The sequence below is a fragment of the Lactuca virosa genome, chromosome 4, assembly GCF_052849685.1.
Source record: "Lactuca virosa cultivar CGN04683 chromosome 4, Lactuca_virosa_CGN04683_v6, whole genome shotgun sequence".
Taxonomy (NCBI): Eukaryota; Viridiplantae; Streptophyta; class Magnoliopsida; order Asterales; family Asteraceae; genus Lactuca; species Lactuca virosa.
The window spans coordinates 448,591,074-448,735,252 of NC_136429.1; the positions used below are offsets into that span (position 1 = coordinate 448,591,074).

General features: G+C 37.6%; 1 pseudogene; it reads right to left on the reverse strand.

The window, feature by feature from the left end:
- Positions 1 to 35,204: 35,204 nt before the first annotated feature.
- Positions 35,205 to 35,401, reverse strand: LOC145110565 (small nucleolar RNA U3; annotated as a pseudogene).
- Positions 35,402 to 144,179: the final 108,778 nt, after the last annotated feature.

The window sequence follows — 144,179 nt, forward strand, 5'->3', positions numbered from 1 at the left end:
ACATTTTATGATGACATTAATATTAGAGACTCTTCCATTTTCATAACCTATAACTTTTAATGACACTTTAAAAGAAAAAACTCTTCATTTTCCATAACTTGAGGACAAGTTATGGAGTTCATAAAAACCATTAATATCAAATTACCAATTAACACAATAATCAAGTAATTTCTCTATGAACAAGATCAAACTCATAAGTGAAGATAATTCATATCAACAATTTTCAAGAACTTAGCTAATCACATAAACTAAAACAAGTCTTGAAACTTTGATAATTATCCTTTATTTGGATGAGAATAAACATTACCCTAACATAAAAATCAAATTTTATGAACAAAAACACTTTGTGGCAATGATTCTAATCCAAAACAGGCGAAAAAACTAAATTTTTTTTTCACTGAACAGTCACCATCTCTTGGTAAATTTTACCACCTCGTGGTGAACTGGCAGATTCCAAAAAAAAAACGATTTTTCTTGCAAATAGCATCAAGTATAATTGAAAACAACCCATGACTCTAATACCACTGTTGTGTTTTGTATACTACAACATCCTATGGTGCACATACAACCCTAAAAGTTTTGGATCTATGTTTTCTCTAAAATTATACATGCAATATTGTTTCCAAAGCTTTAAGCGTACAACTAGCATACAAATGATATATACTACATAAAATACTAGTTAGAAGTTTTACCTCTTTGTATAGTTTGTAGAACTTCATGAATTTGGCCTTTAAAAGCTTAGCCCCAATAGTGTGGAAGCCTAAAATGAAGTCACAACACATCATGGACAAAGGTGGAACTTGAGAGAGAATTCCATACACCCAAAAACCACCCATGAACTCCAAGAACAAGCATGTAGGTGTTTTTTAGGTTAAGATCATGTATTTATATGTTGGATTTCAAGGGTCATGGGTATAACCCAAATCCATACCCATGGGTTTATGATCCATGGTTCATGTGGCCCAACTCTTTATGTACCCATACATAAACTTGGTCCAACACATATAAATATAACTAGTTATCATAATTAGTCCCCATAGATTTAATTAGTCTCTTTTGATCACTAAATTGATTCCAAATTAATTCTTGATCAATACTAATTAAAACATATGATTTCATATTAATATATTATAACTTATAATATATTAATAAATCATATATAACCTTTCTCTCAAGAGTCCATCCTAACAAATTGTTCGGATAATATGCAACCCAAATGGACCATGCTACTCTCGGGTCAAGTACATACCAATAATAGCTATGGGCTTAGACATCTAATTCAACATAAATATCATAATCGACATGTAATAAGAGTTAGGGAGAAGAAAACATACCCGTCACCAAATCAGGTGTGGCACGTGCCTCCTTGGCGGTCAGCTGGAAGGCTCGGCTACTCACCATTGGAGGATCTGTCTTGCCCTGTCGGCCATCTGCGATCCGCATGGTCACTGGAGCTGGCGCCGCCATTGGCATTGCTGCTATCAATCTAGGGCAATTGGCCTTTTTATGGCCCTTCTGATTGCAATGAAAGCAAATCAGGTTTGATGTTTGGAAGGTGGGGGTAGGGGCAGTACAATCCCTGCCCAAGTGCCCAGTCTTGCTGCACTTGTAGCAGCCCGATGACCCTAGTCTACAAACCCCCTCATGTGGCCTGCCACATTTCATACAGCGGCTCCAGTCCGGCTGGCCCTTCGACCTCGAGTCGACTCCCTTGGGTTTCTTCCCTGAAACCCCAGTACCCTGCTTAGTCTCCGCCTTCCTCTTCCTGATGTGTTATATGTCAATCTCCCTTTCTCTCGCCCTCGCAATCATGGCATCTAGTGTCGGACATGCCGGGTAGCTTACATGTTTCCGAATGTTAGCTCTCAATATGTCATGGTAGCGGGTCTTCCGCATCTCCTCATCCCCTGCATAATGAGGCCCCAATAAGGCGCTCTCCCTGAACTTGGCGGTAATCTCCACCACCAACTCAGTCGTCTGCCTCAGATCCATAAACTCCCTGGCCAGCTGCTGAAGCTCCATAGCCGGCGCAAACTCAGCCCAAAACCTGGTCACAAAGACAAACCAGGTTATAGCCTTAATATATGGGGCTCCCGAAGAGTCACTGACCGCCTCCCACCAATCTCGAGCTCAGTCTCTCAAACAACCTGCAACATACCGGACCTTCGACCCCTTAGGGTAGAAGCTCGTCAACTGAATAGACTCCATGTCTGCAATCCACCTCCTGGCAACAATTGGGTCCTTCACCCTTTGGAAGTTTGGCACTCCACATCCCCTGATGTCCTTGAATGAGAGTGTGCGTGTCCCTGACTGAGTGGCCGCCATGTCACTCCGAAATTCCCTGAGGCGATCCTCTATCAGCTCGATAATCCCTTCCTTGATCGACCCGAAAGTCATCGGGGTCGACTCAAGGATGCCTCTTGTGATCTCAGAAGCAATGAACTCAGGTAGTCCCTCATCAACTGGCTCGGTACCCGATCCCAAACCTGATCCTGAACCTGATCCTGACCCTGAACCTCCTGCTCCATGTGGTTTCACCACCATTCTTAAACAAAACATATAATTGTCAGGGTCATACATAACCCCGAGAGGTCTCACATACTACAAGTTTCCTTGTTCTATCTCAGCCCTCCTTGACTTAAGTACGGATCCTCTGCTTTCAGTAGTACGGGCCCATACTACCTTCTACATCTATCCGTACTTTCCTCAATGCTTGCCTTGACTTCAGCAATTCCCTTCTACTACTACTGCTCACTGCACTAATCTCATCCTAGGCTTACCCTAAGGTAACCCTCCGACCTACTCTCCGCCATCAGCTGCATAAGGAATCCCTGCTACCTTTACCTAACTAGCTTGCAAATACCATTACATATCACTAAGACCAGATAATTCTGCGAATGAGAGGTCCTACCCTACAACGGTTGGACTCAAACAAGAGCTGCGAAATAGGGCTAGACCTAACCTTCTGAAATTATTTAGGCCTCGCAATATGTAACTTAACGTACTCGTTTACTAGTTAGCTAAAGATAACTAGAACTCCTAAAAGCACAAAGCAAGCATCATTCAAGCATTGAGTAACCATACCAAGCATATCCTATTTAGGCCATCATATTGCTGACTAATAAGTTCTAGCATGTAACTCAATAAGCACATATAGCAGGCACATAAGTCATCTTCCTAGATCCTTAGCCCTAATCTGGCATACAGTTCTCATACACATACAATAGGCATATAAGGCATCATTCCTAGATCCTTAGCCCTAATCTAGCATGCAGTTCTCATAATCATATTATATCATAACATAACATGTAGGGGTATTTTGGGGAAAACTTACTTGAGCTCGGCCGGTTGCACGCATCACACACCTTGTTCTTTCTCAAAACTCCTTATTTTAAATTTTTGAAAAACTATTTTCTTGTAAAAATCTTTCAAACCCTCGATTTCAGTCCAGACACCCCCGAAGGTGTGTCCGAATCCCCCAAACCAAGGCTCTGATACCAACTTGTAACATCCCAAAATCATGATAAAAATTTTCATTTCAATATAACGATTCATAAAACATTTTAGAGAAAACATCATCAAGTTATTTCATTTCATCGAATCCATAGATCATAATTCTCAAAAGCATGTCATAATCAAATAACAATGTCAGAGTACAATCCCAAGAACATCATAGTTCAGAAGATAATGGTGTGATGCGCTGCTACCGTGCCGGCTCCTTTCCTTTCGAATAAGAAGGACCTGAAACAAAAACTATAAACCATAAGCACAAAGCTTAGTGAGTTTCCCCCATCATACCTCATACCATATAAGAAACATACTGCCGGGCAATTCTGGGGTGCCCGACCTACCCTGCCAGGCCATTCTGGGGTGCCCGACCTACCCTGCCAGGCAATTCTGGGGTGCCCGACCTACCCTCCGGTTTATCTCAACCGGCTATGAGGACTATTTCACCCCTACTACTACCATATAATAACATAGCATAAACATACTGCCAGACAATCATCTAACAAACAACTCCTACTAGTTGGCCGACATCGTGGCGGTAGACCCACTTCTACAGGAAGGTTACTCACCTCAATATCATGTAGTAACTGAACTGTCCTCGGTGTTGGGGTCAACTCTCCTCAAACTCCTACACATATCAGTCTCCTTTAGTTACTCCTTCATATTCATATCCCCTTTAAGGGTCAAGCTTGGATAATGGTCAAAGTAAAATTCAAAGTCAACGCTCTCGTCAAAGTCAACATCTTGGTTGACTCAACTCGCCGAGTCGGTCCATCAACTCGCGGGTTCGATAATTCAGAGAATCTCGAATTCGCGATCTGACTCGTCAAGTTACCCTCTAACTCGCCGATTTTCTCCATATGACAGAATCGGGACATTCCATTTGAACTCGTCGAGTCCTTCCTTGGACTCGTCGAGTTTTCCTTCATACAGTCGGGAAATTTGCTCACTGACTTGGCGAGTTCATCCTTGGACTCGTTGAGTTCTTGACCTTTAAGTCCAAAACACGTCTAACTATCTGAATCATCTTCTAGTCTCGACAATTTGCTAAGTAACAGAGAAGGTTGGGGGAACCACGACCCGACTCGCCGAGTGCTAAGAAAGACTCGTAGAGTCCCCCATGATCCAAAGCTAGACAGTCGATTTCAGTCGGGCTTAACGCATCCAAAACATAGATCTGGCCTCCTAAGGTCGATATAACACGTAAAGTTTCTAAATTTACGTGCATGCATGGGTTATTTAGCTCAAAAAGCCCTAAAAAGTGGTTCATAGGATGCATGGGACTCCCATGGCCATAAAGTTGGCACCTTTATGCCATGGAGTCCCTCAAGGACCCTGGATCTGAAGTCCATACCCCAAAACATGCTTGCATCCATGAATGGTTCCAAAAATGGCTCCTTAAAGCCCTAAACTACCCCAAAAAGAGATCTAATTGATGAATGGACAAGGTATAAAATTATACCTTAAATGAGTTGGAAATGGAACACAACCTTTGGATCTACTTGCTTCCTCTTGGATTCCCAAGCTTCTTCTTCTTTCTCAAGCTTCAAAACCACCAAAAACACACAAAAATGGCTCAAGAACACTCAAAATGGGTTAGGGTTTCGAAATAGGGTTTTCTTGACTAAGGGAGGCGATGAGGGAGGCCAAAATGGGGGTGTTAAGGTGTTTAAATAGGTTGCAAACCCTAAAAATTAGGGTTTTACTCTGGCAGACCTACTTGTCGAGTTGAGGCTCCTCGACTCGTCGAGTAGACTTCAAGTCGCGCATCCAACATATCCAATTCCTACTCGACGAGTTTGGGGCCTCCAACTCATCGAGTCCCTTAGCAAATATGAATAGCTCTTTTTTAAAAACGTACCAGGAACCGGGCGTTACACTTACGTACGCCGAACGTACCATCGGTACGCCCAATGTACCAGCCAGGTTGACCTTGTGTCAAGTTTCATAAGTTACGCCATGCGTAGTAGATTACGCCCAACGTACTTAACCTTAATGCACCACAAATTAATATTTAAAAATTCTAGAACTTTTCCTGGGAACCCGGGTGTTACACTAATAACCTAAGAATTCCACTTAAATACCTAATTAAGCTCACTTTTGATCTCTCGCTCACACACACACACACACACACACACACACACACACACACACACACATATATATATATATATATATATATATATATATATATATATATATATAGGCGTGGGTTCAACATAAAACATAATTTATCCATAGAACTATATAACAACCTTCTTGACTATTAAATCAATTTAGGATCAAAAGTGTATGTTGGTAAAATAAAAATTTTATTTTAAAAATGAAATAATAGTTTATTAATGATATTTCCTAAACTATATAATTTATTTAATTCGATCACATCAAAATATAAATAAAAACTTCTAACATCAATCATGAAAAAAATTATTAATGATATTTCCTAAACTGTATAATTTATTTAAATCGATCACATCAAAATATAAATAAAAACTTCTAACATCAATCATGAAAAAAATTCTAGTTGAAGTAAGCAACAAAAAAAGAATCGAACATTAAAAAAATTATGTTTACGATTAATGCTCATATATGAAACTTGACGATTTATGTTCATTGATGAACATTTAGAAATATGTGAATATATATTAATGTTCATAAGTGAATACGTATGAATCTTATGATTAGAAATGGATAAATTTTTATAACTAAACATGTATGAAACTATGATCACATATGAATAAATGTTTATAATTGGAAACGTTCATAAATGAAGATTTCAAAAAAAGTCAAACTGGTCATGTTCATAATTGAATATATATATATATATATATATATATATATATATATATATATATATATATATATATATATATATATATATATATATATATATATATATATATATATATATATATATATATATAGAGAGAGAGAGAGAGAGAGTTATGTTCCAATGAGAACATTTTTTAGCCTATGAGTTCAAAAAACAAACGTGTTTATTATTCAAATACAAATTACCCACCTAACTTCCCCCACCATATTATGTCATTCAAATACAAATAAGCGATGCCAGAGATGAAATCCACACAACCGTAGATCTGTTCGTCACTCACGTCCTCACCTTCATCGCCGCCAACGATGGAGTCGTATTGGAAAATATCGTCGGGTGGTTCATGAAAGAGGTCCAAGTTGCAGAGTCGCTTGAGGTCCTGTTTTAATCGTATACCGTGGTGGTCACCATTGACCTCAGGGGGCTGAGGTAGGAGACTTAAAAGCTTCATATTAACAGTATTTCTTCTTCTTTCTCTCTATGCCCTATATCGATTTGTCGTTTCCATCTCCACATGACGATGGTCAACTATTGGATTCTAGGGTTTAATTCATTTAAGTTCTAATAATTAGACAGGCCTATGTGATGGTAATTATCAACTATTTGGATTGATTACGAGTTCGCTCTCACAGCTTCAGTAATTTATAGTGTCATACCACAAAATATATTATCTACACATAATACATCAGAATGGATTTGTGAACTTTTGGGCAAGTAAAGTTAATATTTGTAGAGTTTATCAATGTTGCAGGTGGTCACTATTATCTCTATAATTACACACACACAATCACAATAGCTAGTAAAGTTGATATTTGTATAGATTTTTTATGAACACCAAGTGTTCGATGAAATGCCTCAATGAAAAAGTAGCATTTTATGTGAAAATCCTTAACTTTGAACCCTCATTAAGCCAAGCATTAAGGCCCTTAGGTTAAATTGAATTTCATATCTTAATAGCCTAATAAGTAACCAACAATCATATAAAAAGTGATAAACTTATGGCTTAACCATTAAGTCCTTAATAGAACACCAAAAGTGATTTAAAAGCTATTATGATCAATTTTCCCAAATCTGTCCTCCAACTTCTAAAATTCGTGCAGGTCAATAATAACATCTAAAAATCATGAGGCTTAGTTTTCTGGAAATCTTAGTTTGTCTAGTTTCTTCAAACTTTGAATCACATTTCGAAATTCCAACTCATTGAGGGGTAAAATTGGCAATCTTCTCAGGCTGGTCCATGGTGTCACAGATTTCATGCATTGTCTTGAAAAAATCATAATAAATTCATTAGAACTCCAAATGCTAAAATTCCAAATCCTATAATTAGATATGGATGTATAGTTTCGCACATATAAAGGTACTGATGTAATTCTTAGCAGATTGGTACAGTTTATTCCAAGAGTGTTGAGTGGTCCAGAAAGTGACAACCTAAAGTTACTGACTTGTAAATTTAATATAAAATCAACCAAAAATATTAGAATAAGATATTTTTATTTCTAAAAAGATAAAAGGGGGAACTTTACTAATATTATTTTATCGAAATTTAAGAATGCGTTGAAAGGTAAGAAAACATATCCCCAAAAGCGCACTACAATCAAAGAGAAAATAAGAAAATATATACATAAGTTTTATAAAAGTAGTAAAGCAAAGCACAAGATAAATAATGTTATAATTGTTGTGTAGGTTCTCGAAAAGAAAATGATCCATCTTGTTCATGCTAGCTGATTTTCAAGTTCAAGGAGGTGAGTTACATTAACTCTCCTATTAAGGAGGTGAGTTACATTAAATATGTGTAATCACATGTGATTAAGTACACGATAACAACTGTTGAATCGAGATCATGAAAATGATTATTGTCCACATAAATCATATGTGATTAGATACATAAAATAACATGTGGTTATATGTATCTAATGACATATGATTTATGTGGCTAACATTCATTTTCGCGTTCTCGATTCAATAATTATTTTTTTCCACTTTAATCATACGTGATTAAATACATTTAATCAGATTTGATTATATAATTCTAATCACATATGATTTTATTTGGAAAAAATGAATATTGTCTATATAAATCATATGTGATTAGATACATACAATCACATGTGATTATATACATGATAACAAATATTAAACCAAGAACACAAAAACAAATCATTATCCAAACTAATCATATGCGATTAAATACATCTAATCACATGTGATTAAATACGTGAAAAAATTTATTAAATCTAAAACTCGAAAGTGAATTTTGTCCATATAAATCCTATGTGATTAGATAAATTTAATCATACGTGATTATATACATGAGAACAATTATTGAATCAAGAACGCGAAAATATATTTTTTTCTATATAAATCATATGTGATTAAATACATATAATCACATGTGATTAAATACATGAGACTAAATATTGAGTCGAAAAAGTGGAAATGAATATATTGTCCATATAAATAATATGTGATTAAATACATATAATCACATTTGATTAAATACACGAGACCAACTATTGAATGGAAAAAGAGTAATAAATATTGTCCACATAAATCATATGTGATTAAATACATATAATCACATGTAATTATACATATCTAATCACAAAGGTTTATGTGGACAAAATTCATTCTCGCTTTCTCGATTCAATAGTTTTTTTTTGTATAATCACATGTGCTTATATGTATTTAATCACATATGATTTATATGAACAAAAACGAATCTTGTCCACATTAATCATGTATGATCAAATACATTAGAAAATTATTGAATCAACGCAAAAATAAATATTACCCACATAAATCACATGTGATTAAAAACATAAAAAAATTTGTTGAAGAGAAAATGTGAAAATGAATCTTCTCAATATAAATCATTTGTGATTAGATACATGATACATATAATCACATGTGATTAATTATAAGAGAACAACTAACGAATCACCAACGCGAAAATGCATGTTGTTCACATAAATCATATGTGATTTAAACATATAATCAGATGTGATTATATATGTCTAATCACATGTTATTTATGTGAATAATATACATTTTTTTGTTATTCTAGTGTATTTAATCACATGTATCTAATCACATATGATTTATGTGGAAAAGATTCATTTTCACGTTCTCAATTCAATAATTATTTTTTGTCCATTTTTTTCGTATTTGATTAAATACATTTAATCACTTGTGATTAAATACACAAGAACAACTATTGAATCAAGAACGCGAAAACGAATCCAGTCCACATAAATCACATGTGATTAAATACATATAATCACATGTGACTAAATACACATGTGATTATATGTATCTAATCACGTATGATTTATGTAGACATGATTTATTTTTGTATTCTTGATTAAATAGTTGTTATTTTACAATGTTAACCATATGTGAATATTGTACATATGAATCGTATGTGATTAAATACATTTAATCACATGTGATTATATGTATCTAATCACATATGATTTATGAGGACATTGTTCGTTTTTGCTTTCTCGATTCAATAGTTGTTCTCATTATGTAATCACAAGTGATTAGATTATATGTATTTAATCACATATAATCATATGTGATAAAATATATATAATCACATGTGATTGTACATATAATCACATGTGATTATATGTATTCAATCACATACGATTTTTGTGGAGAAGATTCATTGTCACGTTCTCGATTCAATAATTGTTCTTTGTCAAATTTAATCATATGTGATTAAATACATGTAATCACATGTGATTATATGTATCTAATCACATATGATTTATTTGGACAATAATCATTTTTGCTTTTTTGATTCAATAATTTTTCTCTTGTATTTATTCATATGCGAATGTATTTAATCATAAACAATTTTCGTCTATATATTATATGTGATTACATACATATATAATCACATATGATTATATATACGAGAACAATTATTGAATCAAGAACATGGAAAAAATATTTTCCATACAAATGATATGAGATTAAATACATATAATCACATATGATTAGATACACGATACCAAATATTGAATCGAAAATGAGTAATAAATATTATCCACATAAATCATATGTGATTAAGTAGATATAATCACATGTGATTATACATATAATCACATGTGATTATATATATTTAATCACATATGATTTATATAAACAAGATTCTTTAAAAACAAATATTTTCCAAATAAATCACATATGATTGGATACATATAATCACATGCGGTTAAATTATATGTGATTAGATACAAATTATCATATATGATTAGATACATATAATCACATGTGATTATATGTATTTAATCACATATAAAAAAGTACATATAATCACACATGATTTATGCCATTATATGTATTCAATCACATATAATGTTAGTGGCTATAGGTAATGGGTGGTGGTGATAGGTGATGGTGGTGGGTTGTGGTAGCGAGTGGTAGTGGTGGTGGTTTTGGTGGGTGATGGGCGGTGGTTGGTGGTAGTGTTGTGTGTTGGTAATGGTGGTGGGTACATATAATCACATAAATCTTGTCCACATAAATCATATGTGATTAAATACATATAATCACATGTGATTAAATATACTAGAATAATTATTGAATCGACGGAAGAATAAATATTTTCCATACGAATCATATGTGATTAGATATATATAATCACATGTGATTAAATACACAAGAACAACTATTAAATCAAGACGTGAAAAAAAATATTGTCCATATAAATCATATGTGATTAAATACATATAATCACATGTGACTTAATACACGATGCCAATTTTTAAATCAAAAACACAAAAATAAATACGGCCCATGTAAATAATATTTTATTAACTACATATAATCACATGTAGTTATATGTATCTAATCACATATGATTTACGTGGACAATATTCATTTTTGCATTCTCGATTCACTAGTTTTTCACGTGTATTTAATCACATGTGATTATATGTATTTAATAACATATAAATCATATATGATTCGATACATATAATCACATGTGACTCGATACATATAATCACATGTGATTATATACAAGAGAAAACCTAATGAATCAAAAACACAATAACAAATCTTTGTAGATGGGGGTGGTGGTGGTTGGTGGTGGTGATGGTTATGTTGGCTGGGTGCTGGGTGCTGAGTGGTAGTGGGTGGTGGATATTGATGGGTGGTGGGTGGTGGTTGGTGGTGGTGGGTAGTGATGGGTGGTTATGGCGGGTGGTGATGGTGGTGGTGGGTGGTGGTTATGGTGGGGATGGGGGTGGTGGTGAGTGGTGATGGGTGGTGGGTAGTGATGGGTGGTGGTAACGGGTGGTGGTGGTTGGGTGGTGATGGTGGTGGGTGGTAATGGTGGTGGCGGGTGGTGGTTGGTGGTGGTGGTGGGTAGTAATGGCTGGTGGGTGGTGGTTGGTGATGGTGGTTAGTGATGGGTGGTGGTGGTGGGTAGTGGTGGTGATGGGTGGTAGGTAATGGTTGTGGGTGGTGGTGGCATGCGGTGGTGATGGTTGGTGGAGGTGGGTGGTGGTGGCAGGTGGTGGTGGTTGGGTGGTGATGGTGGTGGCGGGTGGTGGTTGGTGGTGGTGGTGGTGGTGGGTGGGTAGTGATGGGTTATGGGTGGTGGTTGGTGGTGATATGGTGGCGGGTGGTTGGTGATGGTGGCGGGTGGTGGTGGGTGGTGGGTGGTGATGGGTGGTGGGTGGTGGTTGGTGGTGGTGCTTTGTGATGGGTGGTGGTGGGGGGATGGTGCTTGATGGTGGTGGTGGTGGTGGGTGGTGGGTGAGTGGTGGTGGGTGGTGGGTAGTGATGGGTGGTGGGTAGTGGTTGGTGGTGGTGGGTGGTGGCGGGTGGTGGTGGTGTCGGGTGGTAGTGATGGGTGGTAGGTAGTGGTTGTTGGTGGTGGTGGAGGGCGGTGGTGATGGGTGGTGGAGGTAGGTGGTGGTGGCGGGTGGTGGTGGTTAGGTCATGATTGTGGTGGGTGGTGATGGTGGTGCGCGGAGGTGGTTGGTGGTGGTTGGTGGGTAGTGATGGGTGGTGAGTGGTGGTTGGTGGTGGTGGTTAGTGATGGGTGGTGGTGGCGTGTAATGGTGGTGGGTGGTGGTTGTGGAGGGTGGTGGTGGCGGGTGGTGGTGATGGGTGGTAGGTAGTGGTTGTTGGTGGTGATGGCGGGCGGTGGTGATGGGTGGTGGAGGTGGGTGGTGGTCGCAGGTGGTGGTGGTTGGGTGGTGATGGTGGTGGGTGGTGATAGTGGTGGCGGGTGGTGGTTGGTGGTGGTGGGTGGTGGTGGGTGGTGGGTAGTGATGGGTCGTGGGTGGTAGTTGGTGGTGGTGGTTAGTGATGGGTGGTGGTGGCATGTGGTGGGTAGTGATGGGTGGAGGGTGGTAGTTAGTGGTGGTGGTTATTGATGGGTGGTGGTGGCATTGGTGGTGGTGGGTGGTGTTAGTTGGGTGGTGAGTGGTGTTAGTTAGTGAGTTTTTTAATTGTTTGTAATTATTTTTGATTTATATGAATATTTTTTTATAATTTTAATTAAAAAAATTGTGTTTTTTAAATTTGTTCTCAAATGTTCTCGCGATAAGAAATGTTCTTGATTGAACGCTCCCATATATATATATATATATATATATATATATATATATATATATATATATATATATATATATATATAACCATCATACACGTTCATACGTTTATCTTCCAAAATGAACATTTATTCCACATATTATGTAAAAATTATCATTTTCATACATGTTCAATAATGAGTATGAACTACAAGAAAATTAACTTATAGCCACACGTTTTTTAGCATTAAAAATATGATCATATCCCTATAGTCATACTATTTGTTTCTTTGAAAGTGCCACCGTATGTCGCGACACCCTATGCAACTTACGGTCACATGAAAATTCATCTTATAAACATGTGACTGTAGCATAAACAAGTGTGGCTATTTTGTATGGATTTAATCAAGCATTTTATCGAATATGTTGTCGTAAATACTTTTTAGACATAAATTTCTGTTAATTAAGTGGTGTTAGGTGACCGTATGGCGACATGAATGTGTTATTAGTGTGATGTTTGCAAATTATTTTGTGACGCATACAATTTTTAAGTTTGACTATAACCTACCTTTTAGTCACATATAAAAGTAATTTCAAGTAATACGAATTTATTTTAACAGATGGTTAGTTTATATTTGCTGTGACTATTGCTTACCATTTAGTTACATATATTTACGGTAAAGCATGACAAAAGATATCATTTAGTCACATAAAGATAACTCATAAAGAAAAGAATGTGACAATTATCGTTAAAACCCTCTCTGAATAGTACTTATAGCATCACATTTATCTTATTGATATGAAAATTTGTTATCCTTTAGTTACATTCATTTACGGTAAAACATGACATATGACATCATTTAGTCACCTAAGGAAAAATCATATAGAAAAGAATGTGACTATTGTTTGCTTTTTGTAATACATAATTGTTAAAATCATCGTTCAATAGTACTTATATTATCGTATTTATCTAACTGATGTGGTTATCTGTTACCTTTTAGTAACATTCATTAACTGTAAAGCATGACATATTACATCATTTGGTCACATAAAGAAAACACAAATAGAGAAGAATGTGACTATTTTTTGCATTTGACGATACACAGTTGTTAAAACCATCGATATATAGCATTTATAACATCACATTTATCTAATTGTTGTGGCTATTTGTTACCCCTTAATAAAATTCATTTACGGTAAAGAATGACATATGACATCATTTCGTTACATAAAGAAAACTCATACAGAAAAGAATGTGACTATTATTAGGTTTTGGTGATACAAAATTGTTAAAACCATCACATTTTTTCTAATTGATGTGACTATTTGTTACCCTTTAGCCACATTTAATTTTGAAATCATGGTCCTAATTAACATTCGTTCACATTTATGACTGGATGGAAACAATACTAAAATGTTGCAAATAGATATTATAGTAGTAAACAAAAATAAAATAAAATGATATTATTCACTAAGCCAAGTTAAATATTATACAAAAATATTGTAATAAAAATATATATGTCATGTATACAAACGAAATGTGAAATATAAGTCATAAAATGAAATGTACATTACTTCTTTGACTTATTAACCTTGCTACTCATCTTCATCGATTCAGTTGCTATTGTAGAGTCGAAAGTTGTAGTGTGAGTCGAAAGCTATATCTTTAGTTTCATTTTTGTAAGTAAAGAAAGTTGTGTACTTTCGTTACCTAAGCTATTTACAAGGCATCTTAGAGTTTCGATATATTATGCCGAGTCCTTGTATTTTTTGTATATCTGACGTACCCTATAAATAGGGTAAATACTTAGTTCTAGAGTATCGATCTTACGCTGATCATATTCATTTGTACTCAGAAACCTTTCTATTCTTCCAGATTTCAATTTGAGCCAAACATATTATATTTACATCTTTTTGTTCTTATCATATACACATGATTGATTGATTCAAACAATGTTTTTAACACTCTTCAATTAGTATCAGAGCGGGATTCATATCATTGATTGAAGTTTTCTAATCTCATATTTTTCATCTTTTTGAATCGTTCTTTCCGATTCAAATATTCCACAGATTCAAACTGGAAACTAGTATCAATCAATTGAGTTGTATCGATTCTGCATTCTGAGTGTTTAATCAACTGATCTTTGATTGATTTCTCTTTGATTTTTCATTAAATAAAATATTTCTTTCTTCAAAAATCGTTTATCAATGGTGAATTTCAACTTGAACACGATGACGAATTTTTCGCATTTGCTTGGATCTGCAAAAAATTTCCGATCTTGATTCCAGAATACTACGACAGTGGACTGATAGAATGGAGGATTACTTGAATGGGATCGATGAAGATCTAATGATTTCAATCAATAAAGGCCCATTTCTTCCCGAGATGTTACTTGCTGTTGGAACTGCTACTACTTTTAACGATATGAGAGCGCAAGGAAAGAAGATGAAAGAAAATGACAAAGATGTTTACGTGAATTACATGGAGCTCTTCGACGGGTGATTTACAACTGTGTTCGTGGTTGTACAACTTCAAAAAGAAGTTTGGGATAATCTGAAGGAGAAGTGTCAAGGTAACGAGAAGACTAAGAAAAATTTTGTCACTCAATGTTTGTTGGAGTTAGGTAAGTTCAAACAGAAAGGAAAGTGATTCCATCAAATCATATTATGATCGATTGAAAGAATTGATCTTTAAATCTACCCTTTATGGAGTTACTCGTTCGACACTGGAGTTTCATTTGACTTTTCTCATGGGTTTGAGAAAGAAATGGCGAAATATAAGCTTGATGATTAAAATACAAGAGAATTTCGATGGTTATTCTTTATCGAATATCTACAACATCTTGAAAGCTCATGAAAATGAAGTTAAATATATTGTTGAAGAGAAAAAATTAAATTTGGATGGGCAATTATCCTTAGTGTCGAAAGTCTCTAGCAAGGAAGTTGAATCAGATGAACATGAAAAAAGATGTTGAAGAAGGATTCTTGTTTAACTTAGATGACGAAGCGGTTGCATATTACTCTGATAACAAAGTCAAGAAGTTTTTCAAGAAGCCATTCAATGGAAAATTCAAAATTAGTTCTGAAAGTAAGGCAATGTCGATGTCTAATAAAGGTATGATGGAAGTTGTGAAAGTTGAAAAGAAAGAGGTTGAGAATTCAAGTGACAATAAGAAAGAGATGAAATTGAAAGGTGATTCTGGTTACAACTGTAACTATTGCAATAGACAAAATCATTTGGCAAAAGACTATATGTTAAAGAAGAAAGAAGAAAAGAGGGATAGAGTGAAGGATAAAGCTTATTACATATAGAAGTTGGAAGAAATTCGTTCTCAAACTAAGAACATTTAATTGTTGGAAAAGGGTAATGACGAAGATGAAGGAATTTATCAAATCTGGTCTTTAGGATCAGTTGATGAAGAAATGTGCCATCCTACTCATGGTGTTTTGTTTGAAAAGCTTGAGGAGGATGATGTAAAGGAGATAGGTTCGAATGTTGATGATGAAGAAGAGAGGGTGTCAGAAAGGTGTTTCGTTTCGACTAATGCAACAAAATCACCACTGACAACAAAGGTACGTGATCTTCTTATTTCATTGAATATTACTTCTACTTCTTATCATGATGTTTTGTCTCATTTTGATAATATATGTTCTTGTCTTAATGACACGTTAATTTCCATGAGTGGTGAGGTAGAAAATTCTAAGGTGTCTTTATATGATGCTCGAAATAAGCTTGAAGAGAAGAAATCTAGAATCAAAAGTTTAGAGCTTTATATTACAAACAATATGTGTGATAGAGACTCACTTAGGATGGATAATATGATGCCAGTCAAACAACGTAACATCTATTGTAATTCAGCTAAAAGGATTTCTAGGAAGTTGACAAAATTGTTTCATTCAATAGACATTTGTGATGAACAACATAGGAAATTGCTTCCTTTTCTTGCTTTCAAAAGAGAACAAACAGATGAAACTACTTATGATTGTGAAAGTAAAATAGTTGATTATGATAAAATACCAAATTATTGTTATGCATATGGTATTGTTGATATAAATAAATGTTTGAGTGTTGATGATCTCGTGAATAATGTGAATGAGATAATAGCCTAAAATGAACAAATTAAGATTTTGAATATGACTGAGAAATCAACATTAAGTACTCAACAAAACTTTGCTGATTGAAGATAATTTTGATAATATTAGTGAAATTGAAGAAGAGGAATGTGGTTATTGGTCAAGATTGTCTTTCATTAATGTCACTTCGTTGGCTAAAAGAAAAGATAATGATAATTCAATGACAAAATTAATCAATGATCAATCTTCGACAACTAAAAGTTGTGATTTTCAAGACTTTGTTGTTGTTGAAGATTATGTAAGTGATGATGATGAACTTTCGAATGACAAACATATTCCACATGTTGTTAAAGATCAAGTTTTTGAAGACTCAAAGGAATACACAAAAGTGTTGAAAGACAAAGGAACACATTATCTCGAACCAAATGCAGTGGTTTATCCAAGGTTCAAAGATACTGATAATGTTGTTTACCCAAATGAACTATTCGTTACCAAAGGAAATGGTGATAATGTTGTATCTGAATTGAACAAGTTGGTAAAAGAAGATAACTCGAAAGTGACTGTTAAAGGATTTTATTCAAATCAAAACATTGTCGAAAATGGTTTAAACAAGAATTCAAGAAGTTTTCAAAGACAAAGTGTTACAAAACGAGTTTGGGCAGTGAAAACAACAAAATATTATGATGAAGCTAAAATTAAAGAAAAACGTAAGGAATCATTGCCTAATAATATCAAAAATCAAAAGGCAAAATCACAACCTTTCAAACAAGCTGTTCAAAAATTGGCTTCAGAAACAGAAATTTCGAAAGAAAAATCACAAAATAAAGTGTATTGGAAAAATACAAAAGATTTTCACAAAAAAAAGGTTTTTAACCTAAAATCTCAAGAATCAGTAAAGAAGTTTTCACAAACTTCAAAAATTTACAACATAAATTTTCTCAAAAGAAAAATGATTTTCGATAAGGTCCAAACAAATATCAAAATAATTTTCGACAAGGTCAAAACAATTTTCAAAAACAAAATGCTTATAAAGGAAGTTTTCAAAATCATGGACAAAGGAATCAAAAAGGTTTCTAAAAAGATACTTGTTTTAGTTATCAAAATCGATATAAGAATCGTTTTCATCAACATTTACAAAAATCGTCATCCACAAGACATTTTGAGAAAATGGAAATTGTTGGAAAGAAATATGTTCCTATCAAAATCAAAAATCCAAACTTTTGTAATCCAGATTCAAAGAAAAAGTTGAAAGGTTCATTTATCAAAGGAAAAAATGATATCAAGAATATCAATCATTGGCTTGAAGGAAAGGGAAAACAATTTCAATCACGAAAGTTCTCACAACAGCAAATTCAAAATGCTTATGAGAAGTATTTGAATGAGTCAATGAGTGGTAGCACTTCGTCTCAAGTGTCCATACCAAATGTGGGTAAATGAAAAGAAGTTCAAAAGAAGAAAATTGATGTTTCTCAGAAAATGTTTGAAAAAGAGAAAATCAAAGTTGGAACTTCGTCATTGCATAATTATATCTCAATGCCTAAAGCTGATGAAGTTGACTTAATTGTCAATTTAAAATCAAGAGTTCGTAATTAGGTTTTTAATTATTCATTCCACAATATGTTTCAAACTAATGTCCAAGGACCCAAAAGGTCTTGGGGACCTAAATTTTTCTAATTGATTGCATGTACTATGTGACGAGCAAATTGATGAAAATTGGTATATTGATAGTGGATGCTCGCGTCACATGACTGGGAGGAAAGAGAATTTGAGAGACTTTCGTAAATTAGAAAATGCTAGAGTTGTCAAGTTTGGAAACAATCACAAGTGTAAAGTTAAAGGATATGGGAAAGTTAAAAATGGAAAGTTCACGATGAATCGAGTGGCTTATGTTAAAGGGTTGAATCATAACTTGATAAGTGCTTCTTAAATTGTAATTGGAACAGGAAATCAAGTACTATTTGATGAGGAAGGAAGTACAATTTCAAACATAGAAACGAAAGAAGTTTTATTGAATTCAAAACGAAAGGGTGACATGTTTACTCTTGATATAAAACCAATAGTGGGCATACCTTCTGTGTGCTTACTATCGAAAGCATCTTCAGATCTTAGTTGGTTATGGCATCGACGTCTTTCTCATTTTAACTTCAAGAATTTGAATAAAATTGTTCTTAATGATCTTGTTCGTGGCCTATCTATTTTAAAATTTGATAATGATTCATTGTGTGCAGCTTGTTAACAAGGAAAACAACATTGTCAGGGTCATCCTAAAACAATTGATTCAAAGATCATTGAACAGTTGGAACTTCTTCATATTGAATTTTGTGGTCCTTCGACTGTTGAATCACTCAACAAAAAGAAGTACATACTAGTTATTGTTGATGACTTTTCAAGGTTTACTTGGGTTTTCTTTCTTCGACAGAAGTCTGAAACTGCTCAACTGATGATTTGACTTTATCAAGAACATTCAACTAAGCTTGAAAAGATAGGTCGAAAGATAAAAAGTGATAATAGAATGAAATTCAAAAATAGAATATTAGATTCGTTTTTGAATAAACTTGGAATTTCAAACAATTTTCATATCCATACCGCCGCAACAAAATGGTGTCGTCGAGAGAAGAAAGTGTTCCTTGTGTGAAGCTGCTAGAACGATGCTTACATATGCGAACTTGCCACAATATTTTTAGGTAGAAGCTGTTTCAAATGTTTTTTTACGCAAAATCGTTCTTTTATTCATCTCTGCTTCAATATTACACCTTATGAGATAATAAAGAAAATGTAACATCCCAAGTTTTCGGGTATTTTCGAATCCTTCCATTGGTATTTTAATATGTCATTTTCGTCCTTGATGTTGGTTGGAATTAGCCCTAAGAAGCCCTAGTGGCAAATTGGTAATTCTTGGGAGCTTGAGTTGTATGATGGGCGTACATGTGGGTACGCTAAGTGTACTAGGGCACACCCTAGTACGCTGGGCGTACGCGTGTTTGGGTGAAACCCTAATTTTTAGGGTTTGAGGTGTATTTAAGCACCATTATAGGTCATTTTGACTCACTCTTTGAGCCTCCAAGTCCCTTAGCCATTTTAAGAGAACGTTAGCCCCCATAGTGAGCATCTTGAGGTTATAGTGTGATTTTTGTGTGCCAAAATGAGAACTTAGTGCATCAAAGGAGTCAAGGAAGGAAGCAAGCTCGTAGATCTAGGATTATCATCTTCTTGGGAAGCTTCAGAAGGTATAAAGCTTCTACCTTTATACTTGGATTTTTAGATCTTGTTTCGGTTGCTTTTTGGTATTATTCTTGTACCAAGAAACCCAATATTGTGAATGCTTTGTTTTGGTCGTGTTGGGTTGTCCTTTTAGACCCTAGGTTGGGTCCTAAGGCATAAAAATGAGGTCCCTTGAGGTAGTTTGGTCCCTTGTTCTTTGTAGGAGGTCTTAATGGATTAAGACCATGCATTAAGCCCTTTTTGGACTACCAAATTCTTAAAGTTTGAGACTTAATGGTTTTAGAGTTCTTTTGAGTAATGGATCTGAAGTTTGAGCTTAGGTGCTTAATCCATTAAGCACTTATAAGGATTTTAAGGCCTGCCAGGGTATGCCCCGCGTAAGTTGATGTACGCCCCACGTACTGAGTCAACCACCCCGATGGTGGGCAATGCGAGGCGAAGTATGCCCAACATACCGAAAGGGTACTCCCCGCGTACGCCTTCTATATGGATTCGGATGTTAGGCATCGGGTATTGGGCCATCTGTTGGGCTTTGATACTTGCGTCCGAATGGAGCATCTGGATAAGTTTGTTTTGGGCTAATTAGAGGATCGGACCTTTGGATGAGGCCCAATAAGGGGTTTGGGTCCAATTTGGAAAATTAGGCCAATCATGGGCCTTCAAGTAAGTTGGGCCTTTTGGATCAAAGATTTGGACTTGGGCCTTGGCCCAATTAGGGAAAGGGTTAAATGGACAATTACCCTATGTTTGGGCCCTTAGTGAAGAATGGTATCCTAATTGTTAATTGGGTGTTTGTTTATTGTGATAGTTCGGGATTTTCTGTGAGTCAGCAGTCGGAGGTTTCAGTACAGTTCAACATTGTGAGGTGAGTCTTCCTCACTATACTTTCGGGTCGAAGGCACCAAGGCTGGCCCATTGGTTTGATAACCATACATTGTTGATATACTGAGTATGATATAAATATGCATTCTAGACTTGATATGCTAGTCTGGTAGATCTGTAGGACTAACTGTGAAGTTGCCTGTTTATCTATATATGATATTATCTGTTATATGTCGACATATTGTGTGGATGGGTTGAGGTAGTACTGCTTTATGATGTAGCCAACAAACCCTGGAGTATGCCAGATATGAGCTGAGGGCCAAGGAGGGCATGCCGGACTTATACTGAGGACTCATGAGCACTCCATATACGAGTTGAGGACCGGACAGGGCATGCCAGACTCATATTGAGGGCTTAGAGGTATTCAGTCTGTTGACTGATCAGTCTGGGGAGCAAGGTAGACATAAGTTGTGGGCCCGTGGGGCAAGCCATACTTATGTTGTAGGCTCAGGGGTGATCCAGTCTGTAAAGCTGTGGACCCATTACATGATGTTATTATATTTGTGCTATTTGTTATGTATTGGTATTTTGGGGGTACTCACTAAGCTTTGGGCTTACAGTTTGGGATTGTGTTTCAGGTACCTTAGTGGATCGTGGGAAGGCGAAGGCATGATCGTGAACCTCCTCATATTTTTGCTTTACGATTTTGGGATTTCTCTGATGTGAAACTTATTTTGAAAACAATTTGTAAACAATGTTGGTTTTGGTTTGTTTAAAAAGTTTTAAAATTTTTAAGAATTTTATGAATGTTATAAGTTGGTATCAGATCTTTGGTTTGAGTGAATTGGAGGAACACTCGTGTGAATCCAGTCTCAAACTAAGGAAAAGATTTTCAAAATGATTTTCAAATGGTTTTCAAAATACTCAAGGAGGAGGCGATGTGTACGATCAGTCGGAGCCAGTAAGTAGACCCTAAAATACCATACTATCATTTGATATTGTGATATGTTAGATTAGCATGCTAGTGATAGACTAGGGATCTTCAAGAATTGCATGGTAGAATTGCCTGATTATATGATGCATGATAACCTAGGGCCTTCTTTTATGGAATTGACATCATTACTGTAGTGGCTTAGTGTATGCATCATGGTTATATATAACTAAGATCTTATCGCCTGAGAATGTTTGGTTTGGCCTTATTTCTTGTTCTTGTTTGATGAAGGGCTTAGGGTAGGATCATATATTTGAATGTCTATAGGGTGTAGTGTTATTTATGGCTAGCATACACGAGTGCTGCAGGGTTGGTGGAAGTTTCATGGTTGCGTCATCTGGGGTCAGTCGGCCAGTGGTGAGATGTTTAGCCTTTCCTCTAGAGAGTGAGGATTGAGTCTTCCACTATGCTTATGAGTTTTGTTAGGGCGTTGTGATGTTCCATGAGACAAATACGGGTAGGTGTGGAAGGTAGTATGGGCCCGTACTACTGAAAGCACAGGACCCATACGTATAGCAAGGAAGTCACAACCCAAAGGGCTTCACTGGGAGTTGTTTCCCCGTTATGATATGTGGATTATCTGATATATTCTTGGTGTATTTTGAGTATGGTGACTACGAGACGAGTTGAGATCGGATCCTGGTCAGGATTAGGGGCTGGGAGTCAGAGTGGACCAGTACTGTCAGAGGCCCGCGTCAGGGAGGTCATTCACAAGGAGGTGGTTGCTACTGTCCGGGGTCAGATTCCGGAGATGTTCGGGTCTATCAAGATTGTGATGATGGAGTTCTTTGATGAGCGCTATGTAGCCATTGTAGAGACGGCTGCTGCTGCAGCCTCTGCAGCCGTGACGGCTGCAGGTTTTGGGGCAGGGCGGGTCTTTCAATATCGGGACTTCAATAATACAAAGCCGGAGTGATCTGAGACTTGTTTATGCTCTGCCCCAATAATACAAAGCCGGACTTCAATAATACAAAGCCGGGACTTGTTTATACTCTGCTGACCAGAAGGTCAGGTGCGATCTGAGACTTTTGAGGTCCGGAGTGAAGGATTGGTGGAGGCTCGCTACTAGCTCTTATTCTGTTGAGCAAAGAGTTGTTGTGTCTTGGGAGCAGTTTTCTCAGATGTTTTGCTCCCGATATGTTCTGTTGGTGGAGCGTGAGAGATTAGCGCATGAGTATCTGGATTTGAGAGAGGAGTCTTAGACAGTGACGAAGATCACCAAGATGTTCACGGAGAGTGCTATGTTCTGCCCAGAGTTTGTTGCATCTGAGAAAGCTCAGATGACCCATTACTTGAGCAATCTAAAGATGGAGATCAGGCAGTTTGTTTCCACACAACGCTATGGTTCATTGTTGGAGATGCAGGAGGCCGCCATGCGACATGAGATTGACATTGATCATCAGACAAGAGAGAAGAGGCCGACACCGGTGCAGTCGCAGCCTGCGTCAAAGCGGTTTAAGACCGCTGATGTCAGATCTGGGGGCCAGAAGGGCCGCACTTGTGGCAAGTGCGTCAAGACGCATGAGGGTGCTTATTGCTCATCGTTTGGCGAGGGATTGACGCCATCAGGATCCAACACTCAATTCCAAGATTTGTTATCATTGCGACCAGGTTGGCCATGTGAAGGCCAACTGTCCATCGCTCGCTGCGAGGACGACACAGACTCCAGTGCCGGCTACTTTGAGGATCTCTGACGAGTGTCAGGGCAGGGCGGAGCCCCCGAGGGCTCGAGGTCGCACTTTCCAGCTCACTGTCGAGGAGGCCAGGGCAGTACCAGATGTTGTGTCTGGTATGTTTCTGTAACATACATGTTCAGTTATCGTGTTTTGTTAGTTTAAAAATGGATATTATTAAATAATGGAAGTCTTATGAGATTCCAATCAAGTCAAATATTGAAATTAACGAAAATGTGAAATTTAAGTTGAAAATAAGTAAAAATAATGTTATTAAAAGTTGTATATTATCTCGTTAGAAACATTTAGGCGAAAACCTCATCGAAATCCGAGTTATAACGAAGAAGTTATGACTTATTGAAGTTTTGCGACAGAACCGACACGACGCCATATGACGTAAAAAGTGAGTTTTGGATAAACTACTTTTTAGCCTTTGTGATCTAAATGAAAGTTGTAGTATTCATTAAACCGAGAACTTTCATAAAAAGAACGTCCAAATCTGACTTCGTATGAGGAAGTTATGATTTTTATAAGAATCGGCATAGCAGTACACAATCCGAAACTCGAAATAAAGATCGAGTGATTTTTAGCCGACACAACCTAAAAGAGAATCGACGATCTCGTCAATAGTAGTACACCGGTAAAAAGACAGACTAAAACGGACGTCAGGTGAAGAAGTTATGAATTTTTAACGGCCTTTTCCTGCCGACGGAGTCTAAACGAAAGTTGTAGAGCATAATTTCACCTACACGTGCATATAAAGAACGTAAAAAACGGAGCTTGTATGCGGAAGATACAAATTTTTTAAGTTTTGGGCACAAACTTCGAGGCTGGTCCGAAGGAGTACACCCAGCGAACTAGTGTAAGAGATTCGGAACCCGTCACCCTCCCTACTCCTTCGCATGAGTGCCACGTGTCGTAGCCTTGATGCGTCTGATCTCATCCACTTCGTACGCCCAACGTACGAAGTTACGCCCAGCGTAGAGAACTGCCATGCAGTATGCCCCGTGTACCAGAGAGTTACGCCTAGCGTACAGAGAGTATTCGGACTACTATAAATAGAAACCGAGACCTCCCGAATTTTGTTTACAATTTTAACACTTTCACACCCTCTTTCATCTCTCAATTTACCCTAACACCCCCCGAAGCCTAGGAAACATCCTCGACACCCGAAGCAAGTCCCAACACTCCGAAAGCCCGAGAAAATAATCTTTTCGAGTTGAAACTCTGCCCGCGCAAGGCCTGGTTTTCAACAAAAATCTCCGGTTTCGTCAAATAAAGTCATTTCTTAGAGGCGAAGTGCTGCCCAAATTATCATTTTATCAATCGGTTATTTCACGGTGAGTTCAATATATAGGAACAATTGTATGCTATGTGTTATATGTTCAATGTGCTTTCCTGTGTTATTCTGGTTTTAAACCTTTGGCTATGTAAAGCATGACTTGTATACTAACGGAATACTAACAGAGCTATACCTTTGACTTGAAGTGAATGGTTAAGCATCACTTGGGTATTGGTATGTAGCCTTTGACCATGAAGTGAATGATTAAGCATTCCTTTGGCATTGGCAGAAGGCTAGGCAGGGATGAAAAGCTTTAAATTGCTAGCCAAATTGTTAATTCAGAAATCGTTTATTTTTTATGCCACATTGGCAAAAGTCTTATTGATGTATATCAAGTTGAAATTGTTATGTCTCATTGATTGTAAATCTTTGAATCAGATTATTTGTTGATATGGAAAGCATGTCATATGACACTCATTTGCCTTTGTTGTTCTTTGTCCCCCTTTGTTTCTGTCATGTTGATATATATATATATATATATATATATATATATATATATATATATATATATATATATATATATAAGGCATAACGTTATATTGTATCTATTATTGAACTCACTAAGCGTCACCACTTATCCCTCTCAGTGTTTAATTATTGCAGGTGATAAACGTCCAGTATAGTTATGTACTGTTAGAAGTTATAACTTTTGTATTTAGTGTATAAATTCCTGGGAAATTATGTAATATATAAAACTTTGTAAAAACCTCGTTAGTCGTTTTGTATCCAGTCTTTTGTAATAAGACCATATATGTAAAATATATTTATGAATATGCATGTAGCATGTTTGGAATAATATTGTAAAGTTTAGAAAGGTGTTCTTTCAGTTTCTAACACATATCTTATTGATTATATTTGTTTTATGCTCATATATTTGTACCTTTGGTAGGTACATTCCTAGTGAACTCCTTGCCTGCTTTAGTGTTGTCTGACTCGGGTACGAGTCGGTCCTTTGTTTCTGAGACTTTTAGTAGGGAGTTTGCTTTTCCCATAGGGGAGTTGGAGTGTCCGTTGCGAGTTTTTATCGCCAACGAACACGGGATTTCTGTTTCTTCGGTTAATCAAAGTTGTGTTCTAGACATCTTCGGGTATCCTTTCCTATCAATTTGATTCCTATTCCCATGGGGAATGTCTGCGTGATTGTGGCTATGGATTGGCTGAGCCTCTTCGGTGCCATGATTGACTGCGAGGGTCAGTGTGTGGTAGTTCGAACCCTAAGTGGGGAAGAAGTGGTTTTATATGGAGAGGGCACCAAGATGGGTTCAGGGGTTTGTTTGGCAGCCAGGGCTCGACAGTATATTCGGCACGGGTGTGTAGGTTATTTGGTTTCTATAGTGGATACGCGGGTTGAGGATCAGGTGTCGGTTACTGATGTTCCAGTTGTTAGGGAGTTTGCTGATGTATTCCCGGAGGAGTTACCCGGTGTGCCTCGTGAGAGGTAGGTCGAGTTCAGGATCGACCTTGTGCCAGGTGCGGCCCCTATTGCCATGACACCGTGCGGATTGGCACCACCTGAGATGCAGGAGCTGCTAGGCAAGCGGTTCATCCGTCCGAGCAGTTCTCCATGGGAAGCGCCGATTCTATTTGTCAAGAAGAAGGATGGTTCACACCAGATGTGCATCGATTATATGGAGTTGAAAAAGTTAACGGTTAAGAACCGTTATCCCCTTCCGCGGATTGATGATCTCTTTGATCAGTTTCAGGGAGCATCTTGGTTCTTCAAGATTGACCTAAGGTCTGGGTACCATCAAGTCAGGGTGAGGGAGGAGGACGTGGAGAAGGCCGCGTTCCGAACTCGTTATGGGCATTACGAGTTCATGGTGATGCCATTTGGGCTCACCAATGCGCCTACAGTATTCATGGATTTGATGAATCGGGTATGTAGGCTGCTGCTCGATCGCTCGGTCATTGTGTTTATTGATGATATCTTGGTGTATTCCAAGACCATACGGCAGCATTAGGAGCATCATCATGAGATTCTGGAGGTTTTGAGGCGAGAATGACTTTATGCTCAGTTCTCGAAATGCAAGTTTTAGTTGCGATAGGTTCAGTTCGTTGGATACCTCGTTAACAAGGATGAGATTTTGGTCGATCCAGCCAAAATTGAGGCGGTGATGCAGTGTGAGGTTCCGAAATCTCCCTCGGATATCAGAAGTTTCTTAGGTTTGGCAGGGTACTACCAGAGATTTATTCCGGATTTCTCCAAGATTGTGGTACCCATCACTCGTATGACGAGGAAGGGGGTGGATTTCCGGTGGGGCCCTGAGCAGTAGTCAGCATTTGAGACCCTTCGGTAAAGACTTTGCGAGACCCCAATTTTGACCCTCCCTGAGGGAGTCGAGGATTTTGTGGTTTTATGTGATGCGTCCATCACCAGGTTGGAGGCAGTTCTCATGCAGAGAGGACGAGTGATAGCTTATGCTTTGCGGCAGCTGAAGTCGCATGAGTCGAGATATACCACGCATGATCTTGAGTTGGGGTGGTGGTTTTCACCCTCAAGATTTGGAGGCATTACATTTATGAGATCCGTTGTACTATCTACATGGATCACAAGAGTTTGAGGAATATTATAGATCAGCCGAACCTGAACATGAGGCAGCGCATGTGGGTGGACGTAGTCAAGGATTATGACTGCGATATCCTTTACTATCCAGGTAAAGCGAATGTGGTGGCGGATGCCCTGAGTCGCAAGTCGGTTGGATCTTCTGTTGAGGCGTCATGTATGAGGATATCGGTAGATTCTCTGCTTGTAGGGTTAATTAGGGAGGCTCAGGCCAAGGGGGTGCAGGAAGAGAATTGGAAGATTGAGAGGATCAGGGGCGAGATCACCAGATTTTTTCCGGACAGTCGTGGTTTGTTGATCCTTTGCGGTCGGGTATGGGTTCCTATGTCTGGTGGGCTCAGACAGATTGTGTTGGAGGAGGCTCATAAGTCTCGCTTTTCAATCCATCCGGGGGCCACCAATATGTATTGGGATCTGCGAATGAGCTATTGGTGGCCTTGCATGAAGAGATAGATCGCCTGGTAAGTTGAGAGGTGCTTGACCTGTAGGTTGGTCAAAGTCGAGCATCAGAGGCTGCATGGAAAGCTGCAGCCTCTAGAGATTCCCATGTGGAAATAGGAGTAGATATCGATGGATTTCATCACCAAGTTTCCGAAGACGGCAAAAGGGTTTTGATGCTATTTGGGTCATCGTGGATCGATTGACAAAGAGTGCCCATTTTCTCGCGATTCGGGAGAGCTCGTCGGCAGAGAATGTAACAACCCATTATTTCACGTCAAACATGACTTTTTGATAAAGGATTACTTAGAATAAATAATATTATCTAAGTTATAGTATATGTCACAAGGTTTCTAAAAATATAAAGAACGCCGAAATCCGAGTTATAACGAAGAAGTTATGACCAATCAAAGATCCGCGACAAAACTGGCACAACGATGTGCGACGTAAAAAGTGAGTTTACAATCAAATTATTTTTAAAGTTAACAATCAAAATGGAATTCGTAGAATACGTTAAACCGAGAGTTTACATAAAAAGAACGTTCAAATCTGACTTCGTATGAGGAAGTTATGATTTTTCTAAGAATCGACATAGCAGTACATAGCCCGAAACTCGAAATTTAGATCGAGAAACTTTTGGCCAAAACCACCTAAACGAGAAATGGAGATCTTAACAAAAGAAATCCAACGGTAAAAAGGCAGACGAAATCGGACGTCGGATGAAGAAGTTATGAATTTTTAACGGACTTTTCTTGTCCCGGCCTGTTAAAAATATAACTTTAAAAATAAATCAAAATTAGCCGACGGAGTCTAAACCAAAGTGGTAGGGCATGGTCTCACCTATGCATGGATATAAAGAACGTCAAAAACAGAGTTCGTCTGCTAAAGATATGAATCTTTGATGTTTGGAAAAAGGAAGTACGCCCCGCGTACAACAGTACGCCCATCGTACTCGGAGACTAGGCCTCGGATCGTCCACGTCACCCCTTCCTTCGCATGCAACACGTATTATGCGTAGATTGACACGTCTGAAGATACGCATTACCGAACGCACAGCGTAAGTGGGTACGCCCAGCGTACTGGGTACGCCCAGCGTACCGAAGTTACGCCCAACGTACTCCGAGGTTTCAGCCTCCTATAAATAGGATGCGAGGCTTCCGAGTTTTGTTTACAAAATTCAAAACCTCTCTCCTCTTAAACACTCATTTAAGCCACTTTTAACCCCACGAAGCCTCGGGAACACCCCTAACACCCGAAGAAAGCCCGGAGTCCCGAAGTCCTCGAGAAAATAATCTTTTCCAGTCGAAACTCTGCCCACGTAAAGCCTGGTTTTCATCAAAAACTCGCGGTTTCATCAAGAAAAATCAATTATAGAAACGAAATGTTGCCCGAATCACCACCTATCAAGTGAGTTCATACCCCTACAATTTCATGATTTTTATCTGTTTTAGGGGGGAATACCAATTGAACACAATGAAAATTGTGTTAATATCTAAAATGCTTTGAAATATTTTTAAAGTTCTTAAATTGTTATAATTATCAAAAATTACATATTTATAAATTGTGTAAATTATATAATTTGGATTCAAAAGATTTAGAATATATAATTTGACCTTATTTCCTGTTCCTTGTTTGGTTGTGGCCTTGGGGTAAAGTTATATAATCAAAGGTCTAATTAATCACAATTATATAAATATTACGTTTACATAAATATAAAATGGTTTACTAACAGTTTGGTACTATTTGGTACAAATAGTGAACTTCGTGGAATAACAATATTACCGATTCTTACCACAGTTAAACTATAATAAGTATAGTTTAGAGAACTCATTCATTGGTACTTAACAGAAATCAAATAGAGTACTTAATGGAAAACGAGTAGAAAACATTCTTCAGAAAACAACCATATAAACTATATCTTATATAGTTTATGAAATTGACCTACTGAGTATTTATTTCCTAGTAACTTATCAATATTATATACATAATCATCAATATAGCACTTGTGAGACTACCTTCATGTACTTATTTAAGTATAAAACAAAAGTCCTAAAAATTATAACCAGAGTCTCCTTGAGTGAGACCGTGACAATTGTGTATAGATCTATACGGGACTGACAATCCCGCACCATAGTTGCTTGCAACAGCTAGGTCGGCAGACCTGTGGTGACAACTGTCGTACCATATTATGATGCCTGGAGAACGTCGTGTTCAGGCGATCCTTGGTCATCAAGTATGGTTATGATAACTCACACATTGATATTGAATAAAATGATTAGTGTATGACTAGGTAAAACTTCACATAGTTTGATCTTTATAAAACTATAATATAGTATTTTACCAGTTTAAATACGGAAATATTATTTTCGTATTGGAAAACGCCTTTTCTTTATGGTTTTATGTAAACTATAATACAATATACCACTTAGGAACCAGAAACTTTCACCCTTTTGCTTACCGTATAATACATCAGAAAATATAGGATTTTCTGGGTAAAACGTGTTTACCTTTGCAATTAACGAGAAAACGGATTTGAGATATAATACATCAGAAAATATAAGATTTTCTGGGAAAAACGTGTTTACTTTATCAAATAACGAGAAAACAGATTTGAGTTATAAATATGCTTATGAACTCACCAGCTTAAATGTTGATCCTCTCTTTCAAAATAACTTGTATTCTTAGGAATCCAGTAGACAGGTACACTTCCAGAGCTTTTAAGAAGACAGCCTAGTACCGTGCTGTGTCTTTTGTCTTTTACTATATCTACTTTTGATGTTGAACATCTAGTGTTTGAACACTTATGTAAAAACTTATAAATTATTAATACAATTGTTGTTGTACTTTGATTACTATAATGCATGTGTTGTGATACTTGACATGACGTCCTCCGCCCCCGATCGTTTCCGCCGTTCCGGTTTGGGGGTGTGACAGAGAAGTTGGCCGATGTGTATATTCGCGAGATCGTTGCTCGCGCGATGGAGTTCCGATCTCCATTGATTCAGATCGTGATGTTCGGTTCACCTCCCGTTTTTGGTAGAAGTTCCATGAGGAACTGGGCACGAGGCTACATTTCATCACAACTTATCATCCGTAGACCGACGGCCAGAGTGAGCGGACCATTCAGAATCTCAAGGATATGTTGCATGCATGCATTAATGATTTTGGTGGGAGTTGGGACACCTACCTACCTCTTGCAGAGTTCTCCTACAACAAATGTTTCCACTCCAGCATTGGTGCTCCGCCTTTTGAGCTTTTGTATGGGCGGAGATGTCGTACCCCAGTCTGTTGGGATGAGGTTGGTCACAGAGTCATGGACCGGACCGAGGTGGTCCTTCAGACTACAGAGATGATTTAGCAGATTAGGTAGAGGTTTCAGACTACTTAGAGTCGGCAGAAAATTTATGCCGACCGAAGCCGATCTGAGTTGGAGTTTTAGGTCGGTGACATGGTGTTGCTGAAAGTCTCACCTTGGAAAGGTGTGATTCGCTTCCGAAAGAGGGGGAAATTGGGTCCCCGTTATATTGGACCATTCCGGATTATTGCCAAGGTTGGCAAGGTTTCCTATAACTTAGACCTTCCCGATGAGCTCAGTCAGATCCATACCACTTTCCTTATTTTGCAGTTGCGGAAGTGTGTGTTGGACGAGGATGCGGTTGTGTCACTAGATGACATTTAGGTTGATGAGTTTTGGACATAAGGGCTTAATGGAATAAGCTCTTAATGTAGTTTTGGGACTGGGATGCGTACGTTGGGGGTACCTGGTGGTACGCTACGCGTACGCGGTCAGCACTCCGATTTTCTTGAACATCAGAGTACGATTGGCGTACTCTCTTGGTACGCAGGGCGTACTCTGATGAAAAGAAATATTGATTTTTTGGACCTTCATCATTGACTTTAACTTTTACTAGGGCCGACCAAGTTTGACATACGGCCATTTTAGGTAATTTGATTTATGGTTTGAGATTTGGATTTATGTTAATTGCATAGGTGACTGGTAGAGATAGCTTTTAGAGAAGTGATCAGTGCAGCTATTTTTTCAGACTATGAGGTGAGTATTCTCATTATACCCATGGGTCGAAGGCACCAATGCCGTCCCGTTACTTGTTACATGGAATGCTAGTTGTCTTTGTGATGCTTGCATGAAAGACAAGGATCTGGCCCCTGGCATTTGTATGAAAGACCAAGATCTGGCCCTTGGAAATTATGTGAAAGATGATAATTTGGCCCCTGGAAGTTGTATGAAAGACCAGGATTTGGCCCCTGGCACCTGTATGTAAGATCATGATTTGGCCCTCAGCACTGCAAGGAAAGACCATGGGGGTAGCCCATGACACTTGTATGTTTTGTTATGTGGTATTTTGGGGACCTCACTAAGCTTTGTGCTTACGGTTTGATATTTACGGTTTCAAGTACTTGTGGTTCAAAAGGGAAGGGCCCGGTGTGACTGCACGTCACCCCCCAAAGTTTTTCGCATTAGAATATAATGATATTTATTATATTCACTTTTATTCGTTTTGGAACATCTCGTTGTATGATTATTATTTTAAAAACAAAAATTTTACCTTGTATTTTTGGGATGTTACAAGTTGGTATCAGAGCCTTGATTTTAGGGATTTGGGCACACTCTCGGGTATGTCTGAACTCAAACTGAGGAATTGGTAATATTTTGAATGAAAATAAGTTTACAAAATAATTTTTCTAAAGAAAATAAGTTTTTGAAAAGATTTTTATAAAGAAAAGGGGTGTGATGCGTGCAAACAGACGAGCTTAAGTAAGTGGTTCCCATAATACCCATACATGTTGATATGACATATTATATGAATGTTTGTATGCTAGGATAAGGCTAGGGATGCTTTCAGGAACTGCATGATAGATTGGCCTGATATGTGATGCCTTTTAGCCTAGGAGAATTGGATGATATTCTAGATTTGGAATTTGTATTGGTAGAATTGATTGCTAAGCGTATGCTTTAAAAATTGTATACGATTAACATCGTAGAGCCCTAGAATGACTGATTCGACCTTATTTCCTGTTCCTTGTTTGGTTGTGTCCTTAGGATAGAGTCTTTTATTCGATAGTCTATTTGATCCTGTATTGTACATAATTTGCATGCATAAGGCAACCGATAGTGAGATTGGAAGTTCCTAGCATAGTTAGTAGTAAGTGAGTTTGGGGATGTCCTTTAATGCTGCTTGCTTTGTATTTTGTAGAACTCTTAGTGATGTGAGTTAACTATTAAGTGAATATGTCAAGTCACGTGTTGCAAAGGTTAAATAATCCCAGAGTGATGGATTTAACTCTGCTGCACAACTCTCGTTTGAGTCTAACCATTGTAGGGTCGAGTCTATTACTCGAAAGATTATCTAGGGTTTGTGGCATGTGATTGTATTCATGAAGTAGTTAAGTGAAATTATTGAGAGTTCTTCAGAAGCTGATGGAAGGGTGCGGGCGGGAACCTAGGAGAGCCTAACATGTGCTGTAGTGGGTTGGCTTGCGCTGTTTAGCGATGGGTATTCGTTTAAGAATGGGTGTATAAGAATGGATAAGACGGATGCGGACATGAGAAGTTACTTAGATGACCTGAGATGATTCTTGAGGAAAGTATGGATAGGTGTGGAAGGTAGTATTGGGCCTGTACTACTGGAAGCACAGGATCCATACTCGACTCTAGGAAAATATATGGGATTCTAAGGAAATGGTTAAGGAATATAGCATGGTTTGGCACCATGATTCATTGTAGTGTATTTCCACCATTATCAGTTTATCGGGTATGGTCGTTCAGGCTGAGGATGGGTCTGGTGATTGTTTGGACCTTAGTGGTCATGTCTGTTGGGTTTCAATGGTGCAGACCCATGAGAGGTAGTTGATTTCAAGGTCTGGAGGGCCTTCCTTACGTAGTGACAGTTGAGTCGCTGGACTCAAGAAGGAAGCGATTGTGATGAATGGCTCGAGGATTATAGCTAGAGGTTAAGTTATTGGCATATAGATTGGGATGTCCCTATCATCGACAGGGGTTATGTACTTCCGACTTTCCGCGTTCGGAGGAAAGAGAGAGTAGACATGTGATTTTCAGAGTTGGGATGTAGTCCGGAAATGAGTCTAAAAGATTGTGGATTTTCTTTGTCGACTGGTATGGCACCACAGGAATGCATAAAACGATTTTTATGGTATGGTTGCCTTGAGATGAGATTAGGGGTCTGATTTCTTGAATTCAGTTAGGTCAGGTGCTAGTTGATTGTTTCAGGAACCAAGGGAAGTGAATCAGTAAGAGCAAATTTTTTTTGTCATTGATGTATCTTGACTAAGAGAATGATGTTTCTTATATTTATGAGTAAGGCTCGCAATGAATTATTTGCTAGGGAATTAAGCGAGGTATGTGGTAGTTCATTTGTTTCTAGATGGAGAATCGGTGTCATGAATGGACAAAATTATTGTTTGTGCCTCTGCATGGGTGTCACACCCCCAAACCAAGAATGGCGGAAACGTCCGGGGGGTGGAGGACTCCATGTATAGTATCACAACAACGAGTATAATAGTGCTCAAAGTAAATACAACCAATCATAAATACAATTGAAAAGTTACACCAAAGCATATGTTTACATGATTCAAATCAATTACATTATGATGACAAAAAGAACTGTTTGACGATTTATCGTCCCATCCTCAAAACGCTATTGATTTCCTGTTTCACTGAATTCCTGAGAATACAAGTAGTTTTGAAAAAGTGTCAACACAAAGGTTGGTGAGTTCATAAGCTTTTGAAAGTAAGAGTTTAAAAGCCGTTCTTTGTAATGAGTTGTATGTTACCAAGAAAAGCCAACATGTTCCTTATAAAAACGATATGTAGTCTTAAAACCCAAGACTGGATGTGCGTGTGAGTTTTGTGTTATGTGATCTCAAGTACCGAGACCGAAAGTGTACAAGTAAAATCTATATTTATTGTTATTAAAGGTGGTTTTAAATCAACATAAAAACCCCTTTATAAAATCCCTTATACTTTAAGTTTTGTTAACTCCCTATGTGAGTCACTATAACTATACTAAGAGTAAGCGGTACTTTGTAATGTACCCCTTTTTGTATAAACCCGGTACTTTGTATTCGTACCCCATTTATATGAAGACCCGGTACTTTGTAATGTACCCCTTTTTGTATAAACCCGATACTTTGTATTCAAAAAGTTGAGATTGTCTGTCAGACAACCATGTAGCCATGCCAGGACCATTAGATGGATTGGCAACGATCATCTACTGTGCCATGGCCGAGGCCATGAAGTTCTGTTAATCACGCTATGGTTACATGGTCGTGGTTCATCAACCAGACATGGGTTTCTGTCTTCTTAGGAGTCAAGAATACAGAGGTACGAGCCTATACCAAGTGTTCATGAGTTGAGCACTTCTTTTCTTCATCATCCATCTACTGAAATCACTCAAGGTGAGTTCATACCCCTACATTTTCATTTTTTCTTATGTTTAAGGGGGGGGGGGAATACAAGTTAAAACACCAAGAACACAACTAAATTCTTCTAACAGCTTTCATCAGAAAAGTTGGACTCCATTCACGGACTGTTTTGGTCAACTTAAACATTTTTGTTTTCAAAACTGTACAAGGTGCAAGTAGTTCAAGTTCTTAGCTTTAAAATGGATACTTGCACATCTCCATAAGATTTTGCTACAATTTATGGTGATTTTTACAAAACTGCCTATCATTTCAAGAACCAATCCGGACCAGTCTGTGATTATGGACGTTTTCACCTAAGTTGGAGGTCACTAAAAATCGTGAGAAAATTTATGAACAAACTAGACTCATTTTCCAAACTCTCAGAATTTACGGATTCAGATTTGGACCATTGATGATTTTTCTACAAATTTTCTAAGAACAGTACTAAAATTGTTAACAACAGAAAAATGCTATCAACTTCATTACACCTTTTAACAAGTTGAGCAAGGTGTATATCTTTATGTGATTATACATTATTGCATTATATGACATTTTGTCTTAATATAAGGACATACAACAGTTAACAAATGGATTTTGCTAGATAAAGCATAAAAATAACAAATTGTTATAATCAAAGTACATCGATTACATAAAAACATTTGGATAAACTATGTTAAGTATAGTTTACATACATTACTACTACTACCCTTGTTTTGATGAACTATAATAGTTATAGTTAGGTTGCATATACATTAAAAACATTATGATAAACTATAATAGGTATAGTTTATGTTTCATTTACATTACGAACTTACTACAAAAGGTTATCATACAAATGGGGTATAAATACAAAGTACCGGTTTTAATACGAAAAGGGGTACAAATACAAAGTACCGGTTTCGTACAAAAAGGGGTACATTACAAAGTACCGGGTCTTCATATAAATGGGGTACGAATACAAAGTATTGGGTTTATACAAAAAGGGGTACATTACAAAGTACCGGGTCTTCATATAAATGGGGTACGAATACAAAGTACCGGGTTTATATAAAAAGGGGTACATTACAAAGTACCGGGTCTTCATATAAATGGGGTACGAATACAAAGTACCGGGTTTATACAAAAAGGGGTACATTACAAAGTACTGTGTCTTCATATAAATGGGGTACGAATACAAAGTACCGGGTTTATACAAAAAGGGGTACATTACAAAGTACCGGTTAATCTTAGTATAGTTATAGTGACTAACATAGGGAGTTAACAAAACTTAAAGTATAAGGGATTTTATAAAGGGGTTTTTATGTTGATTTAAAACCACCTTTAATAACAATAAATATAGATTTTACTTGTACACTTTCGGTCTCGGTACTTGAGATCACATAACACAAAACTCACACGCACATCCAGTCTTGGGTTTTAAGACTACATATTGTTCTTATAAGGAAAATGTTGGATTTTCTTGGTAACATACAACTCATTACAAAGAACGGCTTTTAAACTCTTACTTTCAAAAGCTTATGAACTCACCAACCTTTGTGTTGACACTTTTTCAAAACTACTTGTATTCTCAGGAATTCAGTGAAACAGGAAATCAACAACGTTTTGAGGATGAGACGATAAATCGTCAAACAGTTCTTTTTGTCATCATAATGTAATTGATTTGATTCATGTAAACATATGCTTTGGTGTAACTTTTCAATTATATTTATGATTGGTTGTATTTACTTTGAGCACTATTATACTCGTTGTTGTGATACTATACATGGAGTCCTCCACCCCCGGACGTTTCCACCATCCTTGGTTTGGGGGTGTGACAGATTCGAAGATCTAACACAAATATGACGATATTTGTGTAAGCAATCTATGATTGGAGTAGAAGGAAGTGTAATAATCATAAGGATGATGAAGATACTTACCAAAAGTAGAAGAAAAGCCATGGAAAATACCTTGGAAATCTCGAAATTGAGAGAGAAGAAATGAGAGAAAAGTGTTTGATCTTTTGGTGGAAATGAGAGAAAATGAGTGAAGTGAAGAGAGAGGGTGGATGTTCCAGCTCTAAGAACGTGGGAAATGGCTGAAAATGATGATAAAGTACATTGACATGACATAGGTATGGTGGAATGAGTGTGGCTGGTCATGGAGTGGGTGTGGGTGGTTGCTTGTGTCATAAACTAAAGAAAAGTCAACGCTCCACATCTTGTACTTCACCCACTAAATCTTGGATAAGATTTATCCCCAAAAACGTGATTAATTAATAAATATGGGGCCTTATATGTTAAAATAAAGTTTTGGGTGAAAACCCCGCGTTAAAATAATTAAAATCGGGCTTAGAACGCAAAATCAGTCGAAAACCGGGAAGAAAAGGCTTTTCTGCGAGGCCTCTCGCATGAGGGACCGAAGGTGCGAGGTTTCGCTCCTTTAGAGGGTGGGACCGAAGGCGAAGGTGGACTAGGAAGCGAAATGGACCGAAGGGTTTGGGTTCGGTTCGCGCGAGGTTCGGGTCCGAGAGGACCTTCGGGTTCGGTCCTTGCGAGGCTCGGTCCGAAAGGCAGGTTCGGTTCTTGGGGCGTCCGCTCAGCAGTTCGGTCCCTATAGGGGACTTTCGGCTCTAAGAGGCTTCGGCCCAAAAGGATGGGTTTCGGGTCCTTAAGCCTATTTTACTCGTTTTTACCCCGTTTTAAGCGGTTTTTGACCCGGTTAAGGGTCGGGATGGCCTGAAAGACTATAAAAAGTTAAAGGAACTTTTGAGAGAGATTTGGGAGAGATTTCACATACTTGGAGAGATTTCTCATACTTAGAGAGATTTGGGAGAGATTTGAGAGAGATTCTAAATAGAGAGAGATAGAGTGAAAACGATTGAGAGAGGTTTCGTGTGTGATATTTGTGAGTGTCCGGCTTCGCAACGCAAGGTCCGTAAAACCCGTTAAGCCATGTTTTAGTGTCGTATACACTCCCGATGAGTGTGCAATGGTGTGTTATCGCTTTGGTTCAATGTTTAGCATTATTAAGGCTACGAAAATTCAAACACACGAATTTTCCAAATGATGTTTTCTCATTAAAATAGCGCATTGAATAGTAATTACATAACGTGAACCCTAATATACAAGGGTTAATTTAGTTGATCGGTTTGACTTGTTGACTTTGTTTGACTTTGACTTGACCGAAATTTGACGGTTGTCACAATGGGATTCTGATGATAAAGGTGGTTATGATTTCGGGGTTTTCGAGGTCTCCATCTGAGATCCGAAATAACTTTGAGTTCGCTTGGTACCTATCTAGAAGACCAACATATGTTGTGTTATATATTCTAAAGATTAGGGGATGCTACACATCCAGTTGAACAGGTTTGAGATGTGGTTTGTCTGCAACATCATTTGGTGGTAGTTCGAACATTAACTGGGGGAGAAATGGCTATTTTGCTTGAAGGAACATGGCTATGTTTGAGTTTATGATTTCAGAAGAATAGGTCTTAGGGATTTGTGGTTCGAGTATGCGAAACTTTATTTCAGGATTTGGTCAGGACGGAGGTGCATAGTAAGTTATCGTTAGATGTATGTGTTCAGGAATGCAAGAGTCGTCTTCGCGACAAGAAAATGTTGGATAAGGATCTTTTTGTAAACAATGTTTGCTCTCGGAATGTCACTAAATAGATAAAGAGGCATTTGAGACGCTCAGGTAGAGCATCGAGTGCTGAGGGATTACTCAACTCGTTGAATAGATTTTTATCCTTGTGCTAGGGTGGGCAGTTATTGATCGTTAAATCAGCTTCAGAGTTTGGTATGTTTAGTTTCACATGGGTTTTTTCATTAGTGTATTAGGTTATTGGGTTAGTTGTCAATGGATTCTCGACCGTTGGTCATTTCGTTCATCATCAAAAGTGGAGGTTCTTCGAAAGTTTCGAGTTGTGTCAATTGAAGTTCAATGTATGTTGTGTCAAGTTCCATATGTTTTATATTTTATTTGGTTTCTGATTATGATTACCCTCAATTGTGGTGTGGAATTTTGGTTTATATTAGCCTCAAGTTTGGCAGTTGTCCTCGGTTATTGGAAGTTCGGATGTTTGGGTAGTGTTGTTCAGCTTTCCAGGTGTGACCTTGATCTACGTAGAATCTAATTTTTTTTTGGCATGTTGTTGTTGGATTAATGTCTAAGTCCATAACTATATTTGGTATTTACTTGACCCGACCGGACATGGTCCATTTGGGTTGCACTTCACCGACACAATTTATATGGATAGTCTTTTGAGAATAGTATATTTATGATTTATATTAATATATTATAAGTTCTAATATATTAATATGGAATGATATTATTTAATTAGTATTGATCAAGAATTAATTTAGAATTAATTAAGTGATCAAAAGGAACTAATTAAATATGGACTCTTATATATATGGAATGGGCCAAGTTCATTTAGGTTGGGCTAAGCTTTCATGGATGGTCCATGAAGCTTTTAACCCATGGATCCTATGTAAATGAAAGGTCATGGGTATTAGGGTTTACATGGATGTAACCCTAATCTTCCATAATATATAAAGGGGTCCTTGGCTCACAAAATTGGCACAAGTGTGTGAAAATAAGAGTGGGCCGATTTTAGTGTACATACATATTCTCTCAAGTTCTTCCAAGGTGTTTTGGTGATTTGTGATTCCATTTGAGGCTTCCACACTATTGGGGCTAAGCTCTTAAAGCTTGAAGACATCAAGCTACATCAAAAGGTATGTCATCTAACTAGAACTTTGTAGTATAGGTGCTTCATAATATGCTAGTTAGGATGAAACCTTGGAATAGTTAATATTTGCATGTATAATAGAGAAAACATAGATCCAAGGTTTATAGGGTTGCATGTACACCATATGAGTGTTAGAATGCTCAAAACCCAACAGTGGTATCAGAGCCATGGGTTGTTTTCTGTTATATTGATGCAAATGTTTTATTTTCAAGTTGAAAAAAAAGGAAAAAAAAAACATGACGTTTGTCAAATTTTAAGATAATTACTTGTTTTGTGAAAAACGAATTATTTGTAAAATTTGAATCATTTGTTATATGAGTTGAATTAGGTCAAATTTAGTAAAAGATAAAATGATATGATTATTTTATTAGTTTTAAAAGTTTGATCTAAATGTTTTAAGGAGTTACATATTTTATCATAAAATTTTGGAGCTCAAAAGTTTTTTTTTTTAAAGTTGTGATCTTAAGGGTTTTTGAAACTTCCATAAGTTATGGATATGAAAGTTTTTTTTTAAAAAAAAAAAAATTCATGGAGTTACAAAATTTGGTGTTAATTTTTTAAAGAATTCCATAACTTGTTCTTAAGTTATGGAACATGGAAAGTTTCATCATAAAACACCATTAATTCCATAAGTTATGGAATCCAAAGGTTTTCAAGAATTACAAAACTTGCCCTCAAGTTTTGGAATTTGAGAAAAGTTTTTTATGAAAAAAAGAATTGAATTCTAAAACTCTTGGGTTCATAACTTAAACAATTAATTAAATGGTTTTAATTTTGAGTTTAATAATAGGAATTATGATGTTTTGTTGAATAGTTCAAATTAACTCTTATGGACTTTATTAATAGTTAATAGATTAAACCACCAAGTATTTTAAATGTCTAAAATACACCCTTATAATATTATAATATTAAAAGTTTAATATATTATATGTATAAGAGCAAGTCGTCTTACCATTAGTAGGCCTCATTCACGAAGCCGGTCTATAAGGGGGGTATAAGGTTACTGCCTATAAAATGGCAGTTTAATGGGTGTCCACTCTCACTCACCGCTTCCTTGACCGGTGGAGGGTCGTTAGCCGAACAGGTAGGACAAGGACTATAATTCTCTCTTCATTATAAGTATAATGATAAATACTAAGTAACTAAACACTTATAAATTCCCAATCTTAGTTACTTAGGAAAATGTGAATAAGGTGCTAATCCATGAAATTACACTTTGCACTTTGTTTGAGCTGTTAGTGGAGCGTGTGTGGTTAACCGGCACACTAACCTGGACTTAACAAGGTAGGCAAAGGGTAACTTAATGTTTATCATAGTATCGTTGGAGCGTGTGTGGTTAACCGGCACATCGATTGAGGGGTAAATATTAAGGGTACCAAGTATATTTGCATGGTTACTTCACACCTTGTTTTGTGATCCTCGCATCCCAGTCACAAAACCTGAAGGGCACACTCGAGATTGAAACATGTCATTGAAAAGTTCAATGAATCTCAAAAGAATCTAGGAGTTTCAAAAACCAATTAAAACCTAATAATACATTTCGTTTATCTTGGTGGAAATTGGTGAATCGTCATTCACCTACCTTCAAATATTTTATTGCTTGGATTACGACATCCCTCTTCCAAGTTATAAAATAGTTTGTTGGGTCCTAGCCTTAATATATCATATTGGGTGTTATATTAAGGACTTAAATCAACTTTACGTGAATTTCTCCCATTGTTGATGTCTGGTTTAGACAACAATGATCTTCCCAAACCAAGCTTTCCTAATGAATATGACTTCCCGAGTTTGGCTCATGGAAGTCACACTTCTCTTCCTCCACCTCCTCCAATTATTCTCCCTAACCCACAAGTTCAAGGCCACTCAAGCCCTAATGGCAAGCAAGGTCTATGTGTGATCACATCTTAGAGATGAAATCACATATTGACAAGCCGGGAGAGTTGGGTGTCAAAGTCTTGAGAAAGTTGGATGTTCAATCACTTTCTAAGTCACATAGTGAGTTCCTTTGGGACTACTATGAAACAGACTATGACATGAACCTTAATGATCATATCTATTTTCTTGGTGCTGCTGAATCAGCAATGATTTGGAACGATAGTAAAGCTAATTTGATTAGAAGAGCAACTTCCCAAAAACTTTATGGACAGTGACAATGGTGACACTAGAAATCCAGAAAAGGCATTCTCTTCCCAATGGAAAGGGATTGGCCATAGTCAACCCGGTTGACCAAATGGTAAAGAGAAAGGCTAAGTCTGAGATAGTCCCATTACCAAAGGGTCCATATGTTTATTTTGCCGAAGGAAGGGGCGTTGATTGCAAAGCTGCCAAATTTACCTAAGGATGTTAAAGTCAATAAGTTTGACTCTACATCAGGTAGAGCCCATTATCTAACTCTGTTAAGTTTTATTCTGAGATCCTCATTACATGATGTGACTGGGTCACATGTTGATGTTTTAAGAATCAAAGAATAGAGAGAAATCTTAAAGGAAGTATATGTTGATTCTGATCGCGAAGGTGGATTTCGTTCGCATCAGAATTTTGAGCAGTTGCTTAAGAAGTTATGATATATTGCTAAGGAATAGATAACAACAATTTTCCATGTGGATTGTAAGGATAAGTTTTTCCGCAAAGTTTTAAAATAAAAGAAAATTGTTTAATTTTATTTATTTGAAGTATCCTTACAATGGCATTTGTGGAAAATTGTTGCTTATATGATTCCACTGACAGCAATATTGGAAAATGGATTTGATTCTTTCATTTGTGGTAGTGTCTACATTTACCAAATCAGGAAAGTTCCTCATCACCCAAGTTTCAATTGGACCGAAACTTGGAATCATGCAAGTTGAATAGTATGATGAATGAGAACTTTCAAGCATTGGAAAATCAAGACTAATTACTTGTTCACATGGATGTGTGAGTCAAGTGAAGGACTAAAGGGATCGAGTACACATTCTTGTGCACTGGTCATGTCCACCACAAAGCTCGTTAAGACTATTTGATTTACTAAAGTTTAGTAAATATGGTTATACTTATAAGTTTAAGTATAATTCTGAAACATTGGAAAAGTCTCAATGTATGGCAGAACGAATGGGAAGAATCAAATTAGGCAGAAAGATAAAAGTTTCTCAAATCTGAAAAGATGGGAGAGTACTTTAGTATCATGTTTGTGATCATCTTAAAGATTTAGAAATCATATCACAATTATTCCTCTAATGGTCATCTTAGTGCATTCTTATGACTAAGAAGAGGAGTCATGAATTGTTGAAATGGTTAGATCAGGAAGATGAGTCATACTTCGTTCCAAAACAATTCTTAGAGTCATACTCCAACATTGTAACTTGAGTGACATATCTTAAAGAAAGGTTTAAAACACTTGTCAAATGTGAGAGTAAAAGTGTCCTACTCTTGTACATTTGAAATTGGTAAGTTGTGATGTTTTGGATAAAACAAAGACCAACTAAGGCCAATTGTGTGAAATGTTTGTCTTGATAAAGAATCCGCACTATCTCTTGAATATTTGGCAAGATAGTCTTATATGTGAAGAGGATAGTGGGAGTCTTAAAGATCCTAAAAAGAATTTCAAGAACTAATCAAGAATAAAACCTGAGGTTCTTCACTAGCACACGACTTGAGGTTAATAACCTATCGTGTTGACATATTCTGTGCCCATTCCAGTTAAAGTTGGCTTTGCATAGGAGTTCTGAAAGTTCTCAATTGGTTGCATAACAACTTGGAAGCAATGGCAGGCCCTGTACTGCCAGGTGGCAAGAAGTTAAGATTGCATAAGTTCAGTCCATATGAGTTTGGATTTGTCATTATCCTTGTCTTGTGACTATGGTTTTGACGATTCACATGGATAAGAACACATACACCATAAAATATAAGGGTGATAAGGTTTCTCTCCGATTCATGAAAATGATGGTGAGGAAACACTTCCACCAAGTAGATTTGAAGCAGATGGCAAAAGGTCTAAACAATTGAGACTATGATTACGACATCCCTTTTCATAGTTCTGAAATTGTTTAGACACACATGCATGCTATCTAAGGAAAGGTGTATGATTTTGATAAAGTTTTATCAAAGCATCTCGTATCAGAAATCTGAACTTTGGTAAGAAAGTCAATAAAGTATTGATTTCTAGAAGTCCAGCTGATTTCTAAGTACATGTCAAAGCTAGTGGGAGCATAAGTGTTATGCTAATAATCATCATGTTAGTGGGAGCATGATAATTATTGTTAGTGTTGCAAGTTAGCAATGTTAATTATGGAAAACAAAAGTTTCAATCGTGAGGCTGCAGGGATTGAAAAAGTTGTTTTGCTATAATTAAGGGAGAGGATATACTTCATTTCAGTTCTAAAGGCTTAGATTGAGACCTTAATCATCTTTAGTCAAGAATATATATATGAATTTCAAGTTGGATTGGTTCAACTTAAGGAAATTCTATATATTGCGTTCTCAAAATTCAATTATGATTACGGCATCCCTCTTCATAGTCAAATTTTGAAAACATGGCAAATAAAAATATTGTAGCAAAAAACTGGTCTAGAATCATGTCTTTATGTGAGACATCATGAATCGTGTACCATTTGCTTTGGGTACAGGATCGATTGCATGTGCTATAATATTTGTCATTTCTAAATTTTTCCAAATGCCCAGAGGCATTAAGAAGGGAAAAGGTCTAGAATTGGATATGACTAAAATGATTAAGCAATTGTCGAGGACAATCTGAGGTTTACCAAAGATTGGTTGCTCATGGACAGTTGGAAGTATAGTGCTAATTTTGGAAGGACCATATTGACATATTCTGAAAAGAGGCATCTCTTATTCAGAAGTGATAGTCAAAATGAGAATATGGAGTTGTCTCCATAGGTGGAAGTTATATGTGTAAGATTAGAAAACTTAATGCAAGAAGCATGTCCAAAGCAATGTACTTTGAATATGAGACTTAGTTTCATTACAGGAATACCTTATAATGACTGTTGAAAAGTCTTTGTGACTTTGTACATATTCATTACAGGAGGGTCAGTGCATATAATTTTAAAATCTAAACAGATTTCGATAAATGATAGGAATTTGAAATTCTCACATTTTCCGATAAGGATTTGGGAGTGTGAAATTAGAATCATTGAAATTATGTTCAATTGGTTTATTTCACAAAGTAAGGATCATAGACAAACATAGATTGCATACTTGGTGTATGGCAAAGCTATTGTTTAAGAAAAACATAGTGTACATGCTTGGAGCATGGGACAACTAGTGTTTTTAATTCAAGTATAAAGTTGATAAAACCGAAACAATGAATAATGAGTAATCAGTATGGTGATAAATAAAAGTGTTTATTTATATTCATAGGGTTTGATACCATATTTGATTCATTTATTCTTGTGTTTCACTTTGCATGTTTTGACTTCCAGAATAACTAAGTCGCTCTTCCTGAATGATTAAGTTATTCAAACCATCCACAGTCGGTCATATGTTGGAAGTAGATATGAATCAAGACTGTCATGGGTTGGTTTGTAGAGGTCCAAGTTGGTGGAAAAAGTGGTGCTACAACACTCATGAGTGCTCATAAGTTCTGAGTATTGGATTCAACCCGCGCTCATTTGAATCAACTCATGGATTTTATCACGAGTGATCATGAGACGATAATATCATATATTCTTCAAACCTAGAGATATGAGTTGTTACTATGAGTTGGTTATACATTGATTGCACGAAAACGCATTTGGTAACTCGATGTTATAAAACGTGCCTTTGTGTATGATTCAACAAGTAGTAGAACAAGCCATATGAGTCGAAGTTTATCCATTCCTTTTACCTTCGGGATAAAAGCGATATCTGTGGGCCCCTCGATGATTTAGCAATGACACATGTGAGTGGTTGGCCAAGCCATGACTGATTTGATTAGTTCAATCAGTCAGTCATCATAAATCGAAAATCAGGAAACAACAAATGGACAGAGAGAATGATTATAATCCATGCCTTAGTCCATATGATATCTAGAATGAAGGAATATATGATCCCTTATCTAATGGACAAGTCATTGACAAGGTCAGAGTTCGACAGCGGCTTTAAGTGCTACGATTGCTAGTTAGGTTTTGAAGTCATACTCAATAATAGTTTTAGACTTATCCAAGTGGGAGACTGTTGGATTAATGTCTAAGTCCATAACTATATTTGGTATGTACTTGACCCGACCCGGCATGGTCCATTTGGGTTGCACTTCACCGACACAATTTATATGGATAGTCTTTTCAAAATAGTATATTTATGATTTATATTAATATATTATAAGTTCTAATATATTAATATGGACTCATATTATTTAATTAGTATTGATCAAGAATTAATTTAGAATTAATTAAGTGATCAAAAAGAACTAATTAAATATGGACTCTTATATATATGGAATGGGCCAAGTTCATTTAGGTTGGGCTAAGCTTTCATGGATGGTCCATGGAGCTTTTAACCCATGGATCCTATGTAAATGAAAGGTCATGGGTATTAGGGTTTACATGGATGTAACCCTAATCTTCCATAACATATAAAGGGGTCCTTGGCTCACAAAATTGGCACAAGTGTGTGAAAATAAGAGTAGGCCGATTTTAGTGTGCATACATATTTTCTCAAGTTCTTCCAAGGTGTTTTGGTGATTTGTGATTCCATTTGAGGCTTCCACACTATTGGGGCTAAGCTCTTAATGCTTTAAGACATCAAGCTACATCAAAAGGTACATCTAACTAGAACTTTGTAGTATAGGTGCTTCATAATATGCTAGTTAGGATGAAACCTTGGAATAGTTAATATCTGCATGTATAATAGAGAAAACATAGATCCAAGGTTTATAGGGTTGCATGTACACCATAGGAGTGTTAGAATGCTCAAAACCCAACAGTTGTGTCGGTAGGATTTGTAATAGGATTGATACGACTAAAGTTTTGGCAGCATTTCTAGATCATCTTGGGAGTTTTCTCCAGCTATTGCGTATAGGTAGGATCTGTTCAAATCCAATCGAGGCAGGGGATCTTGTATTGGTCGTTCATGAGGATGTTTCAGTTAATGGTTGAGGTTTATCATTTCGTTAAATTTGTGGCTACTTCACCCTTTGGGTAAGTTTGTAAGGATGAAAAGAGGGTAGTAGATCCAGGGTTGGTTATGTCTCTCCCCTTGGGGGTATACATTGTGATAGTGCCTCGATTATGCTCATGAGGGGTGCAAGTGGTCTGAGTAAGATAGCATGAGACCGTGTGGTTAGTATTATTAGCATGATTATCCTTTGGGTTATAGCCTTTGACTTGGAACAAGCGTGTAACCGTCCATCTCATTCTCGGGTTGTGTGCGACCATATTTTCGTCTAGTTTTACGTTGATATCAGTATGTGCTGTGAAGGGAATTATGCGTGATAGAAGGGTATGGACCATGTTGTTGTGTTCGGTTAGCATTGAGAGGGATGTTGATTGGGTTCCTGCAAGTTGGAGGATTGATGGTTGGGTATCGTTAGGCCCCTGTGGTGTTGGTCGAGAGTCTTCAGGCTATGGATATGATGACGAGAAGATCAATTTAGTGTCGTGAGATTATCGTTTAGTGCATATCTGGTGTCACGAGGTATCGTTAACCAATGGTTGTATGATTTATATGGGTAAGACCTGATAGTCTTTTGATTGAGACTCTTAGGTCTCAGATTGTTAGCTTTCTTGGCCTATTTGGGTGCTAGTGCATTGTGGGAGTCGGGAGATTTAGTGACCAACTAGTTTGGATCATGTTGGAAGTTAATGATTATTAGGAATAATAGTTGTGCTTCAGTAACCACTTGCAGAATGTTTGCATTACGAACTCTGTTTGATTGCAGGTTGTCTATCAGGAGTTCGGTTACCAATATTGGGCACCGGTTACAGAATCTCGAATCATGAAGCTCATTGTGAAATGTCTCGAGTGATTTGTCAGGTAGGGGTGCACCTGAGCCGACATGGGATTTGGATGCAACGTGAGAACTTTTGGATTGACCATCCTTATGCTCGTGGGATCAGAAGGTTGGTGATGACTTTTCAGGAAGTCAAGTGCGTATTTAAGGCTGTTAGGCGCAACCTCTGAATTAGGGATTTGGTGAAATTCACTATTGGTATATTCTGAGCATTCCTTCTATATATTAGAATAGTATTCCTAGTCTGAGACTAGGGAACGGTGCGATGAATGAATGGCCAGCAGTCCTTGGGAATAATTTTTAGGGTTTAAATATAACGGTTCACGTTTTTGGGAAGTTCCTGCTTTGGATGGCTATCACTGTGATATGAGGTCTTCCAGTTGGAAAGAGTAAGGTAGTTGTTTCAATTCTCAAACAGAGCAGTTGGGCTTCCTTCTTTGTTAGCGATTTCTGCCAAGTCGGGGCTTGGATGATACGTTTGGGATGATTCTTCAGTCTTAATAAGAATTTAGGAAGTTTGGATGTATAAGCGATTTTTGCCAAGTAGTAATGAATGATTTCGATGACAAAATCTAATTTAAGTGAGGGAGAGTTGTGAATCGTTTCATAATTCGGGGTCGTGACCCGAAGATCAGTTATCATAAAGCTTCATGCCTTGGGGAGAGAGAGATTTAGGCCCCTTTGGATGTGGGTAATGTAGATTAGGTGATCCGAGAGTTCTGTTGGTGCTTTGGATCCAAAGGGTATATATGTAAAGTGATAGATCGAGCCTTTAATGAATTTTGGATTTAAGTTCGGTAAGTTTTAAGACAATCGTGAGTTGATAGGGTTGTAGAGCTTCTCAACCCCTTTCAGTGGATATAAAGATCGTCCAAATCGGAGTAGAAACAAAGAAGTTATGACCGTTGAAGTTAGGGCAGTTTTGGGTTAAGCCGCATACACTGGGAATACTAGGGCATCCCTAGTACGTTGGGCGAAAATTGACTATGATGGACGTACGCGATCAGTGCCCAAACCATATTTTCATGGTTTGAGCCATATTTAAGCTCCTTAACTCCCCCAAACCCATTCCATTCTCGGCCTCCACCTCTCCAACACCCTCTCTTGTAACCCTAACCCTTGATTGAGCCTTGTAAGCAAAAATAAAGTGTTTTTAAGTGCTTTAGAGTGTTCTTGGAGCACCTTGGAGAATAAGAAACTCATTGAAGAAGTATTGGTTGCATTGGAGCTTGTAGATCCAGACTTTGTTCACCTTGATCTTTCTTCTAGAGGTATAATGTTTGAATCTAGATGATGAAATTGTTAGATGTAGCTAGTTTTGGGTGTTATGAGCTTGTGGTCACTTTAAGTGCATAAAGTTTAGATCTTGAAAGTTTGTGACCTTGTTATAGAAAAAGTTGGAAACTTTATCTATCTAAACATCATTTTGATTCAGATCTGAAGGTTGGAGACTTGTACTTAATGGATTAAGTTGACAAAGATGCACTTTTGGGTCCCTTTGAGAATTAAAGACTAGATCTTGTTTGTTGGGGCCATTCTAACGGATAAAGTTGGAAACTTTAACAATTATGGAGCTATTATGATCCATAACAATGTGATCTTGGCCCTTATACCCTTCTATACACGAGGTGTGTTGTTTTATTGGGTTAAGAACATGGGTTTTTGGACATTAAGCACCTTATAGCCATGCAAAGTCATAAAGTTGGAAACTTTATGACTTAGGACATCGTTTTGGGCTTGTATCTGAGTTTTGGATGTAAGGGATTAATGAAATAAGCTCTTAATGGAGTTTTGGGACTGGGCTGCGTACGTTGGGCGTACCTGGTGCTACACTGCGCGTATGCGGTCAACATTCCGCTTTTGGTCAATATCAGAGTACGTTGGGCGTACTCTCTTTGTACGCAGGGCGTACTCTACTGGGAAGAAATATTGACTTTTGGACCTTGACCATCGATTTTGATTTTGACCAGGGTCGAGCAAGTTTGACCTAAGGGCATTTTAGGTAATTTCATTTATAGTTTGAGATTTGGGTTCCTATTAGTTGTATAGCTGACCGGTAGAGATAGCTTTAGAGTAGTGATCGGTGAAACTATTCTTTCAAACAGTGAGGTAAGTTTTCTCATTATATCCATGGATCGAAGGCACCAATGCCATCCCGTTACTTGTTACGTGGAATGGTAGTTGTTTCTGTGATGCTTGCATGAAAGACCAGGATCTGGCCCCTGACAATTGTACGAAAGTCCGTGATTTGGCCCTTAGAAATTATACGAAAGACTAGGATCTGGCCCCTGGCAGTTGTATGAAAGACCAGGATCTGGCCCTTGACAGCTGTATTTAAGACCTAGATTTAGCCCTCGACACTGCAAGGAAAGACCAAGGAGGTAGCCCATGACACATGTATGTTTTGGTATGTGGTATTTTTGGGAACTGACTAAGCTTTGTTCTTACGGTTTCATATTTACGGTTTCAGGTACTTTTGGTTCTAAATGGAAGGGCCCGGCGTGATTGCACAACATCCCCCAAATTTTACCGCATTGACAATTAATGATATTACTCTGATGTTTAAATATTATATTCACTTTGATTGGTTTTGGAACAACTCATTGGATTTTCGAGACGTGACAGGTTAAAAGAAAAAGAAACAAGAAGAATAGCCAAAATAAGTACACGAAGAAGCGGTTAAAGAGATTGTACCCACAGAGACTGGTAAAGGGGTACTCAAAAGAACTAAGAAATCTACTAAGACGCCTTATAATTCAGAAACCACGAAACCCACAGAAGAGCCAATATTTTGAAACAGTTGAGCCAATAGCTGAGAAAATTCCAATGGAGAATCATGGTCATAGTATAGCTACAATTACATAAGAAGGTGAATCGGCTGCGAAAGAGAAGTGATTTGGATGTGGTTCACAAATTCTAGAAGCGAAAGCAAACACCTGTTGAGTATAAGAAAGTGGATGTAGTTGTCAAATCAGATCATGTCAATGATCATACCGATAATGGAATGGGAGGTTCATTTCATGTGTCACCACGAATGGATACCTCTGTCAAGTCGATTTTTGAGGAGATAAGTAATCCTAATGTCAACGCAAATATATATCTGATACATATGTAAACATCAACTCTAGTGCACAACAAACTACAAAAATCCTTGAGCAGATGAAAGTCATATCACTTAGGGGTTCGAAAACTGAGTCCAATTTGGAGGAGGTCGAAACTCCAGACATCACTGTGAACTTATCTAATAAGGACACAAATGTCAATATGGGTGAAGGTATAACGATTATTGAAACCACTACTACCACTACAGTCAAAACAACTGTTGTTCCTCCACCACAACCATATTTTCTCCACCACCTACACCAGTTACTCCACCTTTGTCTACTACTGTAATTTCTCCAACTTTTGTTGGTGTAATGCAAGAACCTATTGCAACACTTTTCTCTTCTCAATCAACAGACCATGAGAAAATCATTACATAATCTGAAGTAGATAAAGATGATGTCATGGTTTCCTTTGCTGAGTCATAATTCAATCCTGATGAAGAAGATATACTTGATGATTTGATCATGTCAGGTAGACAATTCGTGATTCTAAACTCTAAGATATAGTCGATACTTCAATTTTCGGCTGATACTGGAAGCAAGAATTCAGTTAGTGGTGTTTAATTAGAATATATTTTGAAGTCTCAAGAGTCTCGATGGAAACCGTTTATTGAAAATGTTGATAAAAGATATGAAGACAAGATGGACACTTAATCAAGAAATTTTGGTCATGAACTTTCGAAACTTCGTGATGGGGCCAAAGAACGTCATGATTTTTTTGAGAAAAAAGTGTCTGATACAAAGGCTTCTCTTGAGCATCATATTAATGAGCTTAAAACCTTGATGGCTAAAGAGGTTAAAAAGTTAGATGATAGGTACATTTTTTTGCATAAAAAGGTTGATGTTGTAGCTAAAGCAACAATTCGTCTGATCGAAGATATCACTACTTTTAACAAAGATTATTTGCAGGATCAAAAAGTTAAGTCTGAGAAGGATGACAAGGTGTTTGAGAAAGTTGAAGTATTCTTATCTGACTTTAAAGAGACATTATAAAGTCGATCTTTCATTAAAAATCTTCTATTTCTCAAGAGTCCATTTCTGCTATGGTTTTGAATATTGAGTCAAGTATCAAGGCTAAGTTGGCTCTGGTCCTGAATTTGGTACTTCAACTACCCATCAATGTTGAACGTTCTATGTACCTTTCACAAGGAGGGGGATAGCGGTGTTGGTAGTGGTTCGTCGAAGGGATCTGGTGAAGAGTCAGGAGTAGTTGTGGGGAAAGTCATTTCTATGAAAATTCCAACGACAATACCATTGAAGCCAGTTATCACATCATCATCAACAACCACTATAACAAGGAATGATGAATAATCGAAAGTACAAAGAATAAAAGGAATTTCGATTAATGAAGGAGCTGGAGGTTCAAGTTCAACTCTTGTCAAATCTACCTCAAATGTTGATCCCAAAGACAAAGGGAAAAACATTCAATTTGAACAAACTGGAGAGGAGAAGAAAAGATTACAAGCAATAAATTTGGAGAAGCAAAGGCAAATTAACAGCATTTTGAGAAAATGGGTGAATGATCCACTAGGCATAAACAAAGGTGATCCTAACAAGTAATGGTGTTACGACATGATTGAAATTGCTATTCTTGGTAAAAATGATGAATTTCTAAAAAATCCAAAGAATATATATGAAATCGAGAACTTAGAATCTAATTTACTTGATTTCCCAATAAATCATATGTTGTTCACATATTCTCAGTTCAAGATTGCTGACAAATTAAATGATAAAGACGAATATAAAAGATTGAAGATTTGCTTTCATGCAGTCTTGGGAAAAAGTGAAGATGAAGTATGGTCATTGGTGAAGATAGTGAAAGTAATGATGGTAGTGCCTAATATATTGTTCGAATGATTGTTGCGAAACTTTATTTATGTTGTGGTAAGGGAAAATAACGTGGTGGTCGAATTCAAAATTGCATACTTTCCTTTGATGCATTTAATTTATCTCTTCACTATATCAAATATTTTGAGCAACGTTGATATATCGAAAGTGGCAGAGGCAAATAGAAATGCATTCGTTGTTGGATTTGGTCACATAAAGGAATTTCTTGATAGCTATTATGAGTATTTGGCTATTACTGATATAGAATTTGCCTTGGCTATAAAAAAGATTTCAAAAAAGTACCCCAATCATTGTTGAAGGAAAGGATGACTACTGATAAGTTTGAAGATGGTGAAATTATTCAAAATCCTTTTGGCATAGTTTTTCATGGAAAGAACAAGAAGGGCAAGCTTACCAAATTTGTGTTGCAAGTGAGTGATATTGAGAGATACACGAACTCTCATTTTACTAATTTGTTAATCTGTTTCAATAATTGCAAAAAGAATGATAATGAACATAAAGAAGAGATCAGAAAAATCATTCTTTGGTTTATGGAGATTCGAAGGGAGCTGTTACAGACAATGAAGATGATAGCTTTAAGATTCGACTATTCTCATTAAGGGGGAGATTGTAGAATCGGAAGTTTTAATGAGAGTCGAAATCTATATATTTAGTTTTGTGTTTGTATGTAACGAAAGCTGTGTACTTTTGTTACCTAAGCTATTTACAAGGCAACTTAGTGTATTGATATGTGATGTCGAGTCCTTTTATTTTTTTGTATATCTAACATATCCTATAAATAAGGTAAGTACTTAGGTCTAGAGTATAGTATCTTACAGTTCTCATATTCAGTTGTACTCAAAAACCTTTATATTCTTCCATATATCAATTTGAGCCAAATATATTATATTTACATATTTGTGTTTTAACACTCTTCAGTTATGTAAGATATTTTATGCTTTTTAGTATTGTCCTTAGTTGAAGTTGTAGTCAGTACCTGTAGTAACACAATTTCTATGTATCATCAAACATTAAAACAGAACTGATGAACAAATACTTTATAATATATAACATAATAAAAAAAATGTCCATGTAATTTTACAAGTTTTTTTGTTCAAGCAACAAAACCCTTAAGTGCTTCTCCAACTAGTTCATGTTCGGGAGTTTGATTTGGTCAATATGCATTCTCCTTTAACATTTCTTGGCGTTCGTTCTACTATGTGCCGATCAAACTTTATCTCTTATAATGAATTTTGTAAATAAGCATATATATATATATATATATATATATATATATATATATATATATATATATATGACGCAATACATACTTGTATGACTTTTTGTCCCTGCGTTTTTGTTGTTTTTGGTTACAATTTTTTTTCTGGTTTTTTCAAATTCTTGAAAACCATAAATGTAGTCATATATGTGAAATCTGAAATTAATGGAAAGAATAAATTAAATTTTCTGAACTTGTCAACTTTTTACTTGTGTTACGCCTTCCTTTGTCTTGTTTGTATTTTTTTTTTCTGGATACGTGTGGAGTCAGATCCAAGATTCTTGCCCATTGAAATTAATTGCATAAATAAAGAAGAATAGTATAAGTAGAGTTTATGTAAGTTAAAAAAAATCAACTTCTACAGTAAAGGAATGTTAACTTATTACTTACTAATGTTATGAAATGATTTTCTGTGGTTTTTTTATGGATTAGAGCGGTCTCTCAAATTCAACATTCTTACCCGCAGATGAAATTACTTGCATAAATAAAGAAGAAAACCATAAATAGAGTTTATGTAAATCAAATAAATCAATATTATGCTTTATAACAATTTTAACTAATTACTTAATGATGTTGCTAATTCCTTTGACTTTGTTTTATTTTTTGGTTGGGACTGGAGTGGGCTCTAATTCACCATTCTTTCCTATTGATAAAATGATACCTACATAAATAAAGAAAAAAAAAACTATAACTGGATTTTATCTAAAAAAAAATAAATACATCATCTACAATATAAGGATGTTAACTTATTACTTACTTGTGTTGATGATTCGTTTGTCTTCGTTTAGTATTAGTTAGGGATTTTAGTGCGCTCTAGTTAAACACTCTTCTCCACTGATGAAAGTACCTGCATAAAAGAAAACTATAACTAGAGCTTACGTAAATTAAAAAAAAATCAAACTTTTTCTATATGGACATTATGTAACATATTGAAATTTCTAATAGATTTAAGTGGTAAAAAGGACACTTCACTTACTTGTGATAGAGACAAATCTTTTGGAATCGAAAGAAATGGTACCTGAATCCCCTCCGTTTGGACTAAAGACAAAGTTTTTATTTAACATTTTGTTTTGTTTCATTACTTCTGTTAGTTTCTCATCTTTTTCCACAATCTCTTTTGTGTTTTGCTAAAGTTTATTTCTAAGTACACTCATTTGGTTGCTGGAACATTTTGTTTTGTTTCATTACTTCTGTGGTCGGATGAAGCTCGGAATCTCCCTCTCTGTTTTTTTTCATTATGAAGCTGAATAGAAAACATGTCAATTAAATGGTCAAATATCAAGTACTTACAAAACAATATAAAATTTCATAAAACTTACAAGATCATCTAATATGAAATTAGCTTTCACATCTACGACGTGGCCCTCTTTGTTTTGATATGCTTTACACTACATTAATGACCAGGGTGAATGATCATCTTTGTTAACTACTTGACTTTTAACCTTGTATTCATTTACAAAAAAAAAACAGTTATTAAAACAAACACACACATACTAACGATTGAATAATATAGTGAACATACCAATTTATCATGTATAAGACAATATCCGCCTCGTCCCATCCTATGTTGACAATGCAAATTGGCATGCACTTTGAAGTTCCTTTTATACACCTCCTTTAATAGTAATAAATATTAAGGATATAATAATTTGTTTTCAAATAAAGAAAAATTGAAAATTTGAAAAATAAAAGATAAACTTTGCGATTTAAACCTTGAATCACTATGATTGTGTATGTTTTATGTAATCATCCCAATGCTTTTTTTTTCAAGGATGAAAGAACAATATCAATCAAGATTTTTTTTAAAGTTTGGCCAGGTTATTGTTTACTAAGTGGAAATTTATCTCCCTTTCATAAACTTTACATCTAAAGTTCCTTAGAACGGTTGCAAGCCGACTCATTACATTGTTTCTTCAAATTACATCAATTTTAAAGTAACGCTATAACAATAAGAAGTATTATGTTAGTTATCTACTGAAATTGCAAAAGACAATTAAAAAAACTAATGATTAACTACTAATACTTTTGACAATTATCTCTTCCCATAGTTTGTCCCTTACTTCTATAGACACCTTCCTCCAAATAGTGACACTAAGTCCTACTTTCTCACGTACTAGGTCTCCTAAAAACATGGAAATTGTGACATATACTTCCCTTTCAGTCTTCCCAATCTATCAATCCTTACATGTTTTCTGTTGCAACCATAATTTATAAACTCAGACCTTATCTTCTCTATTTTTTTCAATCCCCTCCTCCTTATTGGCTGCGTACCAATTTGTAACATCCCAAATTTCGAGTCCAAAAATTTCATTTTAATTAACGGATTAGAAAAACATTCATAAGAAAATCTCGTAACAATATATCATTTTGTGAATCCATGCATCATGTTTGAAAACCCATAACATATAATAGTAACATATCAGAGTACAATCCCAGAATATCTCAAGTGCGAAAGATCAATGCTTGTGTGTATGATGTGCCGCTACCGTGCCAGCTCTTTCCCCTTCGCTGAGGAGGTACCTGAAACTAAAACTGTAACTGTAAGCACGAAGCTTAGTGAGTTCCCCCATAATACCACATACCATGCACCTATAATGAACAACTAGGAGATAAGGGCCTTGCCCACACTCATGGAGATACAGGCCTCGCCCACATTCCGCTAGCTGGGAGATACAGGCCTCGCCCACACTCCACTGTCTCTGAGATACGGGCCTCGCCCACACTCAGCTACTAAACCATAGCATACAAGTATCACACAGACCACGAGTATAAACAATTCTATCATACAAGCATATATCATAATCAAACTCAACTATGAGATACGGGCTCTGCCCACACTCCAATACTAACGTATCATCTATACGGGCTGGCCTTGGTGCCTTAGACCCGTTCCTACTGGAAGGAAACTCACCTCGTAAGACTGACTGCTGGAAAGCTGCTCGGGAAGTCTTTGACTGTTGCTGCTCCGGAAATCCTCCGGCTATAATCCCCACAAAACACTCAGTCAGAATCTGATATCTACTCTTAGGGTAAAATGACTATTTTACCCCTACCCAAGACCAAGTCAAATTCAAAGTCAACTTCCAGTTGACCCGAATCGCCGAGTTGGGCCGTGAACTCGTCGAGTCCCTATCTCTTCAACCATCCTCATCTACGTCCCTACTCGTCGAGTTTAGCATCGACTCGACGAGTTCTCCTTCTAACACAACCTCGGGTGAACCATCATCCGACTCGCAGAGCGGTATGAACACTCTTCGAGTCCATCGCCATCCTATGAATACGTCCTGACCTCAACTCGCCGAGTTGTATGAACAACTCGTCGAGTTCATCTTCAAGGGTTGGGAGATTTCCTGGGAGATTCCTATGAACTCCAGGTCTAAGACTAAGTCCAATGCGTTGGGTCACTCTTCCTGTCCTGCTACAAGCCTTCTAACACCCAACTGAGTTCTTTTGACCCTCAACATATATGGGACTCAAAGCCTTGGACTCGTCGAGTCCCAAGAACGGACTCACCGAGTTGGTTACATCCACACCCTAAATCCTCGATTTCTGATGTACAACTCATGACCAAAAGATAGATCTAGGCTCCTACAATCGTTCTAGCACGTAAAGTTACAAACTTTACGTGCATGCATGGGACTTTGAGTCCAAAAGGTCCTAAAACAAGCTCTTGCGTTGCATGGAGTCTTTCTTGGGTGTAAAAGCACCCACTTTCTGCCTTGTGACCCCTCTGAGGACCTAGATTCGAAGCCTTGTCTCCAACCATGCTTGCATGCATGGTTGGCTACCCAAAATGGCTTATAAAAGCCCTAAATCTCCATAAAATGGGATCTACCAAATGAACAAGCAAGTTAGCAACTTTATACCTTCTGAGGACTGAAAATGAAGCACAAAATCGAACCCCTCTGGTCTCCTCTTGTTTCCTCAAGCTCTTCTCCTTCCTTCTTAAGACTACCAACACCAAAATCCACCAAAATGACTTAGATTGCTTCAACGATGGCTAGGGTTTTCTATAGAGGGTTTCTGGGAGCATAAAGGGACGATGGAGGCTGTATAAGGTTGTTTAAATAGGGTGCAAACCCTCAGATTAGGGTTTTGTCCAGACAGAGCCTACTCGTCGAGTCCGGGACCCGACTCGACGAGTCCATCACTTAAATCCCGCGTCTCATCCCGCTTCTACTCAGCGAGTTGGGCCTTCAACTCGCCGAGTCCCAGGCCAAAAACGCAAAAATTACTTAAATAAAATACATGCCAGGAAACAGGCGCTACATAATTGTGTAATGTCCACGGCCGGCGGCGGAAACGTCAGGCTGTGAATTGTTAGGATGTTAGATCATAGATACAAAATTATATTGCACAATACAAATATTATGCAAAAGTTACTTTTTATTCATTAAGTTATATACGTTACACAAATGTTCAAGGTAGTGGTACGTTACGAAAACAAAGTACAATAATAAACCGCATAAGCTTCTAGTTACATCATCGGGATCTCACCCATCATCCTCCGGACTCATTCTCCTAAGAATACATGTGGTTTGAAAGGTCAACATAATGTTGGTGAGTTCATAGGTTTTGTATACTTTAGAACGTTGTGTACGGTTTGTTAGGTCATCTTTGTTGTTATCCTAAACTTGCATTCTTGAGTTTGTGTTATATCGCTACATTCTTAGGTTTATTTCCTAGTAGTAGTTTTTAGATAGATTAGTTTAACAATGTTACGATGATTTCCTATAATCGAGCTATGATTGTGTTGTCGTCCGACCACATTGCCGACACTTCATCAGCCATCGTCCGTGTTTAAAAAGTCATGCCTGTACCGATTTTCTTCGGGTTGTAGCTAGCAACCGCAAGTGTAGGTGTCAACTATGTATAAATCTATACATATATTTCTCGCTCACTTAAGATTTAACAATTATAGGTCTTGGGATTGTAGCTAAAGGTCATTCAGCTAGAGGATGAATGTTGTCTTATCTAACAGTTGTTAGTGTACAACTTCCATTGGTTCAAGTTGTTCTTTACGTTGTATCTAAATGAGATAGTTATTATATATATATATATATGTATATATATATATATATATATATATATATATATATATATATATTATCTTATAGATACATATAACTAACTTAAAGTATTTCGCATAGCCGTGTATTTAGGCTTAGTAACCACTAGTTACTAAGCTTATCCAAAGGTTGGCTATAGTAATGACTAGGGAAAAGCGTTTCCTGGAAAACTGGTCAGCATAACAACTAGGTATGATGTTTTCGATTAGTGTGAGTCAGCTTAACAACTAGGCATAATTTTATCCCTAAAAGTTAGGCGGGGTATCTATCGGGTATAATATCACCCCTAATGTTCTAGGCATAAACATAATAATAAGGTTATAATGTTAGTAATATTTATGAAAGAGATAGTTTATAACATGTATACCCCACGTAATAGGTTTGAAAACAGTAAAGTGGGGCCATGAACTAACCCTTGATACGTGAAACTGTTGATGTGGGGTAGAATCGGGAGTTTGGAACTCCGGTGGCGCTCGGGAAGTAGTGGCACACAAATAGAGAGAGAGAGAGAGACACACAGAGAGAGAGAGAGAGCGTGTGTGTATGTGTGTGTGTTTGGAGGTGCACAGAGTGAACTATCGGGACTTGTTATTTATAGCATTTTTTGGATTGCACGCCGCGCAAGTGTGCATGAGCCACAGAAAGCTACAACGCGTCCCTCTCTCCTCGTGCCACACCATTCGTATCCTGACGAATTTAGTAGTCAGGTGTGCGCCACACGTGGGTGCATGAGTGGGTACAAATCAAACATTCTAAATTTGTATCTCCTGCATACGAGCTTCGTTTTCAACGACTCTTATACATCCATGTAAGACTCGATGTACACTACAACTTTCTCTTTTCGTTTTGGCTAATTGTAACTTTTCTTTTTAGCCTATATTTTATAACATGATTTTATAAAAATCATAACTCTCTCATACAGTTTCCATTGTAGGCGTTTTTTCTCGAAATTCCTCCTATGAGTAATACTACATTTCTCCTTTTGGCGACTTCTACCAAAAGTCAACCGTTCTCCTCGTAGTTTTTGAAGTTGTGAGTCTTAGTATGCGGTAGTTTTTTAATTTACCATAAAAATCATATTTATTCCATACTAAGTCAGATTTTTATGAAATTTATATTTTTGCGATCACAGCAACGTGTATATTTTAAAAGCGTTAACATGCTCTCAAGTTGACATGATTTTTCGCGCACTTATTTTTTGAGCCTAATTGTTGTTGTAATTAAGAATAAAAATTGAATATATTTACTTGTATGTCGAGTGATTACTTGGTTGTCCTATTAATGTCGTTGAAAGCGTTAGATTCTAACGACGGTTGGTGAAGTATTTTTCCGGGTTGTCAGATCCTCCCCCCATTAAAGGAAATTTCGTCCTGAAATTTAGCTCACGGTCGGGATGGTATCGAACAAGTGAGGGTACTTGATCTTAACATTGCCATGTGTACTCCAACCCTTGCTTAGAGTTTCGTCGTACTTTGACTATGGGAACGCGGCTCTGGTTAAGTCTATTGACTACGTGATTGTCCCCAGAGAGACATTTCTTCAGGTTTGACATACAGAAGACACCGTGCTTACTGCTTAGTTGCTGGGACAATGCAAGTCGGTAAGCTACCGGACCTACTCTAGTAAGGATCTCGAATGTTCCAATATATCTTGGGTTGATTTTTCCCCATTTACCATATCTTATTACTCCTTTCCAAGAAGAGACTCTCAACATGACCTTATTCCCAACTTAAATTCAAAGGGTTTTTGTCGGAAGTCAGCGTATTTCTTTTGATGGTCGCGAGCGGTCCTCAGTCACTCTATGATCTGAATGATCTTCTTAGTGGTCTCATGTATAATATCTGGTACTTTTAGCAAAGTTTTTCCTGTATGCTTCTTTCCTAACTAGGTGTCACCGAATTCTACCCAACATATCGATGACCGACACTTTCTACCATAAAGTGTTTCGAATTGCACAACCTTTATACTGGTGTGATAGTTGTTATTTTAGGAGAACTCAACCAAAGTTAGGTGACTATGCAAAGCATCTCCAAAGTCTATTACACATGCTCTGAGCATATCGTCCACCGTTTGTATAGTCCTTTCACTTTGACCATCGGTCTGCAGATGGTAGGCTTTGTTCATATCCAGTCATGTTCGTAATGGTCATTGTATTGTTTGCCAGTACATAGATGTAAATCAAATATATTTATCTGAGATAATAGATTTTGGTATGTCATATAGCCGAACGATCTCCTTAATGTATGTTTTGGCTAGCTTCTCCATTTTATCCGTCTCTTTGATTGGCAGAAAATATGCAGACTTAGTCATCAGGTCGATCACTACCCAAATTGTGTTGTACCCACTATGTATGTTAGGTAGTTTGGTGATGAAGTCCATGGAAATTTGTTCCCGTTTCCACTCAGGTATTTCTAGTTTTTGTAGTCGGCTTGAGGATTTTTAGTATTCTGCCTTGACCTAAGCACAAGTCAAGCATTTGCTGACGTAGGTTGCGATTTCTGCTTTCAAGTTCGGCAACCAATAACACTTCTTTAGGTCATGGTACATCTTGTCAGATCCTGGATAAACTAAGTACCTTTTTTTGTGAGCTTCATCCAAAACCAAACTTGTTATACCGTCGAACTTTGGCACCCATAATAGGTCCATGGAACGTTGGGTTCCATCATCCTTGGACTTGAATTGCTTCTTCATTTCTCGCATGCGTTCTTCTGCCTTATTCTCTTCGTTAAGGGCCTCTAGTTGTGCTTCTCAGATTTGGGCAGGAAGGTTTGACTGAATTTTCAAGGTGCATGCTTTCATTTTGCAAGGCGTAGCTCGTTCTTTTCTACTTAGGGCATCAGCTACCACATTTTCCTTTCCTGAATGGTATCGGATTTTGCACTTGTAGTCATTCAACAGTTCTAGGCATCTTCGTTGCCTCATATTAGGTTCTTTTTGATTGAATATGTACTCCAGACTCTTGTGGTCAGTGTATATGGTACACTTTGTGCCATATAAGTAATGTCGCCAGATCTTTAAGGCAAAAATTACAACTCCCAGTTCTAAATCATGGCTGGTGTAATTATTCTCATGCACCTTAAGTTAACGTGAAGCATATGCGATAACCTTATCTTTTTGCATAAGTACACATTCCATGCCCTAGTGTGAGGCATGGAAATATATAACAAAGTATTTGGTTCCTTACGAGAGTGAAATAATTGGCGCATTGCACAACATGTGTTTCAATTTTTGAAAAACAAAATCTTTCTCTTTTTCCCATTTGAACTTTGTGTCCTTATGTGTTAGTGTTGTGAGTGGTTTAGCTATTTTGGAAAAGTTCTCGACAAATCTATAATAGTAGGCTACCAATCCTAGGAACTGGTAGACCTAAGTCGCGGCGTAGGTGCTTCCTAATTCTTGATTGCCATGATTTTGGAAGGGTCTACATGAATACCATTGTTGCTGACTATGTGTCCGAGAAAATGTACTTCTCTGATCTAAAACTCACAGTTTGAGAATTTCGCATACAATTTCTCTTTTCTTGGGGTATGTATTTGATTTCTTACCTCTTTCTCCTCTTGTCAATGAAATGAGGTAAGGAAGTATAGTACTTCTTGTGAAGCTACATCATCGGTTTTATGCAGGAAATGATCGAAAGGCTTTTACTGGGCTTGTCCCTGTAGATAACTGGATATTCTCCATTAAGTAAGGATAGACGTACTGCTTTCTCGTAACATAGAATTTCGGCTCAGTGTAGCGCTAACTAATCCATTCCAATGATGACATCAAAACTCTTGACGGTCATAGGCATGAGGTTGACATGAAATGTGTGGTAAATTAGAGTTATAAGGCGGTTTTCTAAAACTTATTGTGTATTGCCGGATTCTCCGTTAGCCATTTCTACTAGGTAAGGTTCATATAATTTTCTAGACATACGGGTTAATTGTTTTCTAAACATAAGTGTGATAAAGCTTTTCTCAGCACCAGAATCCAAAAGTACAGTTGCGTACAAACTGTTAACAGGAAACTTACCCGTCACAATGTTTGGGATTGATTGGCGTCCCTGGCTCCGATCACGAATTCCCTACCTCTGGCATTCCCTCCACCATTCCGCAACTTTGGGCAATCTCTTTTAATGTGCCCAGTTATCCTGCATTAATAGCAAGGTTGATTAACTAGTGTCGTTACAATCCCTTGGTTTGTCGCTGATGCAGGCACAGTTGCTGGTTGTCTGCAAAACTTGATGGTATCCCCTTCGTATTGCACCTATTGAAAATCCTACAGTTGCCAAGGTAATGCAAATGGAATAGGTTCCATTTCAGGGGTTTACATGCATGCTTTCCTTGAGATGTGGGGACTGCTACCGGGGCTAGAGCTGGAGTGGCGACATAAGCCTTGATGGTCTCTTGCCTCTTGTAAGGGGTTTGCTTGGAGTTTGCATTAAATCTGTTGGATTAGATGTCTAAGCCCATAACTATTATTGGTACGTACTTGACCCGAGAGTAGCATGGTCCATTTGGGTTGCATATCATCAGGACAATTTGTTAGGATAGACTCTTGAGAGAAGGTTATATATGATTTATTAATATATTATAAGTTATAATATATTAATATGAAATCATATGTTTTAATTAGTATTGATAAAAAATTAATTTGGAATTAATTTTGTGATCAAAATAGACTAATTAAATCTATGGGGACTAATTATGATAATTAGTTATATTTATATGTCTTGGACTTATGATCCATGTTGGACCAAGTTTATGTATGGATAGATAAAGAGTTGGGCCACATGAACCATGGATCATAAAACCCATGGGTATGGATTTGGGTTATACCCATGACCCTTGGAATCCACCACATATAAATATGTGTTCCTTTGTCCAAAATCGCCACTTGTGTATACTTCTAGTTCTTAGAGAAACATGGTGATTTTTGGGTGCATGGAATTCTCTCTCAAGTTCCACCTTTGTTGATGATGTGTTATGACTTCATTTGAGGCTTCCACACTATTGATGCTAATCTCTTAAGGCCAAATACATCAAGACTTCAAGCTACACAAAAGGTATGTTACCCTAACTAGTATCTTGTATGGTATATGTCAATTGTATGCTAGTTGTAGGTTTAATACCTTGGAAAAATCATTGCAAGTATAATTAGTGAAAACATAGATCCAAGCTATTTAGGGTTGTATGTGCACCATAGGATGTTGTAGTATACAAAACCCAACAGTGGTATCAGAGCCATGGGTTGTTTTCAAATTATAATTGATGCTGCTTGCTGAAAAAATCTGAAAAAATTGAATTTTTTGTTGTCTGGACAGGGGACTCGACGAGTCCATTGAGGGACTCGACGAATCCATGTGTAAATTCATCCAACTCGTCGATTTGGTTCTTGCACTCGCCGAGTTGGAGCCCCTTACAGCATATATTCGAGTTTTTTGGCCTATTTTGGATTAGATTCATTACCACAAAGTGTTTTTGTTCATAAAATTTGATTTTGTTGTTATGGTAATGATGATTCTCATCCAATTAAAAGATAATTGTCATAATTTCAAGATTTGTATTAGTTTATATGTTTATGCTAATTTCATGAAGATTGATGATATGAATTATCTTGTTCTTATGAGTTAGTTTAGATTAATAGAAAAATTATGCGATAATTGGTTTTCGATTCAAATTGATCTAAAAGTTGTTCATAATATTAGTTTTTGTCACTTGTCCTCAAGTTATATGAAAAGTCTCATTTATGAATTTTAAAACTCATAAAATTTCCATAAGTTATGAAAATGAAGAGTCTCATTTTTAAATGTTTTTAAAATCTTCCATAACTTGTCCTCAAGTTATGGAACTTGAAGAATTTTTCCATTATACTACTTTAAACTCTTAAGTTATGGAAACCAAAAGTTTTTTGAATTGTTCAAAACTTGCCCTCAAGTTTTAGAATTTGTATAGTTCCCCCCATGAATACTTTAATTCAAAATTAAACCCTTAGAATTTTAAAAGTTTAAAATTCAATCCTTATACTATTATAATATTATAGGTTTAATATTTATATATATATATATATAAGAGTAAGTCAGTCTCACCGTTAGTAGGCCTCATTCACGAAGCCGGTCTATAAGGGGGGTATAAGGTTACTGCCTATAAAATGATAGTTTAATGCGTGTCCACTCTCACCCACCGCTTCCTTGACTGGTGGAGGGTCGTTAGCCGAATGGGTAGGACAGGACATTAATTCTCCCTTCATTAAAAGTATAATCATAAATACTAAGTAACTAAACACTTATAAATTCCCAATCTTAGTTACTTATGAAAATGTGAATTTGGTGCTAACCCATGAAATTGCACTTTGCACCTTGTTAAGTCGTTAGTTGAGCGTGTGTCGTTAACCGGCACACTAATCTAGGACTGACAACGTGTGGCAAAGGATAGCTTGATGTTAATCATAGATCAATGGAGCGTGTGCGGTTAACCAACACATTCATTAGGTGGTTGTAACATTAAGTGTACCAAGTTAATTTGCATGGTTATTCACTCCTTGTTTGTGATCCTCGGCATCCCAGTCACAAACTTGAAAGGCACAATCGAGATTTAAACATGCCATTGAATAGTTCAATGCATCTCAAAAGATCTAGGAGTTTCAATCCATTTAAGACCTAAAATTCATTTTCGTCTTTCGTGGTGGAAATTGGTAAATCGTCATTTACCTACCTTCAAATATTTTGTAGCTTAGATTACGGCATCCCTCTTCCAAGTTATAAAATATTGTGTTGGGTCCTAGCCTTAATATTTCATATTGGGTGATATATTAAGGACTTAAATCAACTAAACTTGAATTTCTCCCTGATAGATGTCTATTTATGACAACTATGGTCTTTCTTATCCTTTTGGATAAAGCTTTCCTAATGAAGATGATATTCCAAATGGAAATCAAGGTGAAAGATTAATCCCTTTGTTGTGCATTAATGGGACTGGAAATCATACTTCACTTCCTCCACTTCCTCCAATTGTTCTCCTTAACCCACAAGTTCTTGAATAGTTCAAGTTCACTCAATCCCTATTGGCAAGCAGTGTCTATATGTACTCACATCTTGGAGATGAAGTCTCATATTGACAAGCTGGGAGAGTTGGGTGTCGAAGTCTCAAGGAAGTTGATCGTTGAGTGGGTTCTTTAATCACTCTTAGAGTCATATAGTGAGTTCTTTAAAGGACTACTATGTGACAGACCACGACATGACCCTTATCGATCTTACCTATTTGCTTGTTGTTGCTGAATCAACAATGATTTGGGGCACTGGTAAAGCAAATTTTATTGGAAGATCTACTTCCCAAACTTCCATGGACATTGACAATAGAAACATTGGGAGTCCATAAAAGTCTTCTCTTCCCAATGGAAAAGGATTGGCCATAGTCAACCCGATTGACCGACTGGTAAAGAGAAAGGCTAAGTCTGAGATAGTCCCATGTACCATTACTAAAGAGTCTGTATGTTTCTATTGCCAAAGGAAGGGGCATTGATTGCGAAGCTGCCTTATTTACCTGAAAGTTCACTAGGATGGTAAAGTCAGAGTGTATGACTCCACTTTAGGTAAAGACCACTGTCCAACTCTATTAAGCTCCTAATTGGAGATTCTTAATACATGATGTGACTAGGTCACGTTTTGATGTTTTGTAGAATCAAAGAAATGAAAGGGAACTTAAAGGAAGAGAAACCTGATTCTGATCGCGAAGATGGATTTCGATCGTATGATTCGAAAATCAGAATTTTGAGCTGCTGCTTAAGAGTTATGACAGATTGCTTAGGAATAGATAACAACATACTTTTCATATGTATTTGCATTGTAAGGATATGTTTTTCTGCAATTTTAAAATAAAAGAAAATTTTTGAAATTTATTTATTTTTAATTTTCCTTACAATGGCATTTGTGAAAATTGTTGCTTATATGTTTCCATTGATAGCAATATTGGAAAATGGATTTGATTCTTTCGTTTGTGGTAATGTCATAATTTACCAAATAAGGAAAGACTCTCATCACCTATGTTTCAGTTGGATAGAAACTTGGAATCATGCAACTTTTATGTATGATGAATGATAATTTTCATCTTTGGGAAATTAAGACTAATTCCTTGTTCACATGTATATGTGAGTCAAGTGAAGGACTAGGAGATCGGGTACACTTGGTTGTGCACTGATCAGGTCCACCACAAAGAATGATAAGGCTATTCGTCATGAATTACTAAAGTTTAATAAATATGGTTGTGCTTACAAGTTTAAGTATAATTCTGAAACATTGGAAAAGTTTCAATGTATGGCAGGACGAATGAGAAGAATCAAATTAGGCAGAAAGATAAAAGTTTCTCCAATCTGAAAAGATGGGAGAGTACTTCAGTATCATGTTTTATGATCATCGTAATGATTATGAAAAATGTTGCTGCATGGAAATACTCCACAAATAATGAGTGTTTATTAGGTTGTATTTTCCCTTTATTTTATTTATGGTGTACATACTCTCTCTCCTATATAAAGGGAGAGTTGGTCATTTACTACTTTAGCTAGCTCATTTTACTTTTCATAGAGATTACTTTTCTTACAATGTAATCCTAAAGAGAGAAGTGGTGGGTTCTCCCATCCAGGGAGAGTTTCTCTCCCACCATGTTCTTCATGCAATATTATGATTATTCTCTCTTGTTCTTAGTCTTTTCTTATGAACTCATAATATGTTCTTGGTGTTCATACTTACAAAAACACGATTAATCTCGAGATATCCTTCTTCCGCATTCACCGTTCGTTATAAAAATGGGTCTCTACAATTGGTATCAGAGCCGTACCTTGAAGATCTCACGATTATTTCAAGGGAACGACTCCCGTTCGGTGATTATCTTGTGATTTTTCCGTGTTTCTGCAAGAAAAAAAGTTCGGGTTTCTTACCGGAATTTTTTTTATGAAGTTCGTTCTTAGTTCTATTTTCTGGGTGATTCTATCTTAGTAAAATAAATTGTTGCTGCTGCAGCTCGTTCTATTTATTGCTGGAAAAAGATGTTCTTAAAAGTTTATTATTTTTGCTGTTGAAGAAATGAAGAAATGGGAGAAGAAATTAATTTTGTGGTCTCCAAATTGTTGAAGAATTTGCTCCAGAAGTTCTTTTATTCTTGGATGAGAAGACACAATTAATGGGCTTATTTTCTTTGAAGTGGTGCTCTTTTTTTTACCCAGCAGCTTCAAAATCTTCTTGAGGTATGAAGCTTTTATTCCTCTTTATTCTTGCTGTGAATCTTAATTTGAAGAAATATGGACGTAAGTTGTTGTTTGCATAAAGCACTTTGTCCTTTTTACTCTTTTGGGTAAAGAATATTCCACTATTTGCTCCCTCAAAAAGACAAAAACCATGTGACATTGTCCAATCCCATCACCTTTTGTCCCTAAAAACCCCCTGCACACTCCACTTTTTTGCCTTCCCAAGACCCACCTTTGACTTAGAATGCTTTATAAAAAGATTCCCTTATTAAAATATGAATAAATGGCCTTTGCGGTACCATTTTTCATGAAAAAATAGCATTTTTCGTCACCTGTTCAGTCCCTCTCAGCCCCCCGGACCGCAGCCAAAAACTGCCTACCGGAGTCCCCTTAGAAGCCTACCCGCAGCCCTTCTTAGCCTTGATCCGAGGTCCTCTCAGGTCCCTACCCGCAGCCGAGAGACTGCAGTCATTTGCTTATTCCGTACCGAAGCCATCAGCAGCCTCGGACCGCAGCAGCCATCAGCAGCTCGGACCGCAGGCATTCCCTACCGCAGCTCGCATATCAGCTCCTCGCACCGCAGTCGTGCCTGACTGCTTGATCCGCAACCAACCTGACCCGCTATCCTCTTAAACCCGCAACGCCATCTAGACCGCATTGCCTGCTCGCGCCTACCGCTACTTCGCACCGCAGTCTAGTTGCTCCTCAGCTACCGCAGCCAGCTATACACCATCCGCACCCAGCTCCCTCGTCCGCACCCAAGACCCCCACCTTCCCCTCTGATCCGCAATCACCTCCTACCACAACTACCTCCCACCCTAGCCACCCTCTCTCATCCGCAACCTTCCCTAGACCCTCCTCCATCAGCAGCCTTCGGCCCTCCTTCCTCCTTCCCTTCCTCCTTCTTCTTCCTTCAGCCCCTCCTTCCTCCTCCTCCCCCTCCTTTCCACCTTCTTTTTCCTCCCCTCCCCTCCTTTTTTTCCCCTCTTTTTTTAAAAACCCTCTTTTTTTTTCAAGATTTTATTTTTTTATTTAGATTTTTTTTTCTCTACATTTTTTTTAATTAAAATATTTTTTTTAGCCAATTTTTTTTAGCCAATTATTATTATTTTTTACACCAATTATTTTTATTTAGCTATTTTTTTATTAAAACCAATTATTTTTTATTACACCAATTATTTTTTTAACACCAATTTTTGCCACAACCAAACTTTGCATTGTCACATTGGTTCATTTCATGCCGGTTATTATTGGAAGAATATATTCCTACCGCAGTCGGACTTCATATTATTTTTTTTGTGATGCTTGCACCGCAACGGCGATTGATCAACAAAGTTGTTTCGTATTTTTCACTTTTTGGGATTTTATAACTTGTCGCTCTTGATTTTTGGTTGACGAATCATGTATCTTGAGCATGTGGACTTTATTCTCTATTGAAGACCACTTCAAGTGTTCCTGCACCGCAGTTTGGATATTTTGATATATTTTTGGCACAACAGATTATTCTCAGCATAGCTTCAGCAACTATGTCACCCGCCTCCTCATGACCGCAAGAGTATCTCTTTTACTCTGTCTCGTTTCTTATCGAGACCCTTCATACATCTAGGGAGAGCTTCTCTGTTAGCTCTTGGTATCCGACACTCTCCACCCGATGATTTGTTGATTTTTGATATCCGGTCATTGGTTATCAAAAATAGGGAGAGAATATCATCCGGATTTGGTTATTATGATTATTTGAGTTTGGATTTTGAAGACTTCTGAAGACGATTATTTATTTAGTGATGCGATGTGGCACTTCTTTTTGGTCCTTACGGATCAAATTTTTGGCATTACTCGATGTTTTTCGATTCAGATTATTTATTATTCGGACTCTACCACATGATGATTTTGTGTTCGCATCCGGTTCAGATCTTATGGTTTCACGAGTTTGGATTTGTGATATGTTGAAGACGAAGATTATTTTGGCGATGTGACGTGGCACTTATTTTTGGTCCTTGGATCAAATTTTCGGCATTGCTAGACCATGTTTTTGGACTCACATTATTTTTATCCGGACTTCATTTTATGGATGCTTCACATTTTTAGCAGGTTATTCTTTGAAAAATTTCGGTGTATTATGATTCGAGAACTCAAGATGTTTTTCAGACATTTGAAGCCGAAGTGTTTCTTTTATTGGATCTTCTACTTGCTCATGGTGACCTCCTTCTTCGGGTGATTATGACTGGTTTGAAGATTTGGATCTTATTTTTTTCTGCTTCATTGGTTGTGCTTTGAAGCCGAAGACCTTCATTGTTAGAGATTCTTGGCCAGTTTCAGACTTCACAGACACTTCAGAGTTTCAGAGACATTTCAGCACTTGATTTCATTTTATTACCACACTTGCTAGTCGGATTATTGTATTATAGCCTTGTATCACTTATTGGATCACTCATCATTTGTAAGCATTTAGGGAGAGAATGTTGGTGCATGGAAATGCTCCACAAATAATGAGTGTTTATTAGGTTGTATTTTCCCTTTATTGTATTTATGGTGTAAATACTCTCCCACCTATATAAAGGGAGAGTTGGTCATTTATTACTTTAGCTAGCTCATTTTACTTTTCTTAGAGATTACTTTTCTTACAATGTAATCCTAGAGAGAGAAATGGTGGGTTCTCCCACCCAGGGAGAGTTTCTCTCCCACCATGTTCTTCATGCAATATTATGATGATTCTCTCTTGTTCTTAGTCTTTTCTTATGAACTCATAATATGTTCTTGGTGTTCATACTTACAAAAACACGATTAATCTCGAGATATCCTTCTTCCGCATTCACCGTTCGTTATAAAAATGGGTCCCTACAAAAAACCATATCACAATTAATCCTCTAAGGACATCTTAGTGCATTTGCTTGACTACGAAGATGAATTGTGAATTGTTGAAATGGTTAAATCAAAAGATGAATCATACTTCATTCCAAAATTGAGTCTTAGAGTAATACTCCAAGATTGTAACTCGGGTGATATAATCTTAACAAAGGTTTAAAACACTTGTAAAATGTAGAGTAAAATTGTTTCTACTCTTGTACATTTGAAATTGGTAAGTTGTGATGTCTTGGATAAGACAAAGACCAACTAAGACCAATTGTGTGAAGTGTTTTTCGTGATAAGAATCAACACTATCTCTTGAATATTTGTTTATTCAAGGAATGGTTCTTGACATGACAAACATATATGTCAAGAGGTCAGTGGAAGTTTTAAAGATCTTGAAAAATTTCAAGAACTAATCAAGAATAAAACCTGTTGTTTATCACTAGCACACGACTTGAGGTTTGTAACCTATTGTGTTGACATATTCTTGTTTATGTGCCCATTCCAGTTAAAGTTGACTATGCATATGCGTTCTATTAGTTCTCAATTGTTTAAATAACAACCTGGACGCAATGGTAGGCCCTTGTGCTGCCGGGTGGCAAGAAAACTAACATTGAACAAGTTCAGTCCATATGAGTTTGGATTTCTCACTAACCTTGTCTTGTGATTATGGTTTTAAAAAATTCACATGAATAGGAACACATACACCTTAAAAATCTAAGTGTCATAAGGTTTCTCTTCGATTCATGAAAATTATGGTGAGGAAACACTTTCACTAAGTAGATTTTAAGTAAGCAATTGTGATATTTGCATTCTCAAAGTCGTTAGTGGAGCGTGTGTGGTTAACCGGCACACTAACATGGACTACTGATAATGAAAGAAGGTCTAAACATTATGATTACCGCATCCCTCTTCGTAATTATTTAGACACACGTGTGAGCTATCTAAGGAAAGGCGTATCATTTTGGGAAGCTTAGATAAAGTTTTATCGAAGCATCTCGTATCAGAAATCTGAACTTTGGTAAGAAAGTCAATAAGTATTGATTTCTAGAAGTCCAGCTGATTTCTAGATACATGTCAAAGCTAGTGGGAGCATAAGTATTATGCTAATAATTATCATGTTAGTGGGAGCATGATTACTATGTTAAGTGTTGCAAGTTAACAATGCTAATTATAGAAAACAAAAGTTTCAATTTGCAAAGTTGCAGGGTTTGAAAAGTCGTTTTGCTATAATTAAGGGAGAGGAAATTATACTTCATCCCAATTCTAAAAGCTTAGATTGAGATTTTAATCTAATTTAGTCAAGTATATATATGAATGTTATGTTGGAATGGTTCAACATAAGGAAATTCTATATATGGGAACATTATTTGCGTTCAAAAATTCGATAATGATTACGACATCCCTTTTCATAATCCGAATTATGAGAACATGGCAAATAGAAATATTATAGCAAAAGACTGGTCTAGTATCATCTCTTTATGTGAGACATCATGAAATCGTGTCCCATATGCCTCGGATATAGGATCGATTATATGTGCTGTAATATTCATCCGTTATAAAATGCCTTGGGCATCAAGAGGGAAAAGGACTAGAACTGGGTATGACTAAAATGATTAAGCAATTGTCGAGGACAATCTAAGGTTTACCAAAGATTGGTTACTCATGGACAGTTGGAAGTATAGTGTTAATTTTGGAAGGACCATATTGAAGGATGTTCAAATCTGTGTAAGATTAGAAAACTTAATGCAAGAAGGATGTTCAAAGGAATGTACTTTGAATTTGAGACTTCATTTCCATGGAATTGCTCTCCATTGGAATAATTTGTAATGTCTATTGCCAAGTCATTGTGACTTTTGTGCATAGTCATTACAAGAGGATCATTGCATATAAGTTTAGAATCTAACAGATTATAGTAAATGAACAAGAATTCGGTGTTCTTACATTTACGATAAGGATTTGGAATTGTGTAATGAGCATCATTAAAATGTTTTCAATTTATCTATTCCACAAAGAAAGGACCATAGGTAAACATAGTGTGCATGCTTGTAGCATGGGACAACTATTGTTTTGATTCAAGTATAAAGTTGATTATTTGAAACATTATACAATGAATAATGAGTAATCAATATGGTGATTAAATAAAAGGTGTTTTATTTACTCTCACAAGTATTGGGGCCATATAGGATTAGTATTATTCTTGTGTTTCACTTTGCATGTTTTGACTTCCAAAATAACTAGGTTATTCAAACCCTCCACAGTCAATCATACTTTGGAAGTAGGTATGAATCAAGACTGTCATTAATTGGGCTTGTAGATGTCTAAGGTGTTTAGACATAGCAAAAGTTGCTGCAACATTCATGAGTGCTCTAAGTTCTGAGTATTGGATTAAACCCACGCTCACTTGTATCACTTCATGGATTTTATCTCGAGTGATCGTGAGACGGTAATATCATATAAGTCTTCAAACCTAGAGATATGAGTTGTTGACTATGAGTTGGTTGTACATTGATTGTACAAAAACGCATCAGTAACTTGATGTTATAAAATGTGCCTTTGTGTATGATTCAACAAGTAGTTAGTACAAGCATATGAGTCGAAGATTATCCATTCCTTTTACCCTTGGAGGGATAAAAGTGATATCTGTGGGCCCCTCGATGATTTAGTGATGACAAACGTAGTGCTCAACCGGGCCTGTACTGATTTGATTTGTTCAATTAGTCGGTCGTCATAAATCGGAAAATCGGGAAACAATAGATGGACAGAGAGATTGATTATAATCCATGTCTCAGTCCATATGATATCTAGAATAGAGGAATATATGATCCCTTATCTAATGGACACGTCATTGACTAGGTCAGAGTTTGACAACGACTTTTAAGAGCTACGATTGCTAGTCGGGTTTTGGAGTCGTACTTGCAATAATAGTTCTAGACTTATCCAAGTGGGAGACTGTTGGATTAGATGTCTTAGCCCATAACTATTATTGGTACGTACTTGACCCGAGAGTAGCACGGTTCATTTGGGTTGCATATCATTAGGATAATTTGTTAGGATGGACTCTTGAGAGAAGGTTATATATGATTTATTAATATATTATAAGTTATAATATATTAATATGAAATCATATGTTTTAATTAGTATTGATCAAGAATTAATATGGAATTAATTTTGTGATCAAAAGAGACTAATTAAATCTATGGGGACTAATTATGGTAATTAGTTATATTTCTATGTGTTGGTCTTATGATCCATGTTGGACCAAGTTTATGTATGGATACATAAAGGGTTGGGCCACATGAACCATGGATCATAAAACCCATGGGTATGGATTTGGGTTATACCCATGACCCTTGGAATCCACCACATATAAATATGTGTTCCTTTGCCCAAAATCGCCACTTGTGTGTACTTCTAGTTCTTAAAGAAAATGGTGATTTTTGGGTGCATGGAATTCTATGTCAAGTTCCACTTTTGTTAATGTTGTGACTTCATTTGAGGATTCCACACTATTGGGTCTAAGCTCTTAAGGCCAAATACATCAAGATTTCAAGCTACACAAAAGGTATGTTACCCTAACTAGTATCTTGTATGGTATATGTCAATTGCATGCTAGTTGTAGGCTTAATACCTTGGAAACATCATTGCATGTATAATTAGTGAAAACATATATCCAAGGTACTTAGGGTTGTATTTGCACCATAAGATGTTGTAGTATACAAAATCCAACAGAATTCGTTTCCAGACGTGCGTTTATTTTCTCCGGATTTCAGCATGTCAGCTCTGTGAACGAAAGTGTCGCGTCTGATAACCTCTTGGAACTGTCGTAAGTGGTTGGTCGAGAAGTTTTGACCAATCCCTGGATAGGTGAAACTAATCCCCAAATGTATCACTCCACCTTTTTTGTGCTCAGGGTTTACAAAACTCGGATAGATAGTTTCTTAGTAATTAGACCGTTCGGTAGGATATGATGTCAACGTCGGTAATGGTTAAGTACCACAAGTATTTTTCTCACTTCTACATCTCCTCTCGAGGGCAATACTCCTTGATCATCATTTTCTTATGTTCTCCCCAAGACAAAGAGTTTTCATTGGCGATTCCCAGAGTCTTGGTGTGGCCATTCCACTACGACAACGTCGCATCCATAAATGTGCGAGCAACAAACTTCACTATACTCTCAACACAGAAACTAATTTCGAAAATAGATTCGGTCTTCTCCATCCCCCGTGTGAGTCCTACGACTCCCTCATTTCCATAAAACATCTTAGGCTTGCAGTTCATGAAGTCCTTATAGGTGCAAGTTCTTTGAGCACCTCGGTTTTCCCCTTGGGAGCAATCACCTCCTACTCCAGTCGAGATCCTATGTTGCGGTTGGCTTTGAAAGCTGCCATAGCATCAATAACACATTGGGCTACTAATTCCGCGATGGTTGTTGAGTCCAGATGGGTGGTGATATGAGTTGATTGAGCATCTTGGTATGGACAGGTCCGGGAGTGCTTATAATGTAGTGAATTATTATTAGCGTTAGTCAAGCAATAGAGTAATAACACAGAAGATTTCATACAACCCTAGTATTTTATATGCATCATATTTTTTTAATAGGTGAACCACCAAAAGATGTGGTTAGTGTAGGAAAAGCTTAATAGTTTACAATAAAAACAAGTATACTATAACTTACTAGCTTTTCCGAGTACGCTAACCCAAAAGTATATGTGTGTCCATCTTAGCCCATCATGCTAGGGAAACTTACAACACAAAATATACAATAAATAATGTAATCAGCTGCACTAATTGAGTATACGCAAAATCCAACCAAGTGTCTGTAAAAGAGATCATCTCCTCAGCCCTCTCAACCTGCTCCTACGATCTATTAATGTGACTCACAACCTCCTCTATCAGATGCTGCTGAAACTACAACTCATCATGAGCCTCCTATAACTTTATCCTATACCAATAGGATCCACATCTCAGCTATTTCTCGTTCCTTCTCCCAATAATCCACCCGATCAGTCAGTTGTCTCAATGCCATCCTCAACATAAAGAGCTTGGAGTCCAGAGCTCCTATGCGGTCGGAGTGTTGAGCAGTCCGAGGTACCAAGAATGATACAACCTACTTAAGTGAGGTCTCTGGGATGGGGCTGGTGATGTAGAAGACTCTCCTACCTCGAAACGAATCATGATATTTGCCTCCTACTGCGACATCCTTATCTATGGCGTCCATGGATAGTCCTTACTGGGCTTCTTTACTGGTGGCGGGGATGCTGGCGGGGATGCAGGCCTCTTCCTAGAGGGTGATCATTACAGTATTCCTTAAGATGTTCTGGACTCGGGTACTATAAAAGCGTGATCGGTAGGATCTATAGGAAGATGCTGGTGGTGGTGAAATCTCCATAAAGGTAGTAGTTCCTCCTCCTCCTCCAGCTTGTATTCAGAGCTGATGTGCTCTGGCTATGTCGGGGTATAGTAATCCTCAGTCAGCTTGGAGGTGTCTGAACTATCAGCTCTGTCAACCTCATTCTCCTCCTCGTCCTCCATGGGCTCCTCCTCAGAAACCATGGGTGTGAGCATTGTTGAGACCGTTGGGGAAAGACTGTCATCAAGGTCAGCAGTGTCAGGTACTAGTGTCTCCTAGGGTGGGGTAGCTGTCGTCCAAAATCCCATGCCCGCCATCGCTCTCCAATAACCTGCATTAGATATCAAATAGGGAAAATGTTTATGCGAGATGTAAAGATCAATTAAATACAAATAATATCCAATTATAATTATGTAATAGATAGTACCTGAAACTCGTGCGTCTTCCTACTAGGTTGTAAATCTTGAATAGCAGTCTCTTAGCCATGAATCCTTAAGCATAGAAGATCTTTAAGTTAGAAGAAAAAAAGAATCACCAAGTATAGTATCTGATCCATAAGTCCTCCACAATTTAGATTTCCAACTACTGTATCCGAGTTCTATCGTGCCTCAGTCGGACCATATAAAAATTAGTTGTGCATTGTAGTTCTAGTTGTGGTACGGCTGCTGTACTATACTAACTCTAGATACTATATTTAACCTAAAATATTGAGTTATGATTTCGTGGATTTGTGTTTGGTGAGTAGATATGTTTATATGAGCGTATTTATATAGCCCTACATGTTTATGATTTTGTTTGGTTGAGTGTATTTTACTAATTTTTGGGTTCTGTACTTCAAGACTATCAACTAAGGATCGACCAGGTGAGAAGTACCGGAGGGCAGGATCATTTTAGCATATAGTCGTTCTGAAATCCAGCAACCCAAGCGATAGTTCAAACTAGTCACCTCTCCCGTAAGTAATATAGTTGTAGTGTAATTAATAGTAATACTTTCAATTATTATTCTTATGGGTTAAACCTAATTAGACTATATGCCCTAGGGTATAGTCGTAGTTCCTAATGAATTACTAGATCACTATAACCTGTAGCTCTGATACCAATCTGTCACACCCCCGGACAGCGACAGAAATGTCGGGTTGTGCAACTAGGATGTTGGATCATAGATACAAAATTATATTGAACAATACAAATATTATGTAAACGTTACTTTATATTCATTAAATAATATACGTTACACAGGTGTTCAAGGTACAGTTATGTTACGAAACCAAAGTACTGATGGGTTTTCTAGGTTATAAAATTTAAATGTGGCGGAAAAACATTTAAACCCTTAAGTTCACATGCAACCTAGAAAAGATCTATGTTTTCTCTATTGATAGAAACTAACTATGAATATCAGGAAACCCTAGCAGAGAGTCTATGAAATTGAAATTCATATTGGATTAGGGTTACATACATTTTGATTATTACTGCAAATAATCATAGTTCAATCCTTCTTCAAAATCTAGGAAAGCTAGCACCAAATGAATGGATGTCTCTAATGGCTTGTACCCAAAAACCTAGTAGCAAGTAGACTTGAGGGGAGAGGAGGCCAAAGCAAAATTTCGGCTATTGTATGTGTGTATGTCGTGGACCAAAATATGATGCTAAAGGGCCCTATTTATAGCTGATAGGAAAACCCTAGAAACCCTAATTTGAAATAAAATAATATTATTTCAAATCCGGAATTATCTAGTTCCCTAATTAGCCATAAGGAATATTCTAGTAACCCAAAAAACCCTCTTTAATTTCGTTCAAGGGGTTCGAAGGTTGTGGAATACCTTCTTGTTCAACTATTGAACAATTAGAGCTTCAGTCCTTGCACTTTTAATTAATCTAATTAATTCAAATTAATTTGTGATTAATTATTAATTAAATAATACTATTTCTAATTAATATATTAATCATATAATATATTAATAAGTCATTTATTTAAATTTCGTATTAATTTATTAATCATATAATAATTTCACAAACCAGTATCTTCCTCCAAAAGTCATTCTATCTAAATACTAGTTTTGAGAGCCACCCACAAAGGACTTTGCTTCTAATTCAAGAATATATCACTTTAGTTATTGGCTTAGACACCTTAATCCAATAGCCTCGCACTTGGATACGTCTGGAACTACAATTGCAAGTATAGACCTTGAAGTAAACGGCAAAGAGTGCTTTCTAAAGCCACTGCCAAACTCTGATTCAAATCAACTATTATCCGTAAGATAAGTGATCAACTATTGCTTCGTTCTTCAAGATATCGTATGGACACGAAACATGGATAAGAATCAATCTCATTGTCCAAAATTATGATTCCCGATTTACCAATTTGTAAAGACTTTATTTGACTTAAAATTGAACACGTCCATTAGTCCTGGCTGGGCCCAACACTATATAGTCAACATCAAATCATCCAGGGGCCCTATGATATCGGTTTTCCTGTTTGGGCCAAAGGAACAAATTGATTTGACTATGTAGTCATAAAATTCACAAATCAAATCATACATGAAATAATCCTTTATAACATTCAGTTACGAAATGCGTTTGAGTCAACCAATGCATAACTAATCCACAAAATTATGAACTACATATCTCTGCTTAATAATAGTGGATTTTATCGTCTTAGAATTACTCGTGAAAAGACCTATGAAGTAATCTCTAAGCGTGGGTTTATCCAATACTTATAATCTATATTTTCAATATACTCATGAATATTGTTGCAATTCAGATTGCAATGTCTTAACATCAATCGGCAATCTATAATCAATTCAATACAGTCTTAACTCACTACTTAATTCCAAAAGTATGAACGACTGTGGAAGTTTGAATAATTCAAATTACTCAAGAAGTGTAAACATGCAAAAAAAAAACACATGAATAAATAATTAAATAAGGCAGTACAATACTCATAATTAATTATCTATTATTCATACACCAAATCAAATATATTTATTTTTTTACAAGTTTCAACCATATCACCTAACTACTAAAACTAATATCGTCTCTTAGGCCTATGCTCATAGCATGATGGTAGTGTTTGACTCTGCTCAAAGCCTTTGTGTAAGGATCTGCAACATTATCTTCCGATGATACTCTCTTCACCAGAAGGTATCCTTGTTCAGTTTCGAATATAATGGTACTTTCAGTCGATATGCTTGGATCTACCAAAATCATTTGGTTCTTTTGTCAAAGCAACCACACGTTTAATATCACATATCAATTCCATGGGTTCCTAAATAGTTGGAATGACTCCAAGATCTCTGATAAAGTTCTTCAACCATGTATCTGGATTCGATGATTCACTCGCTGCAATGTACTCCGACTTACAGGTGGAATCTGTGACAACCCGGAACTTCTATCTTCTGCATCTAGTCAATTCAATCAATGCTAAAACTCGTTTCTGTGGCCTTTAGCATTGTTTAAAGGTTTGTTTAAGTGTTTTAAGCTTAAGTACAACCAACGTAGAGATTAGGAATGAGTTGCCATGTCACAAAGTAGCAAAAACTATGACAACCCGAAATTTTCAATTGTATAATCTCTACAGTCAAACACTTCAAAAAATAGTGAAAAACATTTCAGTACATTTTTTTTTCCGGATTTAAGTCCGTTTGGATGTTTAAGTTTAAAAATCGTCAAACGAATAAATAAAAAGAAGTGTCGTAATGAGTGGTGTTTTACAAACAAAACAAACAACACCCTAGCTAGGTGTTTACGGCCAAACAAGAAGAGTTTGGGCCGTAAACACGATTTTCCCAAGAACTCATGCATATAGCATGAGTTTACCCACTATTCCCTCACTTTACACTTTCCACCTCAAGAACACCAACTTTTTTCTCTCAAGTATCATAAGTTCATTTCTTTAAATCCGCCAAAATGTAAGTGTTTCCTTCCTAGATTCGTTCATACAACACTTAATCTAGTGTTTATACATCATTTCATCCATGGATTCTTCATTTTTACTTAGATCTTCAAGTGTTCTTCAAAACACCAAGAACACCAAGAACACACACTAGTGTTTTTGGCCCTAAACACTCTTGCAAGCTTCATATAAGTAAGTATACTCCTCCTAGCTAGTTATTTGCTTAGTATACTTGTTAATCCATGGAAAGAACATCAAAAACCTCAAGAACATATGTGTTTACAGTCAACGGATATCCTTGAACCGTAAACACCACCAAGTGGTGTCTAAATGCCCCTAAGACCTTCTATAGCTTGGATAAAAGACTAGAACCTTGCATGCATGAACTAGAAACACCAAAATACGAAATGGTTGGAGTAACCATGAGTTTACGGCCGTGAACTAATGGGTTTACGACCGTAAACCCAAGGGTTTACGACCGTAAACTCCAAAGGGTGGTCCAAGGACCGTAAACTCCAATGGTGAGTCCTTTTGAGCCCTAGACCCTTCCTAAGCCTTTGATGCAAACCTAGAACACTTCTTTGTGAGGTATAAGACCTTAAAACACACAAATGCACCATTACCATGAGTTTACGGCCATAAACTCATGGGGGAAATGGTCCAGAAACCGTAAACACATATAGGGTTACCATTTGAGGAGTAAACTCCAATGTGAGGCCATGCTCTCCTTAGATACAACCCTTTAGCACTCCGAGCACTTGAAACTAAGTGTTTCCATGTATTAGAGTGTCTTTACTTGATTATTTAGTTATTAAATAACTAATTAGATACATTTATGTATCGCTACATGTTACATAGGATCAGTGTGTGTTCAAGTCCTCACTTGACACCTAGCATCCTACCCGGCACTTCCATCCACTCCACTCACTGCAGGTGAGTTCATACCCCTAAATCAACCTTTTAAATGATTTTAAATGCTTTTATGGGGGGATACAAGTTGAACTGTTATACCTATTGTATTACTCACATGTGATTAATAAGTAGAACAGACTACAAGATTTGTTACTGCTTTCAAATTACCATCAAACTTTGGATTTTCAAGTGTTTCAAACCTTTTATCAAACTCTTTAAATGCCAAAACTGTTTTTCAAACTCTTTTAAACTTGCTCTATTTTCAAACCCATATCTATACTAATATATTTATATAAGTAAGACTTGAAGGACTTAGGACTGATAGCTCTCCTTATTTCCTGTTCCTTCTTTGGTTGTGGACTTAGGGTATTCTGTTATTTGTCCGACTGTTGTTGAATTCTTAGTTATATATCATATATATTTGTGTTGGATATAACAGTCTTCACTTCAGTCCAGTTCCTTCGTGTAACAAAGGCATGCAACCAACATTACCATTTAACTATAATAGGTATAGTTAAGGATTACTACTCATTACTACTATTACAATGGTACCTACCAGAGTCAATACAGTTATGAGTCAATACATGCTAAATTCTATACAAAGAGAATACTATATACTACAAAAGAATACTCTATACATTATACTAGAAGATACATTATACAATATACAAGAGAATATACTATAACTAGAATGTAACCTACTATTTCTCGATACGACACTTCATTGTGCTATCACTGAGTAACCAGAGTCTCCTGGAGGGAGAGCGGGCATTATGTGTATAGATCTATACGGGACAGACACTCTCACATCCCGACTGCTAGCTACAGTCCGAGCCGACTAGGCCCAGGGGTGACAAAATGTCACCATACTACGTGTGACCTGGAGGGTCATCAGATATTCGATCGTCAATCAGCATGGTTACATACGAGTTCACATCTAGACCTTTAATTAACACATTAAGAATTAAAGGCAAAACACACTCCCCGAGGTGTATTGTACATTTAATATTACCTGGAGTCTGCATTTTTATTACATTTAGCCGGCAGTGACTGCTGGGGTAAAACATTATTTTCCCAATTACTTCACAGGAATGAAGTCTAAACTATATTTTCATACTAATAGTTTCACTGGGAAACTTTTACATTTTCAAAGGATCAAACATACAAACAACTGGGTCTTGGTAGAAGACTACTTTTACTGCAAAATATAGGATTTTCTAGGGAAGTATATGATGGGTTTTGCGCATTCTAACACTCCTAAGTGTACATGCAACCCTAAATACCTTGGATCTATGTTTTCTCTATTATACATGCAATTATGAACTTTCCAAGGTATTACCCTATCTAGCATACAATACTTGATACTTGGGTAATCAAAATGGATAGAATACATACCTTTGTTTGATGTAGCTTGTCTCCATGAAGCTTGAGTGCCTAGTGCCCCAAGTGTGACACCTCAAATGGTTCACACAACACCAAATGCACATAGAATGACTTGAGAGAAATGGAACACTCCTTGAAATCGTCTAGCCCTCATATTCACACATTAGTGCATGATTTCTTGAGCCATGGGAATCTTTTATATGGTGGCTATTAGGGTTACACCATCTAACTCATAACTTTACCCATTCCTTATGCTCCATGGATTTTAACCTCCATGGAGTATCCATGGGTCACCCCATGGACTTAGTCCAACATAAGAAATCTTGGATCATAAGCCCACATATATAAGAATGAATGATTTACACAATCAACCCATATATTTTATTAGTCTCTATTTAATCACTTAATTAATTCCAAATTAATTCTTGATCAATACTAATTAAATAACCTTAGTAATATATTAGAACTTATAGTAGATTAACCAACCTTAAGTGTTATTTCTCTCATTATAGTCTATCCAAATGCTTGATGCCATGCAACCAAAATGGACCATGCCGGGTCGGGTCAAGTCTTACCAATTATAGTTATGGACTTAGACATTAATCCAACAGTCTCCCACTTGGATAAGTCTAAAACTATTATTGCGTATGACTTCAGGAACCGATCAGCAATCGTAGCTCTCAAAAGCTTCTGTCGAACTCTGACCTTGTCGATGAACTCTGACCTTTGTCAATGACTTGTCCATTAGATAAGGGATCATATATTCCTCCATTCTAGATATCATATGGACTGAGATATGGATTATCAATCATTCTCTCTGTCCATTTGTTGTTTCCCGATTTCCGATTCATGATGACTGACTGATTGAAGAAATCAAATCAGTCCTGGCTTGGCCAAGTACTCACATGTATCATCTTTAAATCATCGAGGGGCCCACAGATATCGCTTTTATCCCGAAGGTAAAAGAAATGGATAAACTTCGACTTATATGGCTTGTTCTACTACTTGTTGAATCATACATAAAGGCACGTTTTATAACATCGAGTTACCAATGCGTTTTCGTGCAATCAATGTATAACCAACTCATAGTAACAACTCATATCTCTAGGTTTGAAGAATATAAGATATTATCGTCTCATGATCACTCGTCATAAAATCCATGAAGTGATTCAAATGAGCGTGGGTTGAATCCAATACCTAGAACTTATGAGCACTCATGAGTGTTGTAGCACCACTTTGTCCACCAACTTGGACCTCTACAAACCAACCCATGACAGTCTTGATTCATATCTACTTCCAACATATGACCGACTGTGGATGGTTTGAATAACTTAATCATTCAGGAAGAGCGACTTAGTTATTCTGGAAGTCAAAACATGCAAAGTGAAACACAAGAATAAATGAATCAAATATGGTATCAAACCCTATGAATATAAATAAACACATTTATTTATCACCATACTGATTACTCATTATTCATTGTTTCGGTTTTATCAACTTTATACTTGAATTAAAAACACTAGTTGTCCCATGCTCCAAGCATGTACACTATGTTTTTCTTAAACAATAGCTTTGCCATACACCAATTATGCACTCTATGTTTGTCTATGATCCTTACTTTGTGAAATAAACCAATTGAACATAATTTCAATGATTCTAATTTCACACTCCCAAATCCTTATCGAAAAATGTGAGAATTTCAAATTCCTATTATTTATCGAAATCTGTTTAGATTTTAAACTTATACCCATTGACCCTCCTGTAATGAATATGTACAAAGTCACAAAGACTTGTCAGCAGTCATTATAAGGTATTCCAATGGAGATCAAGTCCATGGAAACTAAGTCTCATATTCAAAGTACATTGCTTTGGACATGCTTGTTGCATTAAGTTTTCTAATCTTACACAGATAACTTCCACCTATGGAGACAACTCCATATTCTCATTTTGACTATCACTTCTGAATAAGAGATGCCTCTTTTCAGAATATGTCAATATGGTCCTTCCAAAATTAGCACTATACTTCCAACTGTCCCTGAGCAACCAATCTTTGGTAAACCTCAGATTGTCCTCGACAATTGCGTAATCATTTTAGTCATATCCAATTCTAGACCTTTTCCCTTCTTAATGCCTCTGGGCATTTGGAAAAATTTAGAAATGACAAATATTATAGCACATGCAATCGATCCTGTACCCAAAGCAAATGGTACACGATTCATGATGTCTCACATAAAGACATGATTCTAGACCAGTATTTTGCTACAATATTTTTATTTGCCATGTTTTCAAAATTTGACTATGAAGAGGGATGCCGTAATCATAATCGAATTTTGAGAACGCAATATATAGAATTTCCTTAAGTTGAACCAATCCAATATGAAATTCATATATATATATTCTTGACTAAAGATGATTAAGGTCTCAATCTAAGCCTTTAGAACTGAAATGAAGTATATCCTCTCCCTTAATTATAGCAAAACAACTTTTTCAATCCCTGCAGCCTCACGAATTGAAACTTTTGTTTTCTATAATTAACATTGCTAACTTGCAACACTAACAATAATTATTATGCTCCCACTAACATGATGATTATTAGCATAACACTTATGCTCCCACTAGCTTTGACATGTACTCAGAAATCAGCTGGACTTCTAGAAATCAATACTTTATTGACTTCCTTACCAAATTTCAGATTTCTGATACGAGATGCTTTGATAAAACTTTATCAAAATCATACACCTTTCCTTAGATAGCATGCATGTGTGTCTAAAAAATTTCAGAACTATGAAAAGGGATGCCGTAATCATAGTCTCAATTGTTTAGACCTTTTGCCATCTGCTTCAAATCTACTTGGTGGAAGTGTTTCCTCACAATCATTTTCATGAATCGGAGAGAAACCTTATGACCCTTAGATTTTATGGTGTATGTGTTCTTATCCATGTGAATCGTCAAAACCATAGTCACAAGACAAGGATAATGACAAATCCAAACTCATATGGACTGAACTTATGCAATCTTAACTTCTTGTCACCTGGCAGTACAGGGCCTGTCATTGGTTCCAAGTTGTTATGCAACCAATTGAGAACTTTCAGAACTCCTATGCAAAGCCAACTTTAACTGGAATGGGCACAGAATATGTCAACATGATAGGTTATAAACCTCAAGTCGTGTGCTTGTGAAGAACCTCAGGTTTTATTCTTGATTAGTTCTTGAAATTCTTTTTAGGATCTTTAAGACTCCCACTGTCCTCTTGACATATAAGACTATCTTGCCAAATATTCAAGAGATAGTGCGGATTCTTTATCAAGACAAACACTTCACACAATTGGCCTTAGTTGGTCTTTGTTTTATCCAAAACATCACAACTTACCAATTTCAAATGTACAAGAGTAGGACACTTTTACTCTTACATTTGACAAGTGTTTTAAACCTTTCTTTAAGATATGTCACTCAAGTTACAATCTTGGAGTATGACTCTAAGAATTGTTTTGGAACGAAGTATGACTCATCTTCCTGATCTAACCATTTCAACAATTCATGACTCCTCTTCTTAGTCATAAGAATGCACTAAGATGACCTTTAGAGGACTAATTGTGATATGATTTCTAAATCATTAAGATGATCAGAAACATGATACTAAAGTACTCTCCCATCTTTTCAGATTTGAGAAACTTTTATCTTTCTGCCTAATTTGATTCTTCGCATTCGTTCTGCCATACATTGAGACTTTTCCAATGTTTCAGAATTATACTTAAACTTGTAAGTATAACCATATTTACTAAACTTTAGTAAATCAAATAGTCTTAAAGAGCTTTGTGGTGGACATGACCAGTGCACAAGAATGTGTACTCGATCCCTTTAGTCCTTCACTTGACTCACACATCCATGTGAACAAGTAATTAGTCTTGATTTTCCAATGCTTGAAAGTTCTCATTCATCATACTATTCAACTTGCATGATTCCAAGTTTCGGTCCAATTGAAACTTGGGAGATGTGGAACTTTCCTGATTTGGTAAATTTAGACACTACCACAAATGAAAGAATCAAATCCATTTTCCAATATTGCTGTCAGTGGAATCATATAAGCAACAATTTTCCACAAATGCCATTGTAAGGATACTTCAAATAAATAAAATTAAGCAATTTTCTTTTATTTTAAAACTTTGCGGAAAAACTTATCCTTACAATCCACATGGAAAATTGTTGTTATCTATTCCTTAGCAATATATCATAACTTCTTAAGCAACTGCTCAAAATTCTGATGCGATCGAAATCCACCTTCGCGATAAGAATCAGCATATAATTCCTTTAAGATTTCTCTCTATTCTTTGATTCTTAAAACATCAACATGTGACCCGGTCACATCATGTAATGAGGATCTCAGAATAGAACTTAACAGAGTTAGATAATGGGCTCTACCTGATGTAGAGTCAAACTTATTGACTTTAACATCCTTAGGTAAATTTGGCAGCTTTGCAATCAACGCCCCTTCCTTTGGCAAAATAAACATATGGACCCTTTGGTAATGAGACTATCTCAGACTTAGCCTTTCTCTTTACCATTTGGTCAACCAGGTTGACTATGGCCAATCCCTTTCCATTGGGAAGAGAATGCTTTTTCTGGATTTCCAGTGTCACCATTGTCACTGTCCATAAAGTTTTTGGGAAGTTGATCTTCTAATCAAATTTGCTTTACTATCGTTCCAAATCATTGCTGATTCAGCAGCACCAAGCAAATAGATATGATCATTAACGTTCATGTCATAGTTTGCTTCATAGTAGTCTCAAAGGAACTCACTATGTGACTTAGAAAGTGATTGAACATCCAACTTTCTCAAGACTTTGACACCCAACTCTCCCGGCTTGTCAATATGTGACTTCATCTCTAAGATGTGATCACACATAGACCTTGCTTGTCATTAGGGCTTGAGTGACCTTGAACTTGTGGGTTAGGGAGAATAATTGGAGGAGGTGGAGGAAGAGAAGTATGACTTCCACGAGCCAAACTCGGGAAGTCATATTCATTAGGAAAGCTTGGTTTGGGAAGATCATTGTTGTCTAAACCAGACATCAACAATGGGAGAAATTCACATAAAGTTGATTTAAGTCCTTAATATAACACCCAATATGATATATTAAGGCTAGGACCCAACAAACTATTTTATAACTTGGAAGAGGGATGCCGTAATCCAAGCTATAAAATATTTGAAGGTAGGTGAATGACGATTCACCAATTTCCACCAAAATAAAAGAAATGTATTATTAGGTTTTAATTGGTTTTGAAACTCCTAGATTCTTTTGAGATTCATTGAACTTTTCAATGGCATGTTTCAATCTCGAGTGTGCCCTTCAGGTTTTGTGACTGGGATGTCGAGGATCACAAAACAAGGTGTGAAGTAACCATGCAAATATACTTGGTACCCTTAATATTTACCCCTCAATCGATGTGTCGGTTAACCACACACGCTCCAACGATACTATGATAAACATTAAGTTACCCTTTGCCTACCTTGTTAAGTCCAGGTTAGTGTGCCGGTTAACCACACACGCTCCACTAACAGCTTAAACAAAGTGCAAAGTGTAATTTCATGGATTAGCACCTTATTCACATTTTCCTAAGTAACTAAGATTGGGAATTTATAAGTATTTAGTTACTTAGTATTTATCATTATACTTATAATGAAGGGAGAATTATAGTCTTTATCCTACCCGTTCGGCTAACGACCCTCCACCAGTCAAGGAAGCGGTGGGTGAGAGTGGACACCCATTAAACTGCCATTTTATAGGCAGTAACCTTATACCCCCCTTATAGACCGGCTTTGTGAATGAGTCCTACTAATGGTAAGATTGACTTTATCTTATACATATCTATATAATTAAAATTATAATAATAGTATAAGGGTTGAATTTTAAACTTTTAAAATTCTAAGGTCTAGTTTGGAATTAAAGTATACATGGGGGTAACTTTACAAATTCCAAAACTTGAGGACAAGTTTTGAAACCTTTCAAAACTCTTGGATTTTTCATAACTTATGAGTTTAATTAAGGTTTAATGAAAAAAAAAATTCAAGTTCCATAACTTGAGGACAAGTTATGGAAGACATTAAATCATTTAATGATGACATTAAAAATAGTGACACTTCTATTTTCATAACCTATGAGACTTAATGACACTTTAAAAAGAAAAACTCTTCACTTTCCATAACTTGAGGACAAGTTATGGAGTTCATAAAAACCATTAAGATCAAATATTCTAATTAACACAATAATCAAATAATTTTTCTATGATCTAGATTAAACTCATAAGTAAAGATAATTCACATCAACAATTTTCATGAAATTAGATAATCATATAAACTAATACAAATCTTGAAACTTTGACAATTATCCTGTGAAGACTCTTGGAATTCATAACCTAAAGAGTTAATAAATGAGACATTTCACATCCATAACTTATGGGAGTTTCAAAACTCTTAAGATCATAACTTTAAAAAAAAACTTTTGAGTTCCAAAATTTTATGACAAAATTTGTAACTCCTTAAAACCATTTAGATAAAACTTTTAAAACAAATAAAATAACCATATCATTCTATCTTTTAATAAATTGACCTAATTCAACTCTTGTAGTAAAGTGACTCAAATTTTATAAATAATTAGTTTTTCATAAAATCAAGTAATTATCATAAAATTTGACAAACTTCATGTTTTTTTTTTCCTTCAACTTGAAAAAAAAATACATTTGCATCAAATATAATAGAAAACATCCCATGGCTCTGATACCACTGATGGGTTTTGCGCATTCTAACACTCCTAGGTGTACATGCAACCCTAAATACCTTGGATCTATGTTTTCTCTATTATACATGCAATTATGAACTTTCCAAGGTATTACCCTATCTAGCATACAATACTTGATACTTGGGTAATCAAATGGATAGAATACATACCTTTGTTTGATGTAGCTTGTCTCCATGAAGCTTAAGTGACTAGTGCCCCAAGTGTGACACCTCAAATGGTTCACACAACACCAAATGCACATGGAATGACTTGAGAGAAATGGAACACTCCTTGAAATCGTCTAGCCCTCATATTCACACATTAGTGCACGATTTTTTGAGCCATGGGATTCTTTTATATGGTGGCTATTAGGGTTACACCATGTAACTCATAACTTTACCCATTCCTTATGCTCCATGGATTTTAACCTCCATGGAGTATCCATGGGTCACCCCATGGACTTAGTCCAACATAAGAAATCTTGGATCACAAGGCCACATATATAAGAATGAATGACTTACACAATCAACCCATATATTTAATTAGGCTCCTTTTGATCACTTAATTAATTCCAAATTAATTCTTGATCAATACTAATTAAATAACCTTATTAATATATTAGAACTTATAATATATTAACCAACCTTAAGTGTTATTTCTCTCATTATAGTCTATCCAAATGCATGATGCCATGCAACCCAAATGGACCATGCCGGGTCGGGTCAAGTCTTACCAATTATAGTTATGGACTTAGACATTAATCCAACAGTATACTATTTCAAACATTGATATCAGCTATTATACTACATTGTTGTAAACATTTTTATACAAGCAATGACACTAAATACTTATGAACTCACCAGATTTATACTGATACTCGTTTTCAAAATAACGTGTATTCTCAGGTCATCAGTAGACAGGTACAGATGCAGCTTTTGAGAAGAAGGAGTACATACAAGACTCATCTTTTATTTTGTTTATACTTTTGGTGTCTTACAAACTGTACAGAACACGCTTCTATTATAATTATTATATAAATGCAATGGATGTTGTTGCTTGTCTTTACTATTATGCATTGTTATGATACTGTACATGACATCCTCCACCCCAGAACGTATTCCGCCGTTCTCGGTTTTGGGGTGTGACAGATTGGTATCAGAGCATTGTTTATAGTGAATCAACTATATCAACCCATAAAAGATATACGAACTATAAACACGTCGGGATTAAAAGACTCTGACCAAGAATATATACTTTTAAATAAGAAGATATTTAACTAACTATATATATATACATCTATTCATACAAGGGTCAGTATCATACTAGAACAGAACATAAGTATTAAGATTGTTGAACAGCACAATTAGGCTTAGAGACATATAGTCAAATCTGGAGGATGTAGCCTGATCAACTACATTTTCTGAGGAGTGACTAGCATGTGCCTAAGAATGGTTGTGGTGTTGCAACAAGTCTAAAAACTTACCAACACTACTACAACAATAACCTCAGAACAAAACATGAACCTAAAATACTATAGGAGTATTTTGCACTACGGTAATTACTTACTTGAGAACTAAAAAGGTCTTTACTAGTAGAGCAATAGTTGCTAAGTGGATACGCTACGGTTACATGCGACTAAGACGCCATAGACTAAGAATCTGTGACCTTTGCTTTACTTCCTGTTCCTTGTTTGGTTGTGGACTTAGAGTTAGGGTCACTTATTCGAAGGACTATCTTGTTTTGGTTACATGTAACTGGTATGCACTATGAAAGTATTGAAGTAACTAGTAAAGATCATCTTATAATTATCTTAGATTAGTACGTCTATCCTTATAAGATTCTTATATCCCTTTTTCTCGCATAGATAGCATGGCTAGCTTCCACCTCCCCGGCGATCCGTATTATCCCAACCAAGACTTAGGTGGATGGCTTGATGATGAGCCAGAAGATGATCACCCAATCCCTTTGGATGATCACCTCGCAGAAGGCTTTTCAGATGGCTCCGACTTGGAACCAGAAGTCAACAACCATCCCCAAGAAGTTCCAATTCCAAAACCCAACCCCCGTCCGGAGTTTCAAGGTCCCACTCCCATGTGGGCAACAACCTTAAATCGATGGAGTGATGAACAGGGTCAGCCGTTACCTTTCAACGGAGACCGAAGCTTCTACAACATAGGCGAGGGAAGTTCAGCAGACCGGGTCCTACCCATTATGGTCCGTAGGATTGCTCGGAACGTCGAGCAAGGTCATGCAGCCATAGACAGGGTAGTGGAAATTGACGCCAACTCTAACCTTAACACGATCCACATTCGCCAGCTTGAAGAGATTGTGGATAGGACTAGGAGGGCCAATGAGGCTCTGCAACAACAATTAGCTGCATCCCGAGCCGAAGTCATGGAACTCCGAGTTCGTCAGAGAGCTCATGAGCGACATCTTCAGGAGGTTGTAAGTCAACGGGCAGACCTAAGGGTTCGTCAGAGGGACACTCGTCGCCGGTAGAAGATGTCAATTCATCTTTACTTTTGAATTAGGGAATAGCCTTTCTTTCCGTGCTTTAGGGAGCACTTGTCTGTAAAATATTCCTAACTTCTTAAAAGTACTCTGATTAGACTTCTAAGCTGCTAACAATTTCCTTATGGTTTGATGTAAGACCTACTGTTAGGTCAACTTTTCTTAACTCATTTTACATCAGTAATACCAGTAATATTGACAGTTATCTAATCTATGGGAAAGTTTGTACTCTTGTGTTTCTCTAATCTATTAGTACATTTCTATCTGGTAGTTGGACTATGGCGATTTAGTCCATAAAACACTCCCATCATGCTTACAATTGTTTCTCACTAATGTCATCATCTTTATAAATTTTCAATAAAAGATGCCTCCTCGCAAGCGTCCGACCAGAAACACGCCTGCAAGTCAAACTCCACCACCACCACCCCCTCCGCAGTTTGATGCGGTGATGTTTCAAGCAGCTTTGACTGCAGCTGTGACCGCAACTATGGCCTAAATAAATTCTGGTGATGTAAGTGGAGCCGGAATGGGCACCAACTCTAGACATGGTGAAATCCACCCACGTACACATGGGTGTACCTATAAGGATTTCATGAGCTGCAAGCCAACATACTTCAATAGGACCGGAGGGATAATTGCACTGTCCCAATGGGTCGAAAGAACTGAGGCAATCTTCGAGATGTGCTTGTACCCCGAAGAGAGCAAGATAAAGTTCGCAGCTTGCACCTTCACCGAAAGGGCCTTGACGTGATGGAATGGCCATGTCAAATCACTCTCCTTGGTGACAGCCAACGCCATGGGCTGGGATACACTAAAGGACCTGTTGACGAGGGACTACTGTTGGGTTTTGAACATTCTAACACTCCTATGGTGTACATGCAACCCTATAAACCTTGGATCTATGTTTTCTCTATTATACATGCAAATATTAACTATTCCAAGGTTTCATCCTAACTAGCATATTATGAAGCACCTATACTACAAAGTTCTAGTTACATGACATACCTTTTGATGTAGCTTGATGTCTTCAAGCTTTAAGAGCTTAGCCCCAATAGTGTGGAAGCCTCAAATGGAATCACAAATCACCAAAACACCTTGGAAGAACTTGAGAGAATATGTATGCACACTAAAATCGGCCCACTCTTATTTTCACACACTTGTGCCAATTTTGTAAGCCAATGACCCCTTTATATATTATGGAGGATTAGGGTTACATCCATGTAAACCCTAATATCCATGACCTTTCATTTACATAGGATCCATGGGTTAAATGCTCCATGGACCATCCATGAAAGCTTAGCCCAACCTAAATGAACTTGGCCCATTCCATACATATAAGAGTCCATATTTAATTAGTTCTTTTTGATCACTTAATTAATTCTAAATTAATTCTTGATCAATACTAATTAAATAATATGATTCCATATTAATATATTAGAACTTATAATATATTAATATAAATCATAAATATACTATTCTCAAAAGACTATCCATATAAATTGTGCCGGTGAAGTGCAACCCAAATGGACCATGCCGGGTCGGGTTAATTACATACCAAATATAGTTATGGACTTAGACATTAATCCAACAGTCTCCCACTTGGATAAGTCTAAAACTATTATTGAGTATGACTTCAAAACCTAACTGGCAATCGTAGCTCTTAAAGTCGTTGTCGAACTCTGACCTTGTCAATGACTTGTCCATTAGATAAGGGATCATATATTCCTCCATTCTAGATACCATTTGGACTGAGACATGGATTATAATCATTCTCTCTGTCCATTTGTTGTTTCCCGATTTTCGATTTATGATGACTGACTGATTGAACAAATCAAATCAGTCCTGGCTTGGCCAAGCACTCACATGTGTCATCGCTAAATCATCGAGGGGCCCACAGATATCGCTTTTATTCCGAAGGTAAAAGGAATGGATAAACTTCGACTCATATGGCTTGTTCTACTACTTGTTGAATCATACACAAAGGCACGTTCTATAACATCGAGCTACCAATGCGTTTTCGTGCAATCAATGTATAACCAACTCATAGTAACAACTCATATCTCTAGGTTTTAAGAATATAAGATATTATCGTCTCATGATCACTCGTGAGAAAATCCATGAAGTGATTCAAATGAGCGTGGGTTGAATCCAATACTCAGAACTTATGAGCACTCATGAGTGTTGTAGCACCACTTTGTCCACCAACTTGGACCTCTACAAACCAACCCATGACAGTCTTGATTCATATCTACTTCTAACATATGACCGACTGTGGATGGTTTGAATAAATTAATCATTCAGGAAGAGCGACTTAGTTATTCTGGAAGTCAAAACATGCAAAGTGAAACACAAGAATAAATGAATCAAATATGGTATCAAACCCTATGAATATAAATAAGCACTTTTATTTATCACCATACTGATTACTCATTATTCATTGTTTCGGTTTTATCAACTTTATTCTTGAATTAAAAAACACTAATTGTCCCATGCTCCAAGCATGTACACTATGTTTTTCTTAAACAATAGCTTTGCCATACACCAAGTATGCACTCTATGTTTGTCTATGATCCTTACTTTGTGAAATAAACCAATTGAACATAATTTTAATGATTCTAATTTCACACTCCCAAATCCTTATTGAAAAATGTGAGAATTTCAAATTCCTATCATTTATCGAAATCTGTTTCGATTTTAAACTTATATGCACTGACCCTCCTGTAATGAATATGTACAAAGTCACAAAAACTTGTCAACAGTCATTATAAGGTATTCCAATGGAGATCAGCTCCATGGAAACTAAGTCTCATATTCAAAGTACATTGCTTTGGACATGCTTCTTGCATTAAGTTTTCTAATCTTACACAGATAACTTCCACATATGGAGACAACTCCATATTCTCATTTTGACTATCACTTCCGAATAAGAGATGCCTCTTTTCAGAATATGTCAATATGGTCCTTCCAAATTTAGCACTATACTTCCAACTGTCCCTAAGCAACCAATCTTTGGTAAAGCTCAGATTGTCCTCGACAATTGCTTAATCATTTTAGTCATATCCAATTCTAAACCTTTTCCCTTCTTAATGCCTCTGGGCATTTGGAAAAATTTAGAAATGACAAATATTATAGCACATGCAATCGATCCTGTACCCAAAGCAAATGGTACACGATTCCTGATGTCTCACATAAAGACATGATTCTAGACCAGTTTTTTGCTACAATATTTTTATTTGCCATGTTTTCAAAATTTGACTATGAAGAGGGATGCCGTAATCATAATCGAATTTTGAGAACGCAATATATAGAATTTCCTTAAGTTGAACCAATCCAACATGAAATTCATATATATATTCTTGACTAAAGATGATTAAGGTCTCAATCTAAGCCTTTAGAACTGAAATGAAGTATATCCTCTCCCTTAATTATAGCAAAACAACTTTTTCAATCCCTGCAGCCTCACGAATTGAAACTTTTGTTTTCTATAATTAACATTGCTAACTTGCAACACTAACAATAATTATCATGCTCCCACTTACATGATGATTATTAGCATAACACTTATGCTCCCACTAGCTTTGAGATGTACTCAGAAATCAGCCGGACTTCTAGAAATCAATATTTTATTGACTTTCTTACCAAAGTTCAAATTTCTGATACGAGATGCTTTGATAAAACTTTATCAAAATCATACACCTTTCCTTAGATAGCATGCATGTGTGTCTAAACAATTTTAGAACTATGAAAAGGGATGTCGTAATCATAGTCTCAATTGTTTAGACCTTTTGACATCTGCTTCAAATCTACTTGGTGGAAGTGTTTCCTCCCCATCATTTTCATGAATCGGAGAGAAACCTTATGACCCTTAGATTTTATGGTGTATGTGTTCTTATCCATGTGAATCGTCAAAACCATAGTCACAAGACAAGGATAATGACAAATCCAAACTCATATGGACTGAACTTATGCAATCTTAACTTCTTGCCACCTGGCAGTACAGGGCCTGCCATTGCTTCCAAGTTGTTATGCAACCAATTGAGAACTTTCAGAACTCCTATGCAAAGCCAACTTTAACTGGAATGGGCACAGAATATGTCAACACGATAGGTTATAAACCTCAACTCGTGTGCTAGTGAAGAACCTCAGGTTTTATTCTTGATTAGTTCTTGAAATTCTTTTTAGGATCTTTAAGACTCCCACTATCCTCTTGACATATAAGACTATGTTGCCAAATATTCAAGAGATAGTGCGGATTCTTTATCAAGACAAACACTTCACACAATTGGCCTTAGTTGGTCTTTGTTTTATCCAAAACATCACAACTTACCAATTTCAAATGTACAAGAGTAGGACACTTTTACTCTTACATTTGACAAGTGTTTTAAACCTTTCTTTAAGATATGTCACTCAAGTTACAATCTTAGAGTATGACTCTCAGAATTGTTTTGGAACGAAGTATGACTCATCTTCCTGATCTAACCATTTCAACAATTCATGACTCCGCTTCTTAGTCATAAGAATGCACTAAGATGACCTTTAGAGGACTAATTGTGATATGATTTCTAAATCATTAAGATGATCACAAACATGATACTAAAGTACTCTCCCATCTTTTCAGATTTGAGAAACTTTTATCTTTCTGCCTAATTTGATTATTCCTATTCGTTCTGCCATACATTGAGACTTTTCCAATGTTTCAGAATTATACTTAAACTTGTAAGTCTTAACGAGCTTTGTGGTGGACATGACCAATGCACAAGAATGTGTACTCGATCCCTTTAGTCCTTCACTTGACTCACACATCCATGTGAACAAGTAATTAGTCTTGATTTTCCAATGCTTGAAAGTTCTCATTCATCATACTATTCAACTTGCATGATTCCAAGTTTCGGTCCAATTGAACCAAGAATGTGAAAGCATGTATGATGCTTATTCAATAACAACAAAACTTTCATCTAATACTTCATTCAACTTCTACAAATAGTCAACAAAGAATTGGAAACCCTTGAAATCCCGGTTTAAGTCCATTTTGGACTAGGATTTCCTTATTGGGCCTAATGGATCAATAAGCTTCCAATTTAACTATTTTGAACATAGAACTCTCAAATGGGCCCTAATTGGACCCATATACATGAAACTTACTATTTTGGGCCTTATAAGCCTAAAATAAACTAAGTTAACTTTAATGATCCTTATTGAGTCACAACAAATTTATATAGCCCTAATGAGCCATAAAAATCATACTTTGATTTAGTTGGGCCGAAAATCATCTAAGTAAATCACGAGATGGGCCTAAGGGCAACAAGCCCAATTTTCTTCCTTTCCCCTCTCCTTTCTCGGCCCAACAACCCAAATGAGATAGAGTTGACTTTAGTGTTGCCACCTCACATTTAACCATAGGTCCTCCATGCATATAACTAATATCTCCATGCAACCATCACTTCATCTACTCTCTCTTTTTCTCTCAGCCGAAACAACACAAACACACACACATATTTCACTCAAACTCTCTCAAAGAAACTCTCTTTATGCTTCATCAAAAATTTCGAGATTTAGAGCTTGATAAGGAGTTTCTTCCACAAATTCATCATCTAAGGTAAGTTCATTCTTGGATCTATGATCTAGACTCTTTGTTTTATCAAAAACCTCTTCCTAATCTATTAAAAATCATGATCACCCTCTTAGAAACATCTAAGTTCGAGATCCCCCAAGAGGACTTGCTAGGATCGAATCTTCTTCATTTCTCTCTTCAAAAACCGAACCCACAACTCAAGGTGAGCTTCATACCCCTCTCTTTTCGGTTTTTGTATGTTTTATGGGGGAGAATACAAGAAAATGTGTAGATCTACGTGTATGTGTATGCTATGTGTGATTTTATGCATGTGTGTATGATTTTATGTGTTTTTGTGATGAACATGTAACCAAAAAGGGGTGATATGTCGAGATCTATGACATGAGAAAGCAAACAAACATGATCCAAGTTATTTCACATCAAACAAGTCAAGAATAATAACTTATAAGATTGTTGTAAACATACTTCAACATAAAACCCATTTTTGGGCTTAAATTGTCAAATATACAAAACTTGGGTTAAAAATTGCCAAGTCACGGTTTCATAAGGGTTAAAAGAGTCAAAACAGTTTCAATAATTGTTTTTCTGAATATTAAAAATTTTCAAAGGACTTGAAATGTAAATTTTTAGCTTATTGGGCTAACTTTGAATTTTTCGGCCCAATAAGCCCAAAATTGCGAACAATGACAAGTTAAGGGGCTGAAATGAAAATTTCTTTAAAACAGGGGATAAAAAGTGTAACAAAACTATTTCAGGGGTCAAAAATGCCTTTCAGTTCCAAAAAGGATCGAAAATGTAAAGTTTTTGGATTTTGGGCCAAAACTGTAAAAATGGAAAATAATTGGATTTTAACCGGAAATTACTATTCTGAAAGGGGTTGAACTGTTTACAAAATAAGTTTTGAGTTAAAACCATCATTTCAACAAATTTAGGGTACAAAAGTGTCAAGAAAATGTTTTAAAGGCTAAAAACGTCTTTTCTTTTATATAAAGGACTAAAACTGTTATTTTCACAAAAGAAAGGTGTTGAAAAGGTCAAACCACCATTTTTCTTAAGCAAACTATTTCCTTGAGTCAAAATACAAACCCACGACTTACGAAAAATCGAAAGATGAATACACACTTAACTCCAAATATCGTTATAAACGAATCGATCGGTCTCGAATCGATACAAAAACAATAACCGTTCAATCAAACCCTCCAACAGATATGCGATACCTAAGACGAGTAATTATTCAAACTTTGGGCTTGAAAGTTTCAAATCATGCTTGTTGGACCTTACAAGTCCATTAACATGATCTTTGGGCCCAAAGGGATAACGCTTATATGTTATTGGGCCTCCTATGGCCCAATTCCATGTAAAAGGACTTTCAATGGCTTTTATGTGCTATTGGGCCCTAGCGGTCCATTAGTATTGCTAGTAAGGTCAAGTAATCAAATGCGGGTTGGGCCAACGTGTCCTTCGCATCCTCGACAGCCTAAGGTACTTACGATAAGTAGCAGGACTTCGTACTCCTCTTCTCTTCGTTCGCTAAGGCTTATGAGTAATCAAAGTAGACGGAATTTAGGATGTTATTCAACAGTAATCAAGGTGGTTTGGATTAAGTGAGTAACAACGAACGACACCTCTATGGGACGTTCACAGTTGGCTGTTATAACTTGTCTTCACCGGACATCGTTACAACGACTCACTAGGTTTATCCAACACCATCCGAGTATTCAAGGATGAGTAATCAAAAGCCATTCGTGGTGGCGGTATAACAATTTGTAATCACGTATACCTTTCGACATCGGAAAACATCGGGTTTTCCGGGGAAATCAATACTACTCGCTCGGAATTTCTATAACTATAATACAAAACACCTTTATATATATATATATATATATATATATATATATATATATATATATATATATATATATATATATATATATATATATATATGTTTTGAAATCATTCATGCATCAACTTATGGATCTTCACACTTTGATAAACTATTGTCTTTTCAGAAAATATCGAATTTTCTGGGTTTTACAAACTACACAAATCATTTTATTCACAACTTTGCTTATGAACTCACCAACATTTCATATGTTGACGTTTTCCAAAATAACTTGTATTCTCAGGTAACAGGTAAGCGGAAGGGTAATAACAAGTATGTTAGAATGTTTTGTTTTGAAAACTCTGAAACAATTTGTGTCATGAATGTGTAATATTTAATTCAATGTACTGGATGTAAACAATATCAGTTGTAATGTATTGATGCATGGTGATGTTTATGTTATGATTCATGTATATTCATTGTGATGGTATTCAATATAAGTCACGCGAGCCCCCGGACGTTTCCGCCGTCTGGTTTCGGGGGTGTGACAGGTTGGTATCAGAGCTCTGTTTATAGTGAACTGGCATATCTAACCACACATTGATATGTAACTATAAACCAAAGAGGGACTAAAATAACTCTGAACAAAACAAATAAAACACAACGATAAAACATCTTTACTTGTGTGATATAGGAGAAAGTACGTGATACCAAATCAAACAAGATAACACTGACATCACGGTTAAGTCGGGACTGTTCGTGGTTGTAGTAAGGGGTGAGTGTAGCCTGATCAACTACATTCCCTCCGAAGTGCAACTATCACATGTTCCGGGAGAACCCGATGGTCAATAAACCTAAAAACATACCCTTGATTTCCAAGAAAAAGAACATTAACTCAAATTACATAATAACTAAAACATCTTAGAAATAATGAATAGTACATTTATATACTCTCGCAGACAGTATGGCCGGCTTCCATCACCCCGGAGATCCGTATTTCCCCAATCAGGGAAATAACGGGTGGCTGGAGGAGGAACCAGAGGAAGACCCCGAGGAAGGGTCTGAGGAGGAACCTGAGGAGGAACCTAAGGAGGAAGTCGAAGGCGGACCTGCCGAGCCAATAGAGGTCCAGGAAGAAGAAGAAGTCGGAGAGGACTTCGAGGAAGAACCTAGCGATGAGGATTCGGACACAGAGTCCGAAGTCATCAACCCCCCTTACCGGATGGGCCCGACCGGCACTACACCCCCCTGGGGCATCGACCTTTGGAGATAGAGCAGACAGCAGGGACAGAGACCTCCATTCAGCATGTCACGCGAGTTCTACGACTTGAGGGAGGGAGGACCAGCTGATCGCGCACTACCGGTCATGGTGAGACGATTGCGGAGTACTGGCGACCTGGCACAGAGCACCGCTGATCAGATACACCAAATGCGGATTAGGGTTGAGCGTGCAGAGCAGGAGACGCGAGAGGTTATTCGAGAGTTCCACATGAGGCAGGTGAGATGGGAGACTCGCCTCCGAGATGCGGAACGACGGGTGGCTCACCTTCAGGGAGCATCTACTTCTTCAGCACCACCCCCTGGCGTATCCCACCATGACTAGGACTAGTCATATCTATCTTTAGTATTAGGCCTATGTGATCTACGCTATGTACCATCGACTCTATGTTTAAGTGATTACACTACTCATAGAGCTGTTACGCTGCTGAACTTACACCACTTATGTATGCTCTTCTGAGCAAAATTTTCATGTATCAAAAAATGCGGATAATATTAATGAAAAGTTTTATGTGTTCTATTGTGATGTTGTGATCTGCTATGTGTTATGTATACATGATTATATGCTAAATTGCGAAACCACTTAAGTTCATGCGAAACACCTAGTTTATAGGACCACAAACTCACAAAAATTATAGGCACTCAACATCTTTCCGTTCCATGACAGAAAGATGCCTCGACGACCAACTCGTGGAAACCCTGGACCAACCTCACCCGAAGTCAACTCAGTTGCATTTCAAGCAGCTGTATCTGCTGCAGTTACTACAGCCATGGCGCAAATCCAGCAAGGAAACAACGGTGGAGTCAATGGACAAGGGGCTGGGAGTTCGAACAATGGAACAAATCACGGACCTTCCAGAGCATATTCCTACAAGGACTTCACTAACGCCAAACCCCGAACCTTCAATGGCACGGGTGGAATGATAACCCTGAAGAGATGGGTGGAAAAGGTGGAATCAGTGTTCGAAATATGTGAATGCCCCGAGGAGGTGAAGGTGAAGTTTGCCGCGTGCACATTCGTCGACCAGGATCTCACCTTGTGGAATGGACATATAGAGGCCATGACTCTCCCCGTCGCCAACGCTATGCCATGGACAGAGCTGAAAGAAATGTTGATGGCTAAATACTGCCCTCGTGGTGAAATTCAGAAGATGGAACAAGAGCTGTGGAATCTCACCGTCCGAAACTCTGATATAGATGCATATATATCTAGATTTAGCGAGCTGTCATTGTTGTGCCCTGGCATGATTACGTCAGAAGGAAAGAAGATCGAACGATTCATCTGGGGATTGACCTCCCTAATTCAAGGAAATGTGATCGCTGCAAATCCTGAAACCTTCGACAGTGCCAAGAGGTTGGCCAAGAGACTGTACGACCACAACAACAAAAGGGGCGAGAAGCCAGCGGAAATTGAAGGAAAGAAAGAGAGTGACAAAAAGAAAGGAAAGACCAACAAGAGAAAGGGGCGACAAGGCTCGGAATCAACAAAGAAACAACAAACAGTGACAGTCAATTTTGCAACCACCCAAGTACCCTTCACCCCACATGTTCCAGCCTCAGCTAATCCAAGCACTCCCAAGCAGTATTCTGGGAATCTCCCGAAGTGCAACAAGTGCAATTACCATCACAATGGCGAATGCAAGGAAATGCAATGCACCAGTTGCAATCGGAAGGGTCACACGATAATGTATTGCAGGACCTATTCCCCCCAGAACCAACCACAAGGAAACAACAACAACAATAACCGCAACAACAACAACAACAACACCAACATCAATGGCAATAACACAGGATCCCGCTGTTGTTACTGGTACATTTCTCCTGGAAACGGAGGAACAGGAAGGGTGCTAGCAATGGGTCAGGGAGAAGCGGTTCAGGATCCCGCTGTTGTTACTGGTACATTTCTCCTAAACCACACTTATGCATGCATCCTATTTGATACCGGGGCGGAACGAAGTTTCGTGAGTAATAAATTCAAACACTTATTAAAACAACAACCCCAGAAGCTTAATGAAACCTTTACGGTGGAAATGGCCAATGGGAAGACAGAATCCACTGGGGAAATGTACATCGGATGTACCCTGACCTTAAATCATCACGTCTTTCAAATAAACTTAATGCCTGTTTCCATTAGGAGTTTTGATGTGATTATCGGCATGGATTGGTTAAGCCCCCACCATGCTGAAATTATGTGTCACGAGAAGGCCGTTTGCCTTCATCTCCCAAATCACGAAACCCTAGTTATTTACGGAGACAAACCCAGCACGAACCTTCGTCTTATTTCGTGCATTAAGGCGCAAAAGTACCTACGAAAGAAGGACTTGACGTTCCTAGCTCATATAGTGGATAAGTCCAAAGAAGAGATCAATATTCGAAACATCCATTTGGCTGTGATTTCCCGGATGTCTTTCCGAATGATCTTCCGGGGATACCCCCAGAAAGACAAGTCGAGTTCCAAATAGATCTAGAGCCAGGAGCTACTCCCATCGCCAAATTGCCCTACAGATTGGCTCCTGCGGAGATGCAAGAGTTGTCCAGTCAACTCAGCGAGCTTTTGGACAAAGGATTCATCCGACCCAGTTTCTCACCTTGGGGAGCTCCGGTTCTCTTTGTCAAGAAGAAAGACGGTACCTTCAGAATGTGTATCGACTATAGAGAACTTAATAAGCTTACCATCAAAAACCACTATCCACTTCCACGAATTGACGATCTATTTGACCAGCTCCAAGGAGCTAGTTACTTCTCAAAGATAGATCTGTGATCTAGTTACCACCAACTCAAGGTCCGGGCGGAGGATATTCCTAAAACCGCCTTCCGAACTCGTTACAGACATTATGAATTTGTCTTAATGCCCTTCAGTCTAACGAATGCTCCTGCCGCATTCATGGACCTAATGAATCGAATCTGCCGACCATTCCTCGATAACTTTGTCATCGTTTTCATCGACGACGTCCTCGTCTATTCTCGAAGCGAGGAAGAACACGATCGACATCTCCGACAAATCCTGGAAACCCTGCGAACTGAGAAGTTATGCGCAAAACTCTCTAAGTGCGAGTTTTGGCTCCGAAGTGTGAACTTTTTGGGACATGTTGTTAGTCAGGAAGGAATTCATGTGGATCCTTCTAAAATCCAAGCCATCGAAGGATGGGCAATTCCAATAACACCCACGAAAATTCGCCAATTTCTAGGCCTCACAGGCTACTGCAGGAGATTCATTCAAAACTTCTCCAAAACGGCAAAGCCACTCACCTCGCTTACACAAAAGAGCGTACCCTTCGTATGGACGGACAAGCAAGAAGCTGCATTTCGAACTCTGAAGCAAGCACTCTGCAGTGCGCCGGTGTTATCGCTACCCGAAGGAACAGAAGACTTTATAGTTTACTGCGATGCGTCAAATCAGGGTTTAGGCTGTGTACTCATGCAGCGTGGAAAGGTGATAGCTTACGCGTCCCGGCAACTAAAGACGCACGAGGTGAATTACACCACTCACGATCTGGAACTGGGAGCAGTGGTCTTCGCCCTGAAGATTTGGAGGCACTAACTTTATGGTACCAAGTGCACCATCTTCACCGACTACAAGAGTCTCCAGCACATTTTGAACCAAAAGGAGTTGAACATGAGACAACGAAGATGGGTCGAACTGCTGAACGACTATGAGTGCGAAATCAAGTACCACCCAGGGAAGGCTAACGTGGTAGCTGATGCCTTGAGTCGGAAAGAATACTCGAATCGTCGTTTGAAGACTCTCTCCATAACCATTCGATCCTACCTAACCTCTCAAATCAGGGCAGCCCAATTTGATGCCATGAAGGCAGAAAACAAAACAAGCAAAGCGTTGCGTGGAATGGAGAAGAACTTCGAAATGAAGGAAGACGGAACGAATTACTTCATGAACCGCATTTGGTTCCCTAAACTCGGCGGATTCAGAGATGTAGTCATGAACGAAGCCCACAAAACGCGATACTCCATCCATCCAGGTTCAGATAAAATGTACGTGGATATTAAGCAACGTTATTGGTGGCCTAACATGAAGGCAGCGATTGCTACTTACGTTAGCAAGTGCCTCACGTGTGCTAAAGTAAAGGTGGAATATCAGAAGCCCTCCGGATTACTACAACAACCAGTAATTCCCGAGTGGAAATGGGAAAGGATTACCATGGATTTTGTGACCAAACTACCCAAGTCGACGGATGGTTTGGATACCATCTGGGTAATAGTTGATAGATTAACGAAATCCGCCCATTTCCTACCAATAAAAGAATCGTACAAGATGGAGCGCCTAACAAGAATCTACATCAAAGAAATAGTGAGACTCCACGGAGTGCCCGTATCTATCATCTCAGATAGAGATAGTAGATTTACTTCACGCTTTTGGCAATCGCTTCAGAAAGCCATGGGAACACAACTTGACATGAGCACTGCCTACCACCCACAAACGGATGGTCAAAGCGAGCGAACCATTCAAACGCTAAAAGATATGCTTCGCGCGTGTGTGATAAGCTTTGGGAAATCGTGGTATACCCACTTTCCTTTGATCGAGTTCTCATATAACAACAGTTATCACTCGAGTATCAAAGTCGCTCCTTTCGAAGCATTATACGGGCGTAAATGTAGATCATAAGCGAGACGACCGAGAAGATAATTCAGATCAGGGCCCGACTGCAATCATCACGAGACAGACAAAAGAGCTATGGCGATAAACGGCGAAAGCCCTTGGAATTAGGAGTCGGAGATAGGGTGTTACTAAAAGTCTCTCCTTGGAAAGGAGTGATTTGTTTTGGGAAGCGGGGCAAACTGAACCCTCGATACATTGGACCTTTCGAGATTCTTGCCCGAATCGGTCCAGTGGCATATAGACTGCAGCTACCCGTTGAACTCAGTAGAGTACACCCTGTGTTCCACGTTTCCAATTTGAAAAAGTGCTTATCTGACGAGACTCTCGTCATTCCATTAGAAGAAATCGAAATCAACGAGAATCTTATGTTCAGCGAAGAACCAGTCGAAATCATGGACAGAGAGGTGAAGCGTACTAAGGAGAGCCGCATTCCGATTGTGAAAGTTCGATGAAACACGCGACGTGGACCAGAATTCACATGGGAACGCGAAGATCAAATGAAGCAGAAGTACCCTCACCTATTCTCGCATTCCCAAATCTAGCTTTCAAAAGAATTTCGGAACGAAATTCCCTCTAACGGGGGGATGATGTCACAACTAGGAATTTTGATGCTTTGTAACTACAACAATTATATCAATTATGAAACGGAGGAACAGGACTCACTAGGTTTATCCAACACCATCCGAGTATTCAAGGATGAGTAATGAAAAGCCATTCGTGGTGGCGGTATAACAATTTGTAATCACGTCTACCTTTCGACATCGGAAAACATCGGGTTTTCCGGGGAAATCAATACTACTCGCTCGGAATTTCTATAACTATAATACAAAACACCTTTATATATATATATATATATATATATATATATATGTTTTGAAATCATTCATGCATCAACTTATGGATCTTCACACTTTGATAAACTATTGTCTTTTCAGAAAATATCGGATTTTCTGGGTTTTACAAACTACACAAATCATTTTATTCACAACTTTGCTTATGAACTCACCAACATTTCATATGTTGACGTTTTCCAAAATAACTTGTATTCTCAGGTAACAGGTAAGCGGAAGGGTAATACCAAGTATGTTAGAATGTTTTGTTTTGAAAACTCTGAAACAATTTGTGTCATGAATGTGTAATATTTAATTCAATGTACTGGATGTAAACAATATCAGTTGTAATGTATTGATGCATGGTGATGTTTATGTTATGATTCATGTATATTCATTGTGATGGTATTCAATTTAAGTCACGCCAGCCCCCGGACGTTTCCGTCGTCTGGTTTCGGGGGTGTGACAATTCATGACTCCTCTTCTTAGTCATAAGAATGCACTAAGATGACCTTTAGTGGACTAATTGTGAAATGATTTCTAAATCATTAAGATGATCACAAACATGATACTAAAGTACTATCCCATCTTTTCAGATTTGAGAAACTTTTATCTTTCTACCTAATTTACTTTACTATCGTTCCAAATCATTGCTGATTCCGCAGCACCAAGCAAATAGATATGATCATTAAGGTTCATGTCATAGTCTGTTTCATAGTAGTCCCAAAGGAACTCATTATGTGACTTAGAAAGTGATTGAACATCCAACTTTCTCAAGACTTTGACACCCAACTCTCCCGCTTGTCAATATGTGACTTCATATCTAAGATGTGATCACACATAGACCTTGCTTGCCATTAGGGCTTGAGTGACCTTGAACTTGTGGGTTAGGGAGAATAATTGGAGGAGGTGGAGGAAGAGAAGTATGACTTCCATGAGCCAAACTCGGGAAGTCATATTCATTAGGAAAGCTTGGTTTGGGAAGATCATTGTTGTCTAAACCAGACATCAAGAATCGGAGAAATTCACGTAAAGTTGATTTAAGTCCTTAATATAACACCCAATATGATATATTAAGGCTAGGACCCAACAAACTATTTTATAACTTGGAAGAGGGATGTCGTAATCCAAGCTATAAAATATTTGAAGGTAGGTGAATGACGATTCACCAATTTCCACCAAGATAAACGCAATGTATTTTTAGGTTTTAATTGGTTTTGAAACTCCTAGATTCTTTTGAGATTCATTGAACTTTTCAACGGCATGTTTCAATCTCGAGTGTGCCCTTCAGGTTTTGCGACTGGGATGCCGAGGATCACAAAACAAGGTGTGAAGTAACCATGCAAATATACTTGGTACCCTTAATATTTACCCCTTAATCGATGTGCCGGTTAACCACAGACGCTCCAACGATACTATGATAAACATTAAGTTACCCTTTGCCTACCTTGTTAAGTCCAGGTTAGTGTGCCGGTTAACCACACACGCTCCACTAACAGCTTAAACAAAGTGCAAAGTGTAATTTCATCGATTAGCACCTTATTCACATTTTCCTAAGTAACTAAGATTGGGAATTTATAAGTGTTTAGTTACTTAGTATTTATCATTATACTTATAATGAAGGGAGAATTATAGTCCTTGTCCTACCTATTCGGCTAACGACCCTCCACCGGTCAAGGAAGCGGTGATTGAGAGTGGACACCCATTAAACTGCCATTTTATAGGCAGTAACCTTATACCCCCCTTATAGACCGGCTTCGTGAATGAGGCCTACTAATGGTAAGACGACTTGCTCTTATACATATAATAGATTAAACTTTTAATATTATAATAGTATAAGGGTGTATTTTAGACATTTAAAATACTTGGTGGTTTAATCTATTAATTAAACTAGACTTTTAATTTAATTAAACTCAAACCATATATTTATGGATTAATAATACTCTTTTAATTAAACGCTTTAATTAACTATTAATAAAATCCATAAGAGTTAATTTGAACTATTCAACAAAACATCATAATTCCAATTATTAAAATCAAAATTAAAACCATTAAATTAATTGTTTAAGTTATGAACCCAAGAGTTTTAGAATTCAATTATTTTTTTCATAAAAAACTTTTCTCAAATTCCAAAACTTGAGGGCAAATTTTGTAATTCTTGAAAACCGTTGGATTCCATAACTTATGGAATTAATGGTGTTTTATGATGAAACTTTCCATGTTCCATAACTTAAGAACAAGTTACGGAATTCTTTAAAACATTAACACCAAATTTTGTAACTCCATAAAAACTTTGAATCAATTTTTTTTTTTTAAAAAAAAACTTTCATATCCATAACTTATGGAAGTTTCAAAAACCCTTAAGATCACAACTTTAAAAACGTCATGTTTTTTTTCCTTTTTTTTCCAACTTGAAAATAAAACATTTGCATCAATATAACAGAAAACAACCCATGGCTCTGATACCACTATTGGGTTTTGAGCATTCTAACACTCCTATGGTGTACATGCAACCCTATAAACCTTGGATCTATGTTTTCTCTATTATACATGCAAATATTAACTATTCCAAGGTTTCATCCTAACTAGCATATTATGAAGCACCTATACTACAAAGTTCTAGTTAGATGACATACATTTTGATGTAGCTTGATGTCTTCAAGCTTTAAGAGCTTATCCCCAATAGTGTGGAAGCCTCAAATGGAATCACAAATCACCAAAACACCTTGGAAGAACTTGAGAGAATATGTATGCACACTAAAATCGGCCCACTCTTATTTTCAAACACTTGTTCCAATTTTGTGAGCCAAGGACCCCTTTATATATTATGGAGGATTAGGGTTACATCCATGTAAACCCTAATACCCATGACCTTTCATTTACATAGGATCCATCGGTTAAAAGCTCCATGGACCATCCATGAAAGCTTAGCCCAACCTAAATGAACTTGGCCCATTCCATATATATAAGAGTCCATATTTAATTAGTTCTTTTTGATCACTTAATTAATTCTAAATTAATTCTTGATCAATACTAATTAAATAATATGATTCCATATTAATATATTAGAACTTATAATATATTAATATAAATCATAAATATACTATTCTTAAAAGACTATCCATATAAATTGTGCCGGTGAAGTGCAACCCAAATGGACCATGTCGGGTCGGGTCAAGTACATACCAAATATAGTTATGGACTTAGACATTAATCCAACAAGTACTGCCCGAGGGGCGAAATTCAGAAGCTGGAGGAGGAATTATGGGGCCTCAAGATCACGGGGACCGACATAGTGGCTTAGACATCCAGGTTCTGCGACCTGGTGACTTTGTGTCCTAACATGGTCCCCACCGAAGGCAAGAAAATTGAAAGATACATCTGGGGTTTAGTGCCCCCGTATCGAGGGAACGTTCTAGCATCACACCCTACGACCTTTGATAGTGCCAAGGAATTGGCCCAAAGGTTGATTGATCATGAAGTTCCTTACACTCCATCAGCAACCACAACGGTTGCCACTGCACCGACCAAGACATCCGACAACAAAAGGAAGCGGTGGGACCGAAAGAAGGGTAAATCAGCCCAATCCTCTTCAAAGAACCAACAAACGGTGGTTGTCCATGCTGCCACTACTCCTGCTGCCCCTGTACCAGTCAAAACATATGCAGGGAGTCTACCCAAGTGCACCAAGTGCTCTTTCCATCACAACGGCCCCTGCCGGGAAATGCACTGCACTAACTGTGACCGGAAGGGCCATACCGCCGGTTTTGCCGAACACCACCCAAACCCATTTCCCAGGTCCCCAGTTCGGGAGTAAGCCAGGCCTGCTACAGCTGTGGCGAGATAGGGCATTTCAAAAGAAACTATCCGAAGGCTGGGAATGCGGGAGGAACATGGAGACTACTTGCTATTGGCCACAATGAAGCAGTAGCAGACCCCACAGTAGTCACGGGTACGTTCCTTCTCGATAACTCTTGTGCTTGTATCCTATTTGATAGTGGGGCAGAGGGGAGTTTCGTAAACCAAAACTTTAAACACTTACTTAAACAATCACCGCAACCATTAAAAGAAACCTTCGTCTTAGAAATGGCTAACGGAAAGACAGAGAGTTCTAACGAGATCTACATAGGTTGTACCCTCACGCTAGATAACCATTCGTTTCCAATCGACCTCATACCAGTAGCAATCAAGAGCTTCGATGTCATTGTGGGCATGGACTGGTTGAGTCTCCATCGTACCGATATTCTGTGTTTCGACAAAGCAATCCGTATGAACCTACCAAATAACGAAACCTTGTTGATCTACGGAGACAAAACCAGTACAAGCCTTCGTATCATCTCAAGTATTCAAGCCCAAAATTACTTGCGTAAGGAATATCGTGCATTCCTGGCGCACGTTGTCGATACGAGCCGGAAAACAAAGAACCTAAAAGACCACCCCGTAGTACGCGATTTTCCCGACGTCTTTCCGGAAGAACTCCCAGGATTACCCCCGCAACGTCAAGTCGAGTTCCGAATCGAATTAATCCCAGGAGCTACCCCCGTAGCCAAATCGCCCTATCGTCTAGCGCCTGCTGAGATGCAAGAACTGTCCGGTCAACTTAACGAACTGCACAAGAAGGGCTTTATAAGACCAAGCTTCTCACCCTGGGGAGCGCCGGTCTTGTTCGTAAAGAAGAAAGACGGATCGTTCCGTATGTGCATCGATTATGGGGAACTCAACAAGCTGACGGTCAAGAATCGTTACCCTCTCCCTCGCATAGACGATTTATTTGACCAACTACAAGGGGCGAGCTACTTTTCCAAGATTGATCTAAGATCCGGGTATCACCAGTTACGAGTGCTGAATGAGGATGTTTCGAAGACAGCCTTTCGAACTCGTTACGGACACTACGAGTTCGTAGTAATGCCATTCGGACTGACCAATGCGCCCGCAGTATTCATGGACATGATGAATAGAGTATGTCGTCCTTACTTGGATCAATTCGTCATCGTCTTCATTGATGATATACTTATCTACTTTTAAAGTGAGGAATAACATAACGATCATCTGCGACAAGTCCTGGAAACTTTACGATCGGAGAAGCTATATGCGAAGTTCTCTAAATGCGAATTTTGGATCCGAAGAGTCGAATTCTTAGGACACGTGGTTAGCAAGGAGGGAATCCACGTGGACTCATCCAAAATTAAAGCCATTGAGAACTGGGCAGCACCAAAGATGCCTATGGAAATTCGTCAATTTCTAGGCCTCGCTGGCTACTACCGCAGGTTCATTCAAAACTTCTCTCGAATCGCGAAACCCCTGACTACACTGACCCAGAAAGGCGTGGCCTATGACTGGGAAGAGAAACAAGAGAAGGCATTCCAAACCCTGAAGCGAGCCTTATGCACCACACCGATACTATCCCGCCCCGAAGGGATAAAAGACTTCGTGGTATACTGTGATGCATCCAACCAAGGGCTCGGCTGTGTTCTGATGCAACGAGGTAAGGTCATCGCCTACGCCTCAAGACAGCTGAAGACACATGAGGTCAACTACACCACACACGACCTCGAATTAGGGGCGGTTTTGTTCGCCATAAAAATCTGGAGACACTATCTGTATGGTACGAAGAGCACCATCTATACCGACCACAAAAGCCACCAACACATATTCAACCAGAAGGAGCTCAATATGAGACAACGACGGTGGGTAGAGCTACTCAATGACTACGAATGTGAAATTCGTTATCATCCGGGCAAAGCCAATGTAGTAGCAGACGCCCTAAGTCGGAAAGAATATTCTGGTCGAAGAGTCAAATCCTTAACAATGACTATCCATTCACATATACCCGTACGAATTAAGGAGGCTCAGCTCGAAGCCTTAAAACCTGAAAATGTAGCGGGAGAATCCATGCGTGGAATGGATAAGAACTTAAAAGTCAAGGGTGACGGAGCCTTATAACTCATGGACCGGATCTGGACACCGAAACACGGTGGCTTCAGAGACCTGGTCATGAAGGAAGCGCATAACACTCGATATTTCGTCCACCCAGGTTCAGATAAGATGTATCTGGATCTCAAGAAACCATACTAGTGGCCTAACATGAAAGCAGAGATTGCTACCTTCATGAGTAAATGCCTTACTTGCGCGAAGGTCAAGGTCGAATACCAGAAACCGTCAGGTCTAGTCCAACAACCAGAGATACCTCAGTGGAAGTGGGAGCGGATCACTATGGATTTCATAACCAAGTTACCCAAGTCAGCGGGTGGACTTGATACCATATGGGTCATCGTCAACAGATTGACCAAGTCCGCACACTTCCTACCCATCAAAGAAACCGACAGGATGGAGAAGCTCACTAGAACATACATTAGGGAGATCGTACATCTGCATGGTGTTCCTATATCTATTATCTCAGATAGAGATAGTAGATTCACTTCGAGGTTCTGGCAGTCATTACAAAGCTCCTTAGGAACGAGGCTGGACATGAGTACAGCCTACCATCCACAGACCGACGGACAAAGTGAGAGGACTATCCAAACTTTGGAAGATATGCTGCGAGCCTGTGTGATCGACTTTGGTAAGGCATGGGATACCCGCTTACCCCTTGTCGAATTCTCATACAACAACAGTTATCACACGAGCATCAAGGCTGCTCCATTTGAAGCCCTCTATGGCCGAAAGTGCAGATCCCCTCTGTGCTGGGCTGAGGTGGGTGACACTCAATTAGCTAAAGGACGAGGTCCTGACAGCACTCTCACGGGTCCGGAGATCATTCGGGAAACGACAGAGAAGATCGTTCAGATTCGTGAACGATTGAAAGCCTCTAGAGACCGACAGAAAAGCTACGCAGACAAACGAAGGAAACCTTTGGAGTTCCAGGTGGGAGACCGAGTCCTTTTGAAAGTCTCACCCTGGGAAGGCTTGATACGCTTCGGAAAGCGTGGAAAGCTGAATCCAAGATACATAGGGCCTTTCGAAATTCTTGCTAGAATCGGCCCCGTACCTTACAAACTCAACTTACCCCACGAACTTAGTAACGTACATCCTACCTTCCACGTCTCAAACTTGAAAAAGTGCCTATCCGACGAGACTCTTGTAATCCCACTCGACGAGATCGAGATCAACGAGAGCCTCAACTTCGTGGAAGAACCTGTAGAGATCAAGGACCGCGAGGTCAAGCGAACGAAACAAAGCCGTATCCCGATAGTGAAGGTTCGCTGGAACGCCAAGCGAGGACCTGAATTCACTTGGGAGCGCGAGGATGAAATGAAACTTAAATATCCTCATCTCTTTACTTAGTTATGTTGTAATAACTTAGTTGCTTGAACTCTAATTTCGGGACGAAATTCCCTCTAACGAGGGGATGATGTGACAACCCGAAATTTTCAATTGTATAATCTCTACAGTCAAACACTTCAAATAATAGTCAAAAACATTTCAGTACATTTTTTTTGGCCGGATTTAAGTCCGTTTGGGTGTTTAAGTTTAAAAATCGTCAAACGAATAAATAAAAAGAAGTGTCGTTATGAGTGGTGTTTAACAAACAAAACAAACAACACCCTAGCTAGATGTTTACGGCCAAACAAGAAGAGTTTGGGCCGTAAACACCATTTTCCCAAGAAATCATGCATATAGCATGAGTTTACCCACTATTCCCTCACTTTACACTTTCCACCTCAAGAACACCAACTTTTTTCTCTCAAGTATCATAAGTTCATTTCTTCAAATCCGCCAAAATGTAAGTGTTTCCTTCCTAGATTCGTTCATACAACACTTAATCTAGTGTTTATACATCATTTCATCCATGGATTCTTCATTTTTACTTAGATCTTCAAGTGTTCTTCAAAACACCAAGAACACCAAGAATACACACTAGTGTTTTTGGCCCTAAACACTCTTGCAAGCTTCATATAAGTAAGTATACTCCTCCTAGCTAGTTATTTGCTTAGTATACTTGTTAATCCATGGAAAGAACATCAAAAACCTCAAGAACATATGTGCTTACGGTCAAGGGATATCCTTGAACCGTAAACACCACCAAGTGGTGTCTAAATGCCCCTAAGACCTTCTATAGCTTGGATAAAAGACTAGAACCTTGCATGCATGAACTAGAAACACCAAAACACGAAATGGTTGGAGTAACCATGAGTTTACGACTGTGTACTCATGGGTTTACGACCGTAAACTCCCAAGGGTGGTCCAAGGACCGTAAACTCCAATGGTGAGTCCTTTGGAGCCCTAGACCCTTCGTAAGCCTTTGATGCAAACCTAGAACACTTCTTTGTGAGGTATAAGACCTTAAACACACAAATGCACCATTACCATGAGTTACGGCCATAAAATCATGGGGGAAATGGTCCAGAAACCGTAAACACATATAGGGTTACCATTTGAGGAGTAAACTCCAATGTGAGGCCATGCTCTCCTTAGATACAACCCTTTAGCACTCCGAGCACTTGAAACTAAGTGTTTCCATGTATTAGAGTATCTTTACTTGATTATTTAGTTATTAAATAACTAATTAGATACATTTATGTATCGCTACATGTTACATAGGATCAGTGTGTGTGTTCAAGTCGTCACTTGACACCTAGCACCCTACCCGACGCTTCCATCCACTCCACTCACTGCAGGTGAGTTCATACCCCTAAATCAACCTTTTAAATGATTTTAAACGCTTTTATGGGGGGGGATACAAGTTGAACTGTTATAGCTATTGTATCAATCACATGTGATTAATAACTAGAACAGACTACAAGATTTGTTACTGCTTTCAAATTACCATCAAACTTTGGATTTTCAAGTGTTTCAAACCTTTTATCAAACTCTTTAAATGCCAAAACTGTTTTTCAAACTCTTTTAAACTTGCTTTATTTTCAAACCCATATCTATACTAATATATTTATATAAGTATGACTTGAAGGACTTAGGACTGATAGCTCACCTTATTTCCTGTTCCTTGTTTGGTTGTGGACTTAGGGTATTCTGTTATTTGTCCGACTGTCGTTGAATTCTTAGTTATATATCATATATATTTGTGTTGGATATAACAATCTTCACTTCAGTCCAGTACCTTAGTGTAACAAAGGCATGCAACCAACATTACCATTTAACTATAATAGGTATAGTTAAGGATTACTACTCATTACTACTATTACAATGGTACCTACCAAAGTCAGTACAGTTATGAGTCAATACATGCTAAATTCTATACAAAGAGAATACTATATACTTCAAGAGAATACTCTATACATTATACCAGAAGATACATTATACAATATACAAGAGAATATACTATAACTAGAATGTGACATACTATTTCTCGATACGACACTTCATTGTGCTATCACTGAGTAACCAGAGTCTCCTGGAGGGAGAGCGGGCATTATGTGTATAGATCTATATGGGATAGACACTCCCACATCCCGACTGCTAGCTACAGTCCGAGCCGACTAGGCCCAGGGGTGACAAAATGTCACCATACTATGTGTCACCTGGAGGGTCATTAGATATTCGATCGTCAATCAGCATGGTTACATACGAGTTCACATCTAGACCTTTAATTAACACATTAAGAATTAAAGGCAAAACAGTCTCCCCGAGGTATATTGTACATTTAATATTACCTGGAGTCTGCATTTTTATTACATTTAGCCGGCAGTGACACTGCTGGGGTAAAACATTATTTTCCCAATTACTTCACAGGAATGAAGTCTAAACTATATTTTCATACTAATAGTTTCACTGGGAAACTCTTACATTTTCAAAGGATGAAACATACAAACAACTAGGTCTTGGTAGAAGACTACTTTTACTGGAAAATATAGGATTTTCTAGGGAAGTATAATATTTCAAACATTGATATCAGCTATTATACTACATTGTTGTAAACATTTTTATACAAGCAATGACACTAAATACTTATGAACTCACCAGCTTTATATTGATACTCGTTTTCAAAATAACTTGTATTCTCAGGTCATCAGTAGACAGGTACAGATGCAGCTTTTGAGAATATGAAGTACATACAAGACTCATCTTTTATTTTGATTATACTTTTGGTGTCTTACAAACTGTACAGAACACGCTTGTATTACAATTATTATATTAATGCAATGGATGTTGTTGCTTGTCTTTACTATTATGTATTCTTATGATACTGTACATGACGTCCTCCATCCCAGAACGTATTCTGCCGTTCTCGGTTTTGGGGTGTGACAAAATCGGGCCATACACTCTCTTAGGAGGATTGTACGACCATACACATGGGTGTGCGGCCGCACACCCCACTCCATGGCAGCACACTCAAGGTGGTGGGTCACCCACCCCTATATATATGAGTAGACCCCCTTCCTTCACTCCTTTCTTCTCTTGGCAGCACACTACTCTATCTCTCTCAAGTTTCATCAACCGTGAACCCTTCCAAGGCCTAAAAAACATGAGTTTTCCATCATTTAGCTTATTATACTTGAAGGACCTCTTGATCTAAGTCTTGAATCATCATGTTCTTCACCCTCTGAAGGAGTACGACCGCACACCTTCATAAGGTTGGCCGTACACTCCTTAAAGGCTCTCCAAAGTGGGAGTTTGACCCTTATCTTCTAGTTAGGCATGGCCCTAGCCTTGTTTACCCTTAAAATCGTCAAATTGGGCATAAACATGGAGGGTGTACGGCTGCACACCCCTTTGTACGGCCGCACACACTCCCCAGGGCCGCAAACCCCCCTTTGATGATAATTTTGGGCATCAAACTTGCATTCCAACCAAGCACAGGGCCTAGAACACTTCCTTGATGCTTTTTAGGGCCTTGTAACACCTCAAAATACACACTCTTTCGAGAGTGTACAGACGCACACTCATGCGCCGCACACCCATGGCCGTACACACCTTTAAGGTAGCCGTGCACCTCCCTCACTCAATCACATGTGGTTTTAACACTTAGTTCAAGTCTTGCCAAGTCCTTAGGGTGGTTTTCTATCATGTCTAGTCGTGAAATAACCTAATTTGAATCCAATATGTGTTATTACATGATAATTAGGATTCGATTGTGTTCGAGGATTCATTTGACCCTCAACATCCCATATCGATCCTTCATTCAAACCATTCATTCGAGGTGAGTTCATACCCCTACATTTTTCCGAGTTTTTAATGTTTTCAGGGGGGAATACAAGTAAAAGCACAAGTAATCTTGTGTTCAAAAATATTATTTTGTTTAATATATTTCCATCAGTAATATACATCGATCATAGAAATCAGGTTTACCAAAACTTGCTAGGGTACAAACCTTGCAAAAGCAGTTTTCGAAACTAAGGAAATGAACTTATAAATTATGAAATAAAAGATATTATTTTATAAGGATTCATGTTAATAACAAAAAGGGTTTTCATGGTATTATTTGTGGATTCGTTGAGAGAACTACAGTGTGAGACGCCTTCTAACCAGAGTCTCCTGGGGGAGAGCGTGAGTTTGTGTATAGATCTATACGGGAGTGACAATCCTGCACCCTGACTATTAGCTACAGCCAACCGAGGGTGACAAACGTCATTTTTATCGACGTGCGAGTACGTCGTAATGTTGATCGTCCATAGTATGGTTATAAGAATCCGTAGGTGAAACAATGACTCGTCCACGTAATAATATACTTATCAATCAGTCAACTGGGTTAGTAACTATGTGATGACTTAGTATGTACATCAGGATAATATAAAATTAACATCCGACTTGCAGTGGGATGTGTGATTTCCGCCTCATTTCCTGTTCCTTGTTTGGTTGCGGGCTTAGGGCAGAATCACCCAATCGACTGTTTGTTCGATCTAGATTTCTATAACTCGTATGTACTAAGTGATCACAGGAGGGTATTAACAACATTTTCAGGATATAGGACTCTACGATTACAACCAGTTTTATTTATGTAATAAGACTAATATACATCACTGGAAGTAGCCAAGTTTTTCAAAAAGAATAATGTGACAACCTGAAATTTCTATTATGTACAACCATTCACTTCAATAGAAGTCAAAACTATTTCTGCTAACTTTTAAGCATTTTGGAGTCAGTCTGAGTGTTCTAAAGTTAGTACTTCAGGAGATAACAGGAGAGAGGATGCCCTAGGGTTTATTGTGCACCAATAAAGTTCCAAAACTCCAAGAGTCTGGAGTTTATGGCCTAAACAAGGTGTTTACGGCCGTAAACCACATGGGGTATGAATATGGCACTTAGCCATTTTATTCACTTTTTCACATTTTCAAGAACTAGAACTCATTTCTCTCTCATGTATCATCCAACTTTTCTTCAAGATCTTCAAGAAAGTAAGTGTTTCTTTCCTTATTTAGTCGATATCTTACTTAATCTAGTGATCTTACGTGATTCCATCCGTGAAATCATTCCATTTGTGTACATCTTCAAGTGTTCTTAGTTTCACCAAGAACACCAAGAACACACACTAGTGTTCTTGGACTTTTAGCACCTTTTCAAGCTTCTACATAGTAAGTACTCTTACTATAGTGTGTTATAAGACTTGTTACACTTCCTAAACATCTAGAAAACATAAGGAAACACAAGATCAAAGGTGTTTACGGTCCAAGATGTTCTTGGACCGTAAACCCTAATGAAGGGGCCAAAGTGTGCCCTAGTCGCTTACCAAGCCTTGGAAACTAGTCTAGATACCATCCATGATGTGCTAAGGACTTAAAACATCAAAAAGACCATAAACCATTTGGGTTTACGGCTGGAAACCCATGGAGAAGTGGTCCAAGGACCGTAAACTCCACAAAGGAGTGAAATGGTGCCTTAATCAGTTCCAAAGGCTTAGATATGAAGTAGGAATGCTTCTTATGACCTTATAAGCTTCAAATCACAAAATGGTAAAAGTACCATGAGTTTACGGCCGTAAACTCATGGGTTTACGACCGTAAACTCAAAGGGTGATGGTCACAAAACCGTAAACTCCAAAGGAGTTTACCCTTGAACCCTAAACTCAAATACAAGGTCCTACCACCCTTAGATGCAATCCTTAGGACTTATAGCACTTAAATCAAGTGTTTTACAAGTCTTAGGATGCCTTAAAGTTGGTTAATTAGTTGTTTTATGACTAATTGGATACATGTATGTGTTATTATATGTTAACTAGGATCCTTGTGTGTGTTCAAGTCTTCACTTGACACTTAGCATCCTATACATTCCGTTCATCCAAACCACTCACTACAGGTGAGTTCATACCCCTTAATTAACCTTTTAAATGTTTTTAAATGCTTTTATGGGGGGGGGGATACAAGTTGAACTATTATAGTTATTATATCAATCACATGTGATTAATAACTACCAAACAAGTTGATTTCTTACTTTTCAAACTGTGTTATCAAACTGTTTTACAAACTCCTTTTTCATATCAAATACTTTTATTAAACTCTTTTAACTTATATTCTTTGTATCTATATAGATATAGTTATATAAGTAGGATTGAAAGGACTTAGGACTGATAGCTCACCTTACTTCCTGTTCCTTGTTTGGTTGTGGACTTAGGGTATTCAGGTTATTTGTCCGAAGGTCATTTGAATCCTAGTTATATATTATGTATATTTGTATATAGATATAAAAGTTCCTTCCTTCATTCAGTTCAATACCTTTGGGTAGCAAGGGTATACGCAAACATGTTCATACATTCAAACAACATTACTAGTAAACTATAATAGGTATAGTTTAGGGAGATACTAATACTATTACTAGAACAGTGAAACATACAATGAGTCAGTTCATACATGAGTCAATAACAAACAAACAATAGATACTATAATGAGAAAAAAACAATAGATACTATGATCAGAAACAAACAATAGATACTATGATGAGAAACAAACAATAGAATACTATGATGAGAAACAAACAATACATGCTAGACAGGGAGAGAACACACAATACAGCTAGCACATACATATACTAGCACATTATTACATTTATGTGAGCCACGTAACGGGGCATGGCACTACCTGTCATGACCGTTTTGTATCAAGAATCTCCTTAAGTGGGGAGCGTATGAGTTTGTGTATAGATCTATACTGGATTGACTATCCTACACCTTGCTGCTCGCTACAGTGGGACTTGCAAGTCTACGGGTGCCAAACGTCATTTCTTACGACGTCTTACATCGTCGTTTTTCTAGAGTCGGTAGCAGGATACAGGCCGATCACATGGTACTTTAAATAACAATTGGTTTAAGGTAGTTAGTACGACAGTAGTTACTTAATACAACACTACAGTACTATTTCATTTTCCCATTACATTTACTTTGTGATCTTCACACAATAAACAATAATGTAAAAACTATATTTTTGTTTAATGATAGTCGGATTTGGGAAAATACACACTCTTACAAGAGACACACACACAGATACTAGATGCCTTGGTATAAGGCTACTTTTAGTAGGAAACATAGGGTTTTCTAGGGGAGTTCGAACAATTACAAACTTTTACAAACTTATACAATTACAGACTTACAAACACTTTCATGCACATACAGACATTAATACTTATGATCTCACCAGCTTTAAAGCTGATAAACTCTTTCAAAATAACTTGCATTCTTAGGTCACCAGTAGACAGGTACCGGTGCCAGGTTTTGAGAAGATGGAGCTCGTTCAAGACTCATCTATTATTTTGATTCATACTTTTGGTGTCTATTTAACTTAACAGAACACAATTGTATTAAATCATATTATTAATGCAATGGATGATGTTGTTGCTTGTTTACTACTTTGCATTGTTGTGATACTGTATATGACGTCCTCCACCCCCGAACGTTTCCGCCGTTCCGGTTTTGGGGTATGACAAATAATGTTTTAACGATATAAGTATGGCAGATACTTGTACTCTTCGATTTAGAACGGATAATTCAATAACTTACATCTAGGGAAAATATGGGATTTTCCAGGGTAATCATAAGTATTCAATAAATAATCGGTTTATCATTTTATTCATGAATATTCATTGTTAATTCTGTAATTTCTTAGTATATGCATCCAGGCTATGTATGTAGAATTTCCGATAGACCATGGAATGTGTGGTTTCCGCCTCATTTCCTGTTCCTTGTTTGGTTTTGGACTTTGGGCAGATCCACACAATCAATCGTCTATTCGATATCGGTTTATACATAGCTAGTATGAGCTAAGTAGTTATAAAAAGGAATTGGTTAATCATGTATTCAATAAGAGAATAATGGATTTTCTTGAGAAACACTTTCAACAAATATCAAAGGATCAATATAGTTAAATTTGTAAGTATCTAGTGAATTCTTCAGGATTATATACAGGTGATCCGACAACCAGTGGAATGTGTAGCCTCCGCCCCATTTCTTGTTCTTTGTTTGGTTGTGGGCTTGGGGCAGAACCACACAATCGATTGTTTGTTCGATCTGGATTGTATATGATTTGTATACACTAAGTACTCGCAGGAGGAACTTGTAAGAATCATTTTTACTTAAGGTTTATACATTTATTACATTAGAAAATATAAGGTTTTCTGGAGAAACATAATGCACTTTTCGAAATATCAAAGAACTGTTTTCCAAAACAAAACACTTATGAACTCACCAGCTTTATGCTGATACTCTTTCAAAACCTACTTGTATTCTCAGGACTTTAGTAGACAGGTACACACACCGGATCCAAGAAGATGGAGCATAGTAGTTCGAGTCTTTACTTGCATTTACTTTTGTAGTCAATCGTGTACGATTCAAATGTAATGTAAACACTATACTATTAATACAATGGTTGTTGTTGCTTTGATTACTATTATTCAATTGTTATGATACTACACATGACGTCCTCCGCCCCCCGAATGTTTCCGCCGTTTCGATTTGGGGGTGTGACAGTTTGGTATCAGAGCATTGTTTATAGTGAACTTAGTATATCAACCAGTAAAAGATATACAAATATAAATACAATGGGGCCGGAGTGCTCTGACTAAAAGTATACTTTCAAGTATCACAATAAGAACAAGTAAGAACAAAACGAATAAAAGTATTTAGATGTTGGACACTACAATCAAATCTGAGTAGTTATGTAATCATATCTGGAATAAATATAACCTGATCAACTATATTTATTTGAGATATGACCAACATGTGTTTGGGAGTGATAGTGGTGTTGCAACGAGTCTAAAACTTACCTAACTCCATATACAAAGGTATCCTTAGAACAAAACATAAAGATAAAATACTATAGGAGTATTTTAGGAACTATAACAAGCTTGAATAAGAACTAAAAGACCTTTACTGGCAGTTCTATAGTTGCGAAGTGCATGCTTCCAGGGTTATGTATAATTGGGATCTTATAGACTCAGAATTGGTGATCTACACTCTACTACCTGTTCCTTGTTTGGTTGTGGTTTTGGAGTAGGATCACCTATTCGAAGGTCTATTTGATCTTGGTTATATACAGCTTGCATGCACTGCTTGACTATAGGAGGACCCAGTTTTGATCATCAATAACTAAAGAAGAAATGTTCACTTAACCTCATAAAATTCTCTAGACATCCCCATTCTCGCACAAACAATCTAGATATAGATAGCCACTCCAACCGCCAATAGAAGAATCAAGGAGGAACCAGGGAGGACTCATAAAGAGGGTTCCTAGAAGGAATCATACGAGGAGACGATTCCTCCATCAGGAGGTGACAGAGACCTGTAGTAGAACCCGAAGAAGGAGTTGTGGTGGATAGGAAAACTATAGGAAAGTTCAGAGACAACAAATCCCCTCAGCTGAATTCAGGACCATCATAACTGGAACATGAACCCCTCCTAAGGCGCGCAAGGTGGTAGAGCACCATATACGTTAAACTAATAATTAACTAGTTAATATGATCTAGTGAGTTAGTGATTACACTGCTCACACTATGTGTTAGGATTATCGTCTCTTTTTCATATCAGCTAGTATCAGTAAACCTGATCCATAACTTCATTAAGAGGTTAGTCACCATCAAATTCAGTAAACCCGAGACCATTTTGATTCGGATAACACTCGATTCGTAGCCACTAAGGACTTACCCTCGTTTCGTCTTATTAGCACAAAGGTGCCACCTAAGAAGTCGAACAGAAACAAGAACAACGCACCTCCACCCCCACCTCCTCTGTATGACTCGGTCGCCTTTCAAGCGGCAGTAACAGCCGCAGCGACAGCTGCCATGACTCACATCAATGCAAGTGGCACTGGTGGATCGGGTAGTGGAACCAACAACTCTAACCACGGACGCACAAGGGAGTGCTCATACAAAGACTTCATGATTTGCGGACCCAAATCCTTCAATGGAAGTGGGGGAGTCATCGCTCTAATGCGATGGTTCAAAAAGACAGAATCGATTTTTGAGCTCTGCGGGTGACCAGAAGGGAGCAAAGTGAAGTTTGCTTCCTGCACTTTCTCTGACAGAGCCCTTACATGGTGGAATAGCCATGTCAAGTCACTGACTCCTCTGATCGCAAACGCAATGGGCTGGGAAAACCTGAAATAGATGATGCTAGAAGAGTACTGCCCGAGGGGCGAAGTGCAAAAACTAGAGCATGAGTTCTGGAACCTCACCATGGCAGGCTCAGACATAGAAGCCTACACTGACAGATTCAGCGACTTAGCTGCACTATGCCCGGGGATGGTTACCCCAGAAAGTAAGAAGGTAGAAAGATTCATTTGGGGACTACCTTCTCCAATCCAAGGAAACGTAATAGCGGCAAAACCTCTTACGTTTGACAGTGCCAAACGTCTGGCTCAGACCTTGGTGGACTATGGGATCCGCCAAGGCATAATGGACCCCGTTCATAGGACAACAAAGGGAGGCGATGATAATCAAGGGTCCGAGAGCAGAAAGAAGAGGAAGTCAACACAAGTACCCTCCGAGGAACAACAGACAGGTGCAGCATATGCTGCCACGACGCCAACCACCTCAGCACCTGGCAGTCGTTATGCTGGAACCCTCCCTAAATGTAATAAGTGCAACTTCCATCATATCGGAAGGTGTCGGAAGTTGTATTGCAAGAACTGCCTCAGAAGGGGACACACCATCCGTTTCTGTAGGGCACCGACACGACCAATCTCTCAGGTCCCATTTGAGGAAGCAAGTCAGACCTGCCACGAATATGGCGAAACGGGACACTTCAGGAGAGACTTCCCGTTGGTCAGGAACCCTGGTGAAGAGGGACGAGTGCTAATGATCACTACAGGAGAGTCTACCCTGGAGACCCTCGAGAACAGCGGTACGTCTTCCAACTCGATTTTTTTTTCCAAGCCTACGTTCCCAAAGAAACTGTTTCGCGACTAAGTTCTAACTATAGTAGTTTCTTCCTCGTCTAAACTAAGCACATAGTTTATATAGAAACTAAATACTCTTTTTGGTAAGCTATAATGACCTGGTGTAAACAGTAGGGCTATATATAATTAGGAACCATTAGACTTAGAGTGCGTGATTCCGCCTTATTTCCTGTTCCTTTTCTGGTTGTGGATTTAGGGCAGAGTCACTCGGTCGACCGACTTTTCAATCTTAATTATATATGACTTGTAGACACCAAGCGATTATAGAGGGACTGGATAGGGACCATAATATCAAGTATCAGTCACTAGAATGGTCTTTCAGTTTATACGCACGCAAAGTAATATAAAACTATCGTAGTAGTTATAACATGATTAACTCAGAAAGCAGCAGAAACATACACCCAGATGCACCGATACTTTAACGAAACACTCTTTCCGAACTAACTTAACCCGAAATTCCATGACGTCTTCCCACTGAGTCCGACTGATTCTGCGTTATACCAGACCCATGTGTCACCGAGGAGACCCTTTGCCTTAAACCGACTGAATAACACAACTCTCGTCACTCATAACGATAAACTAGATGCGAACCCCGGAATTTCATCTCGCCTCAAACTCTCAAAAATACTCATGCAAGGAGTATGGTATCCACCTGTAACCTTCCTTAAGCACCCTCAGCAGACCATTTTGGAAACACCACTCGGGCAGCAAGTCGAGTTCAAGCGCAGAGGCTAGGGACAAATACGGTTAGCCTATCAATGTTAGATGTGCACGCAAGGGTGGTATATAATTAAGATCCTACAGACTTAGGATGTGTGTTTCCGCCCTATCTCCTGTTCCTTGTTTGGTTGTGGACCTGGGGCAGGGTCACCCATCTGATCGTCTTATTAGTCTTAATTATATACGACTTGTGTACATGAGGCAATGGTAGATGGACCAGGTATGAGTCCTACCATGAACTCAAGGACAAAGGTTGCTCAGAACTACGAAAGAACATCCTACCAGTTAGATGAACATGGTCAGGCAAGTTAAACCTACACATCATTCACGGATCAGAACAGCAGATACAGCAGTGATAATCCGCTGAACCACCCAGCGAGGATCTGAATTCACTGGAGAACGTGAGGGTTGTATGAAACCCAAGGGCTCTACCGATCCTAGAGAATCGTCTGTCCGACGAGAAACTCGTGATACCCTTCGTCTTTTTCCAAGTCCAGGGATTTTATTCCATGTTTGAATTTCGGGACGAAATTCCCTCTAACGGGGGGATGATGTGACAACCTGAAACTTCTATCTTGTGCATCTAGTCAATTCAATCAATGCTGAAACTCGTTTCTGTGGCCTTTAGCATTGTTTAAAGGCTTGTTTAAGTGTTTTAAGCTTAAGTACAACCAACGTAGAGATTAGGAATGAGTTTCCAAGTCATAAAGTAGCAAAATCGGGCCATACACTCTCTTAGGAGGAGTGTACGGCCGTACACATGGGCGTGCGGCCGCACACCCCACTCCATGGCAGCACACTCAAGGTGGTGTGTCACCCACCCCTATATATATGAGTAGACCCCCTTCCTTCACTCTTTTTTCTCTTGGCTGCACACTACTCTATCTCTCTCAAGTTTTATCAACCGTGAACCCTTCCAAGGCCTAAAAAACGTGAGTTTTCCATCATTTATCTTATTATACTTGAAGGACCTCTTGATCTAAGTCTTGAATCATCATGTTCTTCACCCTTTGAAGGAGTACGGCCGCACACCTTCATAAGGTTGGCCGTACACTCCTTAAAGGCTCTCCAAAGTGGGAGTTTGACCCTTATCTTCTATTTACGCATGGCCCTAGCCTTGTTTCACCTTAAAATCGTCAAATTGGGTATAAACATGGAGGGTGTACGGCCGCACACCCCTTTGTACGGCCGTACACACTCCCCAGGGCCGTAAACCCCCCTTTGATGATCATTTTGGGCATCAAACTTGCATTCCAACCAAGCACGTGGCCTAGAACACTTCCTTGATGCTTCTTAGGGCCTTAAAACACCTCAAAATACACACTCTTTCATGAGTGTACGGACGCACACTCATGGGCCGCACACCCATGGTCGTACACACCTTTAAGGTCGCCATACACCTCCCTCACTCAATCACATGTGGTTTTAACACTTAGTTCAAGTGTTTCCAAGTCCTTAGGGTGGTTTTCCATCATGTCGAGTCGTGAAATACCCTAATTTGAATCCTATATGTGTTATTACATGATAATTAGGATCCGATTGTGTTCGAGGATTCATTCGACCTTCAACATCCCATATCGATCCTTCATTCAAACCATTCATTCGAGGTGAGTTCATACCCCAACATTTTCTGAGTTTTAATGTTTTCAGGAGGGGAATACAAGTAACAGCACAAGTAATCTTGTGTTCAAAAATATTATTTTGTTTAATATATTTCCATCAGTAATATACATCGATCATAGAAATCAGCTTTACCAAAACGTGCTTGGGTACAAACCTTGCAAAAGCAGTTTCTGAAACTAAGGAAATGAACTTATGAATTATGAAATAAAAGATATTATTTTATAAGGATTCATGTTAATAACAAAAAGGGTTTTCATGGATTCATTGAGAGAACTACAGTGTGAGACGCCTTGTAACCAGAGTCTCCTGGAGGGAGAGCGTGAGTTTGTGTATAGATCTATATGGGAGTGACAATCCCGCACCCTGACTATTAGCTATAGTCAACCGAGGGTGACAAACGTCATTTTTATCGACGTGCATCCGAGTACGTTGTAATGTTGATCGTCCATAGTATGGTTATAAGAATCTGTAGGTGAAACAACGAATCGTCCACGTAATAATGTACTTATCAATCAGTCAACTGGGTTAGTACCTATATGATGACTTAGTATGTACATCAGTGGGATGTGTGATTTCCACCTCATTTCATGTTCCTTGTTTGGTTGTGGGCTTAGGGCAGAATCACCCAATCGACTGTTTGTTTGATCTAGATTTCTATAACTCGTATGTACTAAGTGATCACAGGAGGGTATTAACAACATTTTCAGGATATAGGACTCTACGATTCCAACTAGTTTTATTTATGTAATAAGACTAATATACATCCCTGGAAATAGCCAGGGTTTTCAAAAAGAATAATGTTTTAACGATATAAGTATGGTAGATACTTGTATTCTACGATTTAGAACGGATAATTCAATAACTTACATCTAGGGAAAATATGGGATTTTCCTGGGTAATCATAAGCATTCTATAAATAATCGGGTTATCATTTTATTCATGAATATTCATTGTTAATTCTGTAATTTCATAGTTTATGCATCCAGGCTATGTATGAAGAATATCCGATAGAACATGGAATGTGTGGTTTCCGCCTCATTTCTTGTTCCTTGTTTGGTTGTGGACTTAGGGCAGATCCACACAATCAATCGTCTGTTCGATATCGGTTTATATATAGCTAGTATCAGCTAAGTAGTTATAAAAAGGAATTGGTTAATCATGTATTCAATACGAGAATAATGGATTTTCTTGAGAAACACTTTCAAGAGATATCAAATGATCAATACAGTTAACTTTGTAAGTATCTAGAGAATACTTTAGGATTATATACAGGAGGATCCGATAACCAGTGGAATGTGTGGCCTCCGCCCCATTTCCTGTTCCTAGTTTGGTTGTGGGCTTGGGGCAGAACCACACAATCGACTGTTTGTGCGATCTGGATTATATATGATTTGTATACACTAAGTACTCGCAGGAGGAACTTGTAAGAATAATTTTTACTTAAGGTTTATAAGTTTATTACATTAGAAAATATAAGGTTTTCTGGAGAAACATAATGCACTTTTCGAAAGATCAAAGAACTGTTTTCCAAAACAAAACACTTATGAACTCACCAGCTTTATGCTGATACTCTTTCAAAACCATTTCGAAAGATCAAAGAACGTCCTCCGCCCACGAATGTTTCCGCCGTTTCGGTTTGGGGGTGTGACAGAATCACCCACCGTCTTACAAGTATGTCATGCGTCTCTCGTCTTACAAGTGCTTCAAAACTACACACCTTGATGTGTGCGAGCGAGGGAGGTTTCCCTGTCCATATCTCATGAAGTGTTTTGGCAACCTTCTTTGATGGAACAACATTCACGATATGGGCGACTTTCTCTAAGGCATACCACTAGAAATGAATAGGAAGAGAAGTTCGAATCATCATGAAACAAACCATATCCAGTTAGGTTCGATTATGCCTCTCATCCATACAATTAATTTTTGGTGTTCTGGGAGGAGTCAGTTGTAAAACAATTCCACATTTCTTAAGATAGTCATCGAACTCTATATTAAGATACTCACCACCTCCGTCAGATGTGGGTATCTTTATCTTCCTGCCTAATTGATTCTAGACCTCGTGCTTAAACTCATTGAACTTTTCAAATGTTTATGATTTATGTTAGATTAAGTAGATATAACCATATCTGCTATAATCATCTGTAAATATCGCATAGTATCGATTGGCATATCTTGTGGTGGATCTGAATGGGCCACACACATCCATATGGATTAGGTCCAAAAATCCTTCACCTCTTTCACATGTTCCAGTGAAATGTGAGTTTGTTATCTTGCCCAAGAGTCAATATTTTCATTCATCATCTGCCCTAAGATCAAATTATTCCAACACTCCATCCTTTTGGAGTTGGGCGACATGTTTCTTATATATGTGCCCAAGACGACAATGCCACAAACATGCTTTGTCCACACCATTGGACGAATCAATATGAAACACATTATTGCCTAGGTTATCAACACAAGTCACAGTTTCATACGCACCATTACAAGGTAAAGCTTCAAAAACATAATAATACCATTATCAAATTAATATCTAAAACATTGTCTGAGCAATGCATGAAATGAAATAATGTTTCGCGTCATATCTGACGAATAACAACAATTAATAAAATTAACCCTAACACCACCACTAAGCACAAGCCTATATGTCCCAATCTTGGTAGTAGGTAAAGATTGTTTATTCCCCATGATCAGATTGAGCTTCCCATGCTCCACATCCTCACTTTCGCTTAGCCCCTACAAATCATAACAAATATGGAAACCACATCTTGTGTCAAGGACCCATGAATGAGAAAGTTTTGTGTTATTAACTTGAATAAAGTAAATACGTGAAGACGATGCCTTGATCTTGATATCCTTCAAGTCCTGCAGGTACTTAGGGCCGCTTCTTCTCCAATGGCCCTTTTCACCACAATGGAAGCAAGTGGACTCCTTCGGATCACTAACTGCAGGGACATCAAAGTTGGGCTTCGACTTTCTCCCACTACTAGACCCTCTAGCATGGGCCTTCCCTTTCCTGACGGATTGGGAATGAGCCTTTCCTTTTTTCCCTATGCCAAATGTAATGGCCCGGACAGGAGTATTTTTCGCAGTAGAGATATGATTTTTCTTCATCCCCGATTCAGCAGTTTGTAACAAATTGTGGAGCTAAGTCAAATAAGGCTCTGTGCTGTTCTAATGATAGTTCAGAACAAACTGATCATAACTAGGAGCTAATTAGTTAAGGACAACGTCAATGGACAACTCATCATAAACTGACACATTGAGCTTATAGATTTGCTCCATGTACCTTTGCATCTTTTGTACGTAAGAGAAAACAGAGTCTCCTTCCTTGAGCTTTCATGCCATGAAAGTTTTGACCACTTCAAAATGCTCTTGTCTCGCCTTCTTGTTAAACTTTACAGTTAGATCGAAAGACATCTCGTATGGCCAATATTCTCCATAGAACGTGTCCAGTTCATGTGGCATAATGGCCACCATGATGCAAGTAACCTTTGTAGCATCATCAAAGTGCTTATTGTATGAGGCAATTTCCTCAGGAGTAGTGGTGGAATGATTGATCTCGAAAAGGGGCTTCTCGATGACATATTCCTAGCCCTCATATCAAAGATTCTTCTTCATGTTCCTCATCCAGTCCATGTAGTTGGTGTTGGATAAGATGTCTAAGTCCATAACTTATTTGGTATATACTTGACCCGACCCGGCATGGTCCATTTGGGTTGCACTTCACCCAAACTAGTTATGGATAATTTTATGAGAGTTGTATACTTACGATTTATTAATATATTATAAGTTATAATATATTAATATAAAGTCATGTTACTTAATTAGTTTTAATCTTGAATTAATTATGAATTAATTTAGTGATTAAAAGGAAGACTAATTAAATCATGGGCTATTATATTTATATAGTGTGGGCTAACACTCATTTGGGAATGGGCTAAGCTTATATGGAAGTCCATGGATGATCCATGGAGCTTTTACCCATGGATCCTTGAAAGAGGAAAAGACATGGGTTATTAGGGTTTCACCCTAACCATGTATACTATATAAACAAGCTTATGTTGCATGAAAAAACACTAATGTGTGTGTAAGTGTGGTGGCCAAAATCAAGAGTTAGTATACTCTCTCATACATTTTCCAAGTTTGTGGTGATTTGTGATTTCCATTTGAGGCATTCACATTATTGGTGCTTGGCTCTCAAACTCCAAGGAATCAACAATCAACAAAAGGTATGTAATTCATCTAGTTCTTTTATGGTTAAAAGTACCCCATGCCATGCTAGATAGGTTATAAACCTTGGAAAATAATATTTTGCATGTATCTTAGACAAACATAGATCCAAGGTTTAATAGGGTTGCATGTACACTTAGGAAGTGTTAGAATGCTCAAAACCCAACAGTGGTGTCAGAGCCTAGGCTTGTTTGTTTGATACTTGATGCAAAATAGTGAAAAAAGTCGAATTTTTTGCTGTCTGCCTGATGAACTCGCCGAGTCCATGGGGGGACTCGCCGAGTTCATGAGTAAACTCATCCTACTCGGAGAGTAGGTTCGTGCACTCGGCGAGTAGGAGCCTCAGAATGCAGATTTTTGACTTTTGCTACTGGAAATGGACTAGAAACATTACCCTAAACTGTTTTGGTGTTTTAAAACTTGTTTTAGTTGGTGTAATGGTTGTTCTAATCCATTTACAATAGCTTATATCAAAATTTCATGCTTTGTATGTGTTCATATAATTCTTGAAACTTTGATGATCATGTTCATGTTCTTATGAATTTAGAAGATGATAGGAATTATTTGCTGAATTGTTTAGGATTAATTCTTGATCATTTATGTGTTTTAATGGAGTCCATAATTTGTCCTCAAGTTATGGATATCCAAAGGTCACTTCTTTTAAACACACACTTAAAACACATAAGTTACATGGAAATGAAGAGTCTTCATTTTTATGAACCTTTAATTCATAAGTTATGAAATGAAAAGTTTTGAATAGTTTCAAAACTTGTCCTCAAGTTTTGGAATTTGTAAAGTTACACACACTTTAATATACTTTAATTCCAAACCCTTACAGTTTTAAAAGTTAAAATTCAACCCTTATACAATTTATAACATTAATGGTTAATTATTATGTATATGTATAAGATCAAAGTCGTCTTACCGCTAGTACGCCTCATTCACGAAGCCAGTCTATAAGGTGGGTATAAGGTTGTTGCCTATAAAATGGCAACTTAATGGGTGTCCACTCTCACCCACCGCTTGCTTGACTGGTGGAGGGTCGTTAGCCGAACGGGTAGGACAAGGACTTATAAATTCTCATTAAAAGTATGATGAATATTATAAAGTAACTAAACCTTTTATAAATTCCCAATCTTAGTTACTTTAGGAAAATGTGAATATGGTGCTAACCCATGAAATCACACTTTGTACCTTACCAAGTCGTTGGTGGAGCGTGGGTGGTTAACCGGCACACGAACTTGGACTAGTAAGGATCACGAAGGGTGACTTAATGTTTATCATAGATCGGTGGAGCGTGTGTGGTTAACCGGCACATTGATTAGGTGATAATATTAAGGGTACCAAGTGAATTTGCATGGTTATTCACACCTTGTTTTGTGATCCTCGGCATCCCAGTCACAAAACTGGAAGGGCACAATCGAGATTGAAACATGCCATTGAAAAGTTCAATGAATCTCAAAGGAATCTAGGAATTTCAAAACCAAGTAAACCTAATAATTCATTTCGCTTTCATGGTGGAAATTGGTGAATCGTCATTCACCTACCTTCAAATATATTATAGCTTAGATTACGGCATCCCTCTTCTAAGTTATAATATATTGTGTTGGATCCTAGCCTTAATATTACATTTGGGTGTATTATTAAGGATTCGATATATCTAATCTAAACTTGTTTTCTTCTTTTTAGATGTCTTCCAACAACAAAGCTTCGGGCTCTAACCCTACTGGCTCCTTTTCCCTCATGAACCTTTGTGGGAGGGTCATCTTTGATGGTTCCAACTTCATGGATTGGATCCGGAACATCAGGATGGTTACTCGTTACGAGGACAAGGAATATGTCCTCGATAAGGAGCTAAAGGAGCTTGATGAGTCCACTGCTACTCCTGAGGAGGTCGCTGAGTATCGGGCACATGAAAGAGATGCCACCAAGGTGGCATGCATCATGATGGCCACCATGACAGCTGAACTCCAAAAGTCCTATGAGGACTATTACCCTTTTGAGATGCATCAGGATCTGATGGAAACGTACCATCAGAGTGCTCGTCAAGAGCGGTATGAAATAATCTCCTCCATGATCACTACCCGTATGAAGGATAGCGAACCAATCACGAGCCACATGCAGAAAATGCAAAGGTATGTGGACCGTCTAATGAAACTGAATGTGAACTTCCCTGAGGAGTTGTCAATTGATATCATTTTGCATTCCTTGCCATCATGTTATGATCAATTTCGTATGACATACCACATGAACAAGGAGGAAGTCACACTCAGTAAGCTTCAAGGACTTCTGAAGACTGCCGAAAGTGGTCTTAAGAGTAAGTCGGTTGCTACTTCTACTCCTACTACTACCCCTGTTTTGGCTATCGGGCAAGGCAAAGGGAAAAATAGGAAGCACCCTTCGAAGGATACCAAGGGAAAGTCCCTTGAAGGCTCCTCATCTGGAACCAAAGGTGGTTCTATCACTCCTTCTGCCATCCCTAAGGATGCTGAATGCTTCTACTGTCAAAATAAGGGGCACTGGAAGCGAAACTGCCCAAAGTACTTGCAGGATGTCAAGGATGGGAAAGTGAAACCATCCCATGCAGGTATTTACACTATATTGTCTAATAACTCACCATATTCTAATTCTTGGGTTCTTGATACAGGTTGTGGTATTCACATCTGTTGTGACTTGCAGGGCCTAAGAAGAAGTGAGGATGTGGAGCACAGAAAGATAAACTTAATCATGGGGAACAAGAAGGTTGCACCTGTTACCAAGATTGGAGTTTATACTTTGTTGCTAGATAGTGGGTTAAAGTTAGATTTGAATAAATGTGTGTACTCGTCTGAAATGGCGAGGAATATTATTTCCTTTCATGCTTTGTACAAACAAGGTTTTACCTTTTCTTTTGATAATGAAGTTGGTAGTATTAATGCTTTCTTTAATAATGTTCTTTATTTTAAAACATTACCTTGTGATGGTGTGTATGAAGCTGTATCGGTTGTAGATAATTTAGGAAATAATGTATTATGTATTGATTCTTCTACTAGCTTGGATAAAGCATCTTTGTGGCATTGTCGTCTTGGACATGTAAGCAAGAAACGCATAGGCCAGCTCCAAAAGGATGGAGTCTTGGAGTCGTTCGACCTCAAGTCGGATGATAGTTGCGAGTCTTGTCTACTTGGAAAAATGACAAAATCACCCTTCACTGGTACTTGTGCAAGGGGTGAGGGTTTGTTGGACCTTATACATACTGATGTATGTGGACCATTCAAAACCGCCACAAGGGATGTTAATCGCTATTATGTGACTTTTATTGATGATTTTAGTAGATATGGTTATGTCTACTTAATCAAACATAAGTCAGAAACTTTTGAAAGGTTTAAAGAGTTTAAACAGGAAGTAGAAAATCAATTGGGCAGGAACATTAAGATGCTTCGATCCGATCGAGGTGGTGAGTATCTTAGTACTGAGTTCCTCGACTATCTTAAGGAGTGTGGGATTGTCTCACAATTGACACCTCCCAGGACACCACAGCTGAATGGTGTAGCTGAGAGGCACAATCGAACTTTGTTGGACATGGTTCGCTCTATGATGAGTCGAGCTTCGCTACCAATCTCCTTTTGGGGGTATGCCTTAGAGACTGCCGCCCACATCCTTTATCTAGTCCCTACAAAGAAGGTTGCCAAAACACCTCATGAGATATGGACTGGGAAAGTTCCCAATTTGGACCACATCAAGATTTGGGGTTGCGAGGCTTTCGTGAGGCGCGAAACTCATGACAAGCTCGAACCTCGAAGTGAAAGGTGTATTTTCATCGGCTACCCACAAAAATCCTTTGGTTACCTCTTCTACAGACCCAGTGAGAATGTGGTCTTTGTGGCTAGGAGAGGGGTCTTTCGAGAGAGAGAATTTATAAGCCAAGGAGACAGTGGGAGGCAAATTGACCTTGAAGAAATTCAAGACTCGATTGGTGAAGGAACCTCAGACGCTAACAATCAACTTGAGGAGGAAATTCCTGTTGATCCAGCTGACGAGTCTATACTTCCGAGGCGTTCCACAAGGGTTAGGAACACACCTGAGTTTTATTATGGATTTCATATTACTACGGAAGGTGATACATTTATCAGTGACAGTACACTGGTAAATATGGATGAACCTAACAGTGTTAAGGAAGCCATGGCAGGCCCAGAGTCTGCTAAATGGAAGGAGGCTATGGACAGCGAGATACAGTCCATGTATGACAATCAAGTTTGGAACTTGGTTGACAATGTACCAGGCCGTAAGACAGTCGGGTGCAAATGGATATTCAAGAAGAAGACCGACATGGATGGGAAGGTGCACACTTATAAGGCTCGACTGGTTGCGAAGGGGTTTACTCAGACTCAGGGAATTGATTATGATGAAACCTTTTCACCAGTAGCAAAGATTAAGTCTATTAGGGTTATGCTAGCCATTGCTGCATTTCATGATTATGAAATATGGCAAATGGATGTCAAAACCGCTTTCCTTAACGGAAAGTTGGCTGAGGATGTTTACATGAATCAGCCAGAAGGTTTTGTCAATGCAGAGTACCCCAATAGAGTGTGCAAACTTGAGAAATCCATTTATTGATTGAAACAAGCATCTCGAAGTTGGAATCTTTGTTTCGATGAGAAGGTCAAAGAGTTTGGTTTCTCAAGAAGTGAAGATGAGTCCTGCGTGTATGTCAGAGCTAGTGGGAGTATAGTTAGTTTTTTGGTACTGTATGTGGATGATATACTACTCATAGGAAATGACATCCCAACCTTGCAGGAGGTTAAGTCCTGGCTTGGGAAGTGCTTTGCTATGAAGGACCTTGGAGAAGCTACCTATATCCTAGGGATAAGGATATTAAGAGAAAGGAGTAAAAGACTAATTGGACTTAGTCAGAGTATCTACTTGGATAAGGTGTTGAAAAGGTTCAACATGCAGAATTCGAAGAAAGGAGAATTACCGATCCAAAGCAATGCCAAACTGAGCAAGGCTCAGAGCCCGAGTACAGAAGATGAGATAGCTGAGATGAGTCGATTACCTTATGCTTCCGCTGTTGGTTCGATCATGTATGCTATGACTTGTACTCGTCCTGATGTGGCCTTCGCTTTGAGCATGGTCAGCAGATATCAGGGGAACCCTGGCAAGGCTCATTGGACTGCGGTAAAGAATATTCTCAAGTACCTGCGGAGGACTAAGGATTGGATCCTTACCCTTGGTGGGAGTGATGACTTGAGAGTAGTAGGGTATAGTGATGCTAGCTTTCAGACTGATAGGGATAACTTCCGCTCTCAGTCGGGCTGGGTCTTTACCTTAAATGGAGGGGCAATCACTTGGAAGAGTTCCAAACAGGAGACTGTAGCTGATTCGACTTGAGAATCAGAGTACATAGCAGCGAGTGAAGCGGCAAAGGAGGCGATATGGCTGATGAACTTCATCGGAGACCTTGGAGTTGTACCAGCTATTAAGGAGCCTATGGAGATTTTCTGTGACAGCAATAGTGCGGTTGCCTTAGCCAAGGAACCAAGAGATCATGGCAGATCCCGACACATTGACAGAAAATATCACTTCATAAGACACAAGATAGAAGAGGGACTCCTCATGGCAAAGAGGGTATCGTCAGATGAGAACCCTGCGGATCCCCTTACGAAGGGACTGACGAGGGTGAAGCATTTGCAGCATGCGAGGCGCATCGGGCTGAGGGACGATATTAGTTTTATAGATTAGATAGCCTTTTTCTGAAACTTGTAAAATGTAATCGACGTTTGATGATGAATAAAATTTGTGATTTATTTATGAGTAAAGTGTTGCTATCATTGTCAATTATTTACTATTGTTTCAGTTTTGCATGTTTTGACTTCCAGAATAATTAATTTATTCAAACTCTCCACAGTCGGTCATATGTCGGAAGTAGGTATGAATCAAGACTGTCATGAATTGGGATTGTAGATGACTAAAGGTGTTTAGCCATAGCAATGGTTGCTACAACATTCATGAGTACTCATAAGTTATGAGTATTGGAATAAACCCACGCTCACTTGTATCACTTAATGTGTGTGTAAGTGTGGTGGCCAAAATCAAGAGTTAGTATACTCTCTCATATATTTTCCAAGTTTGTGGTGATTTGTGATTTCCATTTGAGGCATTCACATTATTGGTGCTTGGCTCTCAAACTCCAAGGAATCAACAATCAACAAAAGGTATGTAATTCATCTAGTTCTTTTATGGTTAAAAGTACCCCATGCCATGCTAGATAGGTTATAAACCTTGGAAAATAATATTTTGCATGTATCTTAGACAAACATAGATCCAAGGTTTAATAGGGTTGCATGTACACTTAGGAAGTGTTAGAATGCTCAAAACCCAACAGTTGGGACCGGTGAGCTTCTCTTTCGATAAGATTGAGAGTAGAGAGAAGTTAGAGTTGGAGGAGTCGACTTGAGTAGCAACGAGTTCACCGTTTCCAGACATCTATTTAAAGAGACATATTTTTAGTTAGCGATATAAATCCTTAATATTTTAATCCAAAATAAGTATTCAAGGCTAGGATCCAAAATACAATTCACAATACAGAAGAGGGATGTCGTAATCTAATTGCAAATTTATCAAGGTAGGTAATACAAATTTACCAATTTCAATCTAGCATGAAACTCCAAGATCTCTTGATATTCATTGAATGTTATCAAGGGCATGTTTAATCTTAGATTATGCTCTTCGAATTTATGTCTGGGATGCAGAGGATCACACATCAGATGTGAATAACCATGCAAACCCTATTGACAACCTCGATGTCATTTATCATCTCAAATTAATGTGCCGGTAAAGTACACGCGCTTCATTAACAATGATAATTTTCTATTTTTCCATCACTCAACTTTATAGTCCCAAATTAGTGTGTCCGTTAACCATGCAGCTCCACTAACGACATATAAAGAGTGATGTGTGTTTTAATGGACTAGCATACGCTTCACATTTTTTGTCCTAAAGTAACTAGAGTTGGGATTTATTCAAACGGTTCTAGTACTTTAATAGCTTCATACATTTAAGAGGTCATGTGTTATAAAGTCCGTTCGGATAATGACCCTCCACCATACAAGGGAGTGGTGGGTGAGAGTGGACACCTAATGGCAGTCATTTTATAGGCCACTTCTTTATACCCCCTTATAGTATGGCTTCGTGAATGAGGCATACTAGCGATTTGACTAACTTCTCTTATAAATATAATATATTAAAATTTTAATCATATATATATATATATATATATATATATATATATATATATATATATATATATATATATATATATATATATATAGTATAAGGTGTATTTTAAAACTTTTCAAAATACTAGGGTTTAAAATTAATCTTTCGAATTAAACAATTAATTAAATAAATTTAAATCATATTATTTACCGATTAAACAATTAATTAAATAATTTTAACACGTGGATTAAATAATTATTTACCAATTAAATAATTAATTAAATAATTCAAATTTAATCTTAATCCTTTATCCTTCTATTTTGAAAAAAAGGTAGGGTTTATCAGGTTTTAATTATTCATATTTTAAATCATATTAAAATATTAATTAAGGAAACTAGAAACCCTAGGGATATACATCAAGTTTTCGAAAATAAGAGGGTGGTGGCTACGGATTCAGAAAACGTTAGCCAAGTCGAAATTTAAGCCTTTAGGGTTTAATTTCCGTAAACTCTAATTTTGATCATTTTTTTTAGTGCACAATAAAATTGAAAAGCTAAACTCTGATACCACTGATGGGTTTTCTAGGTTATAACATTTTGCATGTGGCGGAAAAACACTTAAACTCTTAAGTTCACATGCAACTTAGAAATGATCTATGTTTTACCTATTGATAGCAACTGACTATGAATATCAAGAAACCCTAGGAGAGAGGCTATGGAATCGAAATTCATGTTGGATTAATGTTACATACCTTTTGATTATTATTGCAAATAATTAAAGTTCAATCCTTCTTCAAACTCTTGGAAAGTTAGCGCCAAAGGAATGGAGGACTCTAATGGCTTGTACCCAAAACCCTAGTAACAAGAAGACTTTAGGAGAGAGGAGGCTAGAGCAAAATTTCGGCTCTTGTATGTCTATATGTGTTGGACCAAAATATGATGCCAAAGGACCCTATTTCTAGATGATAGGAAAACCCTAATTTGAAATAAAATAATATTATTTCAAATCCGGAATTAACTAGTTTCCTAATTATCCATAAGAAATATTCCAAAAACCCTAAAAATCCTCCTTAATTTCGTTCAAGGGGTTGGAAGGTTCTTCAATATCTTCTTGTTTAACTATTGAACAATTAGAGCTTCAGATCTTGCACTTTTAGATAATCCAATTAATTTATTATTAATCATTAATTAAATAATACTATTTCCAATTAATATATTAATAATATAATATGTTAATAAATCATTTATTTTAATTTCTAAATAATTTATTAATCATATAATAAATTAACAAACCAACCTCTTCCTCCAAAAGTAATTTTATCCAAATACTAGTTTTGAGGGCAACCCAAAAAGGGTTTTGCTTCTAATTCAAGAATATACCAATTTAGTTATTGGACTAGACATCTTAATCCAACAGTCTCCCACCTGGATAAGTCTATGACTACAATTGCAAGTATAGACCTTGAAATAAACATCAAAGAGTGCTTTCCAAAGCCACTGCCAAACTCTGATTCAAATCACCTATTGGCCCTAAGATAAGTGATCAGACATTCATTCGTTCCTGAAGTTATCGTATGCACACGAGACATGGATCATAATCAAATATTCCTTCATTCTTCACGGTTTCCATTTTAGGCATTCTTTGTCTCAAAATTCCTACTTTGAGTAGTACTTCGTTTCTCCTTTTGGCGACTTCTGCCAAAAGTCAACCTTTATCCTCATAGTTTTTGACATTGTAACTTTTAGTATATGGTAGATTTTTATTTACCATTAAAAAATAATATCTCTTCCACACTAATTTGGTTTTATACGAAGTTTGTATTTTTGGAATCGCGACAATGCGTATATTCTAAAAACGTTAATCTGTTGTCAAGGTGACACGATTATATGTCGAATGATTACATGGTTGTCCTATTACATGTTGTTGACATCGTTATGTTCTATTGGTGGTTGGTGACACTTTTTTATGGGTTGTTACAGATTGATTTTTGTGTTTTTCCTTCTCTATCTAAACCACTATTGGAGTCACTAGTAAGATCACCATTGTTATGATTGATGGAGAATGGTGCCCATAGTTACAACACAGTTAGAACGATTGGTGATATTACTATTAATAGTAGGGTCTTTTTAAGTTACACACAAAGGACATAAATAAGCAATTAATGACATTGGGAAAATCATAGGTACTTTATTTGTTAATTAATATAAGTCTTTAATTAATTGAATGAAATTTAGAAGTTTTGGAATACTTTTGAGGATAAAAGAGGATAATTTAAGCAGTCAGATAATTACCATTTATATGGATAGTTATTAGGGGACTAGATAATTATCTTCTAGGGTTTCTATTCTTCCCCATAAATAGAGAGGAATATGAACGAATTTAGAATATTATAAATCTAAAAAACCCTTAAGAAAATTCGTTCCTACAACCTAATTCCCTTAACCACCAAAATCTCAGTTCCCACATTGTGGTGGAATCTTATCCAAGATGTGGCGATGCAATTTCATCAAGTTACAGATTTTGGAGCATTCATTCATGGTCTTTGTTGCATGGGTTTTTGTTAGATGTTGTTGATCTGATTGCCTTGGGTGCTGTCACACCCCCAAAACGGAACAGCAGAAACGTTCAGGGGCGGATGACGTCATGTACGGTATCACAACAATTGAATAATAGTAATCAAAGTCCAACAACCATCATATTGATAAAGTATAGTTTTTACATTTGTGTTCAAATCATTGTATACTTCACACCAAAAATGTATAGCAAAAACTAAAAGATGTAACGCTATGATGCTCCGTCTTCTCAAAACCTGTGTGGATTACATGTCTACTGATTCTATGAGAATAGAAGTAGTTTTGAAAAGAGTGTCAACAATTAAGTTGATGAGTACATAAGAATTTTTGTATTAGAAGTCTGTCATTTGTTCCTTGAAAATGTAAGTGTTTTCTTCCAGAAAATCGTATATTTTATGTTGTAAATGAATTGTAGTCTTAATACCATAAGACCAAAATGTGTAAGTGTTGTTGTACTCTGAAATAGTATAATGTAGTCTTATTATTGAATAAAACTACATGATAAATGAATGTTTCCTGAAATGTAAGTTTCGTTGTACTGGAAAATTGTGTTTTGTAATTGTACTTGTATGAAAACTCTATGAATGTATGTGCTTGGATCCACCAGTTGTACTGTAAAATATCATATTGTAGTTTTATTATTAAATAAAACTATCTGAAGTTATGTATGTATTCGCACACTAATCGTATTGTTAATATCAAATTGTGAGTTATTATAACCATGCTTGATGACCTAAGATGGCCTGATACGACGTTCTTTAGGCGTCGAAATTGGTACGACATTTGTCACCCCAGGCGTGTCGGCCTAACTATAGCTAACACTTTAGGTGCGAGATCGTCAGTCCCGTATAGACCTATACACAAGTGTCACGCTCTCCCTCCAGGAGACTCTAGTTATAAATTTAGGACTTTCGTTGGTACTTAGATAAGTACTTAAAGTGTGTCTCACAAAGCCATATTTACGGTTACGTGTAGAATAATGAAAACCCATTTTGTAATGAATAAATTGTATGCATGTCTCATTTCTTATTGCAATCGTAGTGTAAATAATTATACTTTTATATAATTATTTTTGCATTGTATCCCTGACCAGTAAAATGTTGTGTATGTTCCACAAACTATACATATTACAGTTTAAAGTGTATGTTCTACTGAAATGAAAACATTTGTATTGTTAACAACTATGTATGTTTATAATCGTAAATCTGAGATAAGGATATTCCGTGAAATTTAACATTTTTGTATAAACGGTAATAAAATAAGTTGCGAAAATATTCTCTTTTTTTAACGTGTTGAAATAATTTTTATACTTATATATAAGGCATATATAACTAAGATTGAAAATACAGTCGAATAAATGATTCTAGCCTAAGCCCACAACCAAACAAGGAACAGGAGTTAAGGCAGAATCACCAATTCTAAGCCTGTAGAATCTTATATATATATATATATATATATATATATATATATATATATATATATATATATATATATATATGGTAAAAATAACAATTGAAACAGTTTGAATATTAACACAAATTTGCTTGTGTTTTACTTGTATTCCCCCCCAAAACATGTAAAAATCGTGGGAAGGGTAGGGGTATGAACTCACCTCGAGTGTGTGTTCTTGGTTGGGTAACAGTGTAAGTGGCGATGTTCTTTGTGTTACAATACATGTAAATAATCATATCCTGATAATATTTAAACACGTAATATATATGTAATATAGATAACTAATAATTTAAAGTATTAAATAAACACTAGATGATAATAGGAACACTTACCAAATTAATTCCTAAGAATTAATTTAAGTGATTTTTCTTCCTGGTAATTTCGTTGATGATATGAAGTGTTCTTGGTGTTCTTGGATGAAATATGAAGATTTGAAGATAATGTAGGCAAAACGTTTGAATATTTGATGTTTATGGATGAGTTTTGAGACCAAATATGAGGAGTTTTCGTAGTGGAATTGTCAGAAATGAGAATTGATTTCGGTGCTAAAGCTTTAATAATGGGACAAGAATGACGTGGTTTGCCTTGAAATGTGTAATTTATCTCTTTGGAATGTGTGCCACCCCTTGAAAATGGAGTTTTCGGCCTATCTAAACAACCGAAAACCATGTTGATTTCGGTCTAAAGTCCCCACCGAGAAGTGCTTTTGTTACGAAGGTGGGACCTCGCATAAGGGTTTTTGGTGGAGGCTGATTTCGGTCTCGCATGGAGTTTTCGGTCCTCACATGGGATTTGATTCCTATACCGAAAACTCATAAAATGGGATATAATTTACTATATTTTGGAGTTAAATATTTAACTATTCATTTCTTTAACTTATGTTTGACTCATTTGACATTGGTTTGACTTTTATTGACTTTCTTTGACTTTTATTGACCCGAAATAACTGGTTGTTATAGGTGTGACTACGAAAGAGGAGTTCTATGTTGGACTCTTAGCTCTCATCAATCAATCGAAGATATCCATGGGTTTTAACAAACCTAAAAGGTTATGTATTCATGTATGTTAAAGTTGTATTAGATAGGTTGTTCCTAGATCTATTTTCAGGCGTATCGAGGATTAAAATTGTTGCTTCCGATGTCCCTTTAATGTTGTTTAAAGATCCTCAATACCCATCAGTCGTATCAGAGCGGTTCGTACACATCTATTGCACTTTAGGTTTTTTATTCTTGAAGGTTTAATTAAGTTTGCATGCTTAGATCCGATCTAGTTTCTGAATGTTAAATAGTTTAATTCTCTTTTGGAAACCGAACTGTTTAAAATATCGATTTTGAATGAATATGTTCTATCGCCATGACGTGGGAGGTCCTCCTCCATGATATTATGGTTCTCAACAGAAAAGTGTTTTATGTGTCTCACCACAACATGGTAGCTTTCTTGCCACGTGTTAACAACGTGTCGCTGTTAGGTTTGAGCACTATAACACTCCTATGGTGCACATGCAACCGTAAATGCTTTGGATCTATGTTTTCTCTAATTATACATGTATTTTCAATTTTCCAAAGGATTGTCCCTAGCTAGCATATAATTCAAGCTATACAATATACACTTAGTTTAGATGCTTACCTCTTGAGTAGGGTAGAGTTCTTGACCTTTGAAAGCTTGAGCACCTCAAGTATGATGTCTCTATTGATTCACAAACACCAAAATGCAA